General features: G+C 26.9%; 5 protein-coding genes and 1 non-coding gene across 15 annotated transcripts; 1 reads left to right on the top strand and 5 right to left on the bottom strand.

The window, feature by feature from the left end:
* Nucleotides 1–13,727: 13,727 nt before the first annotated feature.
* Nucleotides 13,728–19,111, bottom strand: LOC135928781 (cytochrome P450 3A6-like). The gene is made up of 3 exons (XM_065465245.1): nucleotides 18,886–19,111; nucleotides 18,328–18,589; nucleotides 13,728–13,971 (listed from the first exon to the last, which is right to left on the bottom strand). Exons 1-3 carry the CDS (start codon nucleotides 19,109–19,111, stop codon nucleotides 13,728–13,730), a joined length of 732 nt encoding a protein of 243 aa, XP_065321317.1.
* Nucleotides 19,112–20,702: 1,591 nt separating this feature from the next.
* Nucleotides 20,703–21,407, bottom strand: LOC135928780 (cytochrome P450 3A13-like). The gene has a single exon (XM_065465244.1). It carries the CDS (start codon nucleotides 21,405–21,407, stop codon nucleotides 20,703–20,705), a length of 705 nt encoding a protein of 234 aa, XP_065321316.1.
* Nucleotides 21,408–23,913: 2,506 nt separating this feature from the next.
* LOC135928779 (glutaredoxin domain-containing cysteine-rich protein 1-like) lies at nucleotides 23,914–28,177 on the bottom strand. The gene is made up of 4 exons (XM_065465243.1): nucleotides 27,404–28,177; nucleotides 26,869–26,976; nucleotides 26,654–26,776; nucleotides 23,914–24,178 (listed from the first exon to the last, which is right to left on the bottom strand). The coding sequence occupies exons 1-4, from the start codon at nucleotides 28,175–28,177 to the stop codon at nucleotides 23,942–23,944; spliced, it is 1,242 nt and encodes a 413-aa protein (XP_065321315.1). The 3' UTR covers nucleotides 23,914–23,941.
* A 12,012-nt stretch (nucleotides 28,178–40,189) lies between these two features.
* LOC135928094 (3',5'-cyclic-AMP phosphodiesterase 4C-like) lies at nucleotides 40,190–95,335 on the bottom strand. Of its 10 annotated transcripts, none has more exons than XM_065464433.1 (14): nucleotides 95,177–95,335; nucleotides 65,809–66,117; nucleotides 52,033–52,134; nucleotides 49,451–49,497; nucleotides 45,518–45,630; nucleotides 44,730–44,823; nucleotides 43,933–44,477; nucleotides 43,400–43,498; nucleotides 43,172–43,333; nucleotides 42,584–42,683; nucleotides 42,169–42,323; nucleotides 41,586–41,708; nucleotides 41,258–41,440; nucleotides 40,190–40,606 (listed from the first exon to the last, which is right to left on the bottom strand). In XM_065464433.1, the coding sequence occupies exons 2-14, from the start codon at nucleotides 65,964–65,966 to the stop codon at nucleotides 40,403–40,405; spliced, it is 2,085 nt and encodes a 694-aa protein (XP_065320505.1). In that variant the 5' UTR covers nucleotides 65,967–66,117; nucleotides 95,177–95,335; the 3' UTR covers nucleotides 40,190–40,402. The 10 variants fall into 10 exon arrangements, with proteins under 10 accessions (XP_065320505.1, XP_065320508.1, XP_065320506.1 ...); XM_065464436.1 differs by lacking the exon at nucleotides 95,177–95,335 and adding an exon at nucleotides 90,799–90,909; XM_065464434.1 differs by lacking the exon at nucleotides 95,177–95,335 and adding an exon at nucleotides 84,810–84,932.
* An 18,199-nt stretch (nucleotides 95,336–113,534) lies between these two features.
* Nucleotides 113,535–125,160, top strand: LOC135929045 (transitional endoplasmic reticulum ATPase). Its single transcript, XM_065465536.1, has 16 exons — nucleotides 113,535–113,652; nucleotides 113,700–113,802; nucleotides 113,844–114,097; nucleotides 114,144–114,336; nucleotides 114,379–114,510; nucleotides 114,552–114,654; nucleotides 114,757–114,890; nucleotides 115,053–115,188; nucleotides 117,480–117,757; nucleotides 118,286–118,408; nucleotides 118,719–118,931; nucleotides 120,589–120,721; nucleotides 121,549–121,724; nucleotides 122,160–122,321; nucleotides 122,630–122,784; nucleotides 124,792–125,160. Exons 1-16 carry the CDS (start codon nucleotides 113,621–113,623, stop codon nucleotides 124,931–124,933), a joined length of 2,469 nt encoding a protein of 822 aa, XP_065321608.1. The 5' UTR covers nucleotides 113,535–113,620; the 3' UTR covers nucleotides 124,934–125,160.
* Nucleotides 125,161–133,433: 8,273 nt separating this feature from the next.
* On the bottom strand, nucleotides 133,434–133,552 carry LOC135929210 (5S ribosomal RNA). The gene has a single exon (XR_010572521.1). It is a non-coding gene; the product is annotated as a 5S ribosomal RNA (ribosomal RNA).
* Between the last annotated feature and the right edge of the window lie 10,627 nt (nucleotides 133,553–144,179).

Below are 144,179 nucleotides of genomic sequence, written 5' to 3'. Positions count from 1 at the left end.
GTATTTTTTTTTTAAATCACGAGGATTTCTTTCAATATTAATTATAAAAAAGGTCAAAATTTAAGCTTGCCAAATTCATTGTGCCAACAATTTTCAAAAAAAATAATAATATTTTTGAATAATTTACTTTGATTTAATAAATTGTGAAAACTAAATCAACGACAAGCATACCATACGATCAATAAGTGCATTGTTTACAGAAAGTGCTTAAAATAGAATAATATATCCGATCCCTAATTTATTTATTACTAGCAGTTTTCATTTCATTGCACTTCTCTTCTAATGAGTTAGTAAACCAGTTAACATTATTACCATACCAAGATCTCCAAACAGCTAACCGTATGGGACAACAATATATTTTCTTACAAACTTCCCCCCCCCCCAATAAGCGCCCTTCAAAAAGGTTGGGACTCTCCTCTGATTGCACATTCCGTTGATTTTCTCCTTTCGAACCAGCAAAGAGGAGAATTTACCAATGTTGATTTTATAAAAAACCACAATGGATATGAATGGTTCAAGGCTATCACCAGTCAAAACTTAGATACATACCTCTCTCCCAAAAAACTCTGGATATCATAACTTCGTCTTAATTGCAATAGCGTCACACCACACACATGCACCCTCTGCAACTCTTAGGTTGACAGTAAAGTTCATCACTCCTTACTCTCTAAATTTTCTTAGGGCATACCCCGGAACCGGAAAATGAACAACTTGATCTATGGCACTACTATCATCCAACATTCCTTCCACCTTTAGAACCAAACAATTTGAATGTCATAATAAAAGACCAGAAGACATCACTCTTATTTGGTAAAGGATTATACCTATGTTCATGCGTTTGCAAAATCGAACGCACAATACGCATCCATTGTGGCCGCTGAATCATTCAAACGTAACAAATATTCACAATTAGAATATGTACTTTTCTACCTTTTGTTACAAAAAGGAACTTTAGCGAAGATGGAGTTCTATTTTTAAAAATTTTAGGGAAAAATTTAGCAACAATTACTAGAGATCTTAAAAAAAAATTATATCTCAGACAAGGAATATCTCTTGAGATATGCAGATCTAATCTAATTTTATCTCAATTTTAATTACCCTCCACAGATATTTTTTTAAAAAAAATATTTTAATTTATATAATTTTAAATATATATTTTTTTAAACGTTTTGGATATTTGAAATTGAAAATTTAAATAAAAAGATGAATTGAAAAAAAAATTTAAATAAAGAAATAATTACATTAAAAACATTATATCACAGTATATAATATTTATTTGCCTCTAAAAAAATACGAATAAAAAACTCCTTTTAAATAAATAAATTAACCTAGACGTTTTATAAGAATTTTGGGTTATTTTGGATACTTAGTTCTTCTTAAAGCAAAAAATTTTCGTGCCACTATTTCTCCAAATTATTGTAATTTTTTCATAGCAAAATAGGTCAATCAGGTGGTCACCATAAAAAAAAATAACGTTTGCATATTTCTCAAAATTTGAAACCTTCAAGTCAAGAAGTAAGGAAGCTATGTCTGACTGTTATGCTCACCTATTGATCCCTACCCAACCCTTATCTCCTCAGTTTCCTTGGAAAACCAATTTAGAAAATCTGATGACTGGTTATATCTTACAAATACATTATCTTTAACCCATAAGTATAACATTATGATGATATCTTGTTTTATAGGCAAAAACATAATATTATATAGATAAACACTCATCAGCTTAAGGGTATCACTAATTAGCCATGAGTAATAGATAGAATGAGCATTATAACCATATAAATGTCAAAATCACTGTTGCGTTATTCTAATTTCTTAATCTTATTATATATTTTTATAATCTAAATTTTTGTTATTTGTTATAATCTAATTTTATTTTATAAACGGCGTAACCTTACTTTTTTATATATTATTTTACTTTTTTGTATTTCGTTTTATATTCTAATTTATATTTTAGAAAAGGTATAAATACCTTAAGAAAAGAAAAAGAAAGGAGTTAATAAAATATATTTTTACTGACTCGAACCTCGCGCTATATCGTCACCATCCATATTCTTTGCATGGTGCCCTTTGGGTGGTGGACTAGAAAAAGATGACTACCTATTGTGACGACTATCTAACCTATAGAGACTGCTTTACCTATTGAAATGACTACCTTATCTATTGATATGACTACCTATTGTGTATCTAATCTATGACGATTGCTTAATCCATTGAGATGACTCTATTTATATGACTACCTATTGTGACGATTGTTTAATCCATTGTGATGACTCTATTTATATGACTACCTATTGTGTTGATTGCTTAACCTATGGAGATGACTACCTATTATGACTTTACCTTGTGCTTAACCTATGGAGATGACTACCTATTATGACTACCTTATCTATTGTGACTACCTAATCTACTGAGATGACCAAGAATCAAACCTTAGTACGTTCTTTCATGCAAAAAGCTTCTTTCTTTATGGTGTCCCGGCTCTGGATGTTGGACTGGAATATAATAGCCAGCACCTAACCTAAAGTGACAACCTAGGAAGAACTGATATGGAAGTTGAACGATAGGTTATGAATTCTATATTGTGAGACCAATGATGATTACTTATTATTCTAATCCACGTAAGAAGAAAAGTTATTAAAAATTAAAATTTTATGCCAGGATAAAGGCATGTTATAAATTTTTAAAATTACTAAAATGTAAAATCATAATGGATAATATTGATATTTTTTTTGATTTCTTGAATAATGACGAATTGTTGTTAATTAACAAAACCTAAAGATGAATTCTTAAATATAATTAAAAATATTAAAAATCCTAAACAAGAAGATAAAACTTAATTTTAAATATGTTAAAATGTAATTTTTAAATCACATGATTGATTCAAATAACCCTTATAAGTAATACTTAATATGATAAAAAGTTTTTGAAATTAAAAGCTTTGAAGACAAAAAGTTATGTAAAAAAAACATTCATTTTAGAAAAATATATTTAAATTATGTGGTGAATTTTCAAAACTATCTTATGAAGAATTTTTTTTTTGAATTAAAATTAGGGTGTGAAATTTAAAATTTTATTTAAAGAGAGGGAAATGTGAATAATATTTTATTTGCATATTTTAACCTGGGAGATAGAAAATAAACAAAAATTAATTAAACACTAAAACACGAAAAATTAAACGCTTATAAAATATGAAATGCTAAAAAATGTAAAACGCAAAAAATATAAAACACATAAAACGCTAAAAGTATAAAACGCTATGATTAACACCTAAAAAATAATATAATAATCATTATGATTTATCATTCCTTATTCTGGATTTTATTCCTTATTCCATAAATTATCATTCCTTATTACATATTTTATTGTTCCGAAATTCAAAATTTTATTCGTGCATATTATTCATACATTTGATTTGATCAACTATTCCATTCCGACCTCAATGTACCAAGTATGTAGTGAAAGATTGTAGTTGGAAGAAATGTTTTGACCATTTCGTTGATTCCAATGCAGAAAAGTACCGAACTCAGAGGATCACCTTGTTGGATCCCTTCTGATAATGAAAGCAAATAGTTGTTGAATTGGAGATGAAATGGTATGGAATAGCAGAAATGGAAGAATTGAGAAAATGTGGGAAATGACTGGTACATTTGTGGAAGAAAGTGAGAGCTGCGAATAGAGTTGAAGGCATTAGAGAAATCAATTTTAACTAGGATTTCGTTACTTGGGTTGATTTGGAGTTGGATAAGAATAGTGTGTGTGACTATTTCACAGCCGCCTTGGATGCCGATACCAAGTTGGTGGGGTGCTATAATTAAGGCTGCATTGTCCTTAATTTTGGAAGATATTAGTTTAGCGACAAGACGGCGGATGTTGATGATTTTATTTTATTTTCCCCTAGATAAAATTTAAATGGTCCGTTCGAAAGTTAACTCAGCCCGCTCCTTTTTTTATGGATGGGTAAGTGTAAAATCATACTTAAAGGTTAACATGAAGATGATTTGGAAAGGCATCATTCTAAATAACATGAATTCTTAACTATAGAAAACTTAAAGTTTTTCAAATCTATTTTGCCATTAATATGGAAATCTAGTCATAATATATTTATTGAACACTCATTAAATTCTATAATCAAGGTTGAAATTGATAAAAAAAACAATTAATAAATTCTTGTACAAAAGTTATGATTATTATATATTTTTTTTATATACCATTATTCATTAGATACATATAATAAAAATAAATTATTTTATCTGTTTTATAAATAAACGATGGCAAAAATTTTATAAAGGATATTCATAATTAAAATCATATACGATGGTGTTGCCTCAATCAAAATTTTTTAAAAATTTTTTATAACTCCAATGAACTCCAATGAACTTTATAAATATTTACAATTTAGTTACCGAATTTTGTAAATTTTTCTTAAGAACTATAATAGAACCGTAACCTTTGTGAATTTTTATATATAAATCGTAATCAAACTGAACCGTTATAAATAAAGTTTCGGATCTCTGATATAAATATATACATTTAAAATTTATATGCCAATATGTGTCATATAGAGATATGGAATCTATTAGGATTCATAATCTCTTTAGTTTTTATATCACTTGCTGAGAGCGATTATTTTTAAATTTTTAAATGCTATTTGGCGGAAAATGTATTTAAGCATGTTTCTAGGAGTACCCACACTTCAGAAACCTTTACCATAAAATTTATGACATTCTCTATTATTAATTATTTTTATATTCATTTTTTATATAAATTAAAAAATACATAAAAGGTTTGTGGGAAAATTGTGTGTAATAATACATAGAGTGGGTATTATACAAATGTTGAATTACATTTCGGTTGAATAAGATTTAAAATTGTTTTTAAATAGCCTCGGTAAATGATTTAAAAATGAGAAAATTCTATCAGAGACTTTGGTAAATATTATATAAATACTTCAGGAATAGTCATGCAAGGTATCTTATACCTACTTTGATTCCATCTTTGTTAAAAAATTTCATATTTTAATTAAATTAAGTTTATTGTTAAATATAAATATTCATCATCAGGTAATGGCATCAATTTTATTTTGGAACTCAATTTCAAGGTATGAACAATTTTAATTTCCAGTAATGCAAAATGTAAGCTTATACAGTTTATTGGACCATAACCGAAAAACTTAAAATTAAATTGTTGATCCAGCTGTTGATTAACGATTCACACTAAGAATCTTATTAGTGACCCATATTGCCTTTTCCTCGCAAGGAGGGTGTAATTTTATATATTAAATTACTAATTTCCATTTATAGATAATACTTACTGTTGTAGCTGTTGAAAAAAAGAAGAAATAAATTTAATTTAATACATCAAATGTTAGTTATTTTCTGACAGGGGATTGAAGTTTTCCTGGTGGATGGAGGAAAAAGGTCATCATCACATGGGTTGTTGTTAAAGAAAATCTTTTGTTTGCTATTTGAAGTGAAGATATTGGATTAATTGGATATGTCAGCTGGGAAGAACAAAGAATGGAGAAGATTCAACTATTTTTATAAATATTAAATCTTCTGATAAATATAATTATGAATAAATATGGATCTTCGTTACTTACATTGTATTTGGTTAAATTATATAAAATATTATCGATTTTAACGTACAAATCTTTGGTGTCAAATCTATAAGGAAAAAATTTACTAAGCGAAAATATTCACTTCTCGATGAAAAATATACAGATAGTTAAATCAGTTCATTTTGAATAAATTTGCCTTATAAATTATAATCGGTTCAATCCAGATAAAAGATCGGAGGTAATAATCTCAAAACCTATCGATAAAACTATCCAGGCATATAAAACTCATGTTGTAAACACAATCTAAGCGTTCAGACCTGAAATCTGAGTCTAAATACATATATGATTTAATTTTAAACAATTAATAAATTATAGAATACGTAATAAGGCATCTTAATATCTATTTTATTGTTTTTTTAAGATCTGACACTAGTCAACAAAAATATTTAATTTTTTTTTCACAGAACAACCTGATGGCTTCAGAAATAAAACATTATTATTCCTAAATACAAATCCAGATCTATACGGTAGGTTATAACTCACTAGGATTTTGTATATGATAAATAAAAAAAACTTATTTATATAATTTATGCAAAATACATCAAACCTACATCGTTGGACAAGGAAATCACTAGTGCAAAATATCCTAGAAATCCTGGTATTAATAATATATTATTATAACTTAATATGGTTCTAAGATTTTTAATAGTGAAAAAAATTAGCGTAAAAAGATAAATAAAAGTTTACTTTTAAATCATAAATAAGCAAAATTTTTAAATTTGAAATAAATGATCAAGTTATTAAAAATGTGATGATGTTATAATTTGTTTTCAAATGTTGACAATTTTTATATTAAATTTATAAAAAATCGAAATATTTAGCTTACAAAAAGGTAAGATTATATAAATCATTTTTATTCCTTATATCTTATTCCCACTTTAATTCCATTTTCAGGAAAGTTTATAATAGTTTTTCTAAATTTTGTGTTTTCGGGAATTATATCGGAATTAACGTCTCCAGGTGCTATAACGAATTGTATGTTCGACCCTAGAATTAATGTTAGGCCAACTTTGATCTCCAGCATTGCAAAACCTAAACCAATACAATTTCTAGGACCAATACCGAAGGGTAAATAGCTATATTGATGTTCCTTAGTCCTATAAAAAATTATGTATTATTTATAATAATAATTTATTTTCGGATTTTGCTTATTCAAAACAATGAAGTAAATAATTCAAAAGATGAGTGCCCTACAGACCTCTTATCCAATTAGATCTGTTGCCCTGTGGTTATAGATATAAAAGTTTAATTAAAAAAATAAATAAAGAAAATGATTTTTATTAAATTATGAGTTAAAACCTCATGTAAAGACACTCTGATTCTGATACAACAAAACAAGGATTACTATATAAAAATTATGCATTTTATTAGGAAAAAATAAAACCTTAAAAATTATACAAAAATATTTTGATTATTATATATTAATTTATTTTGATAATGTTGAGAAAATTAAATATTCATCACATATAGTGTTGTTACGCCGCGAGTCGCGATCCCGACCCAAAGCTCGGGTCGTTTTATTCGACTCCGACTCAATGTTTGGGTCGTTTTTTTCGACTTCGACCCGAATTCAAGCCGAAAAAAACGACTTCAACCCAAAATATGGGTCGTTTTTTCGACTCCGACCCAAGTCCAAGCCGAAAAAAACGACCTCGACCCAAAATTATGGCTACCATCCTTTCAGCCTGTCCATTTGAACTAGGATGATAGGGTGAAGTAAGTATATGTTGTATTTTTAATTCATCACAGAATTGTTTAAAATTTTCACTTATGAAGGCTGGACCTCCATCAGACACTATTTTGTCCGGCAAACCAAATTTTGCAAATAATTCATTTAATTTATTATTAACAATTTTAGTTGTATACCCATGTACTTCGGTATATTCCATCCACTTTGAATATGAATCCACCCACTAAAAAATATGATTTTTTATCCAGATCAAAAAAATCAATATGTATACGTTCCCACGGTTTCTTTGATTTTGGCCATACTTGTCCCATCTCTTTGCGGGGCATAACGGCACAGGTATTACATGGAACACATTCCCTTGTAATTTTTTCTATATCATTACCCATCCCAGGCCACCATACATATTCACGAGCCCAAGATTTCATTTTAACTTGACCCTGGTGTCCTGCATGTAATAAATTAATTATTTTAGTACGTAATTTCACCGGAATTACTGCCCTATTTCCCCTCATTACACAATCATCCGCCATGGATAATTCTTTTTCACATCTTTGATAAATTTTATAATTATTTTTCATGGTTTTTTTCCCATTAAAAATAATTTTATTTGTCTCAATACTTTATCTTTTAAAGTATATGATTTGAGATCTTCCCAAGTTGTAGGACCTCCTTTTAACATATACGATAGAGTTCGCACCAATGCATCTTCTCTATCTATAATCATGTTATCAATTATTTCAGGAGTAGCACAACCTGCCCCTAATCTCGACAATATATCTAGCAAATAATTTTCTCTTCCTCGCCTATATTTTATTTCCACATTAAAACTTCCCACAAGTAACAACCACCGTTGTAACCTCGGGGACATCATTAATTCTTTGTTATCTTTCTTGAACAAATGAATTAATGGCTTGTGATCTGTATAAATCACAAATCTTTTCCCGATTAAATATTCACGACATTTGGTCAACCCAAAAATAATCACTAAAGCCTCCTGTTCTATAACAGAATATCTAGTTTCCACTTCATGAAATATTCGTGAAATATAAATAATTGGTCTCTCTAAACCATCAATGACATGTAATAATGCGCCTCCAACACCTTTATTTGATGCATCAACAGCAAGAATTATCTCCAAGTCATTGTTAAAACACACTAAAATTGGTTCCTCACCAACTTTTCTCTTTAAATTTTTAAAAGCACTTCTTTGTTCAATTTTCCACTCAAAATTAACACCCTTTTTTAATAAGTCATATAATGGAGCTGCTATTTTTGCAAAATTATCCACAAATCTATGATAATAATTTATCATGCCCATAAAAGATTGTATTTCGGCTTTATTACTAGGCTGATTTATGTTTAAAATATTTTTTAAATTTTTATCAAGTGGTTTCACTTCAATTCCATTAATTTGATGACCCAAATATACTATTTCGGTGACACCAAAAATACATTTCTCTTTACTGGCTTTTAAACCTTTATCTTGAATTCTCTTGAAAACCTCTTCAAGACGTTGATTATGTTGCTCTGGCGTCACAGTTATCAACACATCATCCATATAATAAAATACACCATCCAAACCCTGAAAAACTGATGCCATTGTTCTCTGAAAAATCGGTGCAGATACACTTAACCCAAAAGGTAATCTACAAAACGCAAATAATCCTTTAGGCGTTGTTATTGTCAACAATTTACGAATTTATTCTTTCAAAGGCAATTGTAAATATGCTGATGAAAAATCAACTTTTGAAAAATATTTGGCTCCCTTTAAATTTTCCAAAATTTCATCAATTCGAGGTAATGAATATTTCACTTTCACAATCCATTTGTTAAGTGTTACTCGAAAATCTGCACATAATCTAAGTTTTCCATTAGATTTTTTAACTGGTACTAATAGTGTAGCCCATTCACTATATTCCAATGGAATAATAATACCATCATTAACCCATTTATCTAATTTTTCGTTGATTTCCTTTTTCCACTCAAAAGGAACTCTACGACATGCTAAGAAAATAGGTGAAAATCCCTCTTTTAATTTTAAATCCACTTGATAATCATTTAGACATCCCAAAGTGTCTTCAAAAATTATATCATATTTTTCAACTAAAATAGGTATAGCATTTTCAACTCTATTTAATTCATTAATTTCATTATTAATTTTTTATCATGATCAACTTCACTATTGATCTTAGATTGATTTGAATCTATTATAATTTTGCTAGATATTCACAAATATTATTATTAACTATAGATTCTTTCACTTCACTCATTAATTTATTCCTTTCCCTTTCTTTAAGCTTTTCCCTGACTTTAATAGTCATTATTTTTCTTTCAGCATTATCTCTAATTCGCTATCAATGATAAATAAATCCTAATAATTATTTCTAGGTCCAAGTTTGATAATCCAATCCTAACCCATAATTGTTTCAACATTTTTTCCCACTATCCATAAATCCAAAATTATAGGAATATCATGGAAAAGAAAATCCCACTGAGTTCTACCCAAAACTTTGATTTCAGATCCATCAAATTGTTTTATACATATATTTATTTTTTCAATACTATCTTTAGGCCAATATTTATAAAAATTTTCACAAGACATGATTGAAATACTTGCCCCGGTATCAAATAACATATCAACCATTTGTCCACCAATTTTTAAATTAATACGAGGACATGAACTCTGTTCCTTTACTCCCCTAGTTATTAAATTTTTATGCATTATAATCGGCTGAATAGTATTTATTTGAATCTCATTTTCACTATAATTAATATTCATACCTAAATTCATCTCAGAATTTAAAAATTTCTGAATCTCATTTATGTTTTTATTAAAAATCTCCCATGGATATTTCTCACTTGTTTGATTACTATAATCCTTTTTATTCAAATTATTGGTTAATTTGAAATTTTTTCATCAAAATGACAATAAAAATTTCCTACATTACAACACTTTTTATTCGAGTTAAATTTCAATGTATAAAAATCATTCCCATAATGATTATCTATTTTACTATATATATCCACAAAATTTTTAATAAAACCATATATATCACAAAATTTAATATTCTCTAAATATAATTTATTTATTTTTATATGATTCTCTTTCAAATCATATAGTCACTGCCCACTCACACTTTGAATACAATGTATTGCAATGTGTCCCAATTCCTCACATCTGAAACACATTCGATCATTATCTGTAATATATATTTCTTTTTTATCCACACTTATAACACTAGGATTTTGTATATTTCGAACCACTGGATTTATCACTACCGATGTTCGTTGAGAAAATCCACTTTTGAAATTGGCTTCTTTCACCATGCAATTTCGCTTTATATGTTCCGCAAAACCACTTCTATGACAAACTATGTCATTTTTTTCACTTGGTTTTGCAGTGACATTCACATTGATTTTTCGATCTCTTGAATAGCAATTTTTACCGACATGTCCTTTTCTTCCACAAAGTTCACAACTTTCAATCATATGATTATTTTTAATTTTTAAGTTGGAAATTTCTCTGGACAAATTTTTCATATTTTCTCTCATTTCTCTAATTTCACTTAACATTAGAGATTCCTCGGTACTTTGTCTCAAAGTATTATTTTTATTATTATTTTTCAAAATTTTTACTGGTTTCTCGATTAAAACCTCAGATATTTGCTTTTTAAATTCTATCACAATTGAATTTAATTTTTTATTTATATCCTCCAATATGTCAATATTTTGAGGAAAATTAAATACTTCACCCGTATATAATATTTTCTCTGATTGTTCTTCCGGTATAACAATCTTTTTACCATTTAAATTTTTTAATTCTAATAAAATTAAATGTAAACTATTTTTGATATCCTCAGAAATATCTAAAGATTTATTACTATTTAGATCACCTAATTTAATTATTTTTTTGTCACTGATCTTCTCTTAATTTTATAAATTAATTGTCTGAAACCAATTAATAATATATACAATATAAAAAAAATGAAAGCTGTAACCGCACTATTGGTCACATTCAATTCATTAAATTTTGTATTAAAAATTTTATTAAAATTATTCTTATAAATCGAAATTTTATTAAAATCAGGCTTCCTATGCACAGTAATAAAAGGATAAACCATGATTTCATAAATTTATATCAAAAATAAATTTTTTTAAATCCTAAAAAAATTAAATTTAAAAAAAAAAACTTTTTAAATTGCGTTGTGTTTAATTTATAATTCAAAAAAAACAAAATTTCTTACCTTTATATATATATCCGGAATTACTATTATTTTGAGGAACCCGGTCCTAGAAATAGTTCTTCCTTTATAATGTCTAAAATTCTCTTCACAAAATATTCACTATTTTTTTTAAATTTTCTTATTTTTCCCTAATAAGTGTTCGTATCCTGGTCGGTCGGCACCATTAAAATATATCTCCTTTTATTTTCAATTAATTAAACAGTATTTCAATATTTATCACTTAAATATTTCTCAATTTAGATTTATTCTCGATTTTTTTTTGGTTAATCTTGATTTCAATTCAATATAAATATTTTCATCAAATATGTATCAAATCTCGAACAAAATATATATTTTTTATATAATCAAAACAACAATGCGAAAAAATAAATCTTATTTTATATTTTTCAAAAATCATATTTTTTTTAAAATCAATCCGCGATTCAATAAATATTATACTAATAATGATAATGAACAATCAATATACATATATTATTTTTCTAAATATCAACTATCAATTGATTGACATATATTAATAATGTTAAAAATATATGTGTCATATAGAGATATGGAATCTAATAGGATTCTTAATCTCTTTAGTTTTTAAATCACTTGCTGAGAGCGATTATTTCTAAATTTTTAAATGCTATTTGATAGAAAATGTATTTATGCATGTTTCTAGGAGTACCCACACTTCAGAAACCTTTACCATAAATTTATGACTATTCTCTATTATTAATTATTTTTATATTCATTTTTTATATAAATTAAAAAATACATAAAAGGTTTGTGGGAAAATTGTGTGTAATATTACATAGAGTGGTTATTATACAAATGTTAAAATACATTCTTGGTTGAATAAGATTTAAAAAAATTTTTAAATAGCCTCGGTAAATGATTTAAAATGAGAAATTATTAATCAAAGACTTTGGTAAATATTATATAAATTCTCCAGGAACATCATGAAAGGTATCTTATACCTACTTTGATTCCATCTTTGTTAAAAAATTTCATATTTTAATTAAATTAGGTTTATTGTTAAATATAAATATTCATCATTCATAAGGTAATGGCATCAATTTTATTTTGAAACTCAATTTCAAGGTATGAACAATTTTAATTTCCAGTAATGCAAAATGTAAGCTTATACAGTTTCTTGGACCATAACCGAAAAACTTAAAATTAAATTGTTGATCCAGCTGTTGATTAACGATTCACACTAAAAATCTTATTAGTGACCCATATTGCCTTTTCCTCGCGAGGAGGGTTTAATTTAATATATTATATTACTAATTTCCATTTATAGATAATACTTATACATTGTATTTGGTAAAATTATATAAAATATTATCGATTTGAACGTACAAATCTTTGGTGTCAAATCTATAAAGGAAAAATTTACTAAGCGAAAATATTCAATTCTCGATGCAAAAAATATACAGATACTTAAATCAGTTCCTTTTGAATAAATTTGCCCTATAAATTATAATCCTTCGGTTCAATCCAGATAAAAGATCGGAGGTAATCTCAAAAAATCGATAAAACTATCCAGGCATATAAAACTCATGTTGTAAACACAATCTAAGTGTTCAGACCTGAAATCTGAGTCTAAATACATATATGATTTAATTTTAAACAATTAATAAATTATAGAATACGTAAGAAGGCATCTTAATATCTATTTTATTGTTTTTTTAAGATCTGATACTAGCCAATAAAAATATTTAATTTTTTTTTCTCAGAACAACCTGATGGCTTCAGAAATAAAACTTTATTATTCCTAAATACAAGTCCAGATCTATACGGTAGGTTATAACTCACTAGGTTTTTTGTATATGATAAATAAAAAAAAACTTATTTATATAATTTATGCAAAATACATTAAACCTACATCGTTGGACAAGGAAATTACTAGTGCGAATATATCCTAGAAATCCTGGTATTAATAATATATTATTATAACTTAATACGGTTCTAAGATTTTTAATAGTGAAAAAAATTAGCGTAAAAAGATAAATAAAAGTTTACTTATAAATCTAAAATAAGCAAAATTTGTAAATTCGAAATAAATAATCAAGTTATTAAAAATGTGATGATGTTATAATTTGTTTTCAAATGTTGACAATTTTTATATTAAATCTATAAAAAATCGAAATATTTAGCTTACAAAAAGGTAAGATTATATAAATCATTTTTATTCCTTGTCTCTTATTCCCACTTTAATTCCATTTTCAGGAAAGTTTACAATAGTTTTTTTAAATTTTGTGTTGTCGGGAGTTATATCGGAATTAACGTCTCCAGGTGCTATAACGAATTGTATGTTCGACCCTAGAATTAATGTTAGGCCAACTTTGATCTCCAGCATTGCAAAACCTAAACCAATACAATTTCTAGGACCAATACCGAAGGGCAAATAGCTATATTGATGTTCCTTAGTCCTTTTAAAAATTATGTATTATTTATAATAATAATTTATTTTCGGATTTTGCTTATTCAAAACAACGAAGTAAATAATTCAAAAGATGAGTGCCCTACAGACCTCTTATCCAATTAGGTCTGTTGCCCTGTGGTTATAGAAATAAAAGTTTAATTAAAAAAATGAATACAGATATGGATTTTTATTAAATTTAGAGTTAAAACCTCATGTAGAGACACTCTGATTCTGATACAACAAAACAAGAATTATACTATATAAAAATTATGCATTTTATTAGGAAAAAATAAAACCTTAAAAATTATATAAAAATATTTTGATTATTATATATTAATTTATTTTGATAATGTTGAGAAAATTAAATATTCATCACATAAACAGAAAAAATAAATATGTGAGATGAGGCTACCCATGAAACAAGTGTAATTGGCCTTGTGAACAGCATCGGTTATTTTTCCCTCAAGAAGAAGTTATCGCCATCCTTAATTACGAATAAAGGGGGTATAGGTAGTGAAAATTATCGGGAATATGTAGTCTCGAAAAATTTATAAATATTTCGCAATTTTCAATTGTTTCTTTTTTCAATGATGTTCGGAGTTTGATTGTAGGGAGCTAATGGATCAATGCATAAATAATACAAAACCAGGAATTGGCCCCTCTTCCAAGGAATTTGTAGATTCTCATCTGGTCGTTTCCCATCAGATCTAAAAATATTTGGAGGAGGTTCTAAATTGAACCGAATTTAACCGATCTCAATATGTAGGTAGGAAGAAATTTTTGTCTTACCACCAATATGGAATCTTAAATGATTTAGTTCATCCTGAATAATAATTTGAAGTGGTGTTTTAGGTTGAATTGACCTGACGGATTTTTCAGGGTTGATAGAGTTCAATGGCAGTTACTCTATAATTAACTTCACACCTTTAATGATAAGGTATTGAATTCAACGATGAACGATCATCGATATACCAGGCGTGCAAGGAAAAACATGTGAAATTAATATATCGATGTCATTAATACCAAAGAAAAATAGATCCAAACTCTGTTGGATGTTCTCCATAGGTGAAATCATATAAATATCAAATTGCAGAGTATTGTTACAGATGGTAACTACAAGATGCTTCATTTTTTATTCCAATTTTAGCAATTAGGCGTTGAAAGGTAGAACCTATTCTAATGGGTCGAATATCATCATTTGGTGTCTGAGGAGTAATTAGCCTAATACACAAAAAAAGAACTGAAGAAACGAAGCTTCATACTTCACTTTTTAAAATTTTATTGCAATGATTAGTAGTTTAGTGAGAATATGATGAATATTAAGGGAGAAGCGATTTTCTAAGGGAATATGAGACGGATGCCATCAAATCCAAGGGCTGAATCTCAAAAAAAGGAAAGAATAGCTCCTCATTATTTCAGGGATGAATTGAAAGGCAATATGGAGTGAGGTTAAACAAATGGTATAAAGTTGTAACTTGACAGAACCTGATATACATATCGTGGGAAGGCTCAGCTAGGAAGTCTAGAATGGATATTTTGAATCTTTTATGTTAAGATCATCTATTTTCAAGGAAACCCAATTTGCCTTCAACTCAAATGATGAAGGTTTTTATTATGAAGATCGCGGGCCTCTTATTTTCTTGAAGGTAAGGAGCAATAATGGAAGCGCCATTATTAATTTGCTGAGTTAGTTAGATATGGCAAAGTTTTTAAGAGTCTCAGGAAGATGTTATATGTATAAAAATAGAATTTACACCAATGGTTTAGCAATATTAACGATATACAATATCAGCCTTAGATTTAGAAACTAGCAATTTAGCCTCAAGTCGGGAGAAATTTCTGAGAAGCAGGAATTTGAAATGCGAAGAGGAGTTACTAAGATGGGAGCATAATCGACTAACTGAAAAGGGACACGTTAGCACAGCTAGAATGTAGAAATCTTATTAATCTGGTCTACCATGTTGAAAAAAAATTATATATCTAATATGTACTAATTTTAGACATGAAGGACAGATTTGTGAATAACCAGCCTCTACATGATAGGAAGGGGATAGGAACAGTTTGTATACAAATTTTTTTTGAGGAGGGTAGGGGGTAGAATTTAAGGATGGTAGACCTGGTAGAATAAATTTAATGAGGGGGGGGGGGGGGTTATCTATTTAATTTTCAGATGAAATAGGGCAAAGTGTATTGACGTAATTAATACTTTTATTATAAACCTATTATATTACTAATATTATTAATCAACCAAATCTATATATGACAATCATAGACATTATTTAAATAAAACTATTTCTATATCATTTTTTATCCTTTTAAATGTAATTTAAGAACATTAAATTCTATCAGTAAACTCATATTCGTAGCAAACAATATACTATAATGTTGACCAGATTTATTGGAAATTTCCATATTTTTTAATTTATTTGAAAATAAAATTATTTGACTTGCAAAAAGTTGCTAAAATAACATATTTATACATTCTTATCAATTTTTACAAGTTAAATAATTTTATTTACAAAAAAAATATGGAAAAATTAAATCTGCACAACATTGTAAAATATTGCATTCATTGTAAATGAGGGAGTTTTAATTGAATAACTCTTTTACATATACAATATTTTGATTGTTGGTATTAGAAGAGTTATCACCTAAGTTCAATTTTTAAATTTTGAAGGGAGTACAATTATCATTAAAAAGATGAAATAATAATGTGAGAATATCGGCTGCAAATGCTGCGAAAACTTTCTAAGGGGTAGGCATATCTTTATGAGGAGGTTACATTCACTAAATATCTTGTCATGCAAACGCTGTGTATAACATATAAATATAAAAATGAATAAGTAAATATAAAGAGATAACATTAAGTTATAAAACAGTAACTATAATGGTCAGAACTGTGTTAGCTAAAACCAAAAAGACTCATGTCAGCATAATATGATTTGTGAAGTGAATGAATAAAAATTAGAAAATTACGCATATTCAATAAGGAGCGAAATGACAAAAAAATAATATAATAGCATATTATTTAGAGATAAATGAAAAGCGACTGCGAAATATAATATCACGATAAATAAATCTGAAGGAACTAACTTAATATATCCAATTAGAATTGAATGAATAGAAATTCGCGGGAGATTTTTATAAATATTAGTTTTAGTATCGTGATTCTAGAAGGTAGTATATTGTTCAATGCGGTATTTTTCTTTCTCAAAGTGCTTTATACCCATTAAATAGAGGGAGAGGGGGGGGGGGTTGAAAACTTTATACTACACAAATAAAAAGATGTATGATATCTTAAAAACTCGCAACGTTCACAGGTCTCCGTTGTTATAATCTTTCCCATGGACCTAAGACAGTTTTATGGTATACAATATTAAGAGACAGTAACCATATAACAAGTGATAATTATTATGGGAGATTGGGGTTAGGTAAACCCCGGGGGTTGACAAACCATTTAATCTTTAAATACACCAGAAGCTTAAAATTTCATCCTAATATAGTTATTAATAGTTTACATCTAAGACAAAAATATTTTTTGAAATATTTAATTATTAAAAATTTTATTAAAGAAATAAAATTTTGAAATTTTCAAAAGATTTTTACATGACAGAATTTTAATTTTCATTAAAATATATAATCATTTATATGCAAATTATATTTTATAGCTTAAAAACCCTCTTCTATAATTTTGGAAAGTTTTATGAGTTTTTATTATATCTATATATTATTTCAATCATAATATGTCAATTTAGAGCTAGCGGGGCTCGCTAAACCATACACGTATGGCAGTTAATAATGAAAAAAATTTCAATTGTAAAAGAAATTTTATGGCTGTTCTATGATTGGTATTTAGGATTTATGCTAAGAAATCATTGCTTAAAATTCTTTTTTTTTATGTCCAAAATGTTTATTAAATTAAAATTTCAATTTTTATATATAATTAGCTTCTATTTATAAATATTATGATATTTTGAACAATAAAACAATTAAATTATTTCTTACGTATCATTATTAATAAATAAAAATGCATTTCAATATAGCCTAAAAAAACCAATGGTTTAGGAAGCCCCTTGAAGTGGCTTACCTCACCCCGCTATTAGGGCGTGTTGGACAAAAGTTTCACTTTTACAAAAAATACAATTTAGAATAAATGATTATATTCTTAAATTTTTTTATATGGCACCTTTATGTTTTAGGTATAAAATCATATATTATTTTTTATATTATCTAAAAAAAACCAGGAGCTATAGCCGATTTTGTAAAAATCTTCGACTTGACCCCAGTACTCATATTATATTTATTTTAATTTAAAAATTACAACATCATATTTTTTAAATAATTAACATATGTTATAACTCACGAATTCTTTGGATCAAATCTATCCGGATCAAATTTGTTGGGCAATGTCCATATATTTTCATCTCGGTGCAATGCATAAACAGGCACTTCAATGATAGTACCCTTTTTGATTAATTTGTCTTCCAAATAACAATCTTCAGATGTCACTCTATCAAAAAATGTAAGTGAAGGATGTAACCTTAAAACCTCTTTAATGACCTGATCCATATAGCTTAGGCCCATAATATCATCATAATTTAAGAGATTGGGGCTAAAGCTTTTATCTATTTTCAGGTATTTAATATGTTTGATTTTAAAAATTAAATATGTTACAAAGAAATCAATTATATTTAACATTCCTAATCACTAAGTCTATCAATCTATATGTAGTTATTAGATAAACAATTATAAAACTCCGAAACACTTAATTTCCCTACCACTCAACAAATTTCAAGAATTATAAAGATGATAAATTAAATTTATTTAAAAAATATTAAGGCTAATAAAATTTAAATCTGTTTTGCCAAAGCAATAAAATAAATATATATTGTATATTTACCCATAAATTAAATTTAATTACATTTTTGACTAATCTTTAGTTTTATTTCTTGCCTTAAGGTCTCTTGAATCTCAAGATGAGAGGCTAAAGTGTGAGCTATCCAACATAGAGCATTTGCTGTTGACTCATACCCTGCTATGAAAAACAGTAATGCGTTAGAATTGACCACATCTTTAGAAATTCCAATAGATATATTCTGATTTCCAACCTTTTTGGTTTCAATGCTATCCTCTTCATTTATAGTCATCATATCGTTCGAAATTTTATTGATATTCTTTTTACATCCATAATTGCTACTGTTTGCGTTAGATTGATTTAAATTGTAAATATCATGAGAGTCCATGAGCATTTGCAAATAATCATTTCTAAATCATATATTGAAGTCAATAAACTATCAGAATATATTATCACATATTAGATTATTTTTTACAGGACAAATATAAATGGAAAATAAAATTTATTCATAACCTATAATATGTGGGCTCAAAATCTTTAGTCTACTTGGATCTTGTTGGAATAAATAAATTTGTAGTCAAGATACAAAAAAAATTAAGATACATTTTCTTACCTATAAAAATTTAAAATATCTAGGACTTCATTTTAAATAAATTGCATTTTATTAGATATTGTAATTTAATAATTAATTATTACAGAGTATCCTACCTTTTAATATTTAACTTTCTCCGCTCCTCTATGGTACTTTCAACGATGTCAGCAAAGAACTGCATTGGAGCATTTTCAATGGACGATATTTCGAAGTAATTCAATATAGGTATTATGAATGGAAAAACTGCTACCATGGCAAGTATTGGTTTCGTTATATCAAAATCGAAAACCTTTTTTATATTTCTTTTTTTTAATAAAAATTTGTGCATATTTATTTTAAGTTTTTAAATTTTTCATATATTAGCAATAGCAAATTGCTATTACAAAGTTTGATTTATCTTTAATATAAGCGGTATATGATGGAAAGCAAACTTTCCTTAGATCTTGTGACATGATAGATATTCTACAATAGAATAATTTTTATACGAAAACTAAATTATTGTGACTCGATTAATTTTACAATTAAATATTACCCTTAGTAATTTTATTTTATTTAAAGATTTATGTTGCGATGCCTTTTATTCCTACAGATGCTTTTTCCACTAATTTATATTTCTATTTTTCATTAGATTTTGTTATACATTTTATCCCTATTTTTTTTGTTACGATTTATTTCGGTATTCGCCATTAACATATGAATTAACATTTGAAAAATATAAAATTCATTGATTATTATATTTGTATAATTCAATAAATATTATAGGGAAAATCAGGTAGTCGGTAAAACCGTGAAAATCACTAGATATTAAAATAAAGATCATAATTTAAATACCCTTATAGGCATAAATATTTACCTGTAAAATTATATCTAGAAAGATATAACCCAAGCTTGAAAATTTTGGTGATCAAAGATTTGAACATTTATTGGCAAAATCTCGAGCCTTAGGTAATATTTTTCTGACTAACTTAATGAGTTAGCCGTTTTTAAGCCGAATCGAGCTGTTTAACAAAACTGCCCTGTGCGTCCAATCCATTTTCTAAAGTCTCTTACACGATTAATTAACATTTTCATTTATTTATTTTGAGATCTATTGTATTTACTATAAAAATTTTATAATAATATAAAAGCTATATGATATTATATATAATTATTTAACTGACTCAAATAGATATGATTCAATTAGCTCTTAGGGTACTGATAAATTAAAAATCTTTTCTACTCCAAGCAATTTAAAAATCAAATTTTTATTATTTATTAAAAATATGCAACGAAAATTCCCAACCAGATTCGCCTAAACATAATTTAAATATATAGATTCGAAATACCTGACAAAAGCATGATTATTTTCTTTCTGAGAATCTAGATCCAATCCAAAAGAGGTAGAAGCGATCACATCCATAGTGTAACAACCAAAAATGTCTTTGGTTTGGACGATTGTAGTTTCTTTATCATCATAATTCTTATTGCTTTGGATGGAATTTAGATCGCCATTTATCGAGTTTTTTAAGTGACCGACCATTTGAGAGGCACATCTAAGAATTAGCGGAAATATATTGAATTTCATTTTGTGAGAGGTAAAAGTAGGTAATATGAGCTTCCTTAACAAGCGCCATTCTTCGTCTTCAGTCATGAAAATTGATTTACGGATTAATTTATTAGAGATTTCAAAAAATCTCCGGTTAGAAAATTTGGAAAAACTTTTTACCAAAATGTCCTTGAGGTAATCAGGATTGCTTACCATCAAAACAAAAGTTTGGCCTTGAGCAACGGCATAAAATTGTCCATATTTACGGTTCCAGTCTATGTAGCATTTTTGATAGCCCTTAAAATATACCCATATGATGGTACCAAAGAATGGTAAGGGAAAGGGGTGGTTATAGCCGCAACGGAATAGTTTTATCACTGGAATTAAACCGTAAATAATTAATGATACCAAAATGAGAATGGAAATAAGTGACAGATAATTAATGTCTAAAGAATCCAGGATGTTAAACATAAAGAAATTTCCTGAATGTGACTTTTTTAAAAATGTTTATACTTTATAATATTTTAAATAATATTGTCAAATATATAATATAAACGCTCTATTTTTGCCAAAATATTATATATTTTAGCTATCAATTAATTTACATTATTTAAATTCCCATTTTATTTTTATAATATTTTTTAAAATGAGTCCCTTTTAAATTTTATATACTAGCATCTGACGACTCAATTGCAACCAGTAATGATATTTAACTTCAAGGTCATACAATTATATTTAAAATTATTTCTTCTTAGTGCTTATAAGTGATTTGAAACATTTTATTAAATTGTGAGTAAACTAAATAAGGGTATATTCATAAAAAATCACGCGAATCATCATTAATGCCAACTATTTCAAATTATTTTATATATTTCTAAATAATTTTTATGATACATTAAATTATAAAATTATAATTAAGATAAGCGGAACTTCCCTATTTTGTTGACATTTAATTAAAGAAAACTTATTTTTTTTATTTCATTTATTTAAAAAATTTACTTATTTTTTAAGGAATCTTCCTTTGGATATATTTTAAAATTTTGCAATATAGCAATTATTTAAAATATGCGCGTAACCAAGGAGTTTTAAATTGGGTAATTCCTCTTTCCTCTCATCGTAAAATTTTATGTTCTCTTAAATAGAGATCTACAAAGGAAAAATTTTTTAAAAAAATTGAAACCGGGTCATAACCGATAATTTAAGAAATTGCATATTATGAGCCGAGCCGGGCAATATGTGCATAAAAATTTTCGGGCCGGGTCGGACAATTTATAAACTGAATCGTAGGCAGTACCTCGCAAATCTCAAATTTTTCGTAAAATTTTAATAGGCCAGTTCGAGCATTAAAGTTTTGATATTTATTTTTGAATTTAAAAGCAAATTATTTGATTCTAATTAATAATATTTGAAAATAAATTACAAAATGATTAACTATATATTAAAAACAATCTAAACAAAATACTAAATGAAAAAGTAATATAGACACTTCACAAAAAAATTAATTTATTAATGATATGATATAATTACAAATGCGCAGCAATACAGATATCAGAGACAAAAATTATTTATAAAATGGTTGATGTATTAAATAGTTCCAGATGAGAGATATAAGAGCCTTCATTTTTTAATATTTATTTGGTTTATATCAATATAATATTAAATTAAAATTATTTGAATCTTTTGGTGCATATGTAAAAATTTCTTGGCTTCTTTAATAAAAAGCCCTATTTTATCACCTAGACTTTTTAAAAACATATATGTTAATGACGAAAAATGACCATTTGGGGAAGTCACAATTGGAGTGATTATGAAGTTGTTAATATTTTTGTATTTGTTTAACTTTTTAGTTTCTGCCTGAATTAGTGGATTGATATTTAATTTTGAGGGGTATAGAGAGACCCATTTGTAGTCCCATATTAGATATAGATATCAAAAATGCATCATCATAAAAATGTAAATGAGTAATATTTAGAGATAATAAGTTGAAAATTATAATATTAAAAATTTAGGGAATCTTACGATCTAGGTGGTTTGACAAAAATCAAGAGAGGTTTTGAAATTAGTTTCGATTTTATTTAATTTTCAATACAATTGCGTCTTAGAACTTTTTATGGATTTGACAGATCCAGTTCAGATTTTTAGCGGGTGACAGATATCTAAGGTAAATGATTATCACTATATATTGCACGTGTCAACCCGGCTCATTATTAATATTTGTAAATATTTGTACAAGTGGCCCTGTCTGGGTTTTCATACTTTTTGTATAACTTGATTCCCAATTATTTGTCAAGTCGGAGGTGGGGTCGTATATAATGGGATATAAATTTTATTTATTTATTCAGGGAAACTAGTCTTACCAATAAATTGGTATATTCTATTAATTTATTATTCCTTTGAGTTTTATCGAACAGACAATTAAAAGATAAAAGTAGCTTCAAATAATTATCCAAGTTCTAATTTAGGCCTAACAACTTTTAATATTACACTTCTTGGATTCTGATGGCGTCACCCTTAAAAAATATATTGATTGCTGGCTCCATATTACCTCAAACAACATTCTTCGACGTTTTCTTAGCACGAGACATTTGATTGGGTTTTTCAGTAAAATCGAGTTAATTAGTAGTAGCTATAACGCACACTAAAATTACAATAAAGCACCGACCTTTAAAATACCATACCATTTACATCCCCATAGTTATTAACACTCCATATTCAGCCGTTGGATGGGAATTATTTTTTACTTTTTTTAAAAAATGATCATTCTTTATTTTAGAATATATTCGAATTTTGGTTCATTTGTAAATTTCTTAAATATTTGATAATAAATTGTTAATATCTAAATATGATGGCATAATGTATTGGTTTAATTTGACTTTTGAATTTATTGATGTCGGACATAATTTATAAAATTGCATTTTAGAAAAAAAATTAAAAATTATATACGTTTCATATTATACATAGCTGCAAATCTCTTCGTTATAATCGGCGTATATTTATACAATTTATTAACTACAATTTTGACATCTTATAAGACCCGTTTCTTCACAATGAACACACTTTAGCGGAATTTGGGAGAATGAGTTGAAAATTGCGGAACGTTTTCCCCCATGACACTTTGGACACATAACATAGTTCAAATCGCCACAACTCAAGCAATGAGGTTTTAGAATTCCCATTTTGTACTTTTCTAATATTTCACCTAATATACCGGCTTCGTTAAGTTCTTCGAGCTCTTTGTAACCCTTTTTATATTAAAATATATATAAAGAATTCACGCATACGATTTTTAAGTGGAAGAAAAAATGCGGGAAGTTGGATTATAGACACAGTTCACCCTTATCCTCCTCTTTCCAAATCTTTATCACTCAAATTTTTATATCAAGCTATCTCTTCAGCTACCACGAAAAATCAATTTAGAAAACCTGATGTTGACTGGCCATATTTAGGCTAAATCCTATACTATTATCAAATATATTATTTATATAGAATATGTTAACTTTAACAGCCCACTTTTGTAATAAGTCGGGCCAGGACATGACCAGATTATATTTGTATAAAATATTATTAATTTGAATGATAATTTTCATAAAACAAATAACAATATAAAATGAGATTGTATACTCCTTGGTACTATTTTTAATTTTAATTCAACGACTTTATTAAAATTAGTGAACTCGCTCTTCATGGGTGGTAAATTTATTTTAAAACTTCGGTCCGAGGTAAAATTAATAAACCAAAACCAATCTCCGTAGTTATTTAAGATGATGTAAAATGAAATGCCAATCTGGCTTTAAATGGAGACTTTTTTAAAAAAATCCCAACCGGACCTGGCTTAGGATTAATTTCAACTCTAAATTTATAGGTATATCAACTAATCATAACTTATATAGAACATATAGTTCTACTATATTATCAGATTTTTGGTCCCTTTTATAACTATCAGATATTTTGCATTTTAATTAAGTTATTATCAAATCACCTGTTCCTCCCGTTCATCTCCTTAAAACCCTCAATAGCGTCATTAAATAAAGTTGATAAGCTCAATTGATTTTTTCATAATTACACTTATATTATTAAGCGTTTTCAAAAACATTGAGGGCCATTTTTAGAATTATGACGAATCAAAAACTCCTTTCAAATTTCGGCTAACTTAAAATTTATAGGAAAAAAATGAAAGCGGGAAAATTTAATATATTCTAAAAGAAAAAATTTAGATATATATTTTTACCTCTCATAAAGTATCATTTCAACTTACTTTTACTTCATAGGGCTTAAATTTTTCATCAATGATCTTCGTGTTAATCAAATTGCCTGATAGCCCACTCGACATTGCCATCAAAGCGTGGTCAAATGAGACCCTCTTAAATGCGCAAATACCTTTCATTCCTGCCCAAAGATTTTGATTAGCCTTTTAGTAAAGAATCCATGAGCACATACCCTCAAGAGTTAATACCCGACCTTCAACTACAAGCCTATTAAACTTATAAAATGAGAACGAATTATGCTCCTTAACAGTAGCTTCTTTTCCATTGCCATGCATTGTTCAATGGAGCTGTTAGAATTCCTTTAGGTTATATGGTATCATAGAACTCTTGCAGGAGTTGGGGATTTGTAGTAGATTATTTGAGTCATCAGGGTCTCGCGTTTTTAAAATATTAGGTTGTTGTGGAAAGACGTTCAACCATTTACTATCTATATATGTCTAACTATCGCGTAGATTCAATGAGATTTTTCCGATATTATTCTTACCTCAAACCATTTTCATAAGCATGAAATGATCAAAATAAATAAATGCTCAGATCTACCTTGTGATTATCTCTTATCAAGTTATATCTAGCACCAGAGGTCTTCCTAAAGGTCTAATTCTGTTTTATATTATCGCAAAGAAATTAAATATTCTACTGCGCAATCCCCTGGAATTCTATCATTTAAAGCAAAGGTTTAAAATTTAAATTTTCAAGGGGAGTTAATCTGTTACAATCATCTCATACCTTATACACTACAATTTCAATAATTTATAGTTTTTTTTTGTATATATTAATTATTTTTAATTGGGTACATATATTATTTATCTTCATCTAAGTTTTTATTTTTGACATAAACATTAAAAAATATTCGTAAACGTTTAAATTGATAATAATCTAAAAGGTAAATTTAATAGTTTAACGTTTTTATCGCTTAGTTAAGTAAGTATGTTCATTAAATATTTATATGTAAATAATATGGTGAAAGGTAAAATTTTATATACGCAGTAATAATGAATTTAATCATTAATAGAGAATGTATATATATATACTATTTGACTATACCGAACTGTTTCAATAAGAAATGCTGCCAAATAATTTTAAAAATTAAGGAATGGCTAAATCGATTAAAAAATTTTTAGATAGGATTTTATAGAGAAATGCTTACCATGTCTAGACTACCTACCCTATAAAATACAGACAATTTTCGCCATAAATTTTGTGTATTTTTTTAATTTATATGAAAAATCTATATAAAATGTGGATATAATTTTAAAGTGTTGCAACTGTTCCAGGCAAAATTGTCATGAAAGCCACATTTTGGGTACTCTGTACATGATGAAATGCATTTATGATCAAATAAGGTTTCTTAGCTATAAAATTTTGCTCTTATTAAATGATTTAAAATTGAGATATTTCGAATAATAAATTTAATATCTCAATATAACATATTAGAATTAAAAAGTATATTACCCCTAAATGTTGAGTATTTATGAATATTTGGGGTAATTGAGGTAAATCATGGGTCGGAAATAACATTTTGACTTCTTGGGTATATTTCGAGTCTATATAACAATCTTTTTCTTCATATTTTACCTTTACAATATTTTTATGGTAATTATAGCTATATAGTAAAGAAGGATGCGCCAGAAATAATTATAATAATACGAAATTAGGAATCATTTTACATTCATAGCATTCAGTAATGTTTTGGCATTTTCGGATCTTGTATATGTCTCCCTGAGGGCTGTGCAGGTTGTGGTGTATATGGTAACCTTTTCGTTCAATAATTTTTTCTATTCAAAAATTCAAATCAAAAATTTAAATCAACTTGTTATATTGATTTGTATTTAATTTAATTTTATTTATTATACCATTTATATAATAGTATAAGTAAAAGAAATTCTCTCTGTAAATGTTACTCATATCATATTGTAGACTTAATTTTTATTTTTTGTTTTGAAATATACTTTCCCTAATTAAATTTATCGTATCACGATATTTCAAAGGGTGAATACGACACTTTACTAATAAAAAGAGATATAAGATTTTTAAGAATATTTGATCAAAAATGATAAAAGATAATTTGAAGAAGTATTTTTAAAAAAATTAACTCTTCTAAAGAAGCCTATAACCTTCTAACCACTTGCTCTCCCCATAGAAAATTTAAAAAGAAGAAAATAGATAATAAAATATTTATTTAGGACATAATTATAGGCCTACTTTTAATGCGATATTCGTATCGATATAATTTCTGACTATCTCGTATACCTTACTGCGTATACCCCGTACTGTTCCCTTGCTGCTGAATAATAGTCTCTTCGAATTCGATTTATGAGTGTCATCTTCGCCATAACTAGGTTTTTTCCCCTTTAATCGGGTAAGCGTACTATTTGCCCTGATATCACCGTTCGGGGAGGAGACATTGTTGTCTTTATCATTATTGCTATCCCTATTATTATTATAAAAATATTGGTTTTTACTTACTATGGTGGAAATGATTTTTGATATATTAGGATTAATATCGCCTTTCGAATAGGTAGGAGGAATTTTAGATCCATTTTGTACTTTAGCCTTTACGCTCTCTTCTTCAAATTTTTGAATTATATGGCGGGTAGCGTTCTTAGGTATGATGTCACCGCTTTCCCATTTTTGATTGGTCATTTTCCAAGAAGGAATATTTTCTTTGATCCTGTGGGGCGAGGTACTATTACTCTTTTTTATTCTGTTGCAACAATCATTGGCAATGGTAAACGAGGATTTGCTAAAATTTTTGTTGATACTGCTAAAAAATTCGTATTTATGTTTTTTAGGTATACTATGAAAATGATGGTTGTTGGGAATTAAATTAAAATCACCACTATATTTTTTGTTGCAATTTGTATCCAACAAAGTAGCCTTTTGGCGAAATTCATCATTCAACTGCTCATAAAGATGATAATCATTAAGTTTTTTATTACGAAATTCACTCGAATTAATGACGGGCAAAGTTCCCATTAATTATTACGCTAATTGTTTATCCAAGAGTTATTATTCTAACATAATTACTTATTATGAAAAAGTAGAAAAAATAGTCATGAAAAACTTATGACATATTAAATATTATATAATGGTTATGATATTTATATATACTTCCCAATTTTGAAATAAAATTTTTGTATTTTATTTATTTTTACAACAAAGTAGCGACCCGATTGTTCATACTTATATTTTTATAAAAAAAATATATATATCTATTAGCTAATTAACTCATGATATATATAGTCCAGTGTAAATTGTTGTCCTATAAATTTTATGTTTTTTTTTTCATGACATTTTTATGGAAATTGAATATGTAAATATTTTTGCATACATATCAAAAATATTATAAAATTTACAATAGTAAATTTTTTTTTTTTTAACTTTTAATAAAAGTTAATAAAAAATATAAAAAAAATCAATAGAGTATATTTATATAATATAAATGATATAAACCATAATTGCAAATTCCTATATAAAATATATTATAAGTGTCAAAAAAAAAGGAGAGAAAAATTGAAGTTAATTAAATATGTAATAAATATGTGATAACAATATAAAACTCATTCTTTCCAAAAAAATACTAATCCTATAACTTTAAATTTTTGTATAATTTTTAATTGATTTTAAAAGAGTTCTTCACCAAAAATAATAATCACAGGTTCTAACCTTATGAGATCCATTTAGTAACACCTGAAGGAATGCGAATTAAATAGAATAAATTCCATTTAAAATATTATTAGATTAATTCTTCCAATATTCGATTCTAAAATTTCTTTAAAAATATTATCAAAAATGGATTATCAAATTTTTTTTTTTAAAAAAAAACCTAATTATAGATGTGGTTAATAAAGTTTCTAAAAAATTAAAGTTTCATAAGGAATATGTTAAATATTTACATAATTTTAATTATTTACGAATAATTTTGAATATTTTTAAATCACACGAATAATAGATTAAAAAATTAATACGCTATATATTATATTTCCCTTATTCGTACTTGATTCGAATTTTCTAATCGAATAATTTTGTTATTCATATCGTAAAATCCGAATCGATTCAAACAAAATCGAACATCGAATTACAAATAATACTTTTTAGGTATAAGTTCCTAGTATTTATAAATTTTAAAATTCCGATCTATATATATTTCGAGTATTAAATTTATGTTAAGGCTAAAAGGCAGAGACCCGGGGTGAACCGTAACGAACCGTTAAACCATTATAAACCGTTATAAATATCAGAACTGTAACCGAACCGATATAATTATTTTTTGAAGGAGTAAAAAGAACCTTTATAAAAAAGATTAAACCGGTTCAGTCTTTATATTTTAGGAATCAAATCAGAATTATATAAACTTGCTCTTAGAGTACTGATGGTTCCCGCAACACAAGTTTCTGTAGAAAGGGCCTTTTCGGGGCTAAAATTTGTGTTATCGTCACAACAAACAAATATGAATCCATTTAAATGAGAAAGTATATTACTTATAATATATTTAAAAATGAGTTATTTTGAATCTTATATATTTTTTATATATATAATTCATAGATGCTTATAATAAAAATAAATTAGACGATGGTGTTACTTCTATAAAAAAAAGATTTCTAACCATGAACTTTTATAATTAGCTGAACCGAACCGAACCTTTGTAAATTTTTTCTTAAGAACCATAACCAAACCGTAACCATTATAATTTTTTACATACTGAACCGTAACCAAACTGCTAAATTAAATCATCTATCTCATTTTTTATCCTACAAATTTTTTATAACTTAAAAAAAATATATATTAATTGTGCTTTAAACCTAACATCCATTCCATTGGTGAATTTAAGAGGTGGTCGGGTGGATGGGGGAGGGGAGTGGGTGGGTATTTATAAATGGAAATCAAATATTGTTATCTAAACAATGAATCTTCAAATCAAAATGAAAAACACTGAGAAAGAACAAAATAAAATCTTATTGTACAAACTATTTATTTTTTGTAATACACCATTTTTTTCCTATTTATAATTAAATTTTCTAAAATCCTATATCATTTTATTAAAATCTATTGTTCTAGAAATTGAATATTGGATATTTAGTAAATTAGTTCCTATTTTTCGAGAATGACGCCTCCCCCCCCCCATCTCTTCTATTAAAGTAAAATTACATATGTATGTCACTCCTCCATTCTAGCGATTATTGAAAAAATTTATTACCTTTATAGTGTCCATCTTTTTAATAACTCGATTTTTGAAATGAATGAGTATATTAATCAAATATAACATTATAAATGCAAATCATTTGTATTATGAATATAGAATATATCTAAATAAAATATTGAAATTTTTTTTATTTATAAGTTTAAAATTCTAACAAATTGTCATTGATGTCCCAACCTGCACGTGATGCATTACCAAAAGAATTTAGTTACAAATTTTTCCTTTGGAAACTTTTTCTTTCGTTTGACCTGTGGCTCCTGAAGTTCTTTATTAAAAATAAATAGATAGATAAAACATTGTTGCCTCGAATACATAATCTATCATACTTTTTTTTTAAATGACCGAAGCAGTCATAATATTATATTTTAGTCCAACTTAAAGAAATTGTCATTACAACAGCTGATTTATTTAAATTTTGTCTAATATACATACACATGACCTATCAGATGGGTTATTAATAAATTTTTAAAAAACCTTTTTTAATATATCGTAACCCTAGCCCACTCTCATGCCCTTAATTATCCCCAACCCATATCTCTCTAGCCTTTAATCCTACTCCTTACTTCAAATACATGTTTAATTTTAAAATCTCATCCAATTAAAAAATTCCTTCATTTGAGAATTCCTTGAGTTGAGCTATTATCCAACTATTAATTGATTATAAATTAAAAAATTGTAAAACGAGCGAGTTTTTTAGTCTGCTCATGTCCGCATATCTCTACTTTCACTGTTAGCGCGAATTCAAGGTGAAGTATATAAATGAATATAGTTTATATAATAATTTTATATCATTTTTGGCATACATCGCCGCGAATTTGCGCTAACTGTGAACATAGGGTATAACTGATTTTAAAAATACTAAAAACATGGGGCGGGAGCGTGAAAAAATAATTTTTAAACATCGGGCAAGTTAAAAATTGGGACAGCTTGCAACAGTGGCGTAGCTACTGGGAGGGCTTTTTGGGTTTGGACCCCCCCCCAGAGTAAAAATTTTTATTTTAGATTAAAAGACTCAAAATGGACTTTATATAAAATAAATACCATGAATATTTATATTTTAAATAATCGCTTTTTATTCGTAAATTGATTTTCTATAAAATTATAATTAATTGAAACGTATATCTATAAAAGTTATGTCGAAATGTTATTTTAATTAAAATTATTGTTGTTGATGGCTCAATTTGAGCAGATATGGCTAACTCAATATATTAGCCAGAAAATTATGCAAGCTTGAAAATTTTGCTCATGGATAATACAATGGTTTAGACATTATTCGTGAAATGTCTAGGCTTGAGCAATATTTTTTTGGCTAAAATATTGAGTTAGCTGTTTATAAAAATCGAATCGAGCCGTTTAACAACTAATTAAAATAACCAATAATTCGAGGACTTTTATATTATAAGAAAAACAAATATGATTTTAAGATAAACCCGGCCAAAGGCCGGGCAAAAGGGCCGAAGGCCCGTTAAAGGGAAGTCTGGGTGGGCGAAGCCCCCATGCCTTTATATGTTTGGACTCCCTCTAAGGTAAATTCCTAGCTACGCCATTGGCTTGCGAGCTAAATGCTGTCCATTGTCGAAATTAAATTGTTTTCTATTTAAAATAAAAAGTTTTTTGAGCTAAATTTTTTTTCTTAAAGAAAACTTATTTTTTCAGCATTCTCTATAACGCCAAGAGATAGTGAAGGCACTGAATAATAATAATTATTATTATAGAATTCCTGTCAACTCTTCAGTCTTTAATTAGCTGTAAAAAATTTGAATACTAAAATAAAATGTATTTTATCGTTATTCCCAAATCCCGAGTATAAGATAATACCTTTTTATACTTAGTAGCTAAAAAAAACGTCGCGTTATAAAATTGATTCTAAGAACGTGTCACTCGTTAATAATTCGATATTTATCAAATAGTATGTATAACTTAATTACCCTTAAAATTTCTTAGAATTTGATCAAGTATCAATGTTAAATTTAACAACATAATAAATAACTCAAGGTTCTCATTTTCTTTTTCAAAAACAAGATAGATGGATTTCTATTATGTTGGGCTGTAGCGGGAGAGCCTCTCTTCTTTTTTTCAAAATTTCCCTAACCATAAATTATACTTTGAAGATTTATTTAAACACAGTTTATAGAATTTCAGAATAAATATAATCAAAATATATGTGTTTAATTGGTCCTCTTTTATCTTTTATCTTGTATAGCCCCTAACGATCTCATCTTCCACTGATGGGAAGCCAAATTTATCTTTTCTTGCAAAATTATGGGTCATTTCACGAATTTTTTAATCCAAAATATTGAAGCCTATTTTTTTTACAACTTTATTAATTCGCTAGACACTTGATAATCGGCATTTAGATCAGAGGCATTGTTTTTAGAACATGATTCTCGTATTCGAAATCGCTTTAGGGCTCATTTAATTAAACAAAAATATTAGAATTTCTGGTGGCATAGTTTTATCAGCATAAGATCACCTTTTAATAACATTATTAATTTACAAAATAATTGTTTGATTTTTTGAGGGTGAAGCATTTACTAATCAGATTTGTTTAAAATCCTAAATATTTTGGACTATTTATGATTAGAAAAAATTGTGAAAAAAAGGAAACGTCCAAGCTATAGATATCCAACATATTAGGAACCCAGTTATTTATTGTCAAATTTTTTTTTAGCCTCAAAATGTATTTTGCTTTACAGTGTAAATTGCTTACTTTGAACTCTTATGCTGATTTAGATAACTATATCGTTCCTTCCTTCTGATTTGAAAAAATTCGAAAAATCAGGATATTAAGTCATAATCAATATATTAAGTCAAAAATCAATATATACTTTTAAAAAAATATAACAATTTTTTTTTAAAAAAAGGCGAATGAGGCGGTTTAGAGTGATAGGGACTTCAAAATTCTAGTTTCTTTTTTAGGCACCCAGTATTATCTCAATAAAAGAACTTCTCAAAAAAAAATTAAATTATTTACAAGTTACTGGGAAAAAAAATTATATCCCATTACTTTTATCAAGGCCGATAAATTTAACGTGTAAATCCTTTTGTTGATTGCAACCTTCACTAAGATTCTTGCCATTATTCTTCTTCATCTTATATTCAGCATCCGTTGCGCAATCTTTATGAGCCTTTTTCAAGATGCCTCTATTTTTAAAAGTTGGAAGAGTTGGCAATAGAGTTGTTATATCCGTCAATTCAAGATCATCGGATGATGTTTCGTCATCTTTAATTTCCTAATTTTAACATGTACCAAAATTATAAATCGCAACCAATTGTATTCAGTGGCGTAACATCAATTTGGGCTTCAAACCTTCTTAAGGGTTCGGGTTATGTAAACTCATTTGTATTTGTTCAAATATCAATAAAAACTTTAGGCGATGAACCCCAAAATTTAAATTCATTTGTTTCTAAAAGAAGCAAGCTCAGTTTCTGAGCTTCTTCAGTTGCCATGATTGTTACACCACTGATGATACGATTATCAACCTAAGTGTCAGAGATCTTCATGGGCCTGGTAGGCCCATACCCGGGCCCTGATATTTTATTTTCCTGCCCTGGGCCGGGCTTGGGTTTTGGAAATTTTATTTTAATAGGCTAGGGCCTAAAAAATTTTATTTAAATTTAGCTTATTTTATTTAATAGGATAAATAAAATAAATCATTGTAATTTAATTAGTCTAATTATCACAATACCCTATCCTAAACACCTTGGATATTATTAATTTTGTTTTATTTTAAAATCGCAAATTTGGTATCTTATTACTTATACTTGTCAATAACTATTTTAAAGTGAGGTTGCGTTACATCATGGTACAGGATAAAAAGATGAAATGCATCAATCTCTATAACTTTTGCCAGATAAAATTTTCAGATTACTAATTTATATAACGTTTTTTTTTATTTTAAATTATATTAAAACCTATTCATTCTACATATATAAATCAAAAATGGCATAAAACAATTTATAGTATATTTAATTATTTTTTTTAAATATAATAAATAAATATGAATAAATTACTGGAAATTAATTTATTAAGGAGCAAAGTCTAGGTTAATATTAGTATAAGAATTAGAGGTCTGCATTGGGCGGGTTTTCGGACCCCCTGCCCATACTCTAAATGGGCTTGGTCGGTTTTTTAAAAATATTTTCAACATTGGGCAAGTGGCGAGCGGGTTAAAAAAAATTTTAAAGTATTGGGCAAGTGTGGGCGTAAATTTTTGATATTTTTCAGGCGAAATGAGCAGAACAGACTTCAATTTATTTAACCCATCCGTCACCCGCCCATCTTTAAAAATATTTTAAAAAACCCGACCTTGCAATTCAAAGTATGGGTGGGCGTGGGCGGTCGGGCTAAAAAGCCCGCAAATGTAGACCTCTAGCTCATATTTTAGATTGGTGGAAGAAGCAAAATTTTTTTAACAAGATTAGTCAAAAAATTTGTGCTATTCCGGCATCAAATGCTTTCAATCATTGTCGTTAAATAGCCCAATACGGAACGATTTTTACCTGCCGATTTTGCTTAGGTGGTAGAAAGGTTTGGACATTTATTTGCCAAATTTTAAGGCATACATATTATTATTTGCTAAAATCATAAACCGGTAGTTTTAAAAATCGATCCTAATCGATTTTAACAAAACTCCTACGAACACAATTTCAGCATTATACTGGTAGACTTATAAAAGAGTGAAGGACAAATTTAAACAATGAAATTGTTGATAATTTATTATTTTTAATTGATAATTTAAAACTAAAGATTAAAATTTTGTTTATATCAATCTTATTAATATTATATAATTGTTAAATAGAAATATTTTATTTCCATTAATATTATTTCAGCATAACTATATATAAAATGATTTCATGGGCTTGGGAAATATTTTTGAAACTTTTGAGCTGGGCTTGGGATTTTTTTAATATTAAATCGGGCCGGGCTGGGTTGGGTCTGGGCCTTTAAATTTTTCTTACGGGCTTGGGCCGAGCTAAAACAATCAAGGTCCTTGAGGGTCTTTTCTAAGTATACTATAAGCAGATGGATTTTAGCCTTTTCAATGATGAAAGTGCTAAAATTTTAATATTTACAAATTCTCACTAATTCAAATATTATGCTCCAGAACAAACTTATTTTCGTACATTGTTTTACACTTGTTCATTATAAAATTTTCAATTCTTTGGGATATTTTGATGACTATAAACAATTATATAACTCTATAAGGCGATTTTTCAAAGTTGAAGTAAATTTTACCGGTTGAATTTATTTAAAAAATGGCATTCACTTTTAACTGATTTACACTAATATTCAATTAGTAAAGCAACGATATTATACCGGAATAATTTATTATTTTATTTAAAATCGAAAAGAACTCTCACTCTCATTACTCTACATTTTAATTTTATTTAATATCTACTATTAGAGATTAAATAGGTATAAGATTGCAGAAAACGATAATAATTTAAGATATCTAAACCAATATAAATTAGACTCATTCCATTTTGCGAAGTTGAGGCGTATTTTTTCAAAAGTGGGAATTACACTCTCATAATAAATAGAAAACCTTTACTTTGACTATTAAAAAAACACATTTGATATTAAAAATATATCTCTTCTAGACTAAAATCTTACCGACCCCTACCATTAAAAATTTTGACTCTGACTATGACAGCATGTATGGAGAGAAGACATTCTTATAAACCTTAAAAATTTCTCCAGATGTTAAAATATTGGTCAAGTTTGAAGAGGAAAGAAGCTGGATATATTGGAAAAGGCTAAAAGTCGGAGGCAAAGTAAAAGAAGGTCTAAATAAAAGAAAAATTGGATGCGAACTTATACGATTTAGCAGAGGACAAGAATATAAGCAAGCAGAAATTCTAATTTGTCAGAATAATTTTAAGATAGTATCTTATTACTAAGCCTATTTTTATTAAGATATTAATTTCATTACATTATATTCATAGCTTTTTATTATCAATATTACATGCCCCATTTATTAAAGCGTTAATATAATTGTAGAATAGATGAGTTAATTAGACTATATAAATATAGAGGGAAGAATATTTAACCGTGCTTAAATAATTTTGATTTATATAGTAAAAGATATGCAAAATATTAATACCTGATTATGATAAAATTATGTTAATAAATATAATTAGTATATATAAATCTTACTCCCAACAACGCAATTGGAATTATACACATAATAAAGTATAACATACGAAAGTTAATTATGCTATGATGTTATAGATTGTTTTTCAGTCTTTATAAGACAATTAAATTCTACGACATTTAGAAATAATTTTGTGATGTTATTGTTGTATAAAATAAATAATTTTGAGAATTGTCATTTGAAATTTATTAAGGTGAATTTATTAGTTATTAGATATGTAAAGGCCTGGACGGGCTAATGGGGTTAAAATATATTAAATAATGTGAAAGGTTTTATATGTTCTTGCGTTATTGGAATTAATATATATTCGATACATGCAAAGGTGGTATGTGGAATATGGGGGTTAATATCATATTAAGTATGCCACTATAATGTAAAATAAAAATCTCAAAAACTATTCATGTCTTATGAAGAGGGTAGGATTTTTTAAAACGCTTAATATTTATGCATAAAATGAATTATAAATTAATGCCCCATATATTGATTTATTATCTAAAAAATAATTAATAAAGAATTATAGTATATAAAATCAAAAAAATTTATGCGAAAAATTTCTGAATTATTGCAATATTTGCTAGTAACGAGTTTAAATTTCCGAAATTGTTAATCATTCTTAATTCTCAATACAAATTCTAATATGCAAATGATAACAAATAATATTATAGAAAAGATGTAGACGATAGAATAGAAAACAAATGCAATTGAAATAGTTTAAATATCTTTGATATAAATCATAGATCTCAATTAATATACTATGTGTCAAATTGGAACATGGATTTTCTTCAATTTGAATCATTTACCGAGACCTTAATTTCTAAAATCGGATTTAACCGGAAATGTATCCCAGCATATTCAGAGTATTACCCTATTAATTTCAAACAATTTTCGCTAAACTTGTATTCTTAATTTATATGTAAAATTTAAAATTAGGAATAATTCTAAATTTCACGGCAAATAAATTATTTAAAATGGAGATATTACAAATCCTCATTGATTCCGTATCCCAATAAGACATAATTACCCATAATCAAGTCGTTCACCAAAAAATATTCTTACAAAGAAAATATTTTTTGAAAATATAATATATGTTAGAAAGATTATTTTCATTATAAGGGAAACCGAGATAAAATGATTGGATTTATGGATTTTTGATTTAAGACAAAAATAAACAAATTATAGATTTACATGTAGCCCAATAGCTTATCTACAAAAAAAATAAAAAAAATAGGGACCTATGAATTAATACGTGAAATGTGTCATTTTCGTCATTTTATTCCGTACCCAGGATAGAATGACTAAGAATCCAGGCTAAAGTGGTTAAAAAATTTGAACATAACTTTATTATCTTATTTAACTAAATATTAGCAATTTCGACTTATATTTATTGCTTTTTAAATATATAAACTAATCGAAACAATAAAGGGAACGTAAAGAAATGATCAATAGATAAGAAGGATGCCCATTTAGACACTTGTATATTTATATAATTCTTTACCTTTTTGACAATTTTTTTAAAATTTAATTCCATATAATGTATAAACTATTGATTACGGTTTATTTTAAATAGAAAATATCTTTTTATATGTTTTAGACATAAATCAAAATTCTCCTTTTGCAGCTTTAATCAGATGAAACATTTTAACCGTTCATGTTTATTAATAATCCTCTTTTAAAATAAAATATTTTGATTTGGATTATTAAAAGAAATATATCCATTCCTATAATAAGGAAAAATATGGCGAATTATGAAAGAACATGATAAAGGCATTTCCATTTGAAAATATTTGTCAATTTGTAATAAAAGAATGGCTTAAAAAAAATATTCATGCAAAAAGGAAGAAAGACACTCAGTAACAACTAAGACTAGATCTTGGAAGGGTATAGCGGGTGAATATAAGATTTTAACTTTTAATGAAATATCAAATGGAATTGTAAATTTGGTAGTCTAATAAATTTTTTTTATTTATTTCAAGGCCATTCTCAAGCCTCCAAAAGTCAAAAAAAGATTACAATTGGCAAAAGAACATAAAAAATCTAGGATGTATTTACAATGATCCAACGCTACAGCAATGAGTCAAGATTTTTTTTGAAACATCCGAACTTTAATATCTTTAATTTTGTATTAAAAGAAGAAACCATTAATTTGTATATCCTAGCTTACTCAAAACAGTTATCCAACTTTTTATATTTTACAAAAAATCGTCTCAATTTTTAAGCAGGTGCCTAAATTAGAGGTTCAAGCAAATTTTTTTTAAACTAAAAGGCTCATAAGACGTTTAAGAAATATATGAGTTCGATCAATTGGATTTCTAAATTAGTTTAGAAAATCTGCAGATTCTATCATTTAATTCATCCTGAAATGTGGTTTATGAGACAATGTTTACATGGCATTTATCAATTTGAAATCCATAAAAAAAATTCTTATTATATTTTAAAAATATATATTACAGTAATGGAATTGGCTGAGTGTACTTTTGAATCAAAAATATTTAGGGGAATTTCGAAAAAATGATTTTCAGGAATATTCGACCTAGAAGCGAAGAGGTAAGGGTAAATAAATTGAATTGTGAATAAATTTTCTAAAAGAAGAATGCCAGATTTTAATTCAATCTCTACCCACTAGATATCAAACAGTTTGTTCGCACAAAGGGAGATATTGCAGGATTTTAACTTAAAAACAAGCTAATTTGTGTATTTTAGGGACTAACTTTGTACTTCGCAAAACTATTTTATTTTTAATCGAGTTATAGGGTGGCCCCTGGTTCGTTCTAATTTGGAAACTTAATTCTTTTTAGCGCAGGCTAAACAGATTTTGAACTAGTACACTCTGTTACGGCTTTTATATATTATATAAATATTATTTGTTATTTAAAGCCCCTCTCTTTTTAGACTTTTTTTAGAGGAAGTTATATAAGACGGCTAAGCAGAGAGAGGACTGTTTAGAAATAAGAAGAACCAGGACATGGCCTCAATGTTTGTTGTAATCATGATTAAATGAGAGAGGGATATAGTGATTTATGTTATAGATTTGATAAATTAATAACGTTTTGTTTTATTATTGTTTTAAAAGAGAATGTGTAAAAAATAATTTAAAAAAAGTCGATAAAGGTTTTAAGAAAATTTAAAAGTTCATGCACGGTTTAGGTGAAATCAAGCAAAATAATTCTATTATTATTATTTTTATACGAAACATTTTGATATAATTTTAAATTCAATAAAATAAACCTTTGCTTTAGTATTAGTTATTTGAATTCTGCCAGTGGAACCATATATTCCACGTTTTATAAAATGAACTAATAGCTATTGCATTCTATAATTTAAGGAATTATTATTTATTTTCATTTTATTAAAAATTAATTAAAATGATTAACATTGTTATAAATTAATACTACTACCCTTTATTCATATGATAATAATAAATAAAATATTAAAGTAAAAATAATCTTTTTAAAACATTTAATTATTTTAAATATTTTGACAAACTATTTGACTATGAGTTGCCTAAAATTTTATTTATATTTTTTATAAAGTATGAGGCTATTTACCGACCTGATTTCTAAATTAAATCAAAAGCTCAAAAACGATATGAATCAAAACGAAGAAGTCGTTAATTATTTACAATTACTCTTTATTCCTAATATAAAAATGATAATTATTTACATTTATTACAAAACCATAATACTGTGAATCTTCAATCATCTTTGAATCCTTCCGATAATAAAAACAAAATAAAACAACAATTGTGTGTTTAAAGTTTACATCATAATTTCATAAAAAAAATCGATGAATGGATGGATATTGTATAAATATGTCAAATAACAACGGTTATTGCCGACGTCTATATCACGTTTCGCTGTGTAATTCTTCCGCGGAGTGGAAAGGGGTCGAAGACAGTGTTTTGATTTTATCGGCTTCTTTTTCGAATAACAAATTTTCGAAATATTCTCGATTGGTCTCCAAATTTTGTAACATGCACTGACAATCGGGGTATACCAAATCGGCCCAGGTTTCCCACAACGGTTGTACTATGTAATCCATAAAACCGATCTTCAATTTTTATATTTTATATAAATATTGAATAATATCAATTAGATAAACATTTATGGGTTTTAGATCATTCCATGTAGTATTGTCAAAAAATCTTGATTTAAAAGATTATTTTTATAAAGAGCTAAATCAAGAAAAAGAATAAAGTCTCGAGATTTCGAATATAGATGGAAAAAAGTTTTAGCTTCTTATTATAAAATCCCAAGAGGTTTTCGACAACCCTCGCAGATGCCTTCAAAAAAGGTATCGGATACGTTGTAATATTTTAATTATGAGAAGATATCGCAGTTCCTATAATTTAAATTTGGTCAAATCGATATAATACTGAATAAACATGTATCATCCGATAATTTTTTTTAAATATAAATGTATTCTGATTTCGCATTAAAATTTACAAAAATATATATGACGTATTTGGGATACTGAAACCCCATGGGGATTCGGTCTCTCAATTTTAAATCAATTACTGAAGGATTTATAAATTGGAAAAATCTGATTTGACCAGAAATATTTTCCAGTAGCTATAAAAAACTAACACCGTGTTTAAACTACACTTAATTTTTATTCATTTTCATATAGATTTCTTCATATAAATTGAAAATTACACAAAATCTAATAGCGAAAATAGTTGGAAATGTTTAAAATAAGCACTTGGGTTTTTTCAACGGATGCAGTCTCTCGGTCGCACATCGCACTTATGGCCAAACCACATTGTTTTTCTTTCTCTCCTTGCAGAAAATATTCTTCCATAATTAGACTGGTCCATTTTTTGTAGAGATTCAAAGATTTGGTAGGATTGCTAAGATCTCCACAATGAATCATAGCTTGCAAGATCTATGGGGTCAAATTTTGAATGGAAATATATGAATTGGAATATATTATAAACTGCAAATTTTTATCCGGAAACCATAAGAAAGCATTTACCAATATTTAAAAGGTTTTCATTTTAGAAAATTCAAATTCAAATATATTTTTAAACTTGATTTTTTTCGGCGTAACTTTCTAAGGCCAAATCTCCAGACCCAGATATTTTTTTAGTTTCCACCATCGTTTTGAGATCTGCCAATACCTTCATGTGTTTTGACATATCGGTCGCTAAAACCTATAAGATATTTTAGTATATTATTTATTTATAAGTTCACTTTATTACTTTGCAAGTAACATCCATGCATATATTCTTTCGTATTTGGAATAATGAATAGGGATTCAGAATCTTTTTATTTTAAATCATTTAACTTAGATTATAACCTTGGAAATTTCTGACAATTTCTTCTATTAACTGTATTTTTTTTATATATGAAAACTTTATATGAATTATTTCAAAAATTCCTAGCAAAAGTTTAAGAAATTTACACTGCGGGAATTGTATGCATGCTGAAAATATATTTCCAGTCAAATTACAATTTTTAAAATAGCCCTTAGTGATTGATTTAAAATTGAGAGAATCCAAAGATTCCATATCCCAATACGATACATATATATACTTATTTGTATCTATTTTTTTAACACTTAATAATTTCCTATTGATATTAAAAAAATGATTTTTCAAAAAAATGTCTTACCAAATCAATAATAAGTTTGCGCAGGATTGATTTCTTTTTAGTATTTAAATTAACGAATATATCACATTTGGGTTCCTGCAATATTTTAAAGGCAATAGCTAAATGATGATTTTCTAGTACTGCTTCGTCGTTATATATGATTGCTAAGTCGGAGCCTTTATATAAAAAAAAATAGGGGGGTAAGTTTAAAATATATATCGTAAACAATGATTTAGTTTCTGATGGAAAAATTTATATTCAAAACATCTAAAATAATTCTACCATATAAAGTGCAACATTGGAGAAAATAAATTTGAAATTTCCAAGTTTTAAGTTTATTCGATAAAAAATATAAAATTTGATTCTTAGACGAAAAATAAAACGATTTTCATTAAGGGAAAGCGTGAAAATAGAATAATCTAAAAAATATCCTTACAGGAGTTAATTAGGAATTGATTGGTGTAACCAGGATGATCGACATCGTGTATGGCGCTAGCGATTATGATGGCGAATATTTCTAGATCGTTAAAGATGTTCTAATAAGCATTATTTTAAGTAAAAAAAAAATTTGCTCATTTTTTTTTATCGCAATATTTAGAAAACATTTTAAAAATTTACAAGATTAATTAGTAAGTTGCCACTAGAAGATTTCCATGAAAAAATCAATTTATCAATAATATATGTTACTAGAATCGCTATTTCTTTACCTATATATATATATATATATCAGAAACCTGGATGTCCAGCCCTAAGCCTGGCCCGGGTGGACCGAGCCGTATTTTAATTTTTTTTAAATATACCCAGGCCGGGTCTAAGGGAAATTTTTTTAAATACTCAGGACGGGCCTAAATTTTTTTTTTTTAAATAACTGATTTATTTAAATCATTTAAGTAATGGCATAACGACAATCAGTAGGGCCCCTAGGGCTCCCAAGAAGAAAAAAAATTGATAGGAAGGATCAGGGGAGTGCATTCATAACTATTCAGAAAAAATAGAATATGGAATAAATGGATGCTTATTTTACTTTAAAGGCTGAACTCGATAATAATATGTGAGTCGATTGAGTGACGTCAGTGGCGTGTATACGGTTGTGGTAAGGAATGCTCAAATAATGATCTTCGACGCACATGATAAAGTTTAATAGATTGGAAACGGGTATTTTGAAAATGTCTATCAAATTTCGTTTCTTGAATAATTTTAAGATTTTTTAATTTTATTTAAGAAATTTAAAAGCTATAATTTTTTATTTTACTTTGAAAATTGTATAGGTTAAGCATGTTAATGGCCTGTGGGATGTTACATTATTGAGCTTAAAAATATCCATGCCCCATTTGTCTACGTTTTGAAGTTGCTATGAATATCGCAAATTGTATGATAAAATATTAGAAAATTTATAATTTACCGAATCTTTGGGCATCTTAACTCTTATCAAGTACCCTCCCCCATTCAAGAAAAGCCAGTGACGTGATAGAGAAATTTACTCAATAGTGGTTTAATTTATAATTATATAACAATATTTAACTAAATTACTGTATATAATCGGCTAAATATTATTGTGTTCTGCATCCATTTTTAAAAAATTGTTAAATCTTAAATAGGAAATCACAATGTAATAATGCAAAATATAAGTGAATTATTCTCAATTATATTTTAACATTTTTATTGTGGATAAATAAGCATTTATTTTATTTTTTTAAATAAAGCATTTTGCAAAAATGTGGATATAGATAACTATAACTCTGCATTCATCGTTAGCGCGCAAAAAAATTAATTCTTAAAACAAACTTCTTCTAGTAATTCTTCGTTGTCTACGCGGATGCCGTATTTTGGGATTCCGTTTTTGAAGTCGTGAATTTTGATGCAAATAGGATTGAATCCCATGATGGAAGAAATGACGTTAAATGTTTTGGAAGAATTTTCTCTGTCATACTTCATGTGTAGCGAATTATGTCCCGTCATGCTATCGCGCCTAGTAAGGGTATGGAGAGACGAATCGTAGGATATGTTATTATGATTGTTAGCACCAGAAATATCCCAATCGTTAAGAGAATGTGATTTATTATTTTTATCTACATTCTTATCTTTTAATTTGTCCCAGCTTTTATCCAAAGCAGCTAATAGTTCTTCGCTTGTTTTGTATTTTTGCAATATCCTGTTGTTATCAGGTGTGACTTTGCGTGTTTGGTTTAAATTTCCAAAAATTTTCTCTGAGCCCGAGACTATCTTGTCATTGAGGTGAAGGGAAGCGAAAGAGTCCTTGAGCGATTGCGGAGATAATTTTTTGTCAGCAGCCTCGTCCTGATGGTTTTCTATGTAATCTTGATCTTTATCTTAAAATTATAAGATATTAAAATAACTAAAAAGTTTTAAAATTACAACATATATACTAAAAAAAGATTCTAAAGCATATGGTAATATTGGTTTATCCGTTGTTAGAAATTTATAGGAATTCTCTTAACGCAACTCATTGATAGAATAAAATCGACTTTAAATTGAATTCTCTATCTCGGTATACCTCAATGATGGCAGAAAAAAAATGGTCAAATTAGAATTAATAATTTAAAAAAATTATAACGATTTACCTAAAAAATTGGAATATAAATATTCCGTCACTTCGTTTCCTTCTTTATCATTCTGCGCTAACTGCGTGAGTTCTTCGTTCAACATTTTTTTAAACTTTTTTTTTGTTTGAAAAAAAAGAAGAAGATATAAAAGATTAATTTAAAGCAGAAACCTGCAGGCCCGGCCCGTGCTAATTGTTTGGAATATACCCTGCCGGGCCTAAAATATTTATTTTAAATACCCGAACCAGATATTTAAATAGTCATTATTAGCTATATAAATTAAATATAAAATATTTTTAAAGAAAAAAAATCATGGCCAAGCCTGAAATTTTTTCTTTAAAAAAATCCGGGTAGGACCGAACCTGAAAATATAAAACCTGAACCAATCCGGGTGGGCAAATATATTTTTAAAAAAATCCGGGCAGGGCCATGCAAATAGTACCTCTGCAGGTCTCTGATTTAAAACATTCTTAAATGTATATATTATGCATCATTTATTCCGTATAAATGTTACTAAAATTTTTCAAACAAATTATAAATATAAAATAATGCCCTGGCTTAATTGATTTAATATTATATGTGAACGAATGAGAATACGATTAATTTTTAAAAAATCTGAAAGATATTTGCAAGCAATTCGTTTTAAAACCCCCTTTGAAAAAATGTTCTGTGACACATTAGAGACCCCTGAAGATGCATGCCAAATTTTTGGCCCCCATTTCTTTAAAACCATGACGTTTACCACCGGAAGTTAACATGATGGAAATATGTATATTAAATAAGAGTAATTATTAATAAGTTTTTACTTTTGTTGAAGCCATTTCGCTAACGGAACGATGGGTTTGCAAATTTTCCAATTGATTTAAGCACCAATCAAATTCGTTCAATGTTTCGATAGCCAAATTTTGTGAGAAATCTTCTTGAATATGTAAAAAAATATAATATAATTGTAGAAATTATGAGGTTATAATGAAGTTCGTTTAATGTGAATTATTTTAGATATAAAATTTTCATATTTTAAAATCAAAATTTTAAATGATGTATATAGAGCTAAATTAATTTTTGCAAAATTTAAAATAAAATTATACGCTGCCAAAGAAAGAAAGAAAGAAAGAAATCTCCTAAATTCGTCATTTTATTAAGATATTATACTATTTATTTTGATAAGTTATGCTTGACAAAGATGGATGCATGGGTTCAATAAAATAATACCATAGTCACGGTATGACAGCGAATATCGCTATGATTTCTCGAACCGTAACCGCTATAAGAAAATTTTGAAAGGAGAGTACAAATTTCGAATAGGTTTAAACCAGTTGATAAAGAGTTTATTAAAATTATATTTATTTTTATTAAAAAAATTTGTAAAGTTGGTTATTATTATGTTTTCTATGTATAATTAAATAATAAATTCAACTTAAGCAAACAAAATAATATAAATGTTTGCATCAATGTGTTTTTTTTTATCGATGATGTGTTATTTTTTCAATTTTAAGTCAATATTTGAGCGCGTTTCTTAACATTTAAAAATCTGATTTTACTAGAAATGTATTCTATCATGTTTGGAGTACCTATGATGCTATGAGTTTCAGTCAATTTTTCCGTGAACTTTTGAACCTAATATAATTTATATTCGTTTTTCTATAATGACTCAAAGATTAACGGCTAAATTTTCTTAATTCACAAGATAGGATTCTAGACATGCTGGAATACATTTCCGGTAAAATCAGATCTTTAAATTTACAAAAAACGCGCTCAAAAAATGATTTAAAGTTGAAATACCAGAAAAAACACATTGACGCTAACACACATATATATGATGATTAATTTTTAAAAAAAATCTAAAACCTATAACGGGAAAGAACCGAAACGTATTTGTAATCCGAAACGAATCGATATACATTGGTTTAAAAATAACTGAAATAGAACTAAACCATTTTAAAATTTTAAGCTAAAAAGCGAAATGGAACTGAACCTTTGTATACGTGTTAATTCGACACCCTGATCACGGCAAATATGGTTCGCGCTTTATCAGGCCATAAGTAGTGTTGTTAACGATTTGAGTCGATTTTAAAGTGGCTCATTCAATATTTTATTCAGAGGCACAAAGGTTTGGAAATCTATTAATGAAAGTTCTATGCTTAGTAGGCAATATTTTTCTAGCTAAAATATCGAGTTAGCCGTTTTTTTAAACTCGTCATTTAACAACACTAGTAATGAGTTTTCAATTGCGATGTATATTCATATTTTAAGATTCTATTTATATGTTTAATTAGGCATAAAAAATCGTCTATCGGGGAAAAAAAATACAAACGAATTATTTTATTACAATGTTATAGCATTTTTTATCGCTATAAAAATTTTATATTTATATTTTTGGTACCCAGTGATGTTAATTAGTGTTATTATTTTTCCCCATATTATTAAATTAGACTTTTAATTTTCTTCATATTATCAAAGTTATAGTTAAAGAAACATTCATAATTTTGAGATTTCATATAATATACATTCAAAAATTTTGATAATTTATAGTCTTTACAAATTATGAATGGATGGAGAATAATTTTAAAAAAAATAATGTGAAAATTAATTTCATAAATTTAATTTGTGAATGTTTTAAAATTTCATTAAAAATTAATATTTATTTTCCTGTTTAAAAAAAAATATGGTTTTTTTACATTCCAGATTTTTTTTAAATATTATTGGTATCTTTATAAAGAATAGATTGGCTTTGTTAAGGTAAATCTTTATCAAATACATTAATCAGGAGGTCTACCCCCATCAGCGGGAGACTCTCGCAATTTTTTAGTCAACATGCAGAGATCACACTCCTGCCATTGAAAAATCTCCAGCAATTTTTAAAATTTTCCCGCAAAACATTTTCATCATTATTAGCCTTTTTAATTTATAATTGAGAAATAAAAAATAAAGATTGTTTTTTTTAAATATAAAATTAATACATTTTTATAAATAAAGATGTTATTTTATAAAATTTTATCTCCGTTTACCAGATCAAAGCAGGGACGAGAACCCTTTTTCTAAAAAAATGGGTTTGGGTTTAGTGAAAAATCTTGGAACCCGAGAGACCAGTAAATAATGACTTATTAAAATTAGTTAAAACAAAAACATCATTTTTAAAAAAAAATTTATTTTAATTAGTATTGCCATAAAAATAATTTATCATCATAATAATAATATATTCTTGATTTTGTACTTCTCTTTGTCTTATTTAATAATCCACAAACAACAATATCCTAAGATAGATATTAATATATAATTTCAACATTTATAAAAAAAAAAACTTTTAAATCGGCTTTGTTGGGCTAAATTTAAAAATTTATACGAACTCTAAAATATAACAAGAATGATTCCACGAAAGAATGATCAAAAAATGTTGTTTTTTTAAATTAATGTTTTAAGCTCAACCTTTTTTTCAAAGAATTAGGCAAACGGATTCGCGAAAAAACCGCTCAGCCAAAGGAATCCCTCTTCTTACGCCAAAGACTTGCTACCGCCATTATTCGCTCTAACTATCTAAGTTTTATCTCCTTCCATATTCCTAGCTTCCTTTTTTTTATCCCCTATCCTTTCCCGTAAATTCTAATTCTACATTTTTCACCTTTATTTATTTTACCTTTTAAAAAATTTATTATTTGCTACTACATTTTGACAACATATCATATCAGTAAATATTCAAATAAAGTAACCCATGACCGAAAATAAAAAAAACAATTGTTTTAAATAAGAACTCTTTTTCAAATAGGAAATCTTTTATATATAAAAATCGTAAATTACATGTTTTTTATATTAAATTATTTTTAGCATATAATTTTAAATAAATAAAATGAAAGTTTAAAATAAAAAAAAAGAAAAGAAGAAGCTTGAACCCTGAATCCTAAATTTTAAAAAAGGGTTTAGTTTCAGCAAAATATTGATGGTTCGGGTCCTCGTCCCTGGATCAAAGTATTTACTTGTATTATAATAAATAATGTAACTCCACTAGAAGTAGAAATTAAAAGTTTAAAAAGTAAGAATTAAATATTAACTACTTTAATTATTGAAGTCAAAAACTTGACTTTCGTTTTTATGTAAAAATAATAATAGTGGAGGATCTTGCAGAGTTCAAATTGTTAGGCCCCCAGATTTAAATTCTAGACCGGTGCGGAAACCGGGCCGGGCCAGATTTTGTTTTAAAAAAACTTTTTAAACCCCAGCCGAGTTCGTATAAAAAAATTAATTTTCAAGCAGCAATTTTTAAAAGAAATTTTTTTTTTAAAGGTATATAAAATATCAAGATTTTGACTTTAAACAAAATATAGTGTCAGTTAAAATATTAAGCCATTATTATAAACCTGTTCTGCTATTATAACCACTTGTTTATAGAGATCTGCTATGCCAGGCCCCTGTACCTAAATTCTCATCATAATTGGTATAAACCGGGCCGGGTACCGGCCGGACCTTAAAATGTTGCCATCTGAAAGACCTCTACTTGTTTACAAAAAAATCCGATGATATTTTTTTGTCTTTTTTATATCCTTTATTCATTCCTTCTTTCCTTATTTATATTTCCTTATCCTATCTTTATTTATTTTGGATTAAAAAAATTTTCATCTACATTAGGCAAAATATCTAGCATCTATGAGATGCTTAGATATCCAAAATCTGAAAACTCCTTGACCACCACGGAGAAAAAAATATTACAACAAAAAGTTTGTATCGATATTTAAAATGATTTATACCTGAGTTTATATGAGGAATTTGCGAATCTTTTGAGGCATTTTTGGATCTAGGATTTCATAAAATATATATAACATTTTTAATTATGGATTCGAAATTTAGGTTTTGATTATAAAATAAATGTATAGTATATAAGTAAGTATTTCTATTTATCATTTAATATTTATAAAATAATAAAGATAATATTTTATAAAAAAAATTAATAATAATAGTACAGCAAATCCTGTCTAATTTGATCACCGTTGCGGCTAAAAATGTCTGCTTAACTTAGACAGTTACCCAATTTATCAAGACTTTTAGAAATTAAGAGGAATTTTATTGGAAAACAAAATTTTGTGGTCAAATTAGGGAGTTGCCCGAATTATTAACAGCCCAAATTTGATAAGTGTAATTACATAAAAAAAAATTAGAGTAAATTATACCCAACTTAAAGGGGTAACTAAACTAATCCCAGGTAAATGTACTGAATTTATATAATATAAAAAGGCAAATGGTAATGACGTCACATTTTAATATCTAAAGATGGAATAATATGATATACACATAAAAAATTGACAAAGAAACAATGATAATAAAACAATAAATCAATCATTTTACAAAAAAAAAATACAAAAGGAATAAATAAAACATTTTTTTTAATAAAATAGATTTATGCCTACCCCGGGACCGAAAATTTCTACGGGTAAAATTGACCGGCAGTAAATGGTCTAAATTTTAAGATATCTTTTGCATTTATATCCAAGAAATAAACCATTTAAGATCATTTTAATAGCTCTCACTTCTTATGCTTTGAAAAGAGTGAAATGGCAAAAAAATATTCCTACCATTCAATTCTAATATTTTTTGTTACATTTAAATGTGCATGTATAATTATATTTTGAACCCTACAAAACATAATATTTTATAAATTTTAGAAAGGTCAAAAAATATAAAGGTTATAATTTAATTTGTTTGCCAAAGTTTAATTTTATTTTATAAACATAACCTGGGTTGATATTTCGGAGTATTATTTTTAATTAATGTATTATAAAAAATATATATAATAGTAAACTATCATTTATAAAGATATTTTATCAAAGCTTTGTATGGGCTAAGGCCTGATATGGGAAGGCAATGATGCAAAGCATGGGGCGTGTTTTTAATAAGTGATTCTTGTTCATAATAATCACTTGTGTTTCTAAACAATTGATACCTTGTTTATGTGTTATGGACCTAAAACTTCAGTCTTATTAACCCAAAATAGGAGATTCTAAAAAAAAGGGGGAGAGGGGATTTATGAAATGACCATAGCCTTTAAGACAAAGAATAAGATCAATCAAGATAAAGAAACAATCGTATCAATATCCAGGCAAAGGGTCATAGAAGAAACGGAAGAGCAAATTTTAGTAGCTATAGTTAGAATTACAAAAAATCGTTATCGTTACAAGAGGTTCGTTAAGATACAAAAAGTGGGTATCGTATAAGAGATCTTTATTACAAGAAATCGTTATCTTTACAAATTGTATTTGTTACAAGAGATTGGTACTGTTTTTATCATGACAAGAGGTCGGTATCGTTACGAGAGCGTTATCGTCATAAGAGATCGTTATCGTAGACATTATGGGACAAAAGAAGTATTTAGGAGTTGCCTTCACAAAAGATTGAGACAGCTCAATGTCTTAAAAATCTTTTATCGGCTGTTCAGAATGGATTTAGGCGATTTAAGGGAAGGGGTGTCAAATACGTGTATTGAAAAAGAAAAGTTATTTATAAAACAGTTAGTTTGAATATAAAATTTATAAGGATAATTGAAATGTTTGAATTGTAAAAGTAATTGAAAGGTTTAAATTGCAAGCAAATAAAATGACAATTATATGAAATAATTATTGATGGTACGTAAATTTTAGTACTAGTATAAATAGTGAGATCGAAAATGTAATAATTCAAGAAAAAGAAAAGAGAAATTTTTACTTCACATTTTTGATTTATAATTTTACGTTTTAGTATTATTTATGTTATTTTAAAATGATTTATATTATTTTAATAAATTAATTGGTCATCTTCAATTCTTATTCATAATAATCGTGTTCTAAACACAAGTTATCCAGCCTGGCCCGTAGCTCCCAAATTTTTTTGCTAAGAACCCGTACAGACCTCTAAGAGTTATTATATATAATATGAGATGGCCATGATTAGATATATTTATCCAAAAATAAGTTACTAAGAATTGACATGGGCTAAAGAGTTAGTAAGTGTGTACATATATGTATAAGATAGCCACTTGCCCGTTGGTAACATCTAAGGCCTTAACTTATCTAATTGTATTTTATCGAAATTAGGTGCTAAAGAACCCCAATTTTTTTAAACATTTGTAGGGATTAATTTAACTTTGTTCCCTATTTAGCACCTAATTTAGGTAAAATTCAATCAATCTTAAGATTATAATCATATTAAATAAATATATTTTTGCTTTGTTTAAACTTTGGTGTAGCTTCTATCCACACACTAGAATATTAAAGGGTTAATATATTTATCGAATTGCTAAAAATAATTTTTTTTTAAATTAAAATTATATAATTTATAAAATATTTTTTTTTACTATTACTTGTCTTTCGATAGTTTGTTCAGCATTGTAAAGTTATTTCGAATATTCTGTAATGTGGCTAAAATTTGAGCAAATGGTGTAACTATTATATCTTCTCCGTGGCTAGTAAATAATTTTTTTTTGATAAATTATATATCTTAAGTTATAAATAAACGATAGCTATGAGAATTCAATTATTTAAGAACTAATCCTAAAAAAAATATAAAATAAAATAAAAAGACATGATAGACAATTATATATGTAACTGAAAAAAAATACATTTTCCACCTTTTTTAGGAAACTAGAATAAAAATTTATATATTTAATACAGTTCAAATTTTGATTTGTTTGAGGTTTAACCCTATATTACCCCCTCCCTTCTTTTTTTCGCCACATTATGTCTACAGTTTCTCGAATTGACAGAAAAAAATATTTTATTAGTATATTTAATTTAGCGCTCAATTAGTAAATACACATTAATATAAAAAATGATGTGTGTAGAAATTAGTACATTAGAGTCATATATCATTGCTAGCGATAAAATATTATATCCGATTTATAGGTTCAATTAAAAAAAAACGTCTAAGGATAAGTCATAATATAATTAAAGACCATTTAGTTATATGTTAGTACGTGAGTTAAATATATTTTACATTAGGTAAATTATATATTTAAAATTTTCCAATTTCTTAAATTTATTCGCGATTATTCGTTAAGTCATTTCGGTTCAATTTTCAGGCGCTTGCCGGAGAAATTAAGGCGTTTTAATTTATATTAGTTTCTTCCAAATTTAAGCAGTTCTAACTAACTAAGTTTTTTCCCTTCATATCGAATAATCTTCCAAGTCTCCTTATACTTTCTTTCCTTCTCCTTCCTAGTTTCTGATTACTATTTTACTTTAGCCTTTATTTTTCTCCTAAATATTTTAATATTTGTCGCCTATAATTTTGCCTTAGAAAAAAAATAGTTATATGCATGACTTTTCTTTTATAATATATTATATTAGTAATATTTATTCATATAGAGAAACAATTGATCAAACAAAAAATAAAAAATTAAATTTAGAAATTTTAAAATTTAAAAGGAACCTTGCTAGCCTCACAATACTTTCCCACTTGAAATTTAGACGATTACGTTAATAACTCATTACAAATGATAATCGTTTAAATTGTCGCTAATTAAATCGTTACGCCAAAGAAACGTATCTTTAAAAAAATCGCCTCAATTCAAATAAGGCTGTCGTAAGTTTTTTTTTCCTTAAATTTCTTTTAAATCCGCAACATGTATCGTAAACTCTCAATTTAGAAGCACTATTAGAATAGAATAATATTTTATGCAAAAATTAATTTTTTTGGAGCATTATGCAATTAATATAAATAAATTCAGATATAGATATTTTCAAATATTAATGGATAGAATATTTAGTTTGGTATTTCAACAATTTTTTTTTTTTAAATATTGAAATTTATTAGAAACTGTATATCTTCCCGGGAAATTTTTTTATTCCATTTGTGATACATTCTTATAAAAAATCTTGGGAAACTTGCATCTTAATTAAGACTGAGAATTCCGAGAAGGAATCGTAATACCTAAGTTAACCAGTTCTAACTATCTAAATTGACAGCTAAAATTTACAGCAAGCTTTATGGATTCCTTACCTACTGCCCCCTCCCCAGGTTAATATCACATGTATTATATTAATTATTAAAATGCTTTTGTTTCATTATATACTGATTTGTATTTAAAGTTTTAATAATCCGATAAAAGGCAACTTAGAAGGCATCTAGATACAAAAATGTGGTATCTGTATATAGATAGACAAGTCTCTCCCAAGTCATCGTTGAAGTAGGAGACATTGCATGGAGGGGGGGGGGCGTTTAAGGCTTTTTGAATCTTTTATTTTGATTCTTCGCCTTGGAAGATTTCATTAAATTTCAAATATATTTTATTATAAAAAGTCGAGTTGGGCAGGTTCCTTAAAAAAAGAATTTAGATACAGACAGATTCTTAATTTACCTTAAATACAGTTAAAAGTATCTTATTAAAAATATGAAAAACACCCAATAGTTCTTTAGCAAAATCCTGGCTACGATTATGCTTAATTTTCTATTAATTGTTTTCTTTAAATTATTATACAATAATAATAGATATATTTTCGTTAGAAATAAGATTAAATCGTGTAATGCAAATAGAAAATAATAAATGTTTTCATCTTTGATATATAAATAAATATTTATCAATAATTAGTAATTACATTAAAAATGAAAATATCATATAAAAAAAAATTTAATTTTAAGAAATACACTATTCTTCACAATCACAATTGACGATTCATACATAATAATACATTTTAAAGCTTAGTTAAATGCAAATCAGCTGGAGACCACGTGATAAGCAATTTTGGTAATCTATTTAGGATCCAGAATACATTAAATTACTTGAATTTGGTCTGCTAAATTCGTATCCAGTGAATCTGGATATGAATTAAAAACGAATTCATTATATCCGATATCTATAACAATTTTATAACCCAATCTTTTATAGTTATTCTTTCATTAATTACAAATTTGGATGGCGAATAGATTAAATAAATATCAGCCCATTCCTATCATTGGACACTATTGAACTCTTTAAGTGTTAAGAAGAGATGGCCAATTACAGCAATTATCGGAGCTCTAAGCTTCAGTTCCTTGATAATTATATTTCAATTATGACCTATAGAAGCTTCATGAGAATATATCTGCTAAGGATAATATATTCTGAATCGCAAATCGTACAATTATGTTTAAATGAAATTAGATATTGTAGCGAATTTCCATAAGGTGACAATAGTGTAAAATGGATCCACTTGATGCATCGTCCATTTTGTGTTTTTTTCATTAAATATTGTGTTGCATCATATTAATTTAAAGAGAGGTGAAAAGGGTTAAAATGGAATAGAAATTAATGAAATAAGAAGGCATAAAAAAACAAATTCTCTTTACATAACTTACGCTGCGTTTATAGTAAAAGCATTATCTTCAAGCGTTGTGTTATTTAAAGCAGCGTTATTACAGCTGATTCAGTTTTAAAACTAATTTAAGATATAGCTAAAATAGGGATAATTAATTATATAATATTTAAGAAAAATCATACACCTTTTTATCGTATTCACTATTACCCAGGCGCGTACGCAGGAATTTGGTCGGGGGTGGGGGATAATAAAATTTTTAAGAAATATTATTGTTAATTAAAAACACTAAGCATAAATTTATTAGGACTAATAATACACATTTTAAACTAATGTGAATTAAAAAAATTATATATATAAACCGGCATTGAAAAACTATAAAATAAATGTAAATTATAAAATATAAAGTGAATATAACCTACGATATGAATCACTTAAATGACCCAAAATTGAAACTTGAATTTTTTGAGCTTTTAAAAATATATAAAGTATAAAAAATTTAAATGTTGGAAATATAAATTATAACACAAAAAGTATCTTAGGAATAATTGTATTTTGTGTGTTTTGAGCTAATTTTTCAATTATCTATCCTTGCTTGGCGTTAAATGCCTATGAATATTCAAAATATCCAAATCATTCAATCTACTTTCAGATGTTGTATTTCATAGGTATGTTTTTCGCAGACTTGCAGGCCCGGCCCCCGAGCCGGACCGTATTTTAATTTTTTAAATAAACCCGGGCCGGGCCCGTAATTTTTTTTAAAAAAAACACCCGATGTGGGCCTGAAAATTTTTTTAGAAAAAATATAAGGGCCAAGCTGTATATTTTATAACCAAATATTTGAAATCGCCATTATTAGCTATAAAAATCAAAAATAAATATAATTTATTTTCAAAAAAGCCGGGCCGGGCCTGAAAATTTTTTTTAAAAAAATCTGGGCCGTGTCCTGCAAATGGTACCTCTGCAATGCTCTGTTATTCTTCTTAAAAAAGAGAATGTTCTCTCATTAATTTACTAAAGAGCTGCTAATATATATATATAACCATTTTAATACATTGGGAGTATAATCTAAAATGTGTTTGAAATAATGCAAGCATCCATAGCATTTTTTGGGACTGTATTTATATTTTTTTTCTATCACCATATGAAAAAGGTTGGGAGAGGAGACATTTGTTTTATAATACTCTTCTACTGATCCTATATTAATGTTTTGACGATGAGCTTGCTTGCTGCAAGTCGAGGGGGACAAATATTAAACACGTATAGCTCTGCTTTTGACTCAGCAATAACATATAAAATATGAAATTCTTTATAAACATTAGCTCTAATTTCCTTAAGTTCTAATAAAATGCTCTCCGCTATTCTCATCTTCTTAATCAAGTCAATGTTATGTTTTTGAAAAGTATTACATAAAATAGTTGTATAATTCAATAATACATTCTAATGAGAAAAAAAATATGAAATAAGTATTGAATCCAATAATTTTCCTGCTTCTGAGAAAATATTTCTTTCAAGCCATTGTGATATTTCAGTAATAGCATTAATAATAGGCTCTTCTAACTCCATAAAAGCTGTTACTGCTTGATGGCGGAGACTCGATCTCGTTGGACAAGCTTGCAGTCTTTCTCCCTGTTGGACAAGGAATTTCAGAGATAATTATTATTTGACTAGAAATAGATAAATGTTACGCCACTAAAATTTGAAAATAATAGGTAAATTACGCCAAGGAAAACTTGAAATCGAAATTAATTGATAAAATAACTTAGTAGATGAATGTGATAAATAAATGTAATTAAATATATAGATATATATGAGATAGGAATAAATATTAAATAATATTAACAATAATCCGGCATCTGCATTTTTTAGCGCTGCGTACGCCAATGCCATTACCTTTATAATCGTATTCGATATTTTTTATCAACCCATCGCAACATATTTTTTTCAAATTTTATCATTCATATTTATAAATTAATACCTAAATATTGGCTTAGTTTTGTAATAACGCTGACGCAACGCTTGAACATAACACATTTACTATAAATGAGGCCTTAGTTAAAATTTTGATAAACAAGGGATGAATTAGGTTTTTTCTAATAAAAAGGTATACGGCAAAACGCAAACGCTCAATTAGTGGGCACTAAATATTTTAACGATTACTAAAGTTATCAATTGAAGTAAATAATATAAGGAAACATTAAATCAACACAAAACACTTGTGATAAAATTTAATAATCATAAAATTGATTTTATTGATTTATATCATCTAAGTTATTTTGTATATTATTTTTATGTTATAGTAAAATAAACTCTCATTTATAATTAAACAATCATATAATTTATTCATTATTAGTTACATGGATGTGTATTGTAATTATTATTAAATATTTCAATGTTTTTTTCAAAATTATATATAAAAAAATATTGAAATATTTTCTTTTATTAGGCTAAGGTTAAAAATTATCAAAAAATACGTTTCGCGAACTTTTGAAACTTTATAGAAAAAAAAGAAGCTGTTTTTATATAGAAACAATAATATATAATTTTAATAAAATCTTAAATTTTTAATATACGATTTCATTAGAATTTTAAAACTTCTGAAAGTTTTAAAACAATTCGAATTTTTTAAAAAAAAGATTTTGGAAATTGCCTTAAAAATATATGTTTTTATTATTTATTTCGAAAAATTAAGCGTATTCGGAATCTTGACGCGTTTGCCTAGGACTTGCCCAGAAATGAGCGCAAGACGCGAACTATAAAGAGGTGTATAAACACGCCGGGTTTTTTTTATCAAGAATACCAACACACCTTGTACTTAGATAATAATTGAGAGTGGAACTAAACCAAAATTGCTATAAATTGTATCATTATAAAAAGGTGCAAAGAGAAGGAAATGGAAAGAAAGTAAGGAAAAGAACCAAAAAAAAACATATATAATTTTCTATTTCGTAATCTCAAGAAACATAATGGTGTGTCTTAATTCGACTTATTAGTAGGCCGGCTGTTTATCCGGCTATATAGCTTTGACTAAAAACACTCTTAAAAGTAAAAGAGAAAAAAAAAACTTAAAATAAGAATACTACCAAACACCTAAAACAAACCAAAATAGGGTGTCTTAGTTCAAAAGCTGTTAAGTCTAGACTAAACAGAAATAAGTATCAAAAATAAGTCGGACCAAAAGAATTTTTTTAAAGGGGTGTAGGGGGTAGGATAGAATTTTTTAGGGGGAGGAGAGAGAGTAGGGATTTTAGGGAGAGGGTGGGGTATATTTTCAGGGGATATTGAGGGCGGGAGGGGGTGAGAAAATATCATCATACGTTTAAGGATGTCGAAGTGCCCAATACACATTTACGAAATTTAAAAATGTTAAGACCCAAAAAAATTATTCCAGCGGTAATTTATGTAAACCGAATTCTTTCGTAGCTTTATTTCAGGGCTGCGAATTCTCATTTCAAAAAAAAAAAACGTTTAGGTTACAGTGATTAATCAGGTTCTAATTATAAGTTCTGAGTAGAGAAAAATAATGATTTTAAATATTTAATTTTTTAAAAACAATGAGCCACTATACTTTCTTTTTATTTTTTGGTCATTTATTATTTAAAAATATTATTATTATTTGTAATTTTAAAAAGACCTTTTAAGAGCTGTCGACGATATCCGAAATCGTTACCAAGAAAAAAAGATTGCATAAATCGTTTTCCTATCATTTAATTAATTGATGATATTTTATATTGGAATCCTGTCAATCCTATTAACAGCAACATGCCTTGGCATTAATGTGTCTATGTCAAAGTTTTGTTTTATACAAATAGATATACTACGATTAGAAATTGATATGAATGTAGTTATTTATTAATTATAAAAATATTTTTAAACTGAGTTTTATCTGGTATAAATTAGTTTATAGGGAATGTTTTAAACTTTTTTTTATATTTGAATTTATTTTAAAAAGAATATTAAAAAAAAGTATCATAAATAAATTAAATTATTTATAGGATATCGCCATCAGCGGTGATGCTCCTAATTTAAAAATAAAATATCCCTCGTTTCTTCGATGGTTTTCTTATCTATTCGTTTTTTTTGCCTTTATGAAAGTTTGGATATCTATTAGAGATATCTCATAGCTTAGGCAATACTTTTTCTGAAAATATTGAGTTAGCGGTTTATAAAAATCGGTTCAAATCGAGCCATTTAACAACATCAATTACATTTTAATATTGTATTTTTTTTTTTCAAAATTATATATATACCCCCTCCCCTCCCTTATAAATGAAACACTTATATGATCTATCCCTATCGCTTAATTCAAACAAATATTCACCAAGCACTTCACTTATTCTTATAAAAAAAAGTGTTTTAATCAATCATTAATAGAAAAAAAATTTGTTAAGGATTAGGATTAACCACTTTGTTGTACATTTGTAAAGATTATAATTATATATGCATGTGTTTAAATTAAATCGTCAAATATGTTTCATAAAATCATCACAACACTGTAGAATTGTGTACAAATGTTTTATTTAGGGTTGTGAACCTCCTAGAAAAAGTTCAGGTTCGGGTCTCAGTGAAAAATCCCTGAATCAGGTTTGGATTGAAGGTTCGGAGTCCAGGAAAATACGGACTTATAAAATTAAGAAACATCAGATTTTTTTTTTAAATTATTTTTATATAATTTTTTTTCTTCTAAATATTCTATTTGTTTTTAAAATTTTATTTAAGCAAAATTATCATGATATTTTCCAAAATCTAGATGTTATAATTAAAATATAGATTTTTTTATGTCTAACTTTGAAAGTGCATTGCGAATTACATTTAATAATAGTGTTTTACCTTATGAATTTGTACTTTTTTCTTAGGTCTTTTTTTATTCCAATTATATCTACCACTTTAACCTTCTTAAGTAAACTTGCCTCATCTTTTTTCAAAGATTTATGGTCTTACATTTGCAAGCTTTCAGACGATCCTAGTGAAGACTTCTTCCTAAGACAGACGCTAGCCATAGCTATTCTTAAAGCCTGCTATATGAGCTTCGATGGCAGTCTCATTTCCAAGGAGTTTTCCTAAGCTTACTCTTCCTTCCAAATTTTCTTCTCCGTTTTAGGCGATATTTCTTCTTTATTTTTTTAAATTAACTTATTTTTTGTATACTTACTATTATATTAATAATAGCTATAATTTATTTTATTATATTTATTTTGTTAAATTTTTTAAAAAAGTATTAATAAAAAATACAAAAAACAATAGATATTCCAAAAAAAATATTTTATACAAAATGTGGATTAAATTATAATAAAAATGATTCCAAGAATAATAATAATTACACGAGAAATGATTCCACGAAAAATCGTAAAAAAATTCTTGAATCGGTTTAGGTTCAGTTTAGTAAAATCTCATTGGAGAGTCTAAGTTTAGGGTTCTTAGACATAGATATTTGTTTATTCAAATTTATAATTTTATTTAATATCAATTATAATAATTATCAGTTTTCAAAATAGTAAGGTTGACTAATTAGTTAATCAATAATTATTACTTGAATAAAATAAAAAAAAGAATAAAACAACAAAATATTAAATTTTACAATTTTATGGATGGGAAATATTTTTTTTTATTAACCCGAAATGTAAATATATTAATGAAAAATATATTACATTTATGAAATAAAAAGAATAAAATATTTTTATGGTTGGTATTGATTGAATTAAATTTAAGTTTGCCCTCATAAAGAGGGCAGAATATTATAAATTAACATAAATCGTAAATACCATTCAGAAGACTGGGAAGATCTGTTAGTCTTATCTGCTTCATCGTAAGAATTCTTGTTAAATGTGACACTTCCGCCGAGATTAACCCAACCTTCTAATCTATTATCCAAATTCGGTTCTTCGCCAATGGATTCATTTTTGAAAGATGATTCACCCCTGTTTTCTCCGTCGATCAATTTTTTCGTGAAATTTTTTATAGCATTTTTAAAACTTTTTTGTTTTTGACGAGAAAAGCTGTCGCCGCCATTATCGTCAATATTAAGGTTGGAACGATGCTTTCTGTCGTTTGGGAGAAAAACCGAATTGAATCGTTTTCGTTTATGTAAAAATGAGGTTCGATACGGGGAATCTTTGCTGAATCCTTTGGTCGAATCACTTTCCATACCTCCACTATTCTTCATAAACGTTTTCTAATTCAGGGAATAACGATAAATCTGTAGCAAGCAATGTGTACGCGAATATCCTTTTCAATATCATATATCATATGTTTTTTTTTTTAATTTTTATAAATGAATTCGTCAAAAATTGAATCTTAAATTTTTTTTTGTTTCGTTAGGTCAATAAATCAATTAGATTTTTTTTAAAACAAAAATAAAATCTTTTGTCATTTTTTTAGGGCTTATATTTTTTTTTAAAAAAAATTTGAATTATTGTTTTTATATTTTTTAATAAAACATAAAATATATTGATTTTTGTTCTCCAATTTTATAAAAATTATATTTTTATGACAATATTGATTCTATTGATTTTGATTATTTATAACATTTTAAGAAAAAAAATATGAATAATAGGGGATAGATGAAAAAAGGAGGAGGGTTAGGTATATTTTCGAGATCAAATTTATTTTTTCTTTGATATTTTAATTGTATTAATTAATTATAAAAATATATTTAAAAAATTTCAATAACTTTGAAATTTGTTTTTTTTATCGTTCCAATCCAAAACCTCGATATTTTTTTGTTTTTTATTGTTATTATATATATATTATATATATATATATATATATTAAATTTGCATAAGCCACGCCAATTTGTATCTCATAATTTTTTTAAAAGATTTATGCATTAAAATATTTTTAAACTCTAATAAAAAAAAAACTAATAACATACAATAAAGTCAATCTGCATTTCGGAAAAGTCACTAATAATACATGAGATCATTGGTAGGCGCAAGATCAATGCATATATAGATAACAGAGTAGTAGTAACTAGGCATTCTTAATCTCAGCCGTGATGTTTCCATATATAAACTAATTCATAATTCTTGCTTATTCAAAATTTCCAATTTCCTGTCGAATCCGATTGACATGTGCAATTTCTGATCAAAATGTGCAATAAATTTTAGCCAGCCCCTTCCCCACCAAGAATTTCTTTTAGTTACGGCTGTCATATCCAAACTAAAATTGAACATATAAAGTTAACATCTGACATGTCCCCTTTTAGAGGCGGGATGTCATATGTTCGCTCCTAAAAATTGAACACATATAAGCACCTGACATGCCCCCCTTTTAAAGCAGAACGGGATGTCATATATTCACTCCCAAAAATTGAAAATGAAGATAAAAGGTTTTTAAATATTGTAATTCCCCATCTTCGTATCTTCTTTATTTTCGTTGATTTTCACACATGAAAATTGATTTAATTTTGTTGCTTGCATTTTGTGAAAATTAATATATTATTTATTTATAAGTTTTTTCTTTAAAAAAAAGGCATAGAAAACTAAAAAATATTAGATTTTTATCGACAAAATTCATAAAAATGCCATAATTTATAAGTGTAAAATAAAATTGAATTCGATAAAAATAAAATTCTATATATTATACTTTTAAAAAATATTGATCATTTTCATTAAAATATTTTTTGTTGTTATTACATAGAGTTTATCCATATCAAATTCATGTTTGTCGCGAAAAAGAAGTCATATTAGGTTATTACTACCATGGAAGATAAAAATTTCAATTTAAAAAGGTTTGTAATATACATAACATCCCGTAAAAATATGACAGATACATTCTATATTTTAAAAAAACCTATATTTATATATAAAAAAATTATTTATGAAAATAGTATGACTAAAAATAAATTTCTAAAATAAATTGGATTAATAATATTTTTTTTTAAAAAAAGAAAAATGTTTTGGGGTCATCTAAGGGAGGAATGGAGACTTGGCAAGTTAAATTGACAGATTTCTAAAGAGATCTTCTATCGTAGATAAAACCCCTAGTTGGGATCTCGGGTGTCTACAGTTATTTTTCTCCCAGAACTTTTATATAATTGAAGCCTATACTCTAAAGATTCCCAGGATATTGGTAATTATTGACATGTAGCAGTAGTTAACTACATTTGTAATTGTAGTAAAAAAATGTAATACAGTAAACAAATAATTAATAAACTACATTCTGTTACAAAAGTAATAGTTTAGTTCAATTTTATCGAAACTACGGCTACTTTTTACAGATTCAACAATAGATGTGATTTATTTTTATAATTGAAATTTAGATTCGGGTTTTTTTAGTTGTTATTATTGTATTAGAAAATAATTCTATCCTCCATTTATATTACTATATAATTTTAAGATGTGCTTGTTTACATTCTCTTGATTGTAATTTCAGCATGTTAACAAATTTTTTAATTTTCTTGAATCGGACCTGAGAAAATAGGTCTGCTCAAGAGTTCGAATATACGTATGCTAAATTTAAATATGTAGCAATGAACAAAAATTAAGCATTCATAGATTTCAGCCGAAGATTAACAGATTTATTATTCGATTATATGACTATTCGAAAAGGGAATTTGAATCATATAATGAATTAGTCGTATTCGATTTTTTAACGAACCGGATAGTATACTATTCGCATTTGATTGGTATAATTACGAATATTAAACTAATTAATTCGTTCTAATATATTATTCGTTTTAGAATATGAATGATTTACATTTTTTATTTTGAGAGAAATTTTGATATTTATAAATTTGTTTTTCTCCGCTTATAAGCGATACTATATATGTATATATTACTAGAATTCTCTCTGTCAAAATGTGTTTCGCAATGTTGTGACATCTCACCAATATCATATAACCATGAAATTATATTTCTTTATTAATTTTTTAATTTACTTTTTATAAGTTTAAAAAAAAGATTAAAATATAGAACGACTCCCTCGGGGAATGATGTAATTTGACACAAAACACAATATGAGTAATAGTGATATTATTAATTACAAAAAAAAAGATATGATTATTAAGTGATATTTCGATATTTTTATGATAGTAAATGTTTAAAAAAAACTATGATGTAAGATAGCAATTGCGCTGAGTTTTGCAATATAAATATCCATCCGGGTTTATGTATAAGTGAAATTTTCAGCATATTTAACCTACACGGGTATCGTCATACCTCAAAACAGTTATGATTATTGTTCAAATTGACAGTATTCACGATAGAAAATATTGATTAATAATTTTATTTTATTTTAAGTTATTAACTAATCAAATGATAATTTCTTCTAATAATTATTACTTTTATTATTTTTTATTGGTTTACAAATAACAACAGAGATTATTTATATGGTGAGCTAATCTAGTCTTCAATTTAAAATTTTATTCTCCCCATAAAAATTATCTTTTTTATCAACAGCTTAAAATATAGGTAAAAATTGATGGGTGTTTTAGACATGAATAATATTGGTTTCTATGTAATCCTAAAGTTAAAAAAATGTATTTTACCGATCGGAAAAAATATTTATAATAAAAAATTAAACTAAAATTAAAACAAAATTAATCAATATTTTGTTAGTTTTACTGCTTTCATTAATAACCACATTTAAAATACTATAATTTTAAATTTTTTTTTTTTATTCGAAACAAATTTTTTAAAAAAAACTAAAAAAAATTTTTTGATTATTTATGTCTGGTGTTGTTAAACGGCTCGTTTTGAGCCGATTTTTAAAAACGGCTAACTCAATATTTTATTACAAAAAAATATTACGCAAGTCTAAAGATTCTGCTCATAGAAGGAACAAAGGTCTAGACATATATTATCGAAATCTCGAGGTTTAGACAATATTTTTATGGTAAAAATATTGAGTTAGCCGTTTTTAAAAATCGGCTCAAAACAAGATGTCTTATCTCGTAATTAAAAAAATTACCTTTAATATTAACAGCATTTTATCATAAAAAAAGCCAATTTTAAATTTTAGAACAAACATAGTCGAATAAATTAATAGTTGTTGCATATTATTAAGGATTAAAAAAAGCTTTTTATTTTAGAAAGTAAGGGATGTGATTAAATCCAATTATCAATGTGTTCCTTGAGATAATATCAAGTTCATTGCCACAGAACAAATTAATACGTATTGAATTCAAAACGGTATGAAATGATTGAGTTTTTAAAACTATTTATATTACAACAAAAGAGTTGTATATATATATATATAAAATTTAAAGTATAGAAGTTTGAAATGGGGTTTAATCTTATTTTTAAACTTAAGACACAAATTTATCACAAACCTATGGATTGAATAAAGCCAGATCTATCTAAAGGCGACGTAGTGGTGAGAAGCGTAACAATAATGAAATTACATGATCTACACTTGTAGTTAAGATAGCTCGTAAAAAATAAATCCATATGGTTTAAGAGTGAAATCCACCAAGGGTAGATATTGAAAAGAAAAGGTATAATTATAGATTGACTCGTAATATACAGTCTTATAACAACGATTGAACAAAAAGAGGAATCATTTGAACATTGTAGAATTTGATTGGTCAAGGATAATTGTCAAGAAACAAGTAGTTATTATATTTATTTATTATTAATAGCATATTGTATCACATCATGTTTGTGTGCTAGTAAAAAAAAATTGTGGATTAGAGGAAGGTAGGTCCCTGAATGTTATCCTCCAAATTATTTTTTCTCGTATTTACAAAATAATATTTTTAAAAAAAAATCGATCTGATGATTGATGGAGAAAAATTATTCAAATAAATATTATACGAACAATAATTTTTCATTAAAGCAATAAATATGCAAAGTTTTAAAAAGCATTGACATTAGCATAAATAATTATCAAAAGGTATATAAATTTACATTAGTGGATACATCAGTGGGGACATATTTGGGGTATCTTGACAAAAAGAATTTTTGGCTGAGAGACATCTAGAACCATAATTAATCCCCTCTGATCTGTAAATAAACGATTCTCTTCGTCCAGTATTATGGCTGGGAGTATTTGACGATTGGGGCATGTTTGTTCCTCCTTTCCTCCTATCAGTAGAAGAAATTTTGCTCAAGCTGTCGAATCCAAATGTGTTACCCAAGTCACCGGATGATGCGAAATGCTTACAAAAGATGGCCGATGTAGGGGGCTTTAGGTACTGATAAGATGGCCCATTTTTCCTATAAAATAAATTTTAAAAAAGTTTTGATTTTGAATATTATTAGGTAGATTTTAAAAGGTGATTTAAAAAGTTTAAAATTGAAATATGGAAGTAAAACTTCATTGCGAATTCTGATAATTAAGGAGACGTCGCTTGATATTTAATATTTTTTTGTACTGAGTATAAATATTAAATCTGTTGGTTTTGCAATTTTAGGACATCCCAAATACAGATTAATAAACGATAGAAAAGAATATTTTACTTGTGTTATTTTTTTGTTAGATAAGAATAATAACATATTTTGGCTAATATCAACTATTTAAAAATATATAATTTTAAATTAGTATACAAAAATATTTTATTTATCAATATGCTAAATCTAAGGAACCAATAAATATCAAAATTCAGCGTTATAATGGTCATAAATATAAATTATGTATAAGCCATTTTAATTCGTTAAAAATAAAATACTAATTGCCAAATATCGTGTAGAACATTATTTTAAATATGTTTAAAGTGCATAATTTTTTTTTTTTTTAAATACTAAAATTATGAAAAAATCAATAATCTCAAATTCAAATTCAATAATTGAGAATGCTCATTTCACAAAAATTATGTGTATAATAATTCGAGGCGAATTGTAATTATTATACATTTTTTTAAAATTCTTTTTAAGATTACAATTATATAATTTAAAATAATTTTTTAAAAAAATAGGAATCTAATAGAAGTCTGCAAAGCCCAGTCCGCTGTGACCCGTTAAGATTTTTTGCCAGGTCTGATCCTATGCAATTTTATTTTTAATTTGCTCGGCCAGAAAATTTTAAAAAAATGTTAGGCCTTGGCACCGTTAAAGTTTTACGAATAGTCTACCCCGGTCTGTGAAATTTTTTTTTACTAATTTCTAAGCCATAACTTTTTTAAATATCATATCGAATTTTTTTTTCCAATATCAATTAAGGTATACTTATATCTCTCCTCTATGGCAATCTATTTCTACAACAACCGTTTTATAAATCAATTGTGTTGAATATCTGTAGAGTGAATTTGTAATTTGAACCATATCATAAATAAACTGTTTAATTTTTAATTATTCATTTTCTGATAGAATTTAAAATAATAAAAAAAATATTGCAATCCACCATTTAAATTTCATGACAGGCTAGGGAAATATTTATGCAAATTTTCGTCAATGAGAGATCTCCAAGGAAAGATAAATATTGACATTTCAGTTTCTCTTATTTGATAAGCAGCTTTATGATCATAATCACGATATCCCAAAATGAAGAATATGGTTGAGTCATGGCAAAAATCGGCTAATTAATCTAACAGGCGCGTGTCACAAACAAAATCTGGTAAGAGCATTGAGGAGCGACTTTAATTTTATTATTTGTATTTATAAAAACTTTGAGGGTTAGGTGAAAGTTCTAGACTAAAAAATTTGACCTCATGTTGCGTTTGCAAGCGCGATTTACATAAGCGATGCGAAAATCTTGGGTTACGTAATTTACAAAAGCAAGCAAATAATATATATGAGCTAAGCGATGAAATCGCTATGATAAATTTTGAAAAACTTTATCGTTTTGCGAATAATTGTGTCGTCTGAGCGAATCGCGCTTACTATAAACGAGGCTTTAGTCATATTTTAAATAGGCTATTAATCAGCTAAACGGCTAGAAATATAACAATTACCCAACTATAGAAATGAATCTTAAAAAATAGTGTCATAAATGAAGTTATTTCAAATTAATTTGCTTTGTTCCTTTAAATTATACAGCAATTAATCGATGTCTAGAGAAATCAAGGCGGTAATTTAAAAAATGTTTTAGGCCCTGTCCGATTAGTAGATATTTTGGCCTGGCAGTAAATCTCTTTGTCCAGCCTATATAAAAAAAAATTCTGCAGAGTATTTAAGGTTTTAAAAACAGGTGCCATTGTATAACCTATCCTAGTTTAAACTATTTTATACATTAGTTATAACATTTAATTAATAACTGTCACTGTTGCACCTTTAAATTTTTTTTTATTAATTATCTAATTTGTTTCAGCGATATTAAAACAAAAGCAATATATATTGTATACTTCGGGGCCCGTGCGTCGTTATTACAATATTGGACAATATTTTTTTAAAAAAATAATATAAATGAATATACATGCAGATAGGTTATCGATGATTGAAAAATTTTCCATATTTCTATCCCTATTCATCTTTCCTTTTCCTTCCACTTCCTTCCCTTCCCCCCTCCTTCCAATAAATTATATGGGTTCTAAATTAAATTATATTCATTATTTTAACAATTATCGGAATTATATTATAAGCTAGAGGATTAGCGTCGTTTAAAAAGTCATTTAAAATTATAGTAATTAAAGAGAATTTTTTTTTTAAAGTATAGATTATGTAAAATAATTAGATATTATATTTATTATATGATGATAAAATAAATGCTAATAGAAATTCATTAGACATGATGTATATAATTAAATCCAGATTTTTTAATTAAAAAAATTAATTACTTTTAAATTTCTTTCAAATATAAACAAAAAATTGTTAAAGTGTATGTATGATTCTAGTGAAAAAGATATTTTTATTACTTTTAAATATTATGTATATGAAAATGTTTGGAAATTTATCGATTAAATGATGTCTATGATAAATCTTTTTTTCTTCTTTAAATCCCTTCAAAGATAATCTAAATAGGCGTGAAAGGAAAATGAGAATAAGAATATTTAATTTTTATAAATAAAAGATAGCGATATCTATCCGTCTATCCTTAAGTTTCCTAATTTTACCAAAATTGAAACTATCATTTTTGGATGTAAAGGGGGAAAAAATTATTAATTTATTATAACAGGGACCTGACCCGGGCCAAATATTTTAAAACTAAATATTTTAAATCGCCATTATTTACTATGATAATTAAAAATATATATAATATTTTTAAAAAAAAATTCCGGGCCCCGCACTAATGGTACCTCTGCAGGTCTCTGAATAATGTATGAAGATGGGTCAGATTAGAATCATGAACAAGGATTATTTTATAATGGTTATGAATAATTAAAGATGATGGTGTAACACATTAACCGTCTATATCACAATAAATGTATAGTAATGTGGATTAGCAATCTTATCCGGAAATCTCATTTGAGGGGTCGGAATCTGCCAATTTTAAATCATCTAATGAGAGGGTGATTTTTTTTAAAATTTAATTATTACAAGAAATATTCTCAGTTTGTGTAGAATTATAGGATTGTTAGCCACGATTTCAGCCAATTTTTAAAAATGGCTAACTCAATATTTTATCAAAAAAATATATATTAGGCACACCTGATAATTTAGCTCATAGGTGGCAAAAGGTTTGCATTGCACATCTATTAGCAAAATCTCGAGGCCTAAGCAATATTATTCTAAATATTGAGTTAAAAAGAATAGGCTCAAATCGAGCCGTTAACCAACACTAATTCTCATTTATGTTGTGTTTTTTCTTTTTTTTTAATTTATATGAAAAATACAAATAACATTCATTCAAAAATTCTGAAATTCAAAAGGTATAGATGCTCTTACACATGCTAGAATATATTTCCTGTAGAATCAGATACATTTTTCACATTTTAAAAATTGCTCTAACAAAGGATTTAAGATTGAGAAATTCAGAATCCACACATATTCCGAAAGAGAACAAAACTTACTAATATATATATATATATAATATAACTCATTTGTCTATTTTTTTTATTAATGATATAATTACAAAAAAAAATACTTGGTTTTCAAAACAATTTGACAATGATGTTGACCAGATAATTATTAATAAAAAAAAAGGTGTTCTAATATTGCAAATTAAATTTAAAAAATTTTAAATTATTTTTTTTGAAAATTTTTTTAATAATATAATCACTTTCTAGGAATTATTGTATAATAATTATTATTAATTTGTAACCATGCACTTACTTATATTGATTTTATAGTTGTGATAAAAAAAAAATTGTTATTATAGTCAGGAATTTGGAAAATAAATAATTAATAGATTATTTTAGAGCATAAATATTTTATTTTAAGTTATTTATGGCTCATACTTATCTTTTTTATCAGTAATTGCCATCACAAAATATTTGGCTATAATAAAAAATCGAAATGATTTCATATAAATGATACAAAAATTCATTATTTTAAAAAATAATTTAGCCAATTTTATAACCAGTTATTTATTATTATTAAACCACGCCACCTTTATTTAAAGAATTGAGAGAAGGAAAATTGGTTTAAAAATATAATTTAATTGTAATATCAGTTTCCTGAATTTCGTGAGTAATATGATATGTTGTAGAATATAATTGTTTCTTTTTTTTTAAATTTTGAACAGAATTTTAAAATCATTTTATTTGTAAAATCCTTTTTATTTTTTAAAAAAAAAACAGCTGAAACCATAATTTTTCGATGGTCAAAATTGCAAGATTATAAAAATATTAGCAAAAAATGAAAGCTAAATGTATTCTAAAACTACCATTGATTATAGTCAACATCAATGAACGGGGAGGGGGGGGGACTATTGAATCCAAAATATTTTCTTTGGGCGAAATGACCAAAACAAGCGTGTGTTTATTGAAAATTGTTTTATATTTCATAATATTGAATATTTTATCAGATTAAGTAAAAATGTATTAATAAAATATATCAGAGACCTGCGGAGATACCATTTGCAGGACCCGGCCTGGCCCGGAAAAAAATAATAAATTTGTCCGGGTTTTATATTTTCAGACTCAGCCCAGATCTATTTAAAATATATTTTTCATTTTTATACCCAATCATGGCGATTTAAAATATTTGGCTTTAAGATATACCACCCAGCCCTAATCATCTGGTTTTATTTTTCAAATCTTTAGATAAGAGATAAGAAGATGAAAAAAAATTTTTTTGGATAGTTGTAAATTTAAGTATGAGGTGGGAGAATCCTTGCTCTAATTTTTCTTATTCGTCAAAACAGCTGATGTTTACCCGAATCACATTTTCTAAACAATAGTACCACTTAAATCACATGTAAATAGCAAACTCGACTTAAATTATGGGACAGTAAGATTTGTTCAAAATTTTTTGTTAAATCAGCATGACAAAAAATATTTAGGAGATATGAATTACCACATGTTTTTTATAAAATTGAAAATTTGAATTTCTCTAATATTGCAGATGAATTAATTTTAAAGATGACAGTAACAATCCATCAATTAAGAATAATATTTTTAAAAAAAATTTTTTTTTATGGAAACTAAATTGAGGATGACTTGGATAATTGGTATTGATCATATGAAATTCCTATTCCATAAAGGAAAAAAAAAGATCTATTTATTTTATAATACATTCAATTCTCACTTTACTCTACTATAATCCTTCTTAGTTTTTACTGATATAGATGTAGAATATATTTTACTTTTAAGAGATAGTTTTACTATATCATTTAGTAATTGGTAAACTTAAATATAGACATAAATGAATGTTAATATTTACTAAGTCCATTTATTTTTTTAATTGTATCTCTTTTATGCCTTCTTAAAAATAAAAATTAAATTTCCATGATTATTGGCCAATTTAAAACATTTAGTAGCCCTTCCTCCATCTTGTTTTTTTTCTTCTTCGCACAGCCATTTTTTAATTTAAGTAATTACTTTAATAAATTAATATTGTATTCGAAATATTTTCTAGATATTCTAGAAAATTGTGGTTAACTATAAAAATAAGTAGGCGATGTATATTTATTTTATTTATTAGAGAATTTTAGTAAAATGTGGAAAATTTTATATATTATTGAGATAGTGAGTTAATAAAATAGACAATATAAATGCTATATATATATTCCCTTTCCCAAAAATAAGAATAAATATATATGGAAAGATATATTTCTAATATTATTTACTTTCACGATAATGGGTGGGGAGGATTTCCACCTTTCATTAATTATCTGGGTTACATGGTTTGTTGGTATCATTGAGAAAAAATCGGCATAATTATATGGAGGATGGGCCTTTATATAATTCACTTATACGCTCACTTTGCGGGTCTATTACCAACGTGCAAAATAAGAATACCGCCCAGCCCGGGTATTTCTTAAAAAAAACTTTTTAAGTCAGGCCCATGTATGTTAAATAAAAATACGACACAGCCCGTGTACTCAGGCTTAGAGGCGGCCCTGAGGTCTCTGAAATAAATAAATTATCTAGAACCAACCAATCAAATAATTTTTAAAAAAATTTGGTAGACCGAGGGTTAAACAAATTTTTTAGATATAGGCGAGTGAATTTATTTTAAAATCTATGGGGGATTGCAGACTTCATGTCTAAACAATGTAAAAATAAAATAAAACTTGGAAAATATTTTTTATAAATTATAGTTAAAACCTTACTCAAATTTTATCAAATGGATACTGTTGTATCTCTCAGTTTTTAATTTGACAGACATCGACATTGTATCAATATATATTTATCCGAAAAAAGTGTACTATAAATTAGGAATCACGTATGCCATTTGTTTTCTAACTATTTAGAAATAAAATAACGATGTTCATACAAACTATTTTTTCAGATTTGTAAGATATTATGGGTTGTTGCTTAAAGGTAGTTTTGTCAAACGGCTTGTTTTGAGCCGATTTTTAAAAACGGCTATAACTCAATATTTCATCCAGAAAATAATATGCAAGGCTGAAGATTTTGCTCATAGAGGAACAAAGGTCTACACATATATTATCAAAATCTCCAGACTTACGCAATATTTTTCTGGCTAAAATATGAGTTAGTCGTTTTAAAAAATGGACTCAAGACGAACCGTTTAACAACATTACTTGAGGGGTATATTATTCTTTTTTTATATTAAATTTTTTTGTTATTTTTTTCATGTTAGTTTTTAAATATTAATATTGGATTGGTTTTTTTTTCTGATTGGTTACTTTTATTTTGAAATAAATATATATTTATTTATTTAAGATATTTTAAAATTGATTAATTAAATTTTTTGATGAAAAGCAGTTTTTTTACATTAAATCGAAATTAGTAATATTATAAGTAACAATCATTTTAAAAAAATCGAATATCTGGGGGTTATCAAATAAATTTTTAGATAAAACGCAGTTTTATTTATTAAGAAAAAATATAGTATTAAATGACGTGGTTTTATTCATTAAATCGAAATATTGTATCAAAATTTCCCATATTCTCTTTATTTTTTTTCTACCCGCATTATAGAAATGTAACAAGTATATTTTATTCTTGACTCTATTAATTGGTTATTCAAACAAAACTCATAAGTTGCTTAATCATTTTGAGTATATATACCTCATTAAAAATATTATTTTTTAAAAAAGAGGAAACAATAAGTTTTGTATGGAAGGAATCCTAATAATAATCGGATAAGAATTATAGTTCTAAATATGTTAAAAATTCAAAAACTCGGAAGTGATAATATTTTTATTTATATTTCTAAAAAATATTTATTTATTTAAAATAAAATAAAAAATTAGCCAATCAGAATAAAAACCAATCTAATATTAATATTAAAAAATAAACATGAAATAAATTACATAATAAATTAACATTAAAATAAATAAAAAACCCAACCCGAAAAAGACAAATTCCATATTATATTCTTAATAAAGAGATCAAAGTGGAGAAATTCGTGTGCATAATATTTGGATAGATAAAGACTAGTATTAAAAAAGTCATTTTGTAACAAATACAAATCAAAAAGTTTTATTGAAAATAAACATGCAAATATATAACAGCAAATATAAAATATGAATTCAAAAAAAACATTCAAAAAGGAGAATTTTATAAATCTTCAAAAATTTGAGGAAATACAATGCAATTCATGGTAGAGAATATCATATTTAAACCAGAGAGCTGCAGGCCCGGCCATCCCTGCTCGTCGACAACATTATTGAAAACACCATACCCCGAAGCCTATCGAGCTTCCGTAAAGATTAATAAAATTCCAATAATAATGGAGGTTGATACGGGTTCACCCATTACCATCATAGGAGAGAATTTATATAACGCCCAGTTTAAAAACCTTCATGTAACTAAACCTACCATAAAATTAAATTCGTATTCAGGACATCCGGTTCCTATAGTAGGCACAATAAATACCGAAATCATAACCAACAATCGGCAAACATAACAATAGTAATCACCAAAAATGATTACAACCCTATTATAGGCAGGGATGTAATAGAAATTTTTCCCTCAATTATATCAAACATATTCACAAAAAAGAACACTACAAAACTAATCTCAAAGATCCCCTATATTACCGATGATATACTAAGAGAACTTCCAATTCCCATTAACGTACGTGTAAAACCAGAAGACCAACCAAAATGTCCCAACCTAGCCAAGCAAGCCAACCACTGCAAAATGCCATTAGCAATGAGTTATGTCAAAGAAAAACGAAACTTGAATTACCAGAGCTTCTATGATAAGCAAATTCGAAAAAGACAATTTCCCGATAAATCAAATAATTAATTACCAATATTTTTTTTTCCCCTCCTCTTTACAAATATAAACTATCCCCTGAATATTCAATTTATAAACTATAAATATTTTTTTTTTCCAGTCAATATATATCATTCCTCTTTCCCCGTTGCCTATTTAGGGGGGGGAGGAGGATTAATTAGTTTTATAATGATAATTCAGTTATACTTTCTAGGGCGTTCTATTAGTCACTCTTAGTATTTCAGTTACGTATTTTTGTTTATTGTGGGAATTGGTTGTTTTTTTTGTTGGGACGGTTTTCGGAACTCGTAATAATTCTAAAATTTTTAAGCTAAGTCGAGACCGGGATCATCCCCCCTCCCCGTGGCCTATTTAGGGGGGGAGGAGTGTTAAAGATAAAAAAAAGTTTTTCTTTAAACCCCCTCTTTTATTATGTTAAAGATAAAAAAGTTTTTTTATCCCCCTCTTTTGTTTATGTTTTAAAATTAATTAAAGTTTTTTTTATCCATCTCCTTTGTGTACCATAAAATGAAAGTTAAAAAATGTTTTTCTTTTTTTTGGTAATTTTTGTTTTAAGTTAAACACAGTGATATTAACACATATGGCTTTTGTGTTTTCTCTCACTTTACTGGATTTCTTACTTTAGGAGTCCTCAGTAAGGTGATCAGAAAATATGAGTTAGACCGTTGGGTCCGGGAGACCACCCTGCATCCCAAGGTATATTTTGAGTTTCGGGAAGTTTAGGGGGGTAGGTTTTATCCCCAATTATGTACGATAAAACTAACACAACTCGATTCCACAAAAACGTTCTTTTTTTCACTTTGCGCCAATTTAATTTTAATTTATAATTGCGCCTTTTATTTTCCCTATAAAAAGGACGAATTTTTTATAGTTTAGATATACTTTATTTTTTCCTGTAAAATAATTTTGAAAATCTTTATTAATCCGCCCGGCCCTAAGTCCGGGCCAAGCCTGAGAATTTTTTTTTTAAAAAAATCCGGGCCGGGCCGAATATTTTAAAAGCAAATATTTGAAATCGCCATTATTAGCTATAAAAATCAAAAATATATATAATATATTTTTTAAAAATCCGGGCCGGGCCCTGCAAATAGCACCTCTGCAGGTCTCTGATTTAACCATTGCACAACTAATAAATAAATAGAGGAAATTATCAAATATTATAGTAGATTTTATATTAAATTTTAAAAAATGGTTCCAGATCAAAAAAAAAATGAAGCTGTTCGTTCTGAAATTGGAACACCGGCAAAAAAAATAAATATTTATGAAATCAAACTATTTTCTGAATTGGTATAAGGATGTAACACCACTCCCTCCCCCCTTTTACAACTACTGACTACACTTATGCTATATTAGCATATCTAATCATTAAATCTCATTAAAAAAAATAAAATTCCTTTATTGGATTTTATATTTCTTTTGAATATTATAAATAAATTAAAATATATAGTATATAAAATAACGAAAACGAATAAATTTTAAAAAAAAAAATTAGGCCCCATGGGTTGCCTAAATCGTATAGATAAGAAGAAACTGATTTCAAAACAATATTTATTATATTTTTTTTAGATAATATATTTAATTTTTTTAAAAAGGGAAATGAATCAAAAATTATAAATTCATTATCCTCAATCGAGAGGGGGGGGGGATGTGAGGAAGAATATTTTAATTATTCTTTTTTAATTAAAATCATTTTATTACCATATTGCGATATGAATGGAGGAAAGTTTAATTTGCGACACTAGAGCTAATAAAAAAAACCTCTAAGCGTTTATAGATTGCGTAATACATTAAATATAAATATCAAGAAACTTCTGGGTGTGACTGAGCCTAAAAATAAAAAAATATAAGTAAATTCAAAATTTTTACAGTGTATACCAACATAATTTTTTTATTTTATTTGAATGATATTTTATTAAACATTCTCTAAAAATTATGTAAATAATAATATCGTATCCGAAGTATTATGTTTTTCGAATTCAAGTGCAGAACAGAATTGTTATATTTCATATATTATTTTAAAATATAATTTATTAAATCCTTCTGTATAATCCTATATTCATAGTTAGCGCGAATTCGCGGTGAATTATACAAAATATGCTGTATTTTTATATACTTCGCCGCGAATTAGTGTTAACTGTAAATGCAGGGTAAAATACGGTTAAATGACATGTAGGGGATTTGGAAACTCTTCCCACATACTCTGCTAAAATTATCTTGTAAACATAATATTTATTTCGACGGAACTGGAAGATATATATTTTATTACTATCTAATCTTCCCCCAAAAATTTTTATCATTAGTTTCATTCCCAGTATGAATTACTGATTTTAATAAAATAGGATGAAGTGAAGCGGATAATTTAAAACCCGGGTTGAGCCTTAAGATTGTGTCTATGGCAGGTCTCTGATTAATGGATTTATAAATATATTCCGTCGATCACTTTTAATTTTATATTAATACGGTGTTTATTATTTTGGGGCTAGGATTAGTATCCAACAAGTTAATACAATTTTTCTCGACACAGCTAAAGTTTATAAAAGAATGGATTGGATTTTCAGGAGGATGAGCTTAACAGTCTCCAAAATATAACTTATATGGGAAGTAATTAGATGCTATGATTTCTGAGTATAAATTATGATTGTTAGGGGTTAAGATGTTAACAATTTATATATTGTGACTTGGATAGCTAAGAATGAAAATATAAATGTAGACGAAATTAGATGATATACCTTTTTGTGCATTTTATTAATTCTATTCGAAATGAGTACAAAATTGTAATATTTATTAACTCCACAAAGAATGTTCACTTTTCTAACAAAATTATAATATTCATTAACTTTTAGTGTCAGAAAGAAAGTGCCAACAAATAGAAAGCAGAGACCTTCGTAAGCCTTAATTTTTTTATCAATCCAGAACCCAGGCCAGCAGTAAGAAAATTTTTTTAAGCCCAGCCCAAGTCCATATCCAAAAATTTAATTTATTATATTTAAATGAAAATAATCAATATTTAAATTTATTTAAGCAACCATTATGTTAATGTTTACAATATTGAAATTTATTATTAAAAGAAAACAATTGCAATATTTTATTAAGTTAACAACTGTTTTATATAAGCTAAATTTAAATTTAAAAAATTTAGGCCCATAAGTCTATTAAAATTATTTTTCAATATTCCAGCCTTAATTTCCTGTATATATTGACAGAAAAAAATATCTTAGAATTTTTATACGTCAGAAAATAATTAATTAAAACCTTTTATAGTCATGTGAAAAATAATAAAATTTAATGTGATAATAATTAATAATGAAATTTTTAAACTTGATATCCATAGTTGATATTGAATTGTATAAAACGATAGAATAAGTATAAAAAAATAATATTTAAATTATTATTTGATTTTAATATTTTTAATTTTTAATAAATTATTATTGATTATTAATATTTATATTTATATTAACTAAAAACATTTGAAAGCAAAAATAAAATAAAGAAGATAATGAATGATATAAAGTATATTAAGAATTATTTATTTTTGTAAGGAATATGAAAAAATTAGCATATCCCGAAAAGAGCGCCAATTTGTTTAATTGATTTGATGAGCAACTATTTAAACATGTCGTAGGTGATAAGGTTCTATCTGACGGAGTATGGAATTGGAACCAGAAACGGAACCACTATTTTAAAATTGGCAAGAGCCGTAACCAGAACTCATTTTAAAATATATAAAGAACCAAATTGTGTTGTTAAAAAGGCTCGATTTTTGAAAAGGGCCATTTCAATATTTTAGCCCAAAAAAATTACGCAAGTTTCGAGATTCAGTTCATAGATGTCTAAACCATTCTGCCTTCTATGAGCAAAATCTCTAGGTTTGCGGAATATTTTTGGTTAAAATATCGGGTTGGCCGTTTTTAAAAATGGAGCCTTTTGGCAACACTAGAACCGAAATCGGTTCTAAATTAACCCGCGTTCATAGTTAGCGCGAATTCGTGGTGAAGTATTTAAAATATAATTCATTCATTTTTGTATAATTCACCTCGAAATTCGCGTTAACTGCGAACGCAGGGTTATTGGGAAACCGAACCCTCTGAACCGCGTTCAACCTAAAAACCCAAAAATTATAGGGAACTATAGAATTATATCTTCCTAAAAAATTTCAGAACCCGAACCCTTTTACCGTCCGGGTGCCCAACTCCGATTCTAACTTTACTTTGCGTCGTAGAATTAAATAAATCGGCCAAATTTTAAAATAAATTACGTTAATTAGTCTTTAAATTTATTTACCCTTCAATCATCGGTATGCTGAACCTATCATGCAGCAGATTTTAGCCAATAAAACATTCCCTAAGTCTTGATATTCTGCCTAAAGATGGCAAAACCTTTTTTGGACCCAAGTGCTGGGTCATATTTTTTTTGGTTAAAATTTTGACAAGGTTTTCGACAACACTAATTATGACCATTATAATTTGTAATATATTTATTAAAATATTTTAATAACATATCATTAAAGGGTACGTTTTAATCCTTAATCGGTTAAAACATCTAGGGAGGAAATACAGGGATATTTTCTTTATAAACAATCTAGTATACTAATGTTTCCATCTTTCTTCCTTCCTTTCTGAAAGAAATTTAACGAAAAAAAAATCTATTTTATTATACTTTTTTAAGTAAAATTGAAATCAAAATTCGTTTTTTAAAAGGAGGAAAATTAAATCACAAGCTCACGGTTGAGTACTGATGAGCAAATAGTTTTTTTTCTTCTTCATGTTTTTGTTTTTTATATAAATATTCTTCAAGGATTTTTGTTTTAACATAAAAATACTATAAATACTAATATCACTTTAGAAAAATTTATAAAAGATATATATATTTTAATTTTTTAAAAAATAAAATAAAATAAAATAAAATACTGTATAATTATTATATAGATAATATAAAAATTTCATTTTACGAAAATTAACATAAAATTTTTATTTAAAAAAACACATTATGGGATCTAATAAATTATATAAAAATTATTTGGTTATGTTTATCAGAGACCCTCTAAGTAAATTGGTGGACAGGCAAATGACCAATTGTTTTTTCCTTTTAGATCAGACAGTAAATGCCCTGATGGGATTACTCAAATTCCATCCTATTTTTATATTGATCCCCTGACCCGTTCCAAACAAGCTTTATACATCTTGAACTATGAAGAACAAGATAAAAGCTCATTAAAATATTTCCAAAGATCATTCTTTCATACCTATCATATCGACAATATTTACCTTGGTTAAACTCGCCCTAGCATTCTTCAAACATCTAGATTGAAGCCTCCTACCAAGTGTCATATTATATTTGTTTTTTTTAAAGTATTTTATATTTATTTGCATTAATTTTTAATTATATTCTCTTTGTTCCTAGAAATATAAGTGTTTATATATATATAATCAATAATAAATAAATTTAGTTTTGAAAATATTTTAGATATAAGGCGCGAATGTGATATCAATGAACTGGAATACCCAATTAATATAAATAATAAGGCAAACACAATCAGAAACAGAAACAAAAAGGTCAAAAAAATAGACTCTTTTTATATTCTAATTATTCGCTTCATTATCAACTATTTTTATAAGTGTGGGACCAGGATGATATATGTGAGAATTTTTTTTTTTAAAAAAAATAGGTAGCGTCTGGATGTAAAAATTTATTTTAATTTTTATTGGGCTCATGATTTTCGGTAAAATTGACAATATTTTTGTAATTGGCAAAATTTTTTATAATTCGCGAAATTTCGTAAAAATTTATAAAATTTTTAAGTAAATAAATCCCAACATTTTCCTAAAATTTAAGAAATTTTTGGAATTCAAAAAATAATGCATGATTTCGGATTATTTGTATCAATGCTTTTAAAGTAGAAATTTTTAAAAAAAGTAATTAATTAATTGGGCAGCTACTTTTTTGAGTAGCTATGGCTAATATAAGCTACCTATTTAGCTAACCCTTTTAAAGGAAATTCAATTAATATTTTTAAAATGATAAAATATTATTTCTTTTATATTTTATTTATAATTTCAATAAATATATATATTTTTTTAAATTAAATTTATTCAAATCCCTTCACATCTCTTTCAGTAATTAATTTAAATTTTGAAATCGAAATGATGGCATTCTTATTCCTGAACATAAACGTATATTATATATTTAATTTAGACATTTTATTTAGAATAAGGAGAAAAAAAAAGAGATGGAGTTTAAATAGAAATTATAGAACAAGCTCTCGAAATCTTTAAATTATATCGGGAGTATCTTAAGTTCAAAGGTAAAGAAAATCTAGATACTGACACTATGTCAGTTATAAGCAAATTTTCAAATCAAAACTTCCTCTTACAATTTAAAGTTACAGTTTAAGGTAAGAGTTTTAATAATTAAAGAGATAATATAAGAGAGAAAACGCTCCCAACAATTAGCTGAATTAAATTTAAAAAGTTGGGACAGCTACTTCAAATATCAGTTAATGTGAAAATAAAATTTTGATAATAAATTTTTTTTTGGAAGAAAACCTCACTCATACTTTAACATCCCAAAAGATGTCTGAAGACGTAATTATAACATTCATGAATGAAGATTTGCAAGCCTTTACTGTTGTGGAAAGTCCATCCATCAAGACTATTTAAAATGCATACCTAAATAGATCAGTTATGTCGTCAAACAATAGTAAAAAGAATCCATACTATGACAGTTCATTGGAATGATACAGATACCTTAGACGGAAAATCGGCTGCCTTGGCTTGTAGAAGAATGATTGGGCACCTTTACAGCATTGACTAAGTAATGAAACATATTTCAAGGACACCTTATTTAAAATAAATTCTGAAACGTGTCATTAACGATGGCTCAAACTTTGTTAAAGTTTTTGGGTAATTATTTTAACAGTTATGTTAACTCTTTATACATTTATATACAATACAAAAAGAACAGTCGAGTTCACAACAGAAATTATAATGCAACAGCTGATGAGAATGGTATGATTTCGCATCTCTGATTTTCCCACTTCGTAAAAAAAGATGACATAGAAGATGCTGCTATTGATTATCTTCCTATACATAAACGTTGCGCAAGTCAGACACTTAATCTTTTTTGCGTCAAAAGATTCAAATACTGCTTTAGAAACATCTTCTAAATATAAAAAGGATTTCCGCTCAACATTTCCCAAATGCCAATTATTTGGACACGACAAAATCGTTCTACAATCGCCCACAATTTATTCTATATTATTTATTCTTGTTCATTAATATGTGATCAACTCATGCTTATTAACAAGTTAAAACAAATTTATTAAAGAAACTCAATGGTAAGACAATTATTTAAGTGATATCTTTTAATAACTTCTATATCTGCTAAGAAAATTTATAGGTTATATCCTTTAGTCGATATTTCCCCAGGGAAAATATTTATATGTACCAAGGTTTTTATGCCCCAATAATATTTCAACTATCTCTCAGACTTGAAAGAACTTGTAGTTTTTAGAAAACTATGAACACTTCTAGAAGTCTAAGGAATACTAATAAGTTAATAATTAATATATCTAAAAATAATTAATAACGCTAGCATGTTTTTTTTAAATATATTTTTCTATTTTTTTATTAAGATATATAGATGGAAATATATGTCCGCCATTCTTTTGCCATTTTTTAAATAATATTGGACGTGGTTGAAACTAGAGTACAATAATAAAAAATTAACTAATCCGTTGATTTGATATCTTCAATTCCAACATTTATAAATAATGTCTTCACAAAATGAGAAAATTTCGTATTCTAGATTTTCCTGAATAATAAAAATAGATGATATAAAAACTATTGCATATATAACAAATTTTTTGAAATCATCAATATCAGATCTCTTAATATTTTTAAATACAAAATATACTAATTTAAAATTGAATCCCGGACATAAATGTCTTGGGCAAAAAGCATTGGACAAAAATATCCCCGACCAGAAATAAAATTTTAAACGCAAAAGGGGAATTTTTTTTAAAAAATTTATTAATTCAATCTACACGGCTCTTAGTATCTATTAGATTTTACCAAATGTAGTGGGTTTGACGTCTAATAAAATTAGTATTTCATTTCAACTAATATAAACACCAACCTTTATCTTTGTTACAGCTAAATACTAACTCGGTCTAAGAGCTGGGTATAGGTCTTCGCCTGAAACGCATAGTTCCATAAAAACTAACATATACTCATTGCTAAGCAGCACGTAGTAACTCTAATTATCTGTCAGATTTTACCAAATGTATTAGATTTGGTGTCTAAAATATTAAGTATTTCTCATATATTCTACTTTTATGATTAGATTACTTTGGCTCACATCAGGCCTTGTCCCGAACCGCGTATCAATACATTTAGCCAACAGCTAAACATTTCCCCAGTACTCAACATATGTGCATGGTTTTCTTATAAAATTTTATAGAAAACAGTCCAAACATTTTAAAAAATTATTAAAATTTGATTATATTTGTCTAGTGTCTTTTTCAGAGGTTTTTTTTTGTCTGGAGGTACTTTTTTCAGTGTCTTTATTCCGGGGTACTTTTGTCTGGGTCCTTATACCCAGGACACTTCTGACCGATTACTACATTAAATATAATTAATATTTTATTAGAAAATGATTTTGTTTTAAATTATGTGTCATTATATTTTAAATTTTGATAGAGATTTCATTTACGATTATTAAAAAAATAAAAAAAAACGCATAATTTTAATTGCGGCTACAATATTTTATTTATTAGCCCCCTTATTGAAAGGAAGAAAAAAAAATATTAATACATAATTTATAAAGTCCCTATATTTTAAAAATACCGATAGTTATAGCGCATTATTTTTTTTGAAGAAAGTATCTATACAGTCGCGAAGCTACTTTTTTAAAGTAGCGTCAACAGAATTGATTAATAGCTATTTATTATTAGGTAAGAAAAAAAAAGAATAAGTTAATGTCGATTTATAATTATGAGTATTCTTTGAAAGTCCGTTTTGGGTCGATTTTTTAAAAATGGCCCAATTAAGATTTTAGTTGAACTAATACTATGCATGCCTGGAGATTTGGCAAATAGATATCCAAGCCTCTCTGCCAGCTATGAGCAAAATCACCAGGCTTGAATTATATTATTTTGGCTAAAATCTTAAACGGGCTATTATTAGAAATAGACCCCACTTGGGTTTTATTTACAATACTAAAGATTTGTCCACAAAGTATAAAAAATCTTTCAAAAAAAACAATCGCATTTATACATTATGCGCCCAGACTCGATTTCGTAAATTTCAATGATAAATTAATTTCTTTTTAAATAAAATTTTGACCTTAGATGCACCCCAAAATATTATTGGTTGTTTTATTTATTTATTAACGTTTTAAGGAAAAAATATGTCCCCTTTTTCTTTCATTTGGCGCTTCAAAAATTTTTTTTAAATTTCTTGTTCAAAAATCTTTAATATTGATAGCATTTAACGCGACTGTCAAAAAAAAATCTCCGTTTATCTTCTATATAGGTAATAAAAATAATGTAATAAATCCAACATGACTTTTGGAAGCGTATTTATAACGAATTTATAACCGATAAATTAAGTTTGTATAGAGAATGTCATTCCGTCATTTCAGAATGAATTACTTTAACCTGAAAATCGGTCTTTTCATTATTCCATCTACCTAGACCTAAAGGACATTGAGAAAAAAATTAGATATGAATAATAAAAATATGATAGTCGGAAAATGGGCCCTCTAATATATTTTTTTAGAAGGTACTTTGAGGGTATTCAGATCTAATAACCGAAGGATTAATGAATAAAATTCCCCTAGGCATGTTTGGAAGTGATGCCCTCAATTTCATTAAAAGCATAGGAAAATAAATGAGACATATCCCAGGGGACCCGAATGAAGGATTTTACTTTCGTCAGCAAGGTCCAATTTTTTAAGTATTCACTCTTCTCTAGAGTGATATGTCCCCTCGGTTCTTTTTTATACATATATTTTTTTTTAATTCATTTTTTAATATCTATATTTTTAATTTTAAAATAAATAAAATGATTTGACACTTATTGAATAAAATAGATATTATCTGAAATTTTCCGAATATGTGGGCCGAATCTTTAACGGTTACTACATTTTAAATAAATTCTGTATATAATACAAATATAAATTAAATTATTATAAATTATTAATAAATGACTGTATTATTACCTTTTACTAATATAAAAATCTACTATATATGGTTAGAATGGAAATGTATAAATTTTTAATGAATGTTGTTTAAGGTAAAAATATAAAAATGAGTAGAAAAAATAATATTTTAGTGATATATCAAAGTAAAATAGAAATTATAAAATTTAAGACAAATTTAAATAGATATTATGAAATGTTTACATGAATTTGTAATAAATTAAAATCGTATTTCTTTCATCTTAATTTAAAATTTCTCTTGTAAGATGCAAAAAGGATCATAAAAATTTCAAGGTTTAGCGCTTAATTAGCGAATATGTGTAAAATAAATTAACATCCTTATGTACAAATTAGATCATTTGATATATAAACATTTAAAAAGAAATGTCAAAGAGGCAGGGCCATTAAAAAAATCTTGTCAAATACCAAATGTGAGGTTATTTGAATGTCCAGGTCGTTAAAAATATTAGAGTAGTAAAACGTTTTTGGATCAATTGAACAATCTATCTGAATTAAGTAATTTTTATGATTCCCTTCCGTGCTAAAATTAGAATGGGTTTAGGGAACTGAAATGGTAATGACTTGTTAATGGAATGGGAGGATATAATGATAAGTTTCATAGTCTGTTACTTAAATGTATATTTTGCATATAGCTAAATGAAATATATTTAATTTTGGTGATATTTATATAAATCTATATCGCAATATAGATCGCGAACTCTTTTAAATCGGATGGTGGATAAGTAGGTTAAAATAACATAATTTTAATTTCAACGAAAATATGATTATAAAAAAAATTTTTGGAGGTGTAATCCCCAAAATTATAGAAATATTGTTTAATTTTGCAAACTAGTTAAATTATATATCATCTCTTATGGGTTTTCAAAAATTCAGCGCCCTGCGTCATTTATCCAGATTTTCAAGCAAATTTTGAAAAATTTAAATAACTAAGAGCGCATATATTTTTTAATTTCGAAAGATCTTCTTGTTTTGGCGGAGTCCTCCTATTCTTGCATGGATCGTATATCTATTATAACCTTGTATATTTTTTAATCTTAACATGTTGCTTTACGATTCTGGGATGTTGTTAAACGGTTCGATTTGAGCCGATATATTATCTAGAAATATATTATGCAAGCCTAAAGATTTTGCTCATAAGTGGCACAACGGTTTGGACATCTACTAGCGATATCTCGAGGATTAGACAATATTTTCCGGCTAAAATATTGAGTTAACTGTTTTTAAAAATTAGCAAATAGAGCCGTTTAGCAATACTAATTCTGTCAAAATCAGGCCTTTCAAACGCACTCTTTAAATAATTTAAGTTATAAAAACGCACGCTATAAATGATATAGATTTTATTTAAAAAAAAAATAATATATGCAATTGTCATAAATCCCCTATGATATTCTTTTTATATATTATAGCTATTTGATTCAAAATATAATTAAGTGATCATATTTTTTTAATTCCCTTATGAACATTGAATTCTTTCAAAGAAAAGGGGATTAAGACCTAAGATATTTTGTGTTTCAAGGAGTTAAAAAATAATTAATGGCTTTAAAAATAATCAATACAATGAATTTTTTTAATATGAATTACAAAAGAGTAACAAAAAATTTATTTAACATTATCAAAGATGCTTGATCAAAATAGTAACTAATGAGAGATATGGTTTCTATCAAATAAATTTCTACTTTTCCTCTATTATATGAATAATTTAGCTTTCAGTCTTCTTTATCAGATTTTATGCTAGTAAAAAGTAAATTTTTTAATTAAAATATGAGTGAATATCATCACTCATTTAACTAATTTTATCATAATAAGTATAATATTTCTTAATATATATTAAAAATAATGAACATTATACTTAAAAAGTTTATAAAGTTACTAAGTTAATTTCAAAATAGTCCACCTCCCCGATACTCTTTGTAAACGATACCTTTACAGTGAGATACCATCAAAAATACTTTTCTACGATATATTTGGTACATCAAAATGTATCTCTATATAAACATATATTGTGAGTGTTACTAGCCTTGAAACTTGTAATTTTAAAATTATATGAGAAAATATTAATAAATTAATATAAAAAAAAATATTTAAAATTATAACTGGGATTCATTTACGGATGTGCTTTCTTACTTTATATTTTATCGTGAATTAAAAAACGAACTTCGAATTTTTTTTAACAACCTATCCTCAATAAAGTATACAATGATGATTTTAAATGGATTACAAGGGCATAAGCGCGACAAATTCCAATTGAACTGGAAGTAATCAAACAATAAACAATTATTAATTTATCAAAATTACGAAACAGATTCAATCATAAAAATATGGTCATATCATATAGCTTACTTGTTTAATTCAAATATACTAAAAAAAATTAGGACAAAATCATAAATAAATGAATGGTAAATTTTTTTTTATTAAATATAATCAAAAATAGTTTTAAGTTCTAGCTTTTTTTAACCATTTGGTAATCATATTTCCTAAAACCTGCGTCATAATAAAATAACATGACATTGATATATAAATATCCCCTAATCGATCATCCGATTTGTATTTACTCTATATTTAAATTGAATAGATCACCTGAGATGAATAAATTACCAGAGATGAATAATTGGCCTCAAAATTATTCAAAAATCCCAAATCATATTTAATTTTTCAATGATTGTTTTTTTTATATCTAAAGAAAAGCACTGTCAAATATCTGTTAACAAGAGATATAAATCTAAAATAATTTTCTAAGTTGCATTTATAACGGAATAATCAATCTGTATTCTATCTTTTAATTAATAGTAACCAATGATAAAATATAAGCGGCATTCTCTATAATCAGAAATAAACTTATTAGGGCGCTGAATCCAGGCAAATCTCTTTAATCGTTTTCTAAGAGATCTTCGTTTCGGATATTTGATTTAAATTATTTTAAGTCCTCTAAACAATCCAAAATAAATTATGAGATTCCAGTAAAGCTGGTTGTTAAAATCACATTTATGATATATTATAAATCATTTAGCTAGCTTGCAATAGACTGTAATAATTAACAAATTCTGAATACCAGTGATGGATGTAACCTGACTTCATTTCTATTTATAATAATCTTCAATCATGTCATAAAATCTTGAGATTCTAGTTTCCAAAGTTAAGTTTATTTATTTCATCGTTCTTACTGATGTCTTGCCATGCACTTAAGATATAGAATTTTTTTTATAATAAACCTCTCGTTAGTAAATCTATTGAATTCAAAGAATAGCAAAATGGGATGCGCTTCTAGTTAGTAATAAAAGAAACTAGGCTAAAAATTTTGTACACACATCCCAAAATCTATGAAATTAGCATAACTTTAAATATTTCTAAATCAATGATGGCGACAACTGATAATAGAAAGTTAAGTCTAGTTAGCCTTTTAGAAGATAAATACAATAAATTTGATCAAATATTTTACCAACAGCTTAAATCGCTTCATGCATGTAGATCTTGTCATAAATCCTCAATGATTATTACTTTGTTTAAAAGCCTCATATAGTTGCAAAAAAATATCAGACCTTAACTCCACATCCGTGACAACTTTAGTAGTTCTTTTTATGTTGACATGTTTCAATGAGGGACTAAAATATTTTTTATCAAATATGTTCATATTTTTAATCAAAATAGACTATTAGATAATATTTTAACTTCTTTTCTTTTGTAAACAAATATACAATTTAGTTTGTATTCGCCTTTTGTATTTATATCCCCTTAGGCAACTTTATTTTTTTTTTATCATTTCTGTTGTTTTATATTTAATGTCCAAATTATAAATAGACCAATTTTTGTAAAATTTTTAATTGTTTTTAAAAAAAATTGCGCCGCTTTTCACGTTCGCCGGAACACCGTTTGCTCTTTTTGTGCGTTTCGATGTAATATAATTTTTTGTAACTAAACCTTAACTTTTTGGTGGACTTATTTTTTGTGTATACACTGAGTATGTCGCCTATGATTTGTCTTTGGGGTTAAAATAAATAAAAGGAATGTTAATATTTTTCTTTACCTGGTATACTTAAGATATAGTGCCTTTGTTAAGAGGTATCATAGCTTCCATTCTGTCTATTTTTATAGTATAAGTATAGTCAACCGCGGTACCTTTAGCCTTACCTCTGTGTCTAATAGGGATACCCAGAATAGACCTATAAAACCTCAAACCAGGCTTATTCAAACGAGGGAGAGCGACAGCGGCTCTCGACCAAAAAATTAAAGTATTTTTAGGGGACCCTAAATTTCGTTTCCTATGTATATAAAAGTGAATTGTAATTTTATAAATTATGCTTAATATAATATAATTTTATTCAGTCATTTATTATAAATTATTTATATCTCACTATAACATTGTATTAATTTTTCCTAATTATAATATTCTAAGCTGCCTATTCTTAAATCCAATTTTGAAAATGAGGAACTTAGTTTAGTTCGTTATTTTATGATTTTTTAACTTAAGGTAATTGGGAGTTTTTAAAGAGCCGCCGAATTTCTTTATCAATACTCCAAAATACATATCTCACGTTAAAAACTATCTTAATTTGCCTTAAATCCTAACAAATAATTAATCTTTCAATGTTGAGCATTTTAGTCCCGGAAATTTATAATTTAACAAGAACCTTAGTCTGATTTAGGAAATAGACATTTAATCTTTTTATTTTGGTATATAAAATATTTTTTTTAACATATTAAATGAATATTCATAAATTATGTTACAATTATAATTATTCATATTATATAAACAATAAAAATAAATATAGATATGTTCCCTTCTTTTGGCCTTTACTATAGTTTAATTTCCCGCTTGATTTAACAAATTTATAATTTTTATAATAAAAACGTTTAAAATGTTAATTTTTTTTTACCAAATAATCTTTCGGACTAATAAGATCAAACTCAATTAAATTTATTCCAAAGTCAAAAGGAAAATCAAATATAAAAAGGCTTCTAATTTAAACCTTTTTTCTTTTTTATTAATTTTTATTTCTTCTATTCCTATGTATTATTTGTTATTTTCTTTTTATATACCTTTCCATTCTTCGTGTCTTTTTTTTTATTTTTTAGTTGACTTCTTTTAATTTTCTAATTCGCTATTTTTAAATAGAATACTATTATTATTGATTAGTTTAATATAAAAGAATATATTAATTGGTAGAAAAATAGCCATACATTATGAATAAACGAAAATTTAAGTAAAGATTCTTAGAGATCCATGCCGGTATTTACTTGCATCTTCTAAATTATTTAGGTTTAAATCCCGGACAGAGGTTGGGGGGGGGATTTGATATTAAACATGTAGTTCCATCTTTATCGGTAATCTTAACTTAAAACTGCGAACGCACCCACAAGATGTCGGCTTAATTTCACAGAAACACAAGTATGGGCTAAAGTTAAACTATTAAATAACTTAGTTTTAATTATATTTTTCAATATGGCAATTTTTTGACCAGTCATAGCTTAGCAGTAGAATTTCCTTTTTTCCTAAATTTATGCGCAATTTTTATATAATATTTTGCCTTCATTATTTGATTATATAATGATAAAATAATATTATAAAAACTTGAAATTTATTTGATCGAATATTTTTGCATTCATTGATAAATTAATTTTAATATTTAACAATTCATTAAATAAATATATTTTTTTTACAAATTAGTTTTATTTGTTTTTCTATTGAGTTTAAACTTGGATTTTGGGTTTAAATTCATGAATAAAATTGAGATTTGACAACTTTTAAGTCGTTGTAATTAATTATCTGGTTTATAATAATGGTCTCTTTGTATTAAAAGAAATTCCTACACTTTATCAAACCGATATTAATCTAATAAAAAAACTTAAATATTTAAGCACATAGATAATGTTGAACCGTAAAATGGTCGTAGTGGATGAAGTGATAGGGTTAAAAATATAGATTATTCTTTTCCCCCAGAACTTTTTTTAAAAACATTATTTATTATTTTATAATTATAAAATTTATTCTTACCTCAGATATAAATCCTTACACCATTTGATATTCCGAATGATTCGTCATTGGTTTAGTGTAATTTTTAAAAATTTTATTCTAAATAAAATTATTCTATTTTTATAAGAGAATATATCACGCAACGGCTAAAATTTTAAAAATTATATACTCTTAGTTTGTAACTTTAATTCTTTAAATTGGATAGAGAAAAGAAAAAGGAATAGTTTATGAACATTAATTAATTTTTTGCAACAGTTTGTTAAAACTAAAAAATAAATTTTTGAAATTTTTTTCTTAAAAAAATATATTTTCGAAAAAATAAATTACGCTATGATGCGAAAATAAAAAAACCAAATTAATCCCTTAATAATTAAATTGTGTATACATCATAGTTTTTTTTTAAATGATTGGTGTTCCTTTATCAAATATGAGATGAAACAATAAATCAAATAATATTAATTTTAAAATATTTTAAAATGACAAAAAAATATCTCTTAAATTTTTTTTAATCTATATTCAATTAATATAAGAAATTAAATGTGATCAATAATTATGAAAATTCTATAAAAAAAATATATAATTATAATGATATGGAAATTCTCAAATTTAAAGAAAGAAAACTATTGACTATAAATTTTTTTTAAGGATTGGGCATTTATATAAGACCTTGCAAACAATTTTTTTTTTTTAAATAAATCAGAAAGTTTATTTAAATTAAGAGCTTTGGCACTGCAAATGAAACTGCAAATTACAGGTATATAAATTATTTATTATATATATTTAGAGCGCTCTATTAATTAATTTATGATTACTTTTATTACAACTCATTAAAATTTGACTAGTGGATATATTTAACGATTTAAAGTAATATAAATTATTATGTATCAAAAAAATCTAGTCATAGATATATTTTTTAACGAAATTATATTAAAAATAATTAGGAATGATGGGAAAAGACATGATGGGCTCATAAATATTCCTTGGTTTAGAGGAAAACATCTTATTTGGAATTTCGCTTATGTCTCCCAGTTTTCCTGTAACCAAAATATTGAGTCGATCATTACAACCAAAAGTTCAAAAATTAGAAAGTACCCTCTTTCAAATTTTCACTTTATCCCAATATAGTTATTTCTATTTTCCTAACCACACATAGGCTATCATTTTTTAAAAATTTTAGGTTTAAAAGTAATTCAAATTAATTAGAAACATGGATTCTCTTTTAAAATGTTACAATCCACTCAAATTACTTACCGTGTTCCGAGGGGAACTATCTTAGTTTCCTCGGATCTCAATGAGGGCCTCTTGTTGCTTTTTTCACTCCTTCTTATGTGTTTTTTTTATAATTTTAATATAATAGTTTTTATATTTGCCATCCTTTAAATTGTTACATGTTTTTACATTTTACTTTAATAAAATTTTACACACATGTTAATTTTAATATATTTTATAAAATATTTAGAGATAAAAAAAATAAGAATATAATATTGATCCTTAAAATTTAAAAACATTAGACGTTCGATATTACTCCACAAAATATAAATGGGTCATTATAATTAGCTGATTTGCCAATTATTAAATTAAAAAATAAAATATATTATAATAAGTTCTTCATTTTAATATATAAAATTTATATCATATTTATTTTAGGGCTTCTGAAACCAAATAAGACAATCATTTTACCTTCTTACAATGGGTAATGATATTGGTAGTTTTAGTTTGGGGTGTTTTTTATACAAATTAACTCTAACCTCGTCCAAAAAAAATTATAAAAAAATATATACAATTTATAAAATACGCCATCTAACGGGAAAAATATTATTTTTCCATTAATAGCCTATTACTTATTTTGAATATAATTATATTAAAATATTAAAACCCTTATTATATTTAATTTAAATGAAACTTGTTAATTTATTACTTATTTTTAAATATATCATGTTATTTAATTTTAATAACTAGTGTTTATATATTTATTTTTTTTAAATTCGAAATTAATTGAAATATGATATTTGTTAATTTTAGTTTACACGTGAATGAATGTTCTTTGACATTTATTTTTAATATTTGTAATGTCCATCCTTTATTAAATAATATGAGTTATAGTTTATACAATATATATATAATACAGAAACAGATTTTCTAAAAGAAGTTCGAACCCGCCCCGAGTCTATATTACCGCGGTTCGATGGGTTGCCCATAAATGGGTCTCATTTTGGTCTGCGGTCTCAAAATGTCTAAAACAATTTTAAATTTCTGAACGCTAATTCGGGTCCACATCCCTGCATAAAAAGAGGTCAAAGTGAAAGGCTTCAAAATTGGATTTTTTTTTTGCAAGGCTAATCTTGACCTGAAAAAAGGTTTATTTATTGTTTTCCATATGAAAAATATGTAGTGTTAATTTTTTTTCAATCAGTTTCATTAAATCAAACAAAAACTTTATAAAAATATTTTTTTTTCTAAATTAAAATTATGTTATATATTAATATTATTTATAATCATTTATCATTTTTTATATATGATGATTTCCCATTACTGTTTATCAAATTTTGAAATACCTTCATTTACATCATCCGCTCTTGTACTTTTTGTCTAGGGAAGCTTATTTAGGGGGAAAACCCCGGCCTTTTAGACTTCAAGTTCAAATTTATTGTTAATAAAGTCAAAGAAAAATTTACCGCCCAAATTTTTTTGAAAAATATTATATGAATACTTATATTTTTTAGGTATACAATAAATATTATATTGTGATATTTTATTTAGCTCAAATAAATATTATACTATATTGTGATATTTTATATAGCTCAAATAAATATTATACTATATTGTGATATTTTATTTAGCTCAAATAAATATTATACAATGTGGTATATTTTTTTTCAATTAATTATTTTTTCATTTTATATTCCATTTAAATTCCTTTACTACAATTTTTTAAAAGCAAAATATTTTGTATAATATGATGATTATATGGAGTTATATAAAATAACTTTCAAAGTAACTAATTACAAGTTAATTTTTTAAAAGTGATTAGTTTGGTTTTAAGGGATGTAACTTGTAACTGTAACTATCTCGCCTGTCCATTAAAAAAAAATATATAAAATTAAGCATAATTTTTTGTTAAAAATAAAAATTTAATGATTGAAGCTAGAAAGGTAGATTGTCTCATTATAACATAGCCTATTGGGTAATGAATCATTATTTTTAAAAAAAGAATTTGTTTTTTTAAATACGTATAAAATTAATTCCCTAAGGAACTAAATATTTGCATTTAAGCTTTATTTTATTCAAAGAGTAAGTATATCGATTATTCTAATATTACTCGGGCAAACCCAAAACTATAAGCGAGAAACGTAATAAGAGAAACCCATAGATCCTATTCAAATTTTAAAACCGGATCTAAAACCACTCTAATTATTTAATACTAACTTAGACTCATGAATTCATTAAGTAAAATGAAAAGTATACATTCATTGAAATTGGGCCATTGCGTCTATTCAGCATTACAGCTGAACCTACTTTTAATAAACGAGTTGTTAATCTAGGCTAATTTTAATTGTCATTTAAAACTACCTTTAGGAATTGGAAGCCCCCTTATAAAATTTTGTAGTACCCGAGTCAGAACAGGTTTTAACAAAAGTATGTAGCGTGTGTCCTTGACTTATTAGTAAACAGCGGTTGTTTAACCAGCTATTTAGCTTCAACTAAGCCTAAAAGATCAAAACAATTTATTTTTTTAAAACAAAACCAAAATTATTAAAAAATAATACTAAAAATAAACAATGATACCAAATAATTAAAACAAAGCAAAATAGGGTGCCCTAGTTTAAGTATCAAAAATAAACCTAATCAGGGCACACCCGTACAGCTTATTTATCATATTTTTTGTATAAAATGTATATTTATTTTCTAAAAAAAATAAATTTGCAATTCATTATAGAGAGGGTTTATGATTAAAGTTTTTAGATCAAAACTAAAGCCCTCAGAAACGGGTCAAATATAGTGTTGTTAAACGACTCGATTTTATAAAACGGATTCAATATTTTAGCCAAAAAAAATTACGTAAGCTTCGAGATTCAGTTTATAGATGTCTAAACTATTCTGCTCTCTATGGGCAAAATCCACAGGTTTGCGTAATATTTTTGGTTAAAATATCGGGTTAGCCGTTTTTTAGAAATCGAGCCTTTTAACAACACTAATCAAATATAAAAATCTGAAAACCAGAACGGGAATATCATTATTGGATAGAATTTCTCGGAGAACATTATTATAAATAAGAAAAATATTTTTCGGGCTCATCAAACAAATGGCTAAAAAAAGAGGGACGACACACTTTTATTAGGATTATAAAATGTGCATATGAATATGAGGTATTGTATATAATGTATATATCATTTTTTACCTTTATTTTCCCCCGAGAGAGAATTGTTTACAAAAATGTCCAAAGTATCATATAAATTTGTTTTATATTTTAATAAGTTTTTATTATTTTTAAAAAATTAAATTTTCGAATAAGAAAGGATTATATTGATTTGAAAATAATATAAAATAAAAGGATTATCATAAAATATATTTAATAAATTGAAAGATAATTTTATATTTATTTTAAAATGTTTCTATTTTGTATTTTCCCTAAAGGTTGGGTATTGGGAAATTTTCGCTAGATAGATAATGATTATTATTATATAACAATAATTTAATCTTTTTTTTTTCATATCTATTTTTTTTTTTAATATTTAAAATTAATAAAATTTTAATATAAGTGTTTACTTAAATTTTGTAATATTGAAAAATCTAGATTGATTGCGGTTTGAAAGATGGGTATAAATAAATTATATTGTATTTATTTAAAATTAATATTATTAGATATAAATCTGTATTCTAAAGTTACTTTCTTCTATTCTTTTCTCTAATTTTTTTTTTTGTGTTTTTTTTTCTTTTCAAATTTATTTTTTTTAACTTTCAAATCTAAAATTACATTTATATTTGCATCTTAAGTTTTTTATATTTTATTATTACTAAAGAGCGAGAAAATAAATATTTATCGATTTTTTTTTAACTTTTCTCATTCATTATTTATTAAATTGAAATTTAATTTATAATTAATAATTAACATTATTCAATTAAATCTCTTAATTGAGGGTGCTTATCCTTATCACGTGATTGTAACTTGAATAGGGGAACGAGGCTATATGAGATTAATTTTTTTTTATTAATAATACATACTGTTAATTAGAAAGTCGGGAACAATATTTTCGCACTTTTTCTCCAAAATTTTTTTAATTTTTTTTGCCATGAGAGGCAAAAATACTCTTTTGAATTTTATAGAATTTATATAGATTAAACTTGGTACGGAATATGCAAACCTATCTTGAATAATCACTAATCATTGGAGTTTGCTCACTACCCCCGGGACTACAAGGCTAATAACAAATAAAGTAAAATTCCAAAGTATTATTTACGATTTTTTCTAGAGTGCAATTCTATAAACAAAAGAATTATGCATAATCCCAGTGATGATATAGCCCGCCTCTTCTTAAATGGTCTTAGTAGATGACTTATGCCTAACAACAAAATGAAGATGATATAAGAGCTCTAAGACTATTATAATCTGCCCTGTTCCTAAAAGTTTTAACCCAAATTCTGATATTCCTCTCAATAGATTTTATAACCCCCTCCCCCTTCCCAGGCGCTAAACAAAAAGAACATAATATCGTAAATTATAACAGCATCTAATAAAAATTAAAATACAGGGCCATAGCTAAGGAGGAGCCATGCCCCCCCCCTCGCACCAAAAAAGAAAATTCCGGTCCCTAAGCTTATTCTCCAAATTTTTTTGTCTCCCAGAAATGCCCTTAAAAAATATTCCCGCCCACAAATTTTGAAAAAAATGTTAATTATTCAATTTAACATGTAACCTCTAATAGTCATTTAAATTCAATGTGGCTTAATAAAAATTGTAATTTAAAGAAGGATACAAAAATATCGACAATTTTGTTGAATCATCAAATTGAGAGTAATCGATATTATTTGATATCAATATTTGATTTGATACAATTTTGCGGCATACAAAAGCTCCAGTGACAATCTCACTACAATAACTGATACTACAGGTGAAAATATAATTTATTCTTCAGGACTTTTATGTTTTCATTCCAACTGCCAAAAAGATGAAAAATTATAAAATCAATACCAAAAAATTCTCAATGAAAATCACCTCATATTTAAAAGTCATATCATATATATTATGGAAATGAGGTTGGAATCTCTCTCAACATATCACAACTAAAGGTAGATGACACCTATTTTAGATGCGGCATGTGGTGAACACTTGACTTTAATTATGGCATATTTTTTTGTGGAAAACTCCAAGAGAATTTATTAGATTTAGAAAGTATTTTCAGCTAAAAGCATTATTAATGATTTATAAAAATAATACATCTAATATAATAAGTCAGGCGTATCATGGTGAAATTTTCATGACTGGTCAAAATAGTGGAGTACAAACTTTGCTTTAAAAAAAATTAATAAAAAGGGGCCTTATATACATTGTTTGAATCATAAGTACATCAAGTTGTTAATAATTGTTATAGCAATATTTCTGTAATTTATTATTAGACAAAAGGTGGACTGGTCATTTAAACATATCTCACATCATTTATCTGATTTTTGAGACTATTGATAAAATATTATTTCATTATTTTAATAGAACTCTTAACCCGGAAGTTTCCACTAAATATATCTAGTCGAAGCCAATGATCGTTTATCTCAATGCTTAAATATGTATTATATTATATTTGCCATTTTAATTCCTGAAATATTGATAACAATTGATCCATTAAATGTTAAAAGTTGTGTTGACTCTACAATTAATATCTTAAAAATTAAAAGAGAGTATATATAATTTGACTTGATAAAGATTACGGTTGAACCGAAAAATACTCAAGGGTTCTTAAAACGCCTAAAAATCTTCACGATTTTTTGGTTAATACTAAATTAAAGTTTGATAGTTAGAAGGACTCTAATTGGAGTTCTTTAAAAGGAAATTATTATGAAATAATTAATTATTTTTGTTGAATGTTTTTAGAAAGATTTACCGAATATTATTTTAACCTTGTATCTTGTTTTAATACATTGCCATCCCCCAGACCTAAATTGATAAAATGGCTCCAATGCATCCACATTAAACCTTAATATTGAAATATTACATCATGAAATGAGATTCATAAAGGGATTATTAGCGGCTAAAGTAGCAGAAAGCCATGATTTTTAAAATCCTATTAATATTATATGTATAAAAATAAACAAATCATATTGCATTTAAAGAATTATATAAATTGCTATTCAGCAGCTTGTATCATTGGGATATCCCCAAATTCTGTGAGGTCTCATTCTTTACACTCGAGAAGGCTTTATCAGGCACCAGAGAATCAAAGAAAGATAAACGAAAACAAAATTAAGTTCTAATTGTTTATTGAAAAAAAAATAACCCAATAATAGGCTTATCATTTATTTAGGTTAAAATTTAAAAATAAAAATAAAAATAGCTTACTTATCTAATGATACAATTCATTCAATGTAGGCCTCTCATGCAATTCATTCCATTCCGTTTCTTAGTTTAAAATTTTGGTCATTTAAACAAAAAAATTTTTCTATTCCTTCTGCTTTAGGAATTCATATCGGGTGCCTTTTTTGATGTTCATTCCAGTTTGTATAAGTTTTGTTATGATTAATCAGAATCTATTATTATTTTTTTTTTATTGCTCTATAATAATAATCTAATCTTAAATATAAAAAAAAATATAAAAAAATTGAATTTCTAAAATATATTTATAAAATATGAAGAAATAACATTAACGACTTATTAGTAAACAGCTTTAGCCGGCTATATAGCGACTAAACAGCCTAAAGAGTAAAAGAGAAAAAAAGAAAAAAAAATTATAGTTGAAAGCTGCTTGGCCTAGGCTAATAAAGTATTAAAAATCAGTCTAATCCGGAAACAGCCTTAGTACCTAATATAACCATTTATAAGTCTGCATGTACCATTTATTTTATTTAAAGTATTTTAAATTATGCTTCATTTAAGAAATTAAAATTATCTTAAAACCCGTTTCGAGCGATTAAATTTATTATAAAGGTTAGGAATTAGAATGGCTTTGGTTCGATTTAGTGCCTTAGGGATCAGATAGGGCCAGGAAAACTCTTTTTGACGAAGGGCTATAAAAAAAATTAAAGATTTAAATTTTATTAACGATAATTAAGAAAAATAAGATTGTTCTATCTACCTATACAATTAATATAGCCCATCTTGTTTAAATAATAGGTCTATACGGCCCATCCAATATCCAAAAGCTAACAAGTTGAAAAATAAATTAGAGCCAAGTCGTGCAATTTGGGTACAGTTTCTTTCCGATGAGACACGTTGAGAATTTCAATTTTTCTTAGACTTCGAATTATGCAAATTTATATATTTTGATCAGGCCTGACTACCTCAAACTTATATTGCAGGCTGAGTTTCTTAAAACTTTTTCAAAAATCTTCACGGATCGGTTTGGAACGGTATGTGTTATTTGCTAATAATATTTAAATAAACCCTAAGACCGTGCGTGTCTTCGTTCGTCTTAATATACTAAACAGCAATCTGTTTAGCTGTCTCTACAGCCCTGCTCTAAACCGAATAAAAAGTTGGACTTAGTAGTACACACTTAAAACAAAACACAATAGAATGCATAATCTGTATAAACTGGTCTAAACATAAATAAGTTTCAAAAAAAATAAGACGAATAAGGACACTGTTTAACCATTTTTTTATTGCTTGAACATAAAACTAAAACTCCGTTTGTCGACAGATCTTAAGTATAAAATTAATTATAATAAGTTTCTACTATAATTAGTTAGACATTTGGAAGTTTATGGAATAAATTATTTGGGGAGGATACATTAATAAAAATATAATAAAAATTTTAATATTATATATTATGTCTAAATTTTCTTAAATTTACAGGAAAAGTCACAGGTTTTATAACTTGACTAGCTTTTGAAGATTGATTTTTTTTGATCAATTATATTTACGTTGTAATTAATGTGTTTGGAAACTGATCTCTTCCTGCAGAGATCCAATATATGCCTAGGTTTTAGTTTTAAAAACCCAAGGTCATTCTAATTTAAAGTTATATAATAACAGAAATATGGACATGATTAATATAAATCATATATATACTAATACTTTCTTTTTTACATTCTAAACATACACGAATAAATGTGAGAACTTTTAAAATGTCCCGATGGGGTACAAGGGCCCCTGACATGGATATGTATACAATGCAGATGCGTCTCTTAAATTTTTGGGGGTTTTATTCAGGGGGTAACATCTTTGTTAACATACATAATCAGTGTATCAAATGACTTTCTATTTCAGACATCAGATAGAAAGGGCTTCAGTATCATTAACCTAAGAGAGTTTAGAGGACTCAAAACTCAATATAGAATTTTAAAATTAGATCTGTTCAAAACAAATTCAACAAAAACATAAAGGTTTCCTTTTTTAGATTTACAAGAACTTTCCGCTGAGCAGAATTTCTAACCAGAGCTAGAAGTCCTTTAAAATAAAAAATAATTGTGTTATCACTTTTTAAAAGAGATCTATAAATCCTGTCCGGAATAAACAGTGAAACAGTGAAATTTAAAAAAAACCCGGACTTGATCGCTTAAAAAATACACTTTATCAATAGGTAGAAAATCGCTAATAATCGTATAATGATGATTCGCATACCATTCATATTTTTTTCCCAGTTTTTCTTTTAGTCGGGTAAGAAATTTAAATTGGAAAAAGTATAGTCAGGGCTTAGAAATTAAAAATACCCAGAACGGGCCAAAAAAAATATTTTAACAAATAAATGGTAAGCTTGACAACGGATTATTTTTTTTAATCTTGGTCGAGGCTTTTAATTTTTTTTTGCCCGATAAATATTTCAGTCTATTAGGGTGTAATTTTTATATAAATTAAAATTGACTCAAAAATTTAACGACCAATTTATCTGAAATTTATAAGATAGGTTAACACATATTGGAATACATTTTTTTCGGTAAAATCTTTAGAAATCTGATTTTCTGCCGAGCATGCACAGAATATCTTGTATCTACTATACAAATTTCAGATTTCTAAAAGTTATTACGTCATATATTACCTGATGCACATTGGTGGTAATAAATTGTATGTAATATAAATTTGTTTTTTTTTCTTTTTAGCAACAGATGAATGTAAAATTGGTCACCATAACATTTTCCATCAGTAAGTCAAAAAAAATGATGGTTAATTTCAAATAAATAATCAAAAAATTACAAATTTTAGAGCTTTTTTTTCTAAAATAAACTAAAAACAAATATGTTTTGTAATTTTTATAAATTTATATAATTATCAAAAAAAAAATTTTTTATTATAATGGTTAGTAAGGTCTTCTTTTTTTAAAATATGATTTTTCACCGATTAACTACATAAAACAGATGTAAAATACTAAAAAAAAAAATTAATTTAGTCAAAAACATAATTAATGTTTCGTTAACGAAAAAACATTAATCCAATATATAATTACAATGGATAAATTCATATCATATTGATATGAGCAAAGAAGTGTAGATAAATTTTTGAATATACTACTTATGCTAAATAATAAAAAAAATATAATTAATGAAACCAATTTATCTTAACGTTAAATTAACCAATTAAATACTCATTAATTATTGATTACATTAATAATCTGTCATTTCTTTAAATTAAGCAGAGAGTTGAATATTTGTTTTATTTTAAATTTTACTTTGTTATAGACAGAATGCGATTAGGAGAAATCTTACGTTGAGTTGCAAGAAAATTTGACAATTTATTAAATCTATTAATTTATTATCCGCGTCAGCTGTAATCAATCCCATCAGATGTACAGTTAGTAGACCCCATTGAAATGCATTTCGTATTTAACTGCTTTTTACATCTCGTCTTGAATTCCTTTCAATGGCGGACTTCAAAATGTGTGTACACCATATATTGCATATTAATGAATGAGTCATCAGTCTAGTTCTAGATTAATAATAATGCCATTGATTGCAACTTAGAAAAGAAAATAAAAGTAGTCACCTCTCGTGGAATCCAGTATATCTTCCCATGAGGATTAGATTATTCTATGTTCACTTTTTGTCAAAAAATGACTTTTTATAAATCAATTTTTTATAATTATACCATTCTATTTACATTAATAAAATCCGAAATATTTATAAAATAACTCAAATTAAATCCGATAACAGGTTAACCCTCCTATTGAAAACATTAGAAACTTAATTTTAAAATTTCTCTACTGTAATATTATAAAAAGTTTAGATAGAATATTCAAATTCTCAGTCGATAATATACTAGTTGTTCTATACAAAATGAGGTTGCCCCCTAGCTCATTATCTTTTTCTTTTTGTAATTCTAAATAGTTGTCTGATTAAAATGTGATTTTTAGACTAAAATAAATAATACCCAGTGTATTTCGGTCCCTAACATAACCTTATTTTAAAATCTAGAATATCAATAAAAGAAGAACGTGTTTAAGAAAGAGGGTTTTATAGTTTCTTTTCCAAATAGAATGTTCTATTAAGATGTAAAAGATGAGTTCAGCCTGATCCTTTGTTTTTTTTAAAGGATTAAAATTGGCCGCGTTGAATCGCGTCAAAAAATAAACAAATTAATGATGTAATTGTTATTTAAAACTACTTGCTAGGGTATCAAAATTTTAAAATTTGGGTTTTGTCTTTCTTTCACCTTTTTATACTAGTGTTTGCTAATAGGTATATATATCCAGGATATTCTCGAGGATGGTTAGAAATACTTTAGAGGGACCACAGAGCGAGATATGGGAGATGTAGGAATATCAGTTTTGCTTAAAATAATTTTGGAAACTTTTATTAGGCGGAGAGATGTGGGGATCCCCCTCCCCGTTATTCTTACGCTAAATCGATAGGCTAACTTTGACATGTAAAATACATTTTATTTTTTGCTTAGTCAAATGTGTTTTATTAACTTCAATCGAAATCAAAATTCAAGAATAAAATATTACATAATAAAGAATAATTCATCTCATTAAAATATTTTTAACTCGATCAGTCATCTGGCCGCATCACGCTTGCTATATATGCAACACTCGACTCTAGCCATAATTATCTATGTTAACATTCTAATTTATATATAAAAATAAATTAGTTATCTTTACAATTAAAAGTCACATAATTGAAAGAGTAATTTGTTCTAGTTACCTGTTATAATTTAATTTCCTTTAAAAAAAAAGTAATATGCTAATTTGATAAAAAAAATTCAAAAGTAATTGGTTAAAGCTATATTTTTGAAAAGTTATCAGTTGCATTTAAAACACATGTATGTAAGTACATAGAGTTATATGTTCCATAGAAAAATATTTAATTATAGGTAACAACTATTTATAGTTATTTGTTAATATTTAATATAACTAAACTTCCGTATAGTTCTTTTTAAACTCGCTAATAATATTTGCAACACTATATAAATTTTACCTCATTAAAATTTAACTTTTTTTAAAAAAAAAATGTTTAAACATAAATAACATAGTAATATTAACATAATATTTTTTTTTTAGATTTAAACATGCACTTCATTATTAATTTTTATTTTATTCCAATTATAAGACTAATAGTAAAAATATTCATTAAACTATTCAGTCATATATGTAATCTAATAAAGTTTGTTAATAAGATATAATTCAATTTCATTTTTATTTATTAAAATTAATTTATTATTTATAATTTAATTCGTGCCATTTATTATATATTTTAAAAAATTATGTTAATTAATTATTAATTAATATTAGAAGTATTAAATGTATTTAACTAATTTAAATAAGATATGCGATCATATTTTATTTACAAAGAAAGAAAAAGAATTATAAAAAATAAAGTGCTTCCGAACAAAATAATCGTTCTTTTATATAATCAAAAAGACTTAAACCGTCTATAAATAATAAATCTTATAGTTTTTTTTAGAACAATACTTTATTAAAAATTTCTATCATATTTAAAATGTTCATTAAAACACTAACTTCATAATTGTGTTCCTAAAGAGGAACCATAATTATATCTAAAAATTTAAATCTAAATTTTTTGACGCATATAATAAAAATTATATAGTTTCGTTTGTAAAAAGCCAAATTTTTGTGCCTAGATTTTTTAAAAATTTTAGGCTAAATTTGCTAAGTAATAAACAAATGAATTGAATTAAATAAATTTAAATGAACTACAAAATATAATTATATTATTCTCAATAAACATGAAAATATCTTAAAAAAAAAATTTATTCACCGAACAATCACAACAAATTATATTACTTATTTTTAAGAAATAAATTACTCTTAAATTTGTAGTTTTATTAATATACTTGAGTACCTTTTTTAACTGTGACGTATTGCAAGAATTAGGGTAACTTTAACTTAAGTAACTATAATTTGTTTTATTTCAAGCAAGGTAATTATAATATATCTAACTAGTTACGTTATAGACGTTAACTTTTTGATGTAACTAGTTACTTTCAACACTGGTTCTTGATCTGAATAGAGATAATTATATAAGAGATGGGCAAGGGGCTTGTTGTTACTTCTATTCATATCGGTTGTTAATTGGTTTATACCTGTAGTAAATTAGAAATTATTAATTATAAGTGTAATATTTTATTAATTATTAAATTCATTAATTGTATATGCTTTATAATGAATTTATATTTATGTATGAAATAATATCGGGTAAGGTTTAGCTACCTAACATTGATTATATCTTTTAGTATGATCAATGTTTATTGTTTTTGTTATTATATATTTATAAATATATGGTGTTTGTTTATTTGTTTTATTACTCATATTTTAAAAATAAAATTATAAAAGTTTTAAATTATGTCTATTTTCCGACCTTGTGCTCTAACTATACTCTGAGATTTTAAATGTTTCTTCTGACTAGACTAAACTCAAATTTGAATTTAACTCAAGAAACTATACAAATTATATTTCATGGCTTGATTTTTACTAAATTGGCTCCCATGAACAGTGTCTACATGAGCGGGGTGGTAGGAACAGTTTTCATCCTAATATCTATAAAGGAGTAGGGGGTAGGCATTTTGAAGGGTAGGCTATAATAATCTATAAAATTTTCCATTACATTTTTAAATTACCTATGGATAACATTTTGGTAATGGAAAATTTTATAGATTATTATAGCCTACCCCACAAAATGCCTACCTACCACCTACCCCTACTCCTTTATAGATATTAGGATGCAAACTGTTCCTACCCCCCCCCCCGCTCATGTAGACGCTGACTGTCATGTGGACGCTGCCCATGAATATCTTTTTATATTTATTCAAGTTCAATAAATATTATAACTACATTGTTATATATGATTTTGATCTAATTTTTATAATATTTAATTATTTGGTTTAAGATTTTTGCAATGTATAAAGACCATATTATTTCTATCCATTATTATTGGGATTAATATTAATTATCACTGCATATTATTAATATATATTATTTGTATTGATTAACGAACCAAATATGGTGATAAAAAGACAATAATCATTTCATATCAGATGGTTTTCAGAGATGGATCAAAGAGAATGATAGCTGGTTATGTGTTGTAATTTAGAAATTATATGTATAATAGTATTATAATATATATATATATATATATATAATATTGATGTAATAATTATATATATGTATAATGTCTGGTGTCATTTAACTGTTATTATTATTGAATGTAGAAACTTGTGTTATAAAATTTTATATCATGACTTATGAATAAATGGTTACATAAATAAATATAGGTTTTATGAATTATACCATATGATATGTGAAATTACCCCATTTATTATATTAAGGATTTGATATATTGATTATTATGAAGTTGTTACTTAATATATGATGAAATTATACTTATATAAATTTAATATATATTTATATGCTAAAGTGTTTGACATAATTTGAATAATTATTTTGATTTTTTTATATATTATGGTATTGAAGTGAGATATTCAATGTGACCCAGAATAAATGTCCTACATATAATATCTATCGACTACATTAATTACTTTTCAATTTTCTATCCCATACTTTACTTTTAAAGAGCTACCAAATATCTATGTTCTTAGGTTAATGTTAGACGGTGTCTACATGATAGGATTTTCTTTAGATGCAAACCCCCCTCAAAAATCTATACCTATCCCAATATTATTAATTATACATTCTTTATTTATAATGTTTCTTCATAAAGTTTAAAAAGAATAACTTTAATTCTTTTAGCTCTACTGGCCAACTATCAAAATTTGTGAAAAAAAGTTGTTTTTTTAGATCATGAATCCCTCCTCATTTACAATTAATGCATTATTATAGAATATTGCTAGGTATGAATATGAGTTTGTTGAGAATGTCTAACCATAAGTTACATTTAAAAGAAAGTTTTATTTGGAAAATAATGTCTATGATTGTAGACAGATATAGCTTTGGTCTATGATTAGCAGTATCATTGTATTATAATATGTCTATGATTTTACAGCAATATATTTTACTTTATTACATTTATTACTATAACCCCAAAATATTTATCTATCTTCATGGCGCCTACCCCCTTCAGTTTCATACCCACCCCCTCCTCCGCTCATGTAGATGCTGATGTTAGAATTTAACATATGACAATCTTAAATGAATAAGTATTCAAAATTTTAGGAAATAATTTAAATAACATATAATAATACAACCGCCGTTATTTGATAATCAGCAGTCTGTGTCTACAAAGACAGAGAGGGAAATGAAATCAATTACCACCATATCTATCAGGAGATGCTCCCATTTCCAAAGGGTGTAGTTAGTAATGTTCTGGGAGGGGTTAGGAGACAAATCTAAACATATTGACTTAATTTCTTTTTGCTCTCATTTAGATGTTAGAAGAAGCACTTAAATGATAAAGACATGTATCGAGATGCAGCAATTATGTTCGTACCCAAGTTTGAGAATAATAAGTTTTCAGGTCAATTTCTTTTACCATTGAAACAAATCTTATGAGAAAAGCTTCATAATAAAATTAAACTAACAACTTAGGGCGTTGGAGCCAAATGTCATTGGTTGGAACAAAGCAGCTATAAAGATCAGTTTAATTTTATTGGGAATGGGAATTGGTGTTTACTATCAAATTCCTCTACAGCAAAAATAAAAAATATTAACCTGGCTAGCCTCTACTTAACACTTACCTACAACATTTAAATTAGAAATATTGACTAAGATTAAATAAATAATCATCCCTGAATCGATTTTGATTTTTAATATTTCATCTATTTTTATTATAATTTCTCCAGTTTCCTTATTATACTATATTTTGACATTCATTATTTTTCAAACTAAAAAAAATAATTTTTATTTGGAAAATGTTTTACTGTTAGCTCTATTATTAAAATACCCTTTAGTAAAAGAATTTACTGTCAATTTTAATTTTAGATAGGCAATAGTGGTTTCAGTATTTATTCGTCAATTACCTTTGTTCGGGCAAAATTTTTTCTAAAATAATTTCAACCATGTTCTATTTTTTTCCCCCAGATATGATATATATAATAATAACTTTATTATGTAATCTTTTTTTAGAATAGAAATTATAAATTAGTTTCTGTGCTTATTTTGATCCATAATTTCACTAAGTTTGATATCCGACTTAACTAATTTTTTTTATGAAATTTTATAACATTCATTCAATGTAAAATTAACTTCTCGCATTTATATATTATTTTTAACCTAGTAAAAATAACAATATCATAGTAAAAATAGAATTAATTTTTTTTCACTTACCATAAAGATTGTACATATTAATTTTTTAAAGAATTTTTTAGAAAAAATTACAAGAGAATCAATTAGTATTGTTAAACGACTCGATTTGAGCCGATTTTTAAGAAAGGCTAACTCAATATTTTATCCAGAAAAATATTAATGACAAAAAGGTTTGGGCATCAATTTGCGAAATCAGGTAAGAAAATATATTTCATGCTAAAATATTAAGTTAGCCGTTTTTAAAAATCGGCTCAAATCGAACCGTTTAACACTAGACTTAATTCGTCTCTTGCTTCTTGTTGCATTTACGCTTTTGTACGCTATTATTTCTTAATATAATTTCTTAATATATTTAATCGATATTACTTTTTACACGTAATAATTATTGTATTTTTATATACGAAGCCTTTAGCCACAATTTATTTACCATAAATTGATTTACGATAGAGATATATATAGATATTTTATGAAAACGTTTTATATTGTATCACTTGTTTTTTTTATATTCGATGCGATTTTTATATAATAAATTATTCGGGATTAATACTTGCAAATAAAGCTATTCACAAATTCAACAATTTTATTCTTGTCCAATAATACTTGCAAATAAAGCTATTCAAAAATTCAACAATTTTATTCTTGTCTAATATGGTGGAGGATAGTAATAATAACATATACTCAAAACCCTTGATCTAAAATTTATTGCCGAAAACATAACTGATGAACCTACGAAGAAATATAAACTGTTCGAGACAATTAATAAAGATTTGGCGGTGAGTATAATGGATTCGATTGATAATTTATCTTATGAACAAATGAAGGATTTGATACAAAAAAAGGTTGAAAAAAATAAAATTACACGTATAATGGAAGTTTTTAGTTCTAAACCAGATAGATTATAAGTCATCCAGAGAATATCTGGACAGGCTGAAGGCGTGCGGACCTGGTCTTAATTCAGAATTGATAGCGGTTCAATTCATTATTAATTGTCACAATGAGAGATTAAAAACAAGATTGATAGAAGAAAACACGACAGACTTGATTATCATTGAGGAGATTGTTGTCAAATGCCAATCATTGGAGATTAATAATAAAAAGTCCTTCATTGAAAAGATACATGGAGAAAAGATGACAGATATGGTGCACAATGCTATACGACATGGAATGAAAACAAGCATAATGGTAGGACCTACAACAACAACAAAAACAACAACTACAACGATAACAACAACAACAATTTCAAAAAACAAGAAATTATACAAACGCCATATAATTTGAGGCCAAAAAATAAGATAAATTTTATTAATGATTTTATGATTAATATTCAACTATAATCTTAATTTTTCTTTTTTGATAGATACGGGTTCTCCGGTGACATCCTTGCCCATTAAAAATTTTGAAAAATTGGAGAATTTTGAAGAAATTGAGTTGGAAAATTGTTCTAAAAATTTATTCTCTTATGAGGGTTCTCCTATCACAGTCGTTGGTCAGGTCTCGAATATTAAGGTTAAATATTTGAATACAATTAAATATTTAAATATTTATGTTTTGGATGGGGAGGGACCACCTCTATGTGGTCAAGACTGGATTAAAGAATTTGACATAATCAAATTCAACGTTGATGTAAACACTATTTTTGAGATAGGAGATAGAGTGAATTTTTTAACTTTTGACAATACTTTCAAAGATACTGATAAATTTTATAAAAAAAATTATGTCATTCAATCGTTATTTACTAAAAAAGGGTATTTTGAAGAGAGTTGTGACGTCAACAAACTAATTAAGAAATTTGACTGTGTTTTTAATGATAGAATTGGAAAAGTTAAGAATTTGGAAATAGACATTTTATTAAAAAATAACTTTAAGTCAAAATTTGTTAAGGCCAGGAGAGTGCCCTTTGAGTTAGAAGAAGAATTAGAAAACACTATAGAACAATGGCGACAGCAGGGAGTAATTAAGCCTGTCAGATTTTCACAATGGGCCACTCCATTAGTGTTAGTTAAAAAAAAAGATAATACGTTGAGAGTTTGTGCTTACTTTAGAGTTACTGTAAACCCACAATTAGAAAGGTTCGAATATCCGCTTCCAAGGATTAATGACATAATTGCTAAAGTAGGTAATGGAAAGTTTTTTTCAAAGATAGATTTCTCATCGGCGTATCTGCAGATTCCTGTATCTAAAGAAACTTCCAAATTTTTGACCGTCTCCATACACAAGGGTCTTTTTCAATTTAATAGACTACCTTTTGGGCTTACAGTATCGACTGCGTATTTCCAGAAGACTATGGACGAAATATTTGCTGATATTAAGGGGGTCATTTATTATTTAGATGATTTATTAATTTTTGGTAAGGATAAGTTAGACCATTTTTATAAATTAAAAAGAGTGTTTGAAAGAATGTTGGAGTTTGGGCTGATTGGAAATGTTAAAAAAAGTGAATTTTGCAAAAAGAGTATTAAGTATTTAGGTTATTTGATAAGTGACAAAGGTATACAGCCAATTAAAGAAAAGATTGATCCTATAAGTACCATGATTGAACCTAATAGTAAGGAAGAATTGCATTCGTGGTTGGGTCTGATGAATTATTATTCAAGGTTCATTGAAGGTTTTTCTAAATTGGCATCTAATTTATATGAATTGCTTAAAAAGGGTAAAAATTTTTATTGGGGAATTAAGGAAAAAACTAGTTTTGATGAGATTAGAGAAAGATTGTGCAATGCACCAATTCTTGCACATTATGACAGAAGTAAAAACTTATTTATTTCTAATGATGCCTCTAATAAAGGTATGGGTGCTGTTTTATTTCATATTGAAAAGAATGGTCTTGAAAGGCCTATTGAGTTTATGTCAAAAGCCTGGACGGGTGCTGAGAAAAGATATTCAATTATTGAGAAAGAAGGTTTTTCGGTTGTTGTGGCTGTTAAGAAATGGAGGGAATATATAGTAAGGAGAAATTTTAAAATTTTTACGGATCATAAACCTCTAGTTAATTTGTTTGGAACAGATCCGGTTAAACTTTACAATATGTCGCCAAGGCTACAGAAATGGGCTTTTTGTTTTAGCCGGATTTGATTTTGACATTCAGAGAATTTAATAATTTAGATATGATTAGAAGAGAGACTGTGGAAGATTTAGAACTTATCAAAGTTAAACAATTTATTTTGAATGAAGTGGGAGATTTCACACAGATTAAAGTATATATGGAGCTAGGTAAGTTGTTGTTTATTAAAAATGATTGTATTTTTAAGGGAGAGCAGATTGTTATTCTCCAATCGTTAAGAAAAGAGATTCTAAATGTTCTTCATGAGGGACATATAGGTTTGTCGAGGATGATGGATATTATGGAAAGATATTTTTGGTGGCCCGGGGTTAAAAGAGACATCAAGGAAATGGTTTTTAGGTGTAATATGTGTATGGTAAATGCTCCAAAATTACCAAAGGTTAGAAATAATCATTGGGTAGATCCGAGCAGACCTTGGTATCGTATATTTATTGATTTTTTTGGACCCATTAAGAATTATTATGGATTAGTAATAATTGATGGATACTCTCGATGGCTTGAGATTATCAAAGTTAAAAATATTACTACTAAGACCACTATCATGGTATTAAATAATATTTTTTCTAGATTTGGTTACCCCGTAGAGTTGGTTTCTGATAATGGACCAGCTTTTAGGTCGTATGATTTTTAAAATTTTTTATTAAAAAAGGGTATAACACATATATTTACTCCTGCATACCACCCGTCTTCAAATGGTATTGCTGAAAGAGCGGTACGCTCAGCTAAGGATATGATTTATAAATTAGGTGGATGGGATGATAGGTTATTGGAAGAGGTGTTATTGAATTATCGCAATACCGCTCATTCGACAACCAAAGATTCACCTGCGTTTAGATTATTTGGCAGGGAACTAAGATGGAGATGGAGTTTTTTGAAGGACAGTGACTGTGATTTGCTACCTAAAATTAAAAGAATAAAGTTTAGAGAATTAACAATTGGCAATTCTGTTTTTTTCAAAATGGGCTCCAAGCAAGAATGGCGTGTGGGGATTGTCATTGGGAGAATTAGTAACGTCATTTGGGAAATTCAGGTAGATGATAAGTTTTTCTTTGTTCATATTGATCACATTAGAAATTATTAATAGGAATACATTGCATTATATTTTTACTTTTATATTGTTGGTTACAAATATATCTTTCCTAGTTGTGATAATTGTTAATAATGACAATAATTCCCTTCCCAATTGTAATTGTTTATTATATTCCAAAAAAAAAAAGAAGGAAATAATGACAATAATTTCTCCTTCCCAATTGTAGTCCCTACTATCCCCATATAAATATATATGATTTGTTATATAATTCCTTGTTAATCTTAAGGTAAGTATAGGGTATTATTTTGATATCATTATTGTAACATTAAATATTAACATTATTATGCATGTAACATAAGAGTTACCTCCCGCATGCCAAGCGAGCCCCTATTCCCTATAAATTGTAGTTAATTCACGAATTTCAATATTTATTTTTTAAATATTTTTTTTGGAGGGAGTGCATGTTGCATTTACGCTTTTGTACGCTATTATTTCTTAATATAATTTCTTAATATATTTAATCGATATTACTTTTTACACGTAATAATTATTGTATTTTTATATACGAAGCCTTTAGCCACAATTTATTTACCATAAATTGATTTACGATAGAGATATATATAGATATTTTATGAAAACGTTTTATATTGTATCAGTTGTTTTTTTTATATTCGATGCGATTTTTATATAATAAATTATTCGGGATTAATACTTGCAAATAAAGCTATTCACAAATTCAACAATTTTATTCTTGTCCAATAATACTTGCAAATAAAGCTATTCAAAAATTCAACAATTTTATTCTTGTCTAATACTTCTATAGGCACTTCGTCAGTTTTATCTTGTCTAATACTTCTATAGGCACCGGCTGATATTGATTAGTTTAAGGTAAGACATACCACATAATAACCAATTAAATTATAAGTTATTTTTAGCATTTTTCTTACTTATAAAAATATTTATCTGAGTATATAAGCACACCTTCCAACATTTATACATCATTATATCTAAAAAATAGGGAATGTGATATGACCTAATTGTAGTGGTCGAATTATAATAGATTCATCAAACAATCTACTGCAAAAATTTCCGCAGTTGATAAATAGTTTTATTCAATTTCCTTTCAGTTAAGTGAGCTTAGAAAGGTTTTAACTCCCACTTTAAGTCTGATTGACAAATATTTGACATTATACAAAAATGGATAAATAAATTCCCAGCGAATGGAAAATGATTTTAAGCATTGCAAAAAAAAACTGTATGGCATTAAAATTACCATAAGTTGTTATGTTTTGACGACTCATATAAATGAGAACCAGAGCTGGAAATATATGGCAGCATATGATATATTGATTTATTAAATGTGCAATATATATATAGATGAAATTCTGCACTGGTAATAAAAAATTTAAAAAAAAGGATATTAAAAGATATAAAATCAAGTCTAAAAATAGTATAACAGAATAAATTTTAAATTAAAGATTAGCATGAAAAATAATTTAATAAAATTTAAATTACTTGGCAAATTTCTTTCATTTCTGAGAAGGCAGATAATAATTTTTGATAGACAGTTGCAAGATTTGCCTCTAATTCTTGGTTTTTAAGATATAAAAATGAAGGTATTTTTCCTCACCACTCCCTCCCCCCACACTCTCCCATAGATATATGGAGGCAAATTTAAAATATCCCCTTTAAATATTAAGGTAATAAAATTTTCTAATGGATAGGGTTGAAATAATAACTATAATTGAACGATATTTTGATAACACTCAATTTAAAAGTCATCAAATATTTTTTAGTTTAAAAATTTAATGTAATATTGAATTTTCGATAAAACGTGTAGAAATATTTTTTTAGAGCATATTACGGTTTTAACACGATAAAAATTCTTATTGAATAATGACAGATAAAAAGGATAATAAGCAATCAGGGTTAGAATTTTTTTTACCCATAGATTTATAAATTTTTATCTTATAAGGGATGATTTAGCAACTGCAATACTCAAACCAAAAGATAAACCAAATCGTTTACTTGTAGATGAAGCTATAAATGATGATAATTCTGTCGTTTCCTTATCACAAGTATTATCCAACTTTTCATATTTAAGCTAAATATAATATAGCGTAAAATGGATGAATTAGAACTATTTCGGGGAGATACAGTTTTATTAAAAGGAAAAAAAAGAAGGGATAGTGTTTGTGTAGTACTTTCAGATGACACTATACCAAATGAAAAAATTAGAATGAATAGAGTTGTTAGAAACAATTTAAGGGTAAGAATAGGCGATATTGTGAGTATACAACCTTGCCCTGATATACAATATGGTAAAAGAATTCATGTTTTGCCTATTGATGATACAGTTGAAGGATTAACTGGGTATAAAAATATCACCATTTATATTTATATGCTTGATAATTTCTAGAAATTTATTTGAGGTTTATCTCAAGCCATATTTTATGGAAGCCTACAGACCAGTAAGAAAAGGTGACATATTATTGGTAAGAGGTGGAATGAGGGCTGTAGAATTTAAAGTTGTAGAAACAGACCCATCACCTTATTGTATTGTAGCTCCAGACACGGTTATTCATTTTGAAGGTGAACCTGTTAAAAGAGCTGTAATTTTTTAAAAATCAAATATATTCTATAATTGTAATTAGGAAGAGGAGGAGTCATTAAATGAGGTAGGTTATGATGATATAGGTGGATGTAGAAAGCAGCTTGCACAAATTAAAGAAATGGTGGAATTGCCTTTGAGACACCCAGGCTTATTTAAAGCTATTGGTGTTAAAGTAAATATTTTAAAAATCAATATAATATAATTTGTCCATAGCCACCAAGAGGTATACTGTTATATGGGCCACCTGGAACAGGAAAAACTCTGATTGCAAGGGCAGTTGCAAATGAGACAGGAGCTTTTTTCTTTTTAATAAATGGTAATTATTTTAAAACAATAATTAATCCTCAACATATGATGCTTATAAAATAATAGTTTTTATTAATTTGATACTAATTTATTTAAAAAAAATATTATATAGGACCAGAGATTATGAGTAAATTGGCTGGTGAATCTGAGAGTAATCTCCGAAAAGCTTTTGAAGAAGCTGAAAAAAATGCACCAGCAATTATTTTTATAGATGAGTTAGATGCAATAGCTCCAAAAAGGGAAAAGGTTAATTTCATTTCATTATTTGCATAATAAATTTTTGCTACACATATTTATAATTTACTATCTTACACATGACATAATACATGCTAAATTTATGCATCACATGAAAAATTTATCTAATTTATATATTCTTTTTTTTATAATTATATTTTATAATATCATAAGACTCACGGTGAAGTTGAAAGAAGAATAGTTTCACAATTGCTCACATTGATGGATGGTCTTAAGCAAAGAGCTCATGTTATTGTAATGGCTGCCACCAATAGACCCAACAGTATAGATCCAGCCCTCAGAAGATTTGGTTAAGATTTTTTTTATCAATTTAATATCATATAGTCATAATCAGTGTAGTATCATCTTTCTGCCCAAATAAATATTACTTTAAAAATTTTTAGCTTAGCCACTGAAAACTCTTTTGCTTGAATTATTTTAAAATTATATTTTAATATTTTAATAAAATTAAACTATAAGAGTGTATGAAAATTATTTGTAAGGTCAAATTGATAACCTTAAATAGTTTTAAAAAATTAAATTGGATAATGGCTAACTTATATTATGATTATATATGCCAGGGGTGTCAAGCCTTTATAACCTCAGGGGGATCAAAATAATTATTTAAAAAATGGCCTATTTTTAACTAACATTTCAAAAATGATCTTCTTTTTTTTCAGTATAAAAAAAATTTAAAATTTTTCAGGTGGCTCGAGCACCTGTCATCCCCCCACAACAGTGACGGTTCTCTTATATACACAGATATAAAATTTATTATATCTTTTAGAATATATTTTTAATGTGATTCTTTGAAATTATATTCATTACTTTTAATTTTTACTTTTTATCAAGAGTTTTATATTTTATAAATAATTAAATTTTATAGGGAATATAAAAGTTTTTATATGTTAAAAATTAATCAGAAAATTTTTTTTGTTTCCAAATAAAACTATTTTTTAAACATGGCTATTATATTATTAAATATTGAATGAAAATTTATTTGTAAAATTTTGAACAAACATTAACTCATTTCTTTTTAAGAAGAAGATCTAATACAAAAATATTTCTTAACTATTATTGATATACATAATGTTTAATTTAATAAAAATATATTTATCACAAGACTGGCTATAAAAATAGAAATATTTTGGCTAATTTCAATTTGCTGATTGTATTTGTTAAAAAATTTTTATACAACGAAGTCTCTTATGGTTTATAATCATAATTATATTTATTATATATTTTATTATAACCGTCAAAATATTAAGTGTTTGTTAGTGTTTTAGACAAGGTAGAAATATTTAATTTAGGGGGTACTTCCTCTTAAGAAACTAACTATAGAATTTGATGTAATTTGTCTTTCAGCTTGTTGAGGTATTATTCTCCTTCCATTACTTTTATTACTGGGACACACAAAGTTCATTTATAGAGGTTGGGTGGGAAAGTAATGTTATCAATTTATTTTTGTGAGCCACAGGATTGGATTTCCTCATCATCCTTATGGCTTATTATGCAGAAGGAATGGATAAACTTTTTCTTAAATAGCACCTTGTGTTTAATACTCTTGTTTAGCAGATGATAAAAATAATATATTATATCTTTTTGATATTTTTAAATATACTTTTATTTGTATAGAAGATATATTTTTTTATTAAAGAGTATATATATTGTATCTAGATCCCCTTTTTAGGGTCCAACCCAACTGCTCTTTATTAGGTTACCTGTAAGGCCAGTAATATGATTGAGCTGACAATTAGAGCTTTCATTTTTTGTAGTCACTTTTTTTTACAAAGTTAGGGAAACCATTTCATTGTATGACATGGTGTCACATCTTAAAAGACACATATTTCTATCTGTAAGACATTGGTGATTGTGTATGATCGCTCTTGTAAAGTGTATGCCAAAGCCAGGATTTTCAACATTTTTTATAAACTTATAAATCCCCCAAATTATGGCTATTGCAAATTAAGCAGTTAGTTTTTTAAACTATCAGAGTGTAGGCCTTTATTATTCTGATTATTTGTTCCCAACATAAACGCCATTCTGTTCAAAATAAAATTGATCAGATAATATGACCTGACGTGTGTAGTGTTTTAAATTGACTAGATTTACTCAGATTACAGCTTATAGCCAACTCTTCCACCATCCCTCGAGGTTTAATCCGATTTTTTTCCATTTACCTCGAGCTACAGTTGAGACTCCATCCTCCTATTTTTTTCCTTTTCCTGAATTATAGTTAGGTTTTTTAGCTTATTTTAAAGGATAGGTTTAGGTTCAATAATAACAAAAAATACACTTGAGAACACATTTTTAGTCGATGCTATTGAGAAAAATAAATTCACGAAATTCTTTTTAAAGTTGTTAAAAAGGTTCGAAAATTTTAGAACTTCGTAAACTTTATAATTTTATTGAAAGCATATATTAAATTTATAAAATTTTCCAAAATTATGTTTGGACATGTTTTTATTTTTTTATATTTAAATTGGCTTAGTTATTTATTTTCATTAAAGTTTTGAAAGCTTGTGTATTTAATCATTTGATGTTTTGGACATAGCCTTAAAAAATGTATATAACATTATATTAATTATTTATAAATCATAGGGCGATTTGATCGTGAAGTTGACATCGGTATTCCAGATGCCACTGGGCGACTTGAGATTATGCGGATCCACACGAAAAACATGAAACTGGCACCTGATGTAGAATTGGAGACTGTGGCGGGTGAGACGCACGGACATGTGGGAGCCGATTTGGCAGCTCTTTGCAGTGAGGCCGCTTTTCAACAAATACGGGAGAAGATGGAATTGATTGATCTTGAGGAAGAACAGCTAGATGCAGAAGTCTTGAACAGTTTGGCCGTGACCCAGGCTAATTTTAGAGTAATATCTTACCAATTTTTTGGAAAAAGTGATTGCAAAAAAAGAATTTAAGTTAAATGATAAAATGACAAAGCCTATTTATATCTTTAATTGGTTATAACATATTATATAATATAATGAATGTGCAATCAATATTTTTTAAGGCTTATTTGATTGAATCCTAAGATCGATTCTTTTACAATTTATGAGAATTGTGTTAACCATTTTTAAAATGGCTCAAATCAAGCCGTTTAACAACACTACCTCTTATATAGATACTCCTGATTTGGCCTATTCAAAAACGAGGCGAATAGTAAAAGTTGCAATTGTTTGAAACAACTATTTCTATACTAATTGGTATCGTAAGCCAGCTCTAGCTGATTGTTGAAATATATTTTTTTTAATCCTTTGCAAAAAATAACTCATTTGTATGTTGAATTAGATCAATTTTTTCGAAAATATCTGCCCTGGTTCAATATAGCTCTTTAAGTTTGACCATATTTATCTTTCATATTATGATGAATTTTTTTTCAAAATAAATTAATAAAGTTTGCGTTAGCCAAGAGCAGCCCTAGCGCTCTGAGAGAAACCGTTGTTGAAATACCTAACGTCACGTGGGAAGATATTGGCGGACTGGACAACGTTAAACGCGAATTGCAGGAATTAGTCCAAGTAAATTTTGAAAAACAAAATTATAGTAAAAATGTATGTAAAATTAAGATTGTTCATGAAATATTTTATTAGTTTGTTTGAAATAATTGATAAAATCCAGAGATTGGAATTGCAAAACCAGTTAATATCCTCCTTTAAGAAAATCGGAACTTGACTCCACTATCCACACAAAAAAAATATGGTTCTGGAACCAGAACTATAAATCTTTTTAACCAACCAGAACCTAAAATTAAAAAAAACCAGGGGCCTATTTATAATAGGCCAACGTGAAAAATTAATTATTTTTTTTTAATTAAAAAAAAATTTGTAGTACCCAGTGGAGCACCCCGAAAAATTCCTCAAATTCGGCATGACACCTTCTCGGGGCGTCTTGTTTTACGGGCCGCCTGGTTGTGGTAAAACCCTCCTGGCCAAAGCTATTGCCAACGAATGCCAAGCCAATTTCATCAGCGTCAAAGGGCCAGAATTGCTCACCATGTGGTTTGGAGAATCCGAGGCTAATGTTAGGGACCTCTTTGATAAGGTAAATTTGTTTTTCAATATTGGAATATGTTTTGTAAAATGCTTATCATTCTATTTGTACTTGGATATTATCCTCTTTATTTAATTTTTAATTTAATTTTTAGCAATTACTATATAAGAAGCTAACCCCTTGTTGAGCTTTAAATATCAGAATAAAAAAAATATTAAACCAAACATTAATATAGCCATGCACACAAATTATTATTATAGTGAATGCTTAAATTATATATCCAAAATCTATTTGGAAAAGTGTTTGAGTGAATAATGTAATATTTTCTTGACTACCCTTATCTTAATGATCATCATTGTAATTTTTATTTTTGAAAAATTGTAAAAATAATATTCTAATACCACATTTAAAAGTAATACTCTTTTTATTTAAATTACGTTAGCAAATAATAAACATTTGGGAAGCAAATCATACCAATATATGATATTATTTTAGTGTAATTTTTTTTAGTGTTGTAAATCACCCATAGCTTAAAGCCAGGCTTTTAGCCTAAAATAACTGAGATAAATTTCTATGTTGAGCCTCTTCTTGAAGATCGAGATTAATCTTTTGTTATAATAACCTAAGTCTTTTTTGGAGTTCGTGAAAGTTAAGTGATTTGACAAACATTAATTATTTTTATTACCTTAAGAAAAATAAACCTTAAGCATCTAAATATTTAAATAGTGTATTTTTATTTATTAAGAAAAAACCATATGAAAGTGATGTATAATATTACGTTTTAAAAAAATAATAAAGGGTAGTTTTAACATTGAATAAAAACTGATTGCTGAACCACGAGTCAAAATCAATTTTTTAATTTATTTAACAATTCTTTTAATCTAAATAACTTTTTTTGTAGTGCCGATATTAAAATGACCTGTTTATAAATGTGTATAACTTAGAATTGGTGCTAGATTGGTAGCTAATTTTTTATGCATAAACATCTCGGAATATCGATATTAATATTAAAACTTGTTAGTTGTTATGAAACAAAATTATTATGAGGAGGCGTCAGAATCGGTCTATCAAGAATTTGTTCTGGATTGGATGGGCGAAAAATTGTTAAAAACCGATCCATAACATTGGCTCATTTCATTTACCGATGCTGACTTTTCTTTTAAATATTTTTGTTTGATAAATTATTTTTTAAAGTTTTATTAACATACCAAGATGTTTATGCATTTAAAAATTTGCTGCTTATCTTGTAGCAGCTATAACTAGTGTTGTTAAACGACTTAGCCCAATATTTTAGCCCAAGCCTGAAGATTTAGCTCATAGATGGAAGAAAGGTTTAGATATCTATTACGAAATCTCGAGGGCTGCATAACATTTCTGGCGAAAATTTTGGGTTAGCCGTTTTTAAAAATTGAGCCTTTTAACAACACTATTTATAACCATATCATTTTAATATTGGCACAGCCCTAATTAAGACTAATAAATAAACTGTTTCTCTAGTGGTAAACCTTGTGATTCGTTACATCAGTGGATAGTAAAGATTTTTTTTTATGTCGAATAAAATATTATATATTTTTATTTTTTAAAAAACTAGAAATCAAAGGTTTTTGTTTTTTTTAAAATAAATTCTATAGATTGAAATATTCATCAAAAAATTATTTTAAATAATCGTAAACAGTTTAAATTAAATATTTACGTATCTTAACATAAGGCTCGTTCAGCAGCCCCCTGTGTTCTATTTTTTGACGAACTAGATTCGATAGCAAAATCAAGAGGGGGCGGCGTAGGAGAGGGTGGTGCTGCTTCGGATCGTGTTATCAATCAAGTCCTTACTGAGATGGATGGTAAAACTTATATGATTATTTTTAAATATAATACAGAACATTTACAGTTCCAGGTTATCTGTGTAGTAACACACAAATAATGTTTAACTAAGTAGGGTATAATGTTTTCACTATGTTAATTTATATTGGTTCCCATTCAAAATCGCTAAAAATAATAATCTTTAAAAAAAATAAAAAATTTTATACCAAAATAGTAATTAATGACAACAAATAGTTATATCAAATACTTGATACAAATATATATCTAAGGGTGAGAATATAAATATTTTAATATATACAATTATTAATAATATTATTAGGCATACGTTTTACAAATTTAATTATAATATATAAGCATGCGTTTTACAAATTTATTAATGGTTTTAAATAGCATTAAAAAATTTTATGAATAGTTAAAATACTTAATATAGATATATATCTTAAGGGTTAAATTATAAAAAATTTTTGTATATAATTACAAATAATTTTATTAAGTATACATTTTACACCGATCCCGTTATATTTTATATTTAAAATAAATTTCCGATTTTATATGGCCGAACATTATAGTTGGATAATGATTTAGGAATGAAAATTCTTTACCATTAAAAAAATAATCAGATATATCTTTAGACTGTGTAATTCATCCTTTTATGACTTATTGATTTTAAGTCATTCGTTTATATTTGAACCTTATTTCCACACAATTCTAAGATTTCCAGAAATAAATTTTTTTTTTCAATAATATTTTTATCAAAATGTATATAATGCCAAAACAGCATTGAAGTATTCTCTATTTATATATTAATCTAACTTATTATTTATCACAATCTCAAAAATTAAAATAGGCATGAGTAGCAAGAAAAACGTTTTCATAATAGGCGCTACCAATAGGCCCGACATAATAGATCCCGCCATTTTAAGGCCTGGTAGATTGGACCAACTTATTTACATACCCCTACCGGATGAAGGTAGCAGACAAGCAATTCTCAAAGCCAATCTTCACAAAAGTCCTATTGATAAGGTTTCATCTAAAATTTAAAAAATTTGCTCAAAAAACTTTTAAAATAAGGAAATTCATAGTATTATTATATATATTTAAGATGAATGTATTTACAATATCATGTAGTAACAATTCAAAATCTGTGGTTATCTAGTTCTAAATATTTATCACTTACTATCACTTTAAAGTGTTTATGTTTATTTTTGCTTTTAGAGAATTTTTAGGTATGTCTAACATATATAAAATAATATTTCTATATCTAACAATTTAGGCAATCTAATATTTTTTATAAATTGACCATAAATATATTTTATCGAAAAAAAAATTAATTCTATTTATTTCACTACATTAGAACTAGATAACTGCAGATTTTTATTTGATATTGCATGATATTCTAAAAATATTTATCTTAAATATTTAAAGTAATATTTTTTAAACGCGTGATATTATTTCTAGGATGTCGACCTCATTTTTTTGGCTAAAATGACGCCCGGTTATAGTGGAGCTGATCTCACCGAAATTTGTCAACGAGCCTGCAAATTGGCCATCAGGGAATCCATCGAAGCCGACATTCAAAGGGCCAAGAGGCAAATCGACAATCCGGATAAGATGGCCATGGTTAGAAAGGATAACATTTGATTATAAAACCCTGATTTGGGTTATTGTAAGGCTACCGATATGATTTTACAATACAAGGAAAGTTTAGGTGGTTTTATATTAAATAAAATAACTAAATTTAGTGATTTTGCAAGGATTTTATTATACAAGTAATTTTTGGATTGAAGTTTTTAAAAAAAAAAATTTATGTCATTTGGATCTGGGCCAAAATATTTTTTAAGATCAAATTGATCAATGTACAAAGCAAGGCAGTGTAAAATCAAAAATTTTAAAAACACCGAAATAATATGATTATTTTTTTTAATCAGGAAGAAGACGAGGATCCAGTACCGGAAATACGACGTGACCACTTTGAAGAGGCCATGAGATGTTCTCGCCGTTCTGTCAGTGATAACGATATTCGCAAGTACGAGATGTTCGCTCAAACCCTACAACAGAGCCGGGGTTTTGGAACCAGTTTCAGGTTTTGTATTTTAATAAGTTAAATACCATTTTCCCATGCTTTTATACCTTGCTAATCGTCATCATCTTTACTATTGTTTGATCTTATTGTTGAAGGCTATTAGTAAGAAAACTAATCCATAACATTATGTGCCCTATAGTTAAGTCACAATAAAAAGAAAACATTTCATAATAGATGAATGAGTGATACAAATTATTTTACATTTTAAATATATTTCTCCCTTTATATAAAAATATATTTATGTAAATACTAATTAAAGAATAGGAGGTCCTCACAAATTTGTAACCATTTGATGTTGTTCTTTTCTTGGTAGAAAGATATGAGGGTATATTGAAAGATGAAAAATTGTTGATAGCTTGGGAATTTAATTTGAACACTTAATTGTAGAATTGTTTTGTTTAAGATAAATATAACAGAATATGGCTGATAGGGTTCTCCAAATATGGTGGTGATTAAATATAAAAAGTTCATTGAATATTAATTGGTGACATTTTGTAGGTGTATAAAAATGGAGTCATTGTGGAATAGTAGTTTAAATTTAGGATAGATATGTATGGGTGGAATTGTGGATTACTTTTTATGTTTCTTTGGATATTAGCATTCTAAAATAACTTTTAGGATTGAAATATTATATTATAATGATCTATTATCAATGTTGGAAGTCAGCAATAGAATGTTTAACGAGTTGATGATTTAGTTGTTACCTGGGGAAAAATACATATGTGTTAATGAAAATGAACCTAACAGTTGACATTGAATCTTAATCAATCTTTTATGAAATATTTAATATTTTCCTTATTTCTTGACTGGTCCTATTCAAAAACAAATGGAATAATAGCGACTGGGAATTAAATATTTATTAAAAGTTTTTTATAACATTTAATCATTTGTCATTCTAATTGATCACTTATCAATCTGACAATTACGATTATCTTAAATTTGCTGTCAAAAAATTGTCTTAAAAAGAAGAAACAACCTAAAAATTCGCTTATTAACTGATTATTATAGTAATTCTTTTCCGTTAAAATAGGGGTATGAATTCGAATAATTTGAATCGAATAAACCTCGATTGAATGCGAACATAATTTAAATCAAATTTAATTATTCAATACTAAATATTTAATCGCAGCTACCTGCGATACTGAAACACTTTTTAAAAAAAATTGTCTATGAAATAAAATTCTCTTCTCTGTCATTTATATACTATATAAATGACAGCAGAGTTGTTAAATTATTTAGATACCAAAATGTCGTGTCTATCTATCTAGATCCTATTTTTGGGGTATCTATCTGTTTTTAAATACTTTTCAAGATACATATTGATATACTTTTATTTAACGTTTTCTTATCTGTAAAATAAAAATATTTGAATGCAAAATTCATTTTATCTCATATGAGCATATAATTTAAATCAATATATATATTTAAAAAAATTGACTAATATAATTAAAAAAATATATTAAAATGTTGTTTACATATTTTGTGTTCACATAATAAGAGTTTCTGTTCGAGAACAACGCGAACTCTATATATAAGTATGATAAAAATTGTCTCTGGATCTAGATACATTTTAGGCTATGTATTTGTAACTAGATCCATTTAAAAACTATCTTTTAACAACTTGGCTATATACACTTTTCTTATTTTAAAAAAAAATATGTGGCGTTTCTGGCATAGGCATATCTAGGATTTTCTTGTAATAGGGGAAAAAACACTCTTAGGCGGGTTAGATTATTGGAGGTCTTTAGGTCCAATTATTGTAGGCCTTTGGCTTTATTATATTTTTATTAAAATAATTTTGGGATTTCACTTATTTTTCCTAAAAAAATTTAGTTTTTATTTTAAAAAGTTGTTAACTTTGTTTTCTTTATAGTGATAAGCTTGTATATATGGGGGGGGCATAATTTTAAGGTTATTTCCGGACTCCATTTTATAAAAAAAAATTCCAATTTTTTATTTTTTATGTAAATTTATTTGTTATCGTCTGTTCTAATGGATAAATTGTAGATTCCCCAATAGCAATAATTCGAATAACTCCGATAATATCGGCTTGGGACCTACTGGGAATAGCGTTAGTAGGAATCCTGCCAATCCCACATCTAATCACCATCCTAATACAGAAGAAGGGGACGATGATTTGTACAGTTAAAACGCCTTTTTTTAAGAAGCTGTTTGTAACGGAATATTTCATTTTGTTCTTTTTTTACATTTTAGATAATTTTACTTTAATGTATTAAATATTTTTTTCTCCACTTATTTTATATTAAAATATACAATATATGCATTCTCATAACAACCATAATCTAAAACCAATAATTTCCTTAAAACATTTTTTTATCTCGCACTATATTCGGCATATTTAAACAAATTAATAATGAATTCCGTTATTTTTGGTATAATATATTACATTTTAAACTCAATGATATTTGTAAATTTGTTGTCTAAAAAATCTGATTGTGGTTATATTTGCATTATACAATTTTTACTTCATGAATTAATTTTATCAAAACGCTTAATATAATAATATTACAAACCGATATTTTCCTATTAAAATTTATGATACAAGTTTTATACTCGAACATATTTGAAAATAAAGTGATTATCTATCATTGGGTGAATAGAGTATTAAAAAAAATGCATAAGGATAATGCTATTTTCCTCCAATAATTTTAATAACCTATTACACTTACCTAGATGAAATCAATCTTGATTATTTGAAAAATATATTTGATTTTAAGAATCGATCATATAATTTGTTCTATTGGGAATCAATTGATATAGTTTGTTTATGTTGATGTTTGAAATTTAATGTTTAGGAAACACGTTAAGACAGTTTACTTCTAGATTTGTTATATATTCTAAATATAGTAAATTTAAATGTGGCCCTTTTGTTATTATTTTGAAATTCTTAATCACGTGATTAGCTTATATTCCTCTCAGAGACCTGTAGAGGTACCATTTGCACGACCCGGCCCATGTTTTATATTTCAAGACCCGGCCCTGCTTTTTTTTAAAAAAAAATTAAGGCCCGGCCCGAATTTTAAATATATAATATTTATTTTTATAGCTAATATTGACGATTTCAAATATTTGATTTTACAATATAAGGCCCAGCCCAAGTATATTTTTAAAAATTAAAATACGGCCCGGCCCTTAATCCGGGCTTAGGACCGGGCCTGCAGGTATCTGATTTCTCTATTTAGTAGATAATCATTTACATCAAGCTGGATATAAAAAAATTTTTATACATGAGAAACCCTCTACACTTTAGAAGGTCAGGCCATACTTGTATACATAATAGTCTGAGGACTATTTAAGCATCTGTAAGCTGATTATAAAAGGATTGGCCAAAATATGTGTACGCCTATGAACTGCTAATTTTTTTATATGGGGGGGCTGATTTTAAATGACTAAATTTTTATGGTTGAATTAAGTAAATAGGTCGTTTGATTAAAATTTTCAACGCGACTTCTATTCTATCAACATGTGGAGAAAATTTGTTGTGTATATAGAATGTAAAGAGATAATTAATGGAATTTCATTTTAGATAATCAGATTTATTTTTGCATAAATTTTATCGATTTTTTGGTATTATTTAATCTTATGAACTTTATCGTTTTGTATAAGCGCAATGTTTTGTATTTACTGTATCCTTTCCCAATAGAGTAGTGGCATTTATGATGTGGACTAAGAATTGAATATGTCTTTTTTCCAATATGACTTGTAAGAGGAGAAATTTTCCATAATTTGACATTAAAGATAATTCTTAAATAAAAAAAATGTAATTTTATTATTCTGAGACAGTTGTTTTTGAAGGATTGTAATTTTTTGTTAAATTCCATATGTCTCCACTGTATTGTAAAATTGGGATGATGTTGGAATAATAAACTCGCAATCTTGTAAATAGAGAAATTCAATTTTGTTGTTAACCTTTGAATCATTTATAATTTATATGTGAAAACGAACATAAATTATATTAAGCTCATAAGTTTATTGCAAAATTATCTAAAAATCACTGAGTATTTTATTCACATGTTGGAATACATTTCCAACAAAATTATATTTTTTTAAATTTATATAGGTGCTCAAAAAATATGAGATTAACGCTAACATAGTTATTACTCAATAACTTGTTTATTTAATAATTATCAAAAGTAGACATTTTTTTAAGGGCCATATAATCGTTTTAGTTGTTTTGTTATATCGTCATTTTAGTGCTATATCGTCGTTTTAGTTACTATATTGTCCTTTTAGTTTATATTATGTATCAGTATCAATTCTTTATACATCGTTAGTGTCTCATTTGCTCGTTAATAACCGCTTGTTATTAGTTCGATCATGGTAGTGGATATCATTTAGTCCCTTGTTTTGCTCGGTTTGATATCGTATTTAGCATGTTTGCAAATCACGATTATTATCGACATCAGTGTCTGATATTATATTATTTATCATTTAGTGTTGTTATGTAGCAACGTCGTCTTGAAATCTTGGATTCGAATAAATAATAATTTTTGGGAATGAATAGGAATTTTTTAAATTTTATCAATAATAATAATTTATTCGAGGCAGAATTATTTTAATGGGATTAATGCCCCAAGATTGCATAAAATAAGATCTAAACGGAAACAAGTCCAAAATAATATACGTAGCTCTCCTAAAATTAGCCTGTTTTCGTGAATATCATTTTAAGCTAATAAGAATTCCACCTCCCTACACACTCCCCACCCCTTGCATTCCGAAAAAATGTAGCATCATTTAAAAGAAAAATTAAGAAAAGTTAATACCTTTATAAAATAACGAATACCATTCAAAGCATTGTTATAAAAAAAATGAATTATAATCCAAAATTCAATAATTTTATGAAAATAGAACAAATTCAAATCTAAATATACTTGTTGCTAAACGGTTCGTTTTGACTCAATATTTCATCCAAAAATATATTACGCAAGCCTGAGGATTTTACTCAGAGAAGGAACAATGGTCTAGACATATATTATTAAAATCTCGAGGCTTAGGTAATAGAATATTTAAATTGAATTGGACAGAAGCCCCAAAAATCTAAAAATCTGATAAATTTTTAATATATATATATAAAATAACCAATCAAAAAATATTTATCCAATTGATCGAGGTGACAAGAAAATCTATTTCCTCATTAGGATATCCATGGGGATTTGGAATCTCTGAATTTTATCACATTTAATTGAACTGGAAACAAAAGATGCAGAGGAGATAGTTCATACCTTACTGGGTCTTCTTAAATTCGCCAGGTTTTCCGAAAACTTTTTGGAAAAAAATTGGATTCCTTTAGTGATGGTACCTGTGTCATGACTAAAATAAATCTGGTGTAGTAACGTGCCTTTTTCATTATAAGCAACGATTATATCCTGGCTCACATTATTTAAAACAAATTTTTTTAAAACTTATTTCAATAGATTTCCTAAAAGTTTTGATTATCATGTCATATTTTTATAATTTTATCCGCTATTATAAGTGAAATTAATTCTTAGATTTTTTTTGACTCATGAAATGATCAAGTTTTTGCTAACATCCGTTTAGAAAGATTTTCAAGCTGTGGTTTTCTTATTTTTAAGCTATGTTCCTATTTTTCGAATTTCGTTATTTATTGTGTTTTTTTTGCTGTATTTATAAAATTGTTTGAAATGGAAATTGAAAATATGAGCGCACTTAACGAAATGACCAATGCAGAGTAGTGTTGTTAAACGGCTCGATTTAGCCCATTTTAAATTAAGATATTGGCCCAAAATAATATTATGCAAGATACCCAACTTTTTCTGTCATCTATGAACAAAATATCCTGGCTTGCATAATATTTTTTTGGTTAAGATATTGGGTTAGCGGAGATTTTTATTTTTATTTTGAAGATCCACTTAAAATGGTGATTAATTGATATAATTTTATTTTTTAATCGGTCTGGCCAGGCCCGAGTTTTGTATCAAAAAAAATTTTTAAAACAGCCGTATTTTGGACCGGATCTGAATTTCTCTGTCAATCATGTACATACTTGATCATTTAAGACTAAAGAAAAATTTGAATCACTTGACAAAATGCCCCGGACATAAGTACCCCGGTCAAAATGGACATTGAACAAATTTACACACAGACAAAAAGACATCGTATAAAATGTTGTTAAATGGTTCGATTTTTAACAAAGACTAATACAATATTGTGGCCAAAAAATATTACGCGAGCCTGGAGATTTAGCTCATAGAAGTCCAGAAAAGTTTGTAGATTTATTAACGAAATCTCGATGCCTTGACTAATATTATTTTGGCCAAAATCTTAATTTAAAATCGACAAAATCGAACCGTTCGACAACAATGCATCGGGCAAAAATACCCTAACTTTTAAAAAATTAATTTAAATGCTTAAAAAAGAGTGAATTATTCAAATTATCCTTTTTTTAATTAAAGTATTTAAATTTTTTCCAGTGTCATTTTGTCCGGGGTACTTTACTCCGGATATCTTTATCCAGGATATTTATGTCAGTGATTCTAAATAATTTGATATCACGATGTAAAAATATCAAATACCTTAGCATTTTATTCAGAAAATATTTTTATTTTCTAATATAATCATTTTAAAAAAAAAACCTTATAATAAATAAATTTTTGGGATAATATGTACATTTATCTTTCACTCCCTAAATTCATTCTTCTTTCATTTCAAGAAATAAAGAGCGCAATAATTTATATAAGAATATGCACGAAAAATCATAAAATAATAATTACGAAATCTTTAATCTTTTTTTTTAAAAGACATAATATTTTTACAATTTGAAAAAATTTTCTACACTTTAATTGTGGTATTAGTAATATTTTAGGACAAAATAAGGAACAGCTGACTATTTGGAATCTTAAAACATCTGGACAAATAAAATCACTGGCAAATTTATTTATTTTTTTTATAAATTTGTGTTTTTTAAAAATGGACTTAAATGGGCATAATTAGTTCGAAAAAAAATAATTTTTTAAAATGTCTTTTTATGATTAGGATCATAAATCTCTTATCGTGATTTTGGCACGGTTTGCCGAAGTTATTTTTTATCCCAAAATCCAAAATTCTTATGTTAAACAGCTCGATAACCCAATAATTTACGCGGTTTTTCCAAAACAAACCACGTTTACAGGTTTAAAAAATATATTTTCCAAGATGTATTTTACATCAATAGATAGATAAAATTTCACTCGTTCTATCCGTAAAATTTAATCGAAATATTTACGAGGTTAAGAATTTCAAAATTCGAATCTTAAGGGTTAAATCAAACACAATTTCGATCGCAAAATATAATTTTTACTACTTTTTTTCACAACATTTTTTGCCGCAATTATTTTTTTAAAAATGGGTTTCGGAAAGGTTCGCACAAGGATATAAATACAACGGTTAATTTGTTGGATTATTTTTATATATAAATTTTTTTTTCTTCATAAATAATTTAATTTTTTAATCATTTTGAAATTGATTTTATATTTAGAATTTTAAACATTAGAATTCCTATCAGCAATATTTATTCAGCGAAGGACTCCCAAAATTCTGAGAATATTACCAAAAAAATTAAGCAAAATAATTTACAGATGACGACCGATACCATGAATACAACTGCACCCATTGGCCAAATGACAGAAGTTGACTCTGGAATGTCTAACAACGTTGCGTTGGCCAGAAAAAAAGGTCGTTCATCTAACGCTAATAAAGTAGTGATCAAGAAGGCGGGGCCTAGATCGAAGACCCTTACAACAATCAAAGCTAAACCATCACCCGTTTCTATGCCCAATGCACCTTCTTCCGGAGTTAAGAAAGTAACCACGAAAACCTCGTCCAACAATTCAAATCACCCCACTTATGGCGAGATGATCTGCGCGGCCATTACCAATGTGAAGGGCAGGACGGGTACCTCTAGACAAGCCATAGCCAAATACATCAAGGCCAATTATATGGTAGGGGACGATACCAAGTACATCAACAAACACATCAAAACATCCCTTAGGAAAATTACTATCGAAGGGAAAATCAAACAGGTATTATTTTTTTTTATAAATTAATTTACTTCTACGTAAAATATTTACTTATATTCACAGTTTAAGGGTACAGGCGCTTCTGGGTCTTTCAAAATGGGCGATAATGCTAAGACTTCCGAAAAGAAAGTTAAGACGACAGCAGCCAAATCTTCCAGCACTAAAAGGATCAAAAAGCCTAAGTTGCCCGGAACTCCGAAAAAGCCTGTAGCTAAAACTGCCGTAAAATCGGCAATGATTGTCACACCCATGAAAACAGGGATAGATTCCACCAAAAAGAAAATGACGAATACTGGTAAATTATAAAGATGAAATAAATTGTATTTTTTTAAAAAAAAAATATCTAAGTTTATTTATTTTATATAAATTTAAATTAATATTTATTTAATCGGCAGCTGTCACAAAGAAAATTACAACTAAAGCAACCAAACCAGTTCAAGTCAAAAAAATTGTCATGAAAGGACATGCTACCAAGAAAACCCTCAAAATCAACAAATAAACCATGAACATGTTATTTATACATATTGTAGATAATTATTTATTTATAAACTAGATTGTATATTATATATTAGAAATAATTAATAAAAAAAAATAATATGGCATATCATTTTCCAAGAATTTTTAAGTCATCTTTAAAAATGGTTTCTATCTGATCTACCTTTTTTCCATGTGAAAAATAATTTTGTAAGAAATGAGAAATTTTACCTAATGATGGACCTACCTATGAATAATAAGGTTAAATTTTGAAAATGGTTTTTAGGACAGTTAGGTAATGGCCAATTCAACTCAATCATCAGGCGTTTGCTGGACAAAATCTGTTAACATTAGGGCGTTTTAATCTATACTATTTTCTTTCATAATAGACCACCAAAGCAAATGATTCATTTTCGCTGTAATGGAATATCAGAAATATGTGCCAAAATTGATTTTGTTTTTCTGCCCGACATTTTATAAATATATTTTTGATTAATATAGTATTGGGTGAGGTTAACTACCTAACACCCATAGCTTCATTTATAATTTCCGGAATCGATTCTATATGATTAATAACCTTGTTGTGAATGTATATTGTAAGAGGATTAGTTTAATGTCTATTAAGATTATAATATCCAAAATTTTTATGAAAATTAACAACTATCGCTATTTTTCCACTTTTTATGCTTAAAAAAATTAAATTTTTTAAGATGTATTTTACATCAGATTAATTTTCTATTCATATAATTAGAAAATATTTAAGAGGTTTTAATATCAGATTCTTTAAGAATAATAAAGGAATTATTTCGAGATTTGATTCGTTGAATATTTCGAAAATTAAATTCTTTAAAAATATTTCAAAAAATGGATTATTGAAATTTAAAAAAAGGATTTGAAGATTGTGGAAATTAAATTAAAAATTTCTGCATGGAACATGCATAACGTTAAGTTTTTCTAAATATTAGTGTTGTTAAGGCTAACCCAATATTTTAGCCAAAAATATTACACTAGCCTGGAGATTTTGCTCATAGATGGAAGAAAGGTTTGGACATCTATTAACAAAATTCCGAGGCATTTTTTTAGCTAAAATACTAGGTTAGGCATCTTTAAAAATTGATGCGAAATGAATATTTACAAAATCATTTAAAAATAATTTGTAATTATACCAAAAGTCCGATCTATATTTTCCTTATTCGAATCGAATAACAAATAACTCATTTTAAGTATGTTACAAAATATGAATTATTTCTAATGCTGCAAAGCGCCAATAAAATCATCATTCCTACCGGCGTTACTTTTTTTTGAGGAAATGTAACACCATTTTTTACTTGTTTCCAGAGTTGTTAAAAGATACTTTTTAAATGGATCTAGATACAGATACATCGTCTAAAATATAATCTAGATACAGATATTTTAATCAAAAATCTATCTAGATACAGATACCACATTTTTATATCTAGATACAGGATCTAGATACTTGTATCTAGATCCTTTAACAACTCTGCTTGTTTCAAAAGGCGTGGAGTAACACGTTTCTTTTTTTATAAACATTACTCGTAAATTAAAATATTTTCCTAAAATGGGAAAAATATATTAAATTTTTAAAATAATTTAAGCCGAGTTTTTAATACAACAGATAACCTCCAAAGACCAAAGTTTATCCTTTTTATTTTATTCATTACATTTTTATAGTTGAATTATTAGACAGTAAAGATTTTCAATCTAATTGCAAAATCTCCAGCATAATATTTTGGTTCTTATCTTAATCGGGCCATTTTTAAAAATCGACCCGAATCGGCTTTTTGACAAGATTACTCAACAACCTAAACCTTTTTTAATAAGTGTTTTTTAAAATATATTTATATTATAACGGTATTAAACATTTAAAAATTAAAAACTTGTGATAAGCCTTTAATATACTATATTCAATTACTAAAATAACTGATAAGAGCTTTTCACGTTGTGCAAATAAATTTTAGAATACATGGTTTCATAACTGTGCATGAGTCGGTTTCTTATTTAATATGTAAAATAAAAATATTTACGTTTCTTAAATTAAATCAATTTTTTTTAATATTATTATTATAATTATCCAATAAATTCTAAATTTAAAAAAATATCAATTAATCAAAATAAAAAAGATTACGACACCTGGGATTCCCAGGCGGTCACCCATCCAAGTACTAACCAGGCTCAACGTTGCTTAACTTCGGTGTTCGAAAGGGAACCGGTGCTTTCAACGTGATATGGTCGTAATCGAAATATAAATGTCATAATTGCTTATTTATATAAAACATATGGCTATATTATTAATATTTTTACCAAATCCTAATTTCTATAAAAATAAAAATCATTTATAGTGTTATTAATAAAATATTTAATAAATAAAGATACTCTATTTGATAATATAAAAAAACAAATTCTGAAATTAAACAAATAAAGAAGAAATATATATAAAACGAGAAAGAAATGATAAGCAAGAATAAGTTTAGAGAAAAAAAGCTGTTTTCTCAGGGGGCTCAACTAAAAAATATAAAAATATTTTATGGGAGGGGGGGGGAGGAGTAACTCGGTGAAATTTTTAATATTATTATTTTATATTTAAATATTTTTTTTTATATTAGTTGACATGAAAATTGTAGAAAGTGTTGTATTGATTGCTGCGTTTAAAGTTAAAACAGAGCTTTATAAATTCATATCATTACCCGAACCGACACGGCACCATTTAAATATTAATATAGGCAGTAAAAAATTAATAAATTAATTCTAATCTCCATTAGTGGTGTTCTTAAAAAAGCCGATTTCTCCTAAATCCCTAAGATCTACCTTATCTTGGAGATATTATAGTAAGAGGGTCAAACATTTATGCGAATATTAGCCGAAATCTTGGGGCCTATTGAAAAAAATTTGTAAATAATTATAATGTCAGTTTTTTAAAAATTGGTTAAATCAAAATTTTCAATATATTATTACAGGGATCCCAACCGAAACGAATATCGGTTCGGTTCAGGTTCGGATAAAAATAACAGTTCAGGGTTAAGGTTCGGTTCGTAATAAATAAAAATATTGGTTCGGTTCGAGTCTCTAAAAAGCGGATTGAACACTTTTGTATTCAAACCCACATTCGAATTATGTATAGGGAGGAATATTTTTATTTATTTCATAATTAAAATAAAAAACATACATAAAACCTTCTTTTTTATTAATTGCACATTATAAAATAATATTTAATTTATAAATATAACAAATAAATATCAATGATTAATTTTAATATGAACAATTTACTTAAATTTTTTTTATTAAGCTGCACTTAATATATTTTCAATCGCTCAAATTACATTTTAAAGGAGATAATATAAATTTAATTGTTGAAAAACATCTTTCCACACTAACATGGGTAGCCGGCACTGCCAGTATGATATCAGATTTGATATGTCATTTATAATACTATATGTAAACAATTTATATATTGGATTTAATTTTTCTCTAGGCATTATAATTTAAAGCTTAAAATATTTTAAAAATGTTGTAAAATGGTAATATACTAAAGTTTATAAAAATTATGACTGACACTTATCAATCAAATGTTATTGATAATAATCTTTAAAACAGTTTGAATTTAATTAAAATTTTTGAAATATTCTAGTAATAACTTACATATTATTTTATAAGCATGAAATTATGAGACTTGAACCGGTTCAGAGGCATTTTAGCGTTCGGTTCAGGTTCAGCTAGATATTTTTTAGCGGTTTAGGTTCGATAAAAAATACCGGTTTTAAACCGTTTAAAGGTTCGATTCAGGTTTGGTTTGGATCCCTGCATTATTACCCCCCTTTAGATTATTTTTTTGTCAATTCTATTCATCAAACAACCCTTACATATATAAGAATATTTTTTAATAGATTAATCTGTATTCATTAGCTCTTGCACAAATAGAAAAGTAAAATATATACAGGAATATACCTATGAATTTGACACCAAATACCGGGGAAATTGCAACGTTTGATTCGGGTAATTTTTTTATTAATTAATTCTTATAATTTATATATATTTCAAATGCGTAAAAAATTATTTTTATACAAATTTTTTCCAGCACAGATTTATTTTATAGTGATTCATAAATGTTATATTATAGTTTTAAAGCCGCCCCATTTTAGCTGAAAACTAAAGTCCAGCATCGATATTATATGCCGGTTGATATATTAAAAAATAACAGGTTTTGGTGCATAAATATATATCTAGAATTTACATTTGATAAATTTAAAGATTAATGTAAGTATTTTTAGTCACTGGTCCTAATAAATTTGAAAATTTTTAATTCAATAATAACTTCAAATTAAATTAAAAAAATTTTTTTAATACTATTTTAAAAATCCCCCACCCGTCCCCCAAACTAAATTCCTAAATACGTGTCTGGATACAAAATACAACTTAAGCATACTCATCACCATATTTAATATATAATATTTTAAAAACTTGGTTTGTCCTATATAATCACTTTTATTCCTGTTAATTTCAGAAACTATCGACGGCTGGTGCAAGTTTCGAAAATCGATACGCCGCCGAAGCGTGCCGATTTTTAGCCTTGCTAAAAAAATTATTAAAATATATACTACACTGCACTACAGATGTCTTGGTATATTTTTAGATTTTTATTTAAAATTCATTATATATTCAAAATCCTTTTGTGATTTTTTAATTTATTATGTATAAAAACATATTTAAATTTTCCTGAAATATTAATGATCTCCTCAAATTCAATGTCAACCGAGAGGAAGTAATTTCACTAATTGTGCTAGTTGTTGAAACACAAAGAATTATTTTTAGCTATCGTAAAAGATTAGGAAATTCGATCCTCTTTTCACTCGAGAAATTTGGAACATTTATATTTTGTGAATAGCGTTTTATGAAAAGAATATGGCAGTCTTGTTTTAAATCACTTAAAGTGGAATCAAAATTTGTACTTGTTTTTAAATGTTTGGTTGCTAATTTTGTCAAATAATTTTAATTTAATATTTTCTCTTGATTCTCAATCTCTATATTTACTACCCTAATATCATCATACTCTCTACGTTTAAAATGTTTTATAATAAATCCCAACACTGAGTGGTTTTGTTCTATATATACTTTGTCACAATTTTAAACTTTAAAATCTTCGTTCTAATAGAGAAGCCAACATCTAAATTATTTTTGAAATAAAAATTAAATGAACATACTTTTGCAAATAACAAATCAGAAATTGTAACTCAAGTTTTTTTTAGCATATTTTTATTTAGAGAAATGTCCTGAGCTATCATCATCATTACTAATATATTTGTTTCTATTTCACTTCTAAAAAGTGATGCCAAGTTTAAGGTAGGTCTTTATATACTTATAGAAATTCAACTGTTTCTTAAAAATTTGAACGAAAAGTTAATTGTTTTCTAATAGATCTGAAGATCTGATTCATAGTTTGATAGTTTGAGATATTTTCAAACATTAGTAGTCAAAATTTTATATGCTCCAGATGATCTTTTGAGTAGAAATACTATACTATGCAACCTGGTTTTGACACTTAATTTTAACGTCTTCATATGTGTAGCATTATTGTTTTTATCATCCTTGGAATAGCCACTAGTATCAGGGTATAGATCAGAGCTATCAATACCTAACATATCTGATATTAGATCTAGTACTTGTGCATTTTCTTTGATCTGTCTCGAACTCAAATTCAATCTCCGTAGTTTATAAAAGCAATAATAATTTTTCTTATTCTTTTGATAAGATTTTAAACAAGGTACTCGATTTCACTAACAAGATAATATAAACCATGACTCATGTATAAATGACTCATAATCACCTAATTAAACACATTTTCGAACATTGTGTCTCTGTCTAAAAAATATTTACAATTATGGTAACATTTAGAATTTCAGATTTTTGATTGATTGAATTATAAATGATGTCAAAAAATTATGATGTTAAAATAGATATAAAATGAGAATTCATCAAAATCCTGATTGACATTAAAAAAAAGTTAAAATAGTGATGTTGACCAATTATTAGAATAAAAAGCATAAAATATAGATATTATTTCTAAAAAAATTTTGCTCAGGCCATGCGCCGCAGATATTAAAATCGGCCACGCGCTAGCTTGAATTTTACAAAGGTGGTGTTTTCGACGTGGCCAAAAATATTTAGTCCAGATATGGCCGACGCACAAATTTACTCATACATAATCCGGGAATTTCGGGCTATTGAATTGTTCAAATTTCCCAACAAATATTAATAAAAGCATTTTTCTCCTATTTTTCTTAATATAAGCATATTGAATGTAATGTAGTTACTACCGAAGTTATATTTTTGGATGAAAAGTAACGCCATTCTAAGGTAACGATAACGTGTTTCTTTTTTAAGTAACAGTAATGCAAAACGTTACTTTAAATTTTTTCTAAAAATATATGGAGAAGAATTTTATTACATATATATTTTTTTTAAATTGTATAAATAATTTATACAACTTTTGATTTAGATCAAAGTTCTTCATTTTTATTTTATTTATTATATTCTTGTTGCTGGATTTTCAAGATTGTTAATCTATTTAATATTGAATCAATCAAGGTATGTAAATAGATATTCTCTAATATTTTAATGAATTTAATATTGACAATCGAGGTATGTTAATTTAATGGCCCGTAGTCCAGGGGCGGATTGGCGACGCTACGGCCTCGTGGGCATTTTTTATAGCGGCCTCATTTATATGGGGGCATCGCCCCCATACCCCCATTTTTGCGGGGCTTCGGCCCACTTTTGCCCGGTCTTCGACCGGGTTCCTTTATATGGCTTCTTCGATTTACATGATTTTTATTACTTATTGTTTTTGAAAATAAGTTCAAAAGATTTACATTTTTAGTAAGAAAAGGAATAGTATTTATACGATAATCATATAATTTATTTTTTAAAAATGCACATCTAAAATCCACTACCAAAATAAAATAATAGTCATTGCACATATATATTTTATATTAGATTTATAATGATATTGCACTATAAAATCAAATTATACATCACATGTTAAATATAAAAAAATACATACTAAATATATCAAATCAATTGATTTTACACGTATAAAATTATTGCAGTTATACAATATTACAGCGTATAAAATTGCTGCACTTATAAAATCAGGCACCGATCATATTGTAAATAGATATTAATAAAATTCAAATATAAGAATTAAGGAAATATATATTTTTTACGTTAATAAATCTCTCAAACTTTGAACCTTTGCGCAAATATACAAGAATATCTACTAGTTCAATCTGCGCTAAGTTCTGATTCAACTAACATCATTAAAACGCTTCTAATTTTTCTTGGTCAATATTAGCTCTCAGTTAATTTTTATAATTTTTAATTTACTAAATGTTTTCTCGCAATTAACCTGCATAAATGACAAAGTTAAAATGCATTCATATGCCAATAAATTAGTGTCACTTGTATGCATATTGCATCTTTTAAAAATTTCATACACGCATATTAAACACTTGTTACACTTATTATCACACTCTGAGTTATTATCATATTGTAATATTCCATCTTCTTCATTTGACTCCTCACTTGTTCATACGATCATCGTCCGTTTCATTTAATTCTGCTACCATATCTTTGAATACACTGGCAAATGAACATTATTCGTTACGTAATTTAACACGCAATATATATATCTTTATTTATTTCATCAAGATAGAAATCCTGAAATCCCTACTTCCCAACCTCATAGGATTTTTTATACATTTTAAGAGGAAATTAAAAATTATTCTATCTGCTGAATATCCTCAATATAAGATTTGCAATCTAAATTTTAAATAGTTAAACATTTTAAAAGGGGGTATGTCATTAAATTATTTTTCTGGCATCCCCTTCCTTTAGAGCCTGGCATATTTTCCTTTTAAAAATTTAAAATACGTATTTTTAATTTTTAAGAGGATATTAAAAATTATTCTATCTGCTGAATATCCTCAGATGTCTAGGATACAAATATTGCACATTCAAAATAACCTCTCAATTCGCATTGAGCCGATCCAACAAGCAGTTCATAATTTGATCAATTATAGGACGAAATACTCCGAACTTATAAAGATCAATCGATTCTTGAGGAAGTTTATCTTGGCATTTGTCACTATATATTCTCTTCGCTCGTCCTATTCGATTTTTTTGGCAAACCACTCTGTACCCTGATACCAGAGTCTACATGAGCGGGGGGGGGGGGTAGGAACAGTTTGCATCCTAATATCTATAAAGGGGTAGGGGGTAGGTGGTAGGGGGTAGGCATTTTCGGGGGTAGGCTATAATAATCTATAAAATTTTCCATTACATTTTTAAATTATCTATGGATAACATTTTGGTATATTAGGGGGGTAGATGTATATTTTTGAGGGGGGTTTGCATCCAGTGAATATACTGTCATGTAGACGCTGCCTGATACTCTCCTGGAACTTTAAATATTAAAGTGTTTCATTTAAATTAGAAGCCATTTTATTGCTTTATTTTGAATCGATGTATATAATCGATCAGGCTTGTTAATCGATCCTTTTAAAAAGATCGAATCCCGATCACGATCTTTTGAAAAAAAGAGGATCGAAATCCAGGATCGATCTTATTTAAAAAAAGGATCGCGATCACGATCACGATCCTTTTCTTATTAAAATTTCTGATCGTGCAAAATTAACTAATATAAAAAATAAATAAGTGATGGGATACAACAAGGTGACCATCTAGGTTCATTTTTGTTCTGTCTGGGCATTAATAGTCTAATACGAGACATTAATGACCAATGCAAGCTAGTATATCGACGATGGTATACTAGCCCACCGACTGAAGTTATGAAGGCAATCTAAATAATAAAATCCAGCCAAAAGTTTGGGACTTCGAGTTAATCAAGACTAAAGCGAATATTGTCCTCTTGGGATCATTGACCTTAACCATGATACTATGTTCAATCATACACCATTGAACGCTCCAATACATCTCGGATCTCCAGTAGGTAAAGACGAGTCCTTTATCAAGTTCTTTGCCGATATTTTACGAGAAATATCCCTTATGCGCGATACACTATCTCGCCTCCCAACTCACTAAGCTTTCTTTTTAATAAAGAACTACCTTCTAATTCCAAGAATTTTATATACACTCCGATCGTCAAGGACCTTCCAATATGACGTCAACCTCGCTGCACGCGAACTGGAGATTAAAAGCCTTACAGAAGATATACTCAATCTTAAATTTGGGGAATTATCATGGTTACAGGCTACCTTACCAACCAAATCCGGCGGCATTGGTATAAGATCAACTTCCCTACTTTCCGTTAGTGCGTTCATATCCTCTCGCCTGTCCTGCCAGCCCATCATACAATCACTCACCAAATCCTGACCTCTTACTCCTACAGGCTATTGATCTATGTCCCTCTCATTAGTCGATCCTTCATCGTCAGCACTACAGAAGTATTTGGATAAACCTCTAGTTGGCAACTCCATTGCATTCCTTAAATCGAGAAGCCAAGCAGAGGACCATTCTCTACTCTTCTCCATTTCCGCAGGTAATGGATACGAATTTCTTGAGGCTTTCCCATCGCGAAACCTTGACCAGCTCCTAAGCAATGATGAACTAGTCACGCCAAAGTTAGACTTAATTGCTATATGGTAATGCCTTATCACTTTATCCTCTGTCAAACTTCGGTCAACTCCAAAGTCCGTCACTAATTAAACTGCAAGCGCTGTAGAGGCAGATTCATTAGTCTTTCAAAATACAATGAAACCATTGCCAGTGCCTTAAAATCAGCCGGCATCCCATCAACCCTCGGACCTACCAGCCTTTACAATTCCGATGGTAAGCGGCCCGATGGTTCTATTATGATCCCTTGGAAGAGGGGAAATTCCTAACCTGGGATTTCTCATGCATCGATCCTCCTGCCCCCTCCAATATAAATAGAGATGTCATAGTAGGTGCCAAGGCGAATAAACTAGCTAAATATTTGCCAACTATTCCCGCCAATTATACATTCCTACCATTAATCGCCACGACTCTAACGTCGTTCTCTCATGCCCTGGCCTTCTTTAAAGAGCTTGGAAAACGGATCTCTTCTAGGACCGATGATCCCAACGAGGGATTCTACCACGCCAAAGATTAGCCACAAACATAGTAAAATACAATTATCTCAACTTTATTTTTTCAATATCCAAAACCCCCTAATTGAATAATATGCATAGGATAGACTTTCCATTTTGTTGCCTATTATAATGTTAACGCTAAAAGGGAACTTGAATCTCAATCAATAAAAAATAGCAAGATTATAAATGGGCAATTAATCTTTCTTTTAGCAACAAATTTTGTGGCAGATTAATAAAAGGTCAATTGAGCTTAAATTTTGGGATAATTATTGATGCCAATATATTACTGTCATCATATAGTGAAGGAAATCTATAATTTTTATTATATGCATATTGTTATGATCTTCACACATAATAATAATTCTATTTTTAAAAGAATTAATTACTTCTAAATGCCCCTTTAGGTTTGAACTGCTAATCTTTGAAGAAGATACTTTGTTTTTGCATAAAGAGCATTTTGCATAGATCATTGTATGGTTACTTCTATCCGTTTCACATAAAGTAAAATACTTACGCAAATTATGAAATGATAAAAGATTCTCATTCTCATATATCTGCTGTCACATCAATAGAAGTAGATGTATCAACTTCTAAATCTATAATGGAGGACATTATTAAAACCTAGAATTTATATATATAATTAATAAATAAATATAACTTGTTCTTACAAAAAATTTGGGAAATTGTTGAAATATAAAATCTGGTGGAATGGTGGTTGATAAAATATGATGTAGATAGATATTTTTTTTAGAATAATATTTAAATTTAATTTTAATTTTAGTTATTGATTTTTAAGTAAAAAAATAATTTTTGAAAGGATCGGGATCGAATATTGACAAATTTAGGATCGAATCCAGAATCGGCGATCTTTTGATTCGATCCTTTAGCAACTCTGTAATCGATGATACAGAAGACTTAGCATCTTCTATCATTTTCCATGCTGACAAAGTACCTAATTTTTTAGTTTGAATATGACAGTGGCTAATTATTTCAAGAATTTCCAAATATATTATAGCTGTACTTAGAGTCTTAAATTTACATAAATTATCAAGTTTTTATATCAAATGATTTATTTTCTATTATAAATTGAAGTGCATTTATCGTTATTGGGAGCAAGCTTTCTATACCATATATCCTCTAAGGGCTTTTTCACGTGCCCATAACTTATCTAACCTATTTTTTGCAGCTTTTTCAACTTATTTTGGCCAGATGAATTATTCTGTTTCACCCAAGCATCCATCCTTTAATCTGATTCACCGACATGGATTTTATTTGATTTCAATGGATCAAGATCAAGAAATGTTGGCTATATTATTTCTGGAGTGAAAATTATTTCGGTGGCCCTTTAAAAAAAGCTTAAATCAATATATAAAAATGTAATATAATGAATTAATCAAAACTGAGCTTTCACTCTACTCAAACGGAAGCGTTTTTACTTCATTTGTAAAAAAAACAAAAAGAACGTGGTAATAATGTATAGCGTCAAGCGAAGTTACTGGTATTTTATGCATTAAATTATAGTAAACGACATGACAATTGTCAAGGAATGTGATATTCAAATCATAGAGATATCATTAAAAATAAATAAATGATAAGAGAAAATAATGTGAACATAATAATATATTTTTTTTCTAATCGGCCTCTTTTTTGATATTTTCCTCAGTCGGCCTCAAAAATCGACATTTCTCTCGGCCTCGTGGGCAAAATGCCCACCTGGTTTTTATGGCCAGTCCACCCCTGCCGTAGTCTACACTTTGTACGTGTATATTGTGCCCTAATTCAAATATTTGAACCTCGATGTCCAGCAGCTAAATAAAAAACATGAAAGCAAAAATATGAATTCAAATTAACTTCTGATAAAGATAAAAATTAATAAAAATCTGAATGAATATTTTTGTGAAGATATTCTTTTGAAAATAAAGAACATGCTTTAAATATTATTAATAAATTCCCTCAATTAAATTTTTTTTATTAAATATAATAAGCCCTCCCATTTTCTGCTCTTGAACGTGTGTTTAGCACAGCGAAAGCTGTGTCAAACATTAGCTCTCTTGTTTATCTGCTGATGATAATTTTTAATATAAATTGTTAAAAATAAATAAAAATTATTGCGAAAATAACTTTTATAAAATTATTTTTTAATTTTTATCCATGGGGGAAAAAAATAAATAGAATATCCTTTATTCCTCGAACACTAATTCGGCTTGGCTCCTCTTATGGGACTATTCATGTATCGGCATATTCACTATATATAATAATAACAACCATTCCAGAAAGACCGAATAATCTAAATAATAAAATGCACATTTATATTAAACCATAATTTTTTTTATCGTTTTAGCATCATTCTTACTAAATTTGGTGATGCATTCCTGAAATTTATAAATATACATGGTAGAAATTTTCCCTCAATAATTGGTTAGCTGCAGAAAGCTTCTAGATCCGACAAAAAATCGTATTAGAAATATGCCGGTCAAATGTAATCTCATGGCAGGGTACATGCCCATTAAATAGAAAATTTTTTAAATGATATATATTTTTTCAAATATTTTTTCTTACTTTAGATTTATACTTTTATATGTATTTTTTTTTAATGTTGCAATTTTTTTTATATAAATAGAAATAAAGATGCACAATTTAAAATAAAATATTATATATAATATTTAGTATTTTTTTAAGTAACCAGTAACTCGTTACTTTGTTTGAATAGCGAGTATCGCGTTTCTTTTTTCACAAGGCATTG

This window comes from Gordionus sp. m RMFG-2023, chromosome 4 (assembly GCF_954871325.1).
Source record: "Gordionus sp. m RMFG-2023 chromosome 4, tfGorSpeb1-WG-v2, whole genome shotgun sequence".
Classification (NCBI taxonomy): Eukaryota; Metazoa; Nematomorpha; class Gordioida; order Chordodea; family Parachordodidae; genus Gordionus; species Gordionus sp. m RMFG-2023.
This window is presented reverse-complemented; position numbering and strand designations above follow the sequence as displayed.

What these genes read in the sequence shown, in the direction of transcription:
- LOC135928781 (XM_065465245.1), bottom strand. Translation starts at nt 19,111, where the DNA reads ATGACTATAAATGAAGAGGATAGCATTGAAACCAAAAAGGTTGGAAAT. An exon ending in ACTAAAGATTAGTCAAAAAT is followed by an intron (nt 18,590 to 18,885) that starts GTAATTAAATTT and finishes ACCTGAAAATAG; the next exon opens with ATAAAAGCTTTAGCCCCAAT. An exon ending in AGATTTGATCCAAAGAATTC is followed by an intron (nt 13,972 to 18,327) that starts GTGAGTTATAAC and finishes AATTTTTAAAAG; the next exon opens with GACTAAGGAACATCAATATA.
- LOC135928780 (XM_065465244.1), bottom strand. Translation starts at nt 21,407, where the DNA reads ATGTTTAACATCCTGGATTCTTTAGACATTAATTATCTGTCACTTATT.
- LOC135928779 (XM_065465243.1), bottom strand. Translation starts at nt 28,177, where the DNA reads ATGGGAACTTTGCCCGTCATTAATTCGAGTGAATTTCGTAATAAAAAA. An exon ending in CATTACTGAATGCTATGAAT is followed by an intron (nt 26,777 to 26,868) that starts GTAAAATGATTC and finishes AATATTGTAAAG; the next exon opens with GTAAAATATGAAGAAAAAGA. An exon ending in TAAATACTCAACATTTAGGG is followed by an intron (nt 24,179 to 26,653) that starts GTAATATACTTT and finishes TAATATAAAAAG; the next exon opens with GGTTACAAAGAGCTCGAAGA.
- LOC135928094 (XM_065464429.1), bottom strand. Translation starts at nt 61,124, where the DNA reads ATGAAGAATAGTGGAGGTATGGAAAGTGATTCGACCAAAGGATTCAGC. An exon ending in TAACCTATACAATTTTCAAA is followed by an intron (nt 43,334 to 43,399) that starts GTAAAATAAAAA and finishes AAATTATTCAAG; the next exon opens with AAACGAAATTTGATAGACAT. An exon ending in GCAAACTTATTATTGATTTG is followed by an intron (nt 41,709 to 42,168) that starts GTAAGACATTTT and finishes AATATCTTATAG; the next exon opens with GTTTTAGCGACCGATATGTC.
- LOC135929045 (XM_065465536.1), top strand. Translation starts at nt 113,621, where the DNA reads ATGACAGATAAAAAGGATAATAAGCAATCAGG. An exon ending in TTAAAGCTATTGGTGTTAAA is followed by an intron (nt 114,511 to 114,551) that starts GTAAATATTTTA and finishes ATTTGTCCATAG; the next exon opens with CCACCAAGAGGTATACTGTT. An exon ending in TTAGGGACCTCTTTGATAAG is followed by an intron (nt 118,932 to 120,588) that starts GTAAATTTGTTT and finishes TCTTAACATAAG; the next exon opens with GCTCGTTCAGCAGCCCCCTG.